This window comes from Pan troglodytes, chromosome 16 (assembly GCF_028858775.2).
Source record: "Pan troglodytes isolate AG18354 chromosome 16, NHGRI_mPanTro3-v2.0_pri, whole genome shotgun sequence".
Lineage (NCBI taxonomy): Eukaryota > Metazoa > Chordata > Mammalia > Primates > Hominidae > Pan > Pan troglodytes.
In genome coordinates, this window is record NC_072414.2 from 81,567,366 (window position 1) to 81,687,505 (window position 120,140).

Here is a 120,140-nt window from a genome sequence, read left to right on the forward strand (position 1 = left end):
AGAAATTCAGGGGTGGACAGTCCAGGGCCAGTGTGGCATGTCCACGTTCTCATCAATGCCGCAGGCTTCTCTCTGCTCTACCATCCTTAATGTGTGATTTCTGTCTTTGAGACTGCTTCAGAGTCACAGTGGAGTTGCTGAAACTCCAGCCATCATATGTTTTCCAGGTAATGAAGAAAATATAAGGGGGCAGAGCCACAGGAGTGTACTTCTCAGTGCTAAAGAAGCTCCAGCCAGTGACTTCCACTAATATCTCATTGGCCATTCCATCTATAAAAGAAGCTGGCAAATGTAGGGGCTTTTTTTGTTTTTTTTAGCAGGGTGTATCACCATGCACAACACAAGATTACTAAAAGAAAAAGGCAAATAAAGGCTGTGTGGGCAACCAGCAGTGTCTGCCACACTTGTGAAACCCAAATACATTCTTCTGACCACGTTTCCCTGATCTAGCCACCATTCCTATCACAGAAAGGAAGATGTGAATCTGGTGCTACTAGCACACTGAAGCCCAGAATGTAATCACCTTACCCAACGGCACACAGCCACAGGCCCTCTTTTTAACAGGGGAACCAAATGAAGGGTGGAAACACTGAAAAGGGGCTGCAGGGTAGGATCCAAACCTGGCTTGTTTGCTCGGCACCTAGGGCAGGTTCCAGCACAGAGTAAATACGTGGCCCCACACCCATCCAGAAGTGGACCCCTTAAGGGCCCCAGGGCTGTAGGCAAGTTGGACAGGCATCCCTGCCAGGGCCCAACAGAAGAGAAAGGCTGGATATGGAGAGGTGGGGAGGGCAGGATGCCCTGGTCTGGCGTGGGAGCAGTTCCCAGAAAGCAAGGAATCACTTCCTTCTGGGACCAAGGCTGAAGATATCATTCCCCTTACTCACAATCCAACCTATTACTTTAATCACTTCTTTCTGCTGTTCCTGAACTTGCTGTAAGCATAACATCGGCCCTGTTCTAAATGTTATCACACGCATTATCTTATTTTACTTCAGTTATCCTGGAGATCAGAATACCCACTTATAGATGGGAAAACTGAGATTGAGTAAGTTGCCCAAGTTCTCCCAGCTGGTAAGAAACCAGGCCTGTCTCACTCTGCAGCCCAGACACCTGACCACTAAGCTGCACTGCCTCCCTGTGCTAAGTGGAGGCCCAGTTGGGGGATCCACTTGGGGTTCCCTCCTGGTGAGTGAGGCTAGCAGATAAAGTGCCCTTGTGCTTCCAGAGCCTAGCTGAGGAGTACAGGGAAGAGCCAGGGGCCACAACAAACCAGGCCCAGGGCCCCACCTTCCAGAACTTACACTGTACAACCCACAGTCAGCCTAGGGTCTAGGCTCCAGGCTAGCTCAAACCAAGGTAGAAGGAGACCAGGCAATCTCCGAGAGGAAAGGATGTATGTACCATGTGCAGGGCTCTGTGCCTGTGGTGGAATCCCATTATATACCAAATCCCTCCACAAGAAATCCCTCAGGCTGGCTCTAAGGAGGTTGGGGGGAAATAATTCTGGATATTCAGAAGCTTCCTGGAGATCACAAGACCATCCACCAATGTATTCCTAGCTGTTTATGCACAAAGCAGCACTGCTGGGCAAAAACTAAAAATACAATAAAGGTGCATCAGTAAGTGGCTGTGCATGCCATGGACTACCATATAGCAGTTAAAAGGCATGAGTCATGCCTGTAATCCCAGCACTTTGGGAGGCCAAGGCAGGCAGATTGCATGATGTCAGGAGTTCGAGTCCAGTCTGGCCAACATGGTGAAACCCTGTCTCTACTAAAAATACAAAAATTAGCCGGGCATGGTGGCACATGCCTGTAGTCCCAGCTACTTGGAAGGCTGAGGCACAAGAATCGCTTGAACCTGGGAGGCGGAGGTTATAGTGAGCTGAGATCACACCACTGTACTCCAGCCTGGACAAAACAGAGAGAGTGTCTCAAAAAATAAATAAATAAATAAAAATAAAGGTGTGAGTCAGAAACATCAATAGAAGCCAGACGTGGTGGCTCACACCTGTAAACCTAGCACTTTGGGAGGCCGAGGCAGGTGGATCACCTGAGGTCAGGAGTTCAAAACCAGCCTGGCCAACATGGTGAAACCCTGTCTCTACTAAAAATACAAAAAATTAGCCAGGTGTGGTGGCAGGCATCTGTAATCCCACGTACTTGGGAAGCTGAGGCAGGAGAAATCGCTTGAACCTAGGAGGCGGAGGTTGCAGTGCGCTGAGATCATGCCATTGCACTCCAGCCTGGGCAACAAGAGAGAAACTTCATCTCAAAAAAAATAAATAAATAATAAAGAAACACCAATAGAAACAGCACCTGCTCTATCTGAAATGCAGCACCTAGATCAAGACATATCTATGAAGCCTGATGAATTTTGTTTATAACTGTTGAATGCATACATGCAAGTTCCCTGATAGACAGTATGTCAAGAGCTTTATATTGTTGTGTGGCCTCGGACCAATAAATGATGTACCTACACTACATGTGCCATTATTTCAACCCAAAAAGTCTAGGGGTGAATGTTTTACAAGTTGTCCCTTATTTCCCCTTAGGAAATAGTTGTTTTTTGTTGTTGTTTTTTTTAAATTTTGGTTTAAACCCTTTTAAGCCATGAAATGTTCCATAACTGACTGCTTCTCTCCAAAGAAAGCCTGTTTGAAATCTATCCCACCTTCTTTTCATGTTATGGGCCAATTAAAATTTTCTCTTCTTTATTCATAGCAGCTAGAATAAACTAAACGATAGTTGTCTGCCCAGAGTTATTCAACACCAAGTGTTACTTCATCATAACGTTAGAGCAGTGACTTGGGCATATTTTCTCCAATATATTTCAAAATAAATTCTGAGGAGAAAAAGTGACATAATTTCATTATTGAAGGTGTATCTGTACCTCCTGCCATTTTACCTTTTTTCCAAAGTTAAAATTATTTACATGGGCTGCGTACAGTGACTCATACCTGTAATCCCAGCACTTTGGGAGGCCGAGGCGAGTGGATTGCTTGAGCCCAGCAGTATGAGACCTGCCTAGGCAACATGGTGAAACTCCGTCTCTACAAAAAGTACAAATTTTAGCTGGCGTGATGGTGCACATCTGTAGTCCCAGCTACTCCGGAGGCTGAGGTGGGAAGATTACCTGAGCCCGGGAGGTGGTGGCTGCAGTGAGCCGTGACTGCCCCACTGCACTCCAGCCTGGGTGACAGAGTGAAACCCTGTCTAAAGAAAAAAATTATTTAAAGAGATAAACATTTAAAACATTTAGATCAACTATAACCAAGGTTTTGGTTAAATCTGTATTCGCAGGCAGTACTTTTTTTTTTTTTTTTTTTTTTTTTTTGAGACAGGGTGTTGCTCTGTGGCCAGACTGGAGCACAGTGGTACAAGCATAGCTCACTGCAACCTCAAACTCCTGGGTTCAGGGGATCCTCCTGCCTCAGCCTCCCAAGTAGCTGGGACTACAGGGCCCACACCACCATGCCTGGCTAATTTTTTTTTTTCTTAGATGCGGGGTCTGACTATGTTGCCCAGGCTGGTCTTGAACTCCTGGGCTCAAGCAATCCTCTCACCTCAGCCTTCCAAAGTGCTGGGATTATCCCCACTAAAAATTTGATCCATTATTTTTTTAAAGGGTGAGTCAGCAAAATATGTCCTGACATGGAATGCTCTGAAACATGCTGTTGAATGAAAAAAAAAAAAGAAAAAGAAAAGAAGAAAAACAAATTACAAGCTGACATTTACACATAACAATGTACATAATGTAACTGGAGGGTTACTGTGTGTTTGCTAAGGATACACATGTTTATGTTAACCCACTGGCCAGGTCTGGAACTACACACACAGCCTAATAACAGCTGTTACCTTTTGGGGGTTTATGGGGTTGGTTAAAGAGACTCCAACTTTATCTGAAATGTTTCCATTTCTCACAGTGAAAGGTAGTAGTTACATAATTTGTGTAATTAAAAGTTAATTTTTGAAAATAGCCACGCCCTCCCTCAAAAAAAAAGAAAGAAACAAAAAAAAGATTAGCCAGTCATAGTGGTATGCGCCTGTAGTCCCAGCTACTTGAGAGGCTGAGGCAGGAGGATCACCTGAACACAGTTTTAGGGTACAGTGAGCCATGATTGCATCACTGCACTCCAGCCTGGGCAACAGAGTGAGACCCTGTCTCTAAAATTAAACTAAATGAAGCCTGGGCACAGTGGCGTGATGGGAGGCTGAGGCAGGCGATCACTTGAGGCCAGGAGTTCGAGACCAGCCTAGCCAACATGGCGAAACCCCATCTCTACTAAAAATACAAAAATTAGCCAGGCATGGTGGCGTGCACCTGTGGTCCCAGCTACTCAGGAGGCTGAAGCAGGAGGATTCCTTGAGCCTGGGAGGCGGAGGTTGCAGTGAGCTGCCACTGCACTCCAACCTGGGCGACAGACCCTGTCTCAAAAATAAAACAAATAATAAAATAAAATAAAACAAAATCAGCCACAAAAATATTACAAGGCAGTTGGGCCTGGTGGCTCATGCCTGTAATCCCAGCACTTTGGGAGGCTGAGGAGGGCAAATCACTTGAGCCCAGGAGTTCAAGACCAGCCTGGGTAAAACCCAACTCCACAAAAAATGATAATAATGATTAAATAATTACAAAGCCATTTGCTACTTCAGGCTGCTGCAGGTTAATCTCTTCTTGAACACCACTGTCATGTTGATCTTTAGTTAGTTATTAGCTAATGATTTTTAAAATTGTATCACCCTTCCGCTCAAAAGTCCCTATGGCTCCCAAAACCAACTCCTTAACCTGGCCCCAGCCCAGGTGTGCTCTGGCCTTCCACATCACCACCCCAGTGCCCTGCTCCTAAGGCATCTTGGAAGGTCCCAAGGCCAGGTCTTTGCTTATGCAGTTCCCATCCGGAAAGCACGGCACCTGCCTCTCTCCCTCCTCAAATCCTACGCATGGTTCAAGGCCCAGCTATGACTTCTTCACCTCTGTGGCCAGAACCCTAATGTCCCTGGTCTTCTTTTGACTCTTAGCCTCAGGACTCAGCCCTTTCCCCAAGACCACAGAGGACATTGACAATCTCCTTTAAACTGTAATTGTTGCTGAGAAGATCATTTACTTTATAAATTTTACTATCTCAACTATCCCTTACACAGTCCCATGTAGATACTATCATTATTCCTGTTTTACTGAGCAGAAGGTCAAGCTCAAACAGGTTAAGGGCTCTGCCTAAGGGCATACAGCTACTGTCATACAATGGCCTGTTCACTTTTCTTTCCCACAAGACTGAAATCTCATTAGAGCAGAGACCATGACTAGCTCATTCACCCTGTGTGCTCGACATTTACTGGTTGCTAAATATGAATTCGGCCAGGCGCAGTGGCTGACGCCTATAATCCCAGCACTTTGGGAGGCCAAGGCGGGTGGATTACTGGAGGTCAGGAGTTTAAGACCAGCCTGGCTAACATGGCAAAAACCAGTCTCTACTAAAAATACAAAAATTAGCCAGACGTGATGGTGCATACCTGTAGTCCCAGCTACTTGAGAGGCTGAGGCAGAAGAATCACTTGAACCCAGGAGGCAGAGGTTGCGGTGAGCTGAGATGGTGCCACTGCACTCCAGCCTGGACGATAGACCAAGTCTGTTTCAAAAACAAAAAAAAGAGAATAAATAAATAAATATGAATTAAATGAATAAAGCCCATTAGTGCCTTGAAATCTAAGTACTTTCCTTTTATTTTATTTATTTATTTATTTATTTATTTATTTATTTTTGAGACGGAGTCTCGCACTCACCCAGGCTGGAGTGCAGTGGCACGATCTCAGCTCACTGCAACCTCCGCCTCCCGGGTTCAAGCGATTCTCCTGCCTCAGCCTCCCGAGTAGCTGGGATTACAGGTGCCTGCCACCACACTCGGCTGGTTTTTGTATTTTTAGTAGAGACGGGGTTTCAGCATGTTGGCCAGGCTGGTCTCGAACTTATGACCTCAGGTGATCCACCCACCTCGGCCTCCCAAAGTGGTGGGATTACAGGCATCAGCCACCGCGCCTGGCCAGTACCTTCTTTATAAAATGATCATGGCAAACCTTCAGCTCACTTGCCAGGGCCTAAGTGCTTTACAGGGATCGCTGTACTTAGTCCAGGAACCATCCTAGGCATAGGTATTTTGTATCACTATTGGTACCGATGAGGGAATCTGAGGCTCAGAGGAGCTAAATAACTTAACCAAGGTCACAGCCAATAAAGAGGCCGGCTTGGGGACCCATTTTCGCCGGTTTTCATCACCTAGGGTACCCAACTCCTCTTCCCCAACCTAATCTATTCCATTTCTCAAGAGTAGATACAGACCATGGGCAGTGAGATGCCTTTCTTGGTGTCACTCAACAAATCAGAAACTGTGGATTTTGGGGACCCCAGAAGGGCCCACCTGCACTTCTTCCTCAGCCACCATGGGCAGGGCCCTCCGGGCTTGTCTTGATGCCTTATTTAATACAACAGTAGGCACCGCGTCCTGGGCACAGACCTCCGGGAGGTTGGTGATGAGAGAGGCACCCACTCCTCACGGGGTCCCTGAGGCACCCACAGACCATGGCACTACCCGCCACTGTTGGGCTCCCGGGCACTCACCGTGAGCAGTGGACGGGGCAGGGGCGTGGGTGGGAGCGTGGTGAGAAGCTTAGCAGCTCCATCCAGATGCGAATTGTCCCTCCCATACTTCCCGGGCTGCAGGGGCCTCCATTTAGAGCCCCCAAGGAGTCAGAATCCACACCTCCGCAAATGGGCCCGCTTTCCCAGGGGCCCCCTGCCCAGACTTTCCCTGGGCTCTGTGGGTTTTGACACCTCTCTGTAACCTGGCGGGGGGCCACCTCGCACCTTTGGTCAACATAAAAGCTCAGGCCTGGAGGTGGCCAACCCAGCCTCCCAGAGCCTGCAGCCCGGCCATGGCCCAGTCGCCTCCTCCGCAGAGCCTCCTCGGCCACGACCACTGGATCTTCGCCCAGGGCTGGGGCTGGGCCGGCCACTGGGACTCCACGTCCCCGGCCTCCTCCTCCGATTCGTCGGGTTCGTGCCCCTGCGACGGCGCCCGCGGACTCCCGCAGCCAGAGCCTCCGAGCTGCAGCTCCCGAGCCGCAGAGGCAGCCGCGACGACGCCCAGACGAGCGCGCACCGGACCAGCGGGCGGACAGCGGCAGAGCGCCAGCGAGCGGGAGAAACTGCGCATGCGCACGCTGGCCCGCGCCCTGCACGAGTTGCGCCGCTTTCTGCCTCCCTCCTTGGCGCCGGCCGGCCAGAGCCTGACCAAGATCGAGACGCTGCGCCTGGCCATCCGCTACATCGGCCACCTATCGGCCGTGCTGGGTCTCAGCGAGGAGAGTCTGCAGTGCCGGCGCAGGCAGCGCGGGGACGCGGGGTCCCCTTGGGGCTGCCCGCTGTGCCCCGACCGTGGCCCCGCAGAGGCGCAGACGCAGGCGGAGGGGCAGGGGCAAGGGCAGGGGCAACGGCAGGGGCAAGGGCAGGGGCAAGGACAGGGGCAAGGGCCGGGCCTGGTCTCCGCCGTCCTCGCCGAGGCGTCCTGGGGATCCCCGTCCGCCTGCCCCGGAGCCCAAGCCGCACCCGACCGCCTGGGGAGGGGGGTCCACGACACGGATCCCTGGGCAACACCCCCTTACTGCCCCAAGATACAGTCGCCCCCGTATTCGTCCCAAGGGACAACCTCCGACGCGTCTCTTTGGACGCCACCCCAAGGCTGTCCCTGGACGCAGTCGTCCCCAGAGCCCCGGAACCCACCAGTGCCCTGGACGGCGGCCCCAGCAACTTTGGAGCTGGCCGCAGTGTACCAGGTATGTGTGGAGGCCCTTGCTGTGTTCCCCAGCCTCCAGTCTGCAGAGAATCTCGTACTTTTTCGATCCCAGCTTATCTACTCCAGGAGTATCTAATGGAGGGGAGAATGGAAGGAACCCCCGGCTCCGTGGGAGAAGAGGTGGGACCCTGGGAAGTTAAGGCCATCTCCACAGTCACCACAAGCAGTCTTCACAGCCATGGGAAAGAGGGGGAGCCCGCCGACTTTCTCAGAGGGTGGAAAGTAGCAGGGTGGGCGTGCTGGCTTCAAGTGCTATTAAGACTGCAGTGGGGGAAGGAAGTCCCAGGGTAAGGGCAGCATTTCCTGAGTAGATGGGCCTAGAGCTGGTGATTTCAAGTTTTCTTCAAGATTCGTTCATTCATGAGGCTCATGAATGACTCATCGTCCATAAAAAATCATATTAACCAAAATTTGTTGAGCACTTTCTATGTGCCCATCATCATTCTTGGCACCTTACATGTATTATTCAGCCCCAGTAATGACCCTAGAAAGTAGGTATTATCAGCATCTCTATTTTACAGGTGAGAAAACTGAGACTAAAAGAAGCTACCTGAGTTCTCATTACTAGTGAGTAGCAGAACTGGGATTTAAGCCTTAGCAGAGTGTCTCCCGAGCCAGTCCTCTTAACCACTTGGCTTTGCTGCATTCATGGCACCAGGGCTGTCCGGATGCTGCCAGCCATACCATGGCAACCAGCCAGATTCAAGATCTCTGGATATCAGGGAATAGCCCACTAACCAGGCTGCTCTCATCTCTCTTGCAGGGTCTCTCTGTGTCTCCAGAGCCCTGTCTGTCGCTGGGAGCTCCATCTCTCCTGCCCCACCCATCATGCCAGAGACTGCAGCCTCAGACCCCCTGGAGGTGCTGGAGCCACAGTGCAGAGGTGGTGCCCAACTCAGAGGACCAGGGACCGGGCGCCGCCTTCCAGCTCAGTGAAGCAAGCCCTCCCCAGAGCTCAGGCCTGCGGTTCAGTGGCTGCCCTGAACTTTGGCAAGAAGATCTGGAGGGGGCCCGCCTGGGCATCTTCTATTAAATGGCCTCAGCTTCCCTCTTTCCATCCAGGAATCAGTCCTGTAGCTTGGGTGCCTCCTTATTTGTTAATTAGTGGCTTTTCATGTTCTCCTTTAGCCAAGGCTCCCTTTTTCCAAGTGATGTCTTTCGGGGAAGCAGTGTTTGAAATAGATAGCGGGTACCTTCCCTGGATGGAGTCAGGGCGGGGGCACTGTCCTCCACTGCTAGACACCCCCAGAATGCCTGGCGCTCTGCAGAGCACAGTCTGAGCTGCTCTAAGAAGGGGTCTCCTTTACCCTAAAGGCAGCTGGGCAGGGACAGGTGGGAGAATGGGTGTAGGAGGCAGGCCCCAGGCTCTGCTTCTTGGTGACAGTTGGCCAGAGCCCTGTATGCTTTGATTTTTTTTGTACTTAAAAAGAAAAAACACACACACACAACAAAAATTTGGTTTGGTCTTGTTTTTTGTCCATCAACCTGGGTTTTTCTTGCCTCTGGAAAAGGAAACATGTTTTCCTTCTGTGGGGAACAAGTTCCGCTGCTCTTTCCTTCCCTAATCCAGGCCTGCCAAGGTTAGGGTGGGCCCTCATTTGTCAGTTTGACCATATTTATTGCGCTGGAGCTCCAGGGCCAAAAGCTCCACCTGGCTTGCTGTGCAAGGTAGCACAGGTGGGCTAAGCTTGGGCCTGCCCACTGCCTCAGCCACATCACCACTGCCCTTTTGTGTTCTTCGGGTGCATTCCTGGTGACTGCTGGGGTGGCTGCATGCAGCTGTGGACAGACAGACAGGAGCCCCAAATGGGGAGACCACAGTCCCAGAGACCTGTCATTTAGGGCTCTTTCACAATGACATGAAATTTTCTTCAAAGAATACTGGGAGTGGTTCCTATGTGCTAGGCCCAGTGTATTAGTTTGCGAGGGCTGCCATACTAGAATGCCACGGGCTGGGTGCAGTGGCTTACGCCCGTAATCCCAGCACTTTGAGAGGCTGAGGTGGGAGGATCCCTTGAGGCCAGGAATTCGAGACCAGCCTGGGCAACATAGCAAGACCTTGTCCCTACAAAAAACTTAAAAAAAAAAACAACCACAGACTGGGTGGCTTAAACAACAGAAATTTATTTTCTCACAATTCTGGAGGCTAGAAGTCCAAGATCAAGGTGTAGGCAGGTTCGGTTTCTTCTGGGGCCTCTCTCTGTGGCTTGCAGATGTCTGCCTGTTCGTTGAGCCCCTACATGGTCACACATCTGTCTCTATTGTCTGTGTCCTGATTTCTTATAAGGGCACTAGTCATGTTGGATCAGGACCTACCCTAAGGGACCCATTTAACTGTAATTACTCTTTTAGGGATCTTTCTTCTAATACAGTCACAGTTACATTCCGAAGTATTGGATGTTAGGGCTTAAACGTAAGAAACTTCTTTTTTTTTTTTTTTTTTTTGAGACAGAGTCTTGCTCTGTCGTCCAGGCTGGAGTGCAATGGTGCAATCTCGGCTCACTGCAACCTCTGCCTCCCGGGTTCAAGCGATTCTCCTGCCTCAGCCTCCTGAGTAGCTGGGATTACAGATGCCTGCCACCATGCCCGGCTAATTTTTGTATTTTCAGTAGAGACAGGGTTTCACCATGTTGGCCAGGCTGGTCTCGAACTCCTGACCTCAAGTGATCCACCTGCCTCGGCCTCCCAAAGTGCTGGGATTACAGGTGTGAGCCACCACACCCAGCCAAACATAGGAAATTTTTTTTTCTTTTTTTTTGAGAGGGAGTCTCACTCTGTCGCCCAGGCTGGAGTGCAGTGGCATGATCTCAGCTCACTGCAACCTCTGCCTCCCGGGCTCAAGTGATTCTCCTGCCTCAGTTTCCCTAGTAGCTGGCCTAGGTGCCTGCCACCATGGCTGGCTACTTTTTGTATTTTTAGTAGAGACAGGGTTTCACCATGTTGGCCAGGCTGGTCTTGAACCCCTGACCTCCAATGGTCCACCCGCCATGGCGTCCCAAAGTACTGGGATTACAGGCGTGAGCCACCACGCCCAGCCAGACATAGGAATTTTATGGGAACACAGTTCAGCCGCCTCAGCCTCCCAAAGTGCTGGTATTACAGGCATGAGCCACTGCGCTCAGCCATACAGGAATTTTATGGGGACACAATTCAGCCCATAATACCATGTGTTAGGTGCCAGAGAGAAAATATTCCCCAACTAATGTGAATTACAGGGAAATAAATGATCAGAGCCCAGGTCCTAAACACAAGGATGGGGGTTTGTGTGAGGTGCTTAGGGACCAGGATGCGGTAACCTGGTGGGAGGCGAGGTTGGCAGTACCATCTCATTCTTGAGTTACCTGATTCCTTAGTCCTGCTGCCTTGACTGCGGTGTCTTAAGAGTAAGAGGCACTGCCAGGATCTTGGGAAAAGGATGCCAAGATCTATTAGCAAAGGCTCCCGTGGGCATGGGAGCCAGCGGTGGTGGTAACTTCCTTCTGTATCTGCTGACTCAGGGAGGAGAGAGTGCAGAAGAGGTGACCTTGGAGCTGGGTGTTGAAGGATATGCAGGAGTTTATCAAGAGGAGTGAGGGAAGAGAGGTCCAGGCAGGAGCAACAGCATGAGCCAAGTCGAAACAGAAGCGTCTAGTGTCTAGAGATGACAGAGAAAAGTGGCAAACAGAGCCGGAAAGGGGCTTGGAGGCAAGTTTGTGGGGAGTTCCACGTGGTGGGTGATGAGGTTTTGGCCTCCGTTTCCTGAATGATGGGCAGCACTGAGGGTTGGCAGTTGGGGGTGAGCTGGTAAGAAGTCTGCTCTCAGTCCCTTCGGCCGCTTCATAGAAATGGAACCAGGCAGGAGGCCACTGCAACAGTCCAGCTTGAGAGAAAGGGAGAGGCAGCACAGAGCATGAGCTGCCTGATTTCCTGGGCTTGAACTCTTGACGTGTGGGACTTTCCCCTCTCATCCTGCAAGGTTGCCCGTTGCCTCTGACATGCCCTGTGGCATCAGGCAAGTCACTCTTTCTGAGCTTCAGTTTTCACAGTTCCTAAAGGAGGAACTATCTTGGGTGGTGCTGAGGTACCTTCTTCCTCTAACCTTCCAGAAGTGCTCTGGTTCTGCCCTTAGGGCCCTGCTGTCCCGAGGGGCTGTCAGCCACAGCTGGAAGGATGAGAAAAATCCAGGCGAGGTTAGAGCAGACACACAGCATTGGGGCCCAGGTTGCGCATTCTACTCGGCTCTTACTTGCTGTGTAACCAAGTGAGACTGACAGATAAGCTTTGGAACCTCCCTGAGCCTCAGTTTCTTCAACTGTGAAGTGGAGACAATAATAGACCTACCTCTCAGGGTTTTAATACTTGGCACATAGTAAGTGCTCAATAAAATGAGTACTGAGGCCAGGCATGGTGGCTCACGCCTGTAATCCCAGCAATTTGGGATGCCAAGGTGGGATGATCACTTGAGGTCAGGAATTTGAGACCAGCCCGGCCAGCCTGGTGAAACCCCGTCTCTACTAAAAATACAAAAAATTAGCCTGGCGTGGTAGTGAGCGCCTGTAATCCCAGCTACTCAAGAGGCTGAGGCAGGAAAATCGCTTGAGCCCAGGAGGTGGAGGTTGCGGTGAGCGAGATCGTGCCACTGCAAGCCTGGGCGATAGAGTGAGACTCTGTCTCCAAAAAAAAAAAAAAAAAAAAAAAACTAAAAAAGGAAAAAGAAAATGAAAGATTGCCTTAGCTATGCTGACTCCACAGTCTCGAAAGGCTGAGTCAGAGGAGCCACCAAGACTGCTGCCTACAGAGCCTCAGCACCTTCCATTCCTGCTGGACTTGAGTGCTGAGGGCAGGCAAGAGCGCTGGGCAGGGAATCAGCCGCCAGAGTTCTAGTTGGTTCCTGCTCTTTGACCTTGACCAAGGCTCTGCAGGCATTCCTCTGGCTCTGTGTATCCTCACTGCATTCCAGGATCAGCCATGGAGGTCCTGATGAGTGCCAGCATTGTACACTGCCAGGTGGCATCGTCAGAGGTGTTTGAACCAGAGCGACTCCATCTTGAATAGGGGCTAGGCAAAATGAGGCTGAGACCTGCTGGGCTGCATTCCCAGGAGGTTAGGCATTCTTAGTCACAGGATGAGACGGGAGATCGGCATAAGATACGGTCACAAAGACCTTGCTGATAAAACAGCATGCAGTAAAGAAACCAGCCAAAACCCGCCAAAACCAAGATGGTGACAAAAGTGACCTTTGGTCATCCTCACTGCTCATTATGCGCTGATTATAATACCTTAGCTGCTAACAGACACTCCCACCAGCGTATGACCGTTCACAAATGCCACAGCAATATGCAGAAGTTACCCTGTATGGTCTAAAAACGGGAGAAACCCTCAGTTCTGGGAAATCCCCACTTCTTTCCCAAAAAACTCATGAATAATCCACCCCTTGTTTAGCATCTAATCAAGAAATAAGGCTGGGTGCGGTGGCTCACACCTATAATCCCAGCACTTTGAGAGGCTGAGGTGGGCGGATCTCCTGGGGTCGAGAAACCCCATCTCTAATAAAAATACAAAATTAGCTGGGCATGGTGGTGCATGCCTGTAATCCCAGCTACTTGGGAAGCTGAGGCAGGAGAATCGCTTGAGCCCAGGAGGCGGAGGTTGTGGTGAGCCAAGATCGCACCATTGCACTCCAGCCTGGGCAACAAGAATGAAACTCCGTCTCAAAAAAAAAAGAAAAAAAAAATCAAGAAATAACTCTTAAGTTTACTCAGTTGAGCAGCCCATGCTGCTGCCCTGCCTGTGTAGTAGCCATTCTTTGATTCCTTTCCTTTCTTAATAACTTGCTTTCATTTTATGGACTTGCCCTGAATGCTTTCTTGCATGGGCTCCAAGGATCGAGACCTCTTTCCAGTAACGGCACAAGCATGGCAGTATAGACGTCACGCACTCCACCCCAGCTCCAGATGGAGAACTGGCTTCCACTTCTGTGCAGGGAGTAAAGCCAGACAGTGGTTCCAGTTCAGTTCTACTGAGTTGTGACTTCATCTCCTTGCCCTGCAGTTTCCTTATCTGGAAAGCTGACATAAAGATATTCCTTATCTCATGGTACGGTTTAGAACTAAATGAAATAATGTGCATAAACTCTTCTCCCTGGCAGGCCAGCTCTCTCCTCTGCAATGTCCAGGGATCCTAGAGCCCATTAGGAACTCAAGATGGTGAGGCTGGCCCCTCCCACAGCTGGTCCCCAGAAGGTCAAGTGCCAGCCACGGCCGCTGGGTACTGGCGACAGGAAGGGTTGGCCCAAAGTGGCTGGCGGAGCTTAATCTGGGGCGGCCCAGGGAGCCTCCTGGCTGGTGGAGGGACAGCACGCCATCATCCGGGCTGGCCTTCGCCCTTAGCTCACCCTACTCTTTGATGTGCAGATGGTGGTGGGGGATGGGGGGCTTTCCTGGCCCCAGGCCTGCCTGCTTCTCACAAGGGGGAAGAGGGCCAAGGGTGATAATAAAACCCAGCTCTCCTTATGTGTCAGGCCATTTGCTAAGTACATGTATCTCCTTCAATCCACACACCAGCCCAACAGCTCTGACACTGCCTCGTTGTGCAGATGAGACCGAGGCTTGGGCATGTGGGTCCCTTGTCTAAGAAACTGAAACCAGACCTGCTGGACTCCAGGATTCCAGCCTGCGGAGCTGGTTGTGGGTGTCTGTTGGAGGTGACTCCTAAGGACCCCTGCGGCTGTTCCCGCCTTCTCCCCCTCCCCTCAGCCTTGGATGTTCAACTGGGCCTTGCGGGGCAGAGGCTGAGGGGAGCCTGCCACAGTGGGGCTCTATTTGTCAAGAAATGCTCACCAGGGCCAAGGTGTGCGTGGAGCTGCGCTGGTCCCAGGCCTTCTCAGAGTTGGCCCTGACCATCCTCTGCCCCAGGCGATGTGGAGGGCACAGCCCCCACTTTATGAGCCTGGCAAAGCTGTCCCCACCCCATGGTTTGCCTGCTCCTCAGCCCAGCCCATCCCTGTGTGCTGCTCTAGAAAACAACCTCTTTATGCATTGGTACCCGCACCCCACTCCACCCTTCCACCACGGAAGACGGTGGGGCGTGCCCTTGGCCAGTGAAGGGTGGCACCAGGTATGGGACCCTGTGCTTGCTGCCTTCACTGCACAGACCTGTCCCGCATTGTCCCAGGTATCCCAGGTGTTCCCGTGGAGCAGGAAGAGGGGCACGGCCAGCACCCTGCACCCTTGCCTCATGTTAAGGAGGGTGCTTCCTGGAGAGCACTCCCTGCGCTCTGCCAGGGCCCCTCTCACCACTCACTGCGGGAGCACTGGGTCCACAGCTCCCCACCACCCAGCAGCTCCAGCTGCCATCAGAATAGGAATAAAAGGAGCCCTGCAAACCACCCAGCTAGCTCAGTCAATAGAGCATGAAAAGGAGCCCGGAGTCCTGCAGGCAGACATGGAGGCACAGGCGCAGGGCACCTGCAGGAAGGGCCGGCAGGCTGGGCACGTCTCCCCTCCTGTGCTCTGGGGTCCCAGACTCCACGGTGCTCCGCATGCACCCAGCTTCCCCCACCCGGCCTCCCCAGCTGCTGTATTGACCCACTCCTGCTTTAGTTTAGTAATGAGTCTCACTCATCTAGAAATCCTTTATTTACATTTTCTCTTAGAAAAAAATATACAGATCTGCTGCCCTGTTGATTCCTCAGATTTAGGGTCTTTAGGGAAAGGTGAAAGAGGGTACAGGGCGGCCCCCAGCAAGGCCGTTCATTGTCCATCGAGAGCTTCTGCTCATCTGGCCCTGGAGCTGGGCTTCCCTGAGATCAGCCCCAGGGCACTGGGCGACAGGTGCCATGCCAGGCCTAGGGCGGGATTGGCATGAGGGGCGGGGGCTGGGAGGTGCTCAGTCAGCCTGGGTCATCAGGAACTAGACTGGCTCACAGGCAGAGAGAACGTGGGCTGGAGACTTTGTCCTTGAGGGGAGGACACTGGTGCCTCGGGCTCCAGGAATGGAGGCCCTGCACCAGCCGCTGGGATGGACACATGTGGGCACCTTGCATGGGGGCCGGGTGACTTCAAGGGCTGGGGACTATTTGCTGTTTTCTGTGAACCACTGGAGCACCACCTCCTTGTTCTCCTTCACCCACTTGATGTTGGCTTTCGTCTTCTCCAGGGCTTGCTCCAGGGCCCGGGTGCCTGAGCCGAAGCCTGTTTCCTCGTTGTCCTTCTTGAACTGCTCCAGCTGCCAGAAAAAGATTCTCAGTCCGGCTGGGTCCCTAACACAGCCTTGAGGAGGAGCTCTCTCAGGCTTCTGGCTTTCCACTCCCACTTTAGAGTCCCCATGGATGGGACCACACCCTGTTCCAGGGATAGGGAGGACATCCACCTTGCTCCCGGGCAAAGTCCTTGTCATACAGAGGTTGCAAAATGACAATCCCAGGCAAAACCTGGCTCAGGGAGATTCTGGCCTTCATGTGTAATATTTTCTTATACTATCAATCCAATCAAGAGAGTAGAGAGGGGCTAATGAAGCAACCAGCCAAATCTAAAATGTGGAAATTTCTATACCACAAATGATCCAGTTGCTTCAGTAAATAAATGGGTTTTAAAAAAAAATACTCCTACAAATTAGAAGAGTTATCAGTCCTGGAGGTTCTAGCCAGGCAATCAGCCAAGAGAATGAAATGAAAGGAATCCAGAAAGGAAGAAGTAAAACTATGTGTATGACATGTTTGCATACATAAAAATTTTAAGGAATCCATTAAAAAAACTATTAGAACTAATGATTTCTGCAAGGTTGCAGGATACAAGAGCAATACACAAAAATCAATTGTATTCCTATACACTAGCAATGAAAAACCTGAAAATGAAATTAAGAAAACAATTCCATGTACGATAGCATCAACAAGAATAAAATATTTAGGAATAAATTTGACAAAATAAGTGCAAGACTGGAATGCCAAAAACTACAAAACATTTTTGAAAGAAATTAAAGAACACCTAAGTAAAAAGAAAAAAGACCCAAATAAATCTGTGTCCATGGACTGGAAGATTTAGCATCATTAAGATGGCAATAGTCCCCATATTGCTCTAGAGATTCAATCCCATCAAAATTTTAACTACTTTTTTTTTTTTTTTGCAGAAATTGATCAGTGATCCTAAAATGCATAAGAAATTGCAAGGGACCCAGAATAGCCAAAACAATATTGAAAAAGAACACAGTTGGCCAGCCTGGGCAAGATGGTGAAACCCTGTCTCTGCAGAAAAATACAGAACATTAGCCGGGCATGGTGGCATGTGCCTATAGTCCCAACTACTCAGGAAGTTGAGGTGGGGGGATCACCTGAGCCTGGGAAGTTGAGGCTGCAGTGAGCTGTGATCTCACCACTGTACTCCAGCCTGGGTGACAGAGTGAGACCCTTTCTCAAAAAAAAAAAGCAAATTGGAGGACTCACACTTCCCAATTTTAAAACTCACTACAAAACTATAGTAATCAGGACAGTATGGTGCAGGCATAAGAATGCAAATATAGATGAATGAAATAGAATTGAGAATCCAAAAACAAACCCTTATATTTACCGTCAATTGATTTTCAACAAGGTTGCCAAGACCATTCAGTGGGAGAAGAACAGTTTTTTCAACAAATGGGACTTGGACAACCAGATATCCACATGCAAAAGGAATGAAGTTGGACCCCAACCTCATATCATATACAAATATTAAGTCAAAATAGATCAAATGCCTACGTTTGAGTGAAAACATAATAAAACTCTTTTTTTTTTTTTTGAGGCAGAGTCTTGCTCTGTCACCCAGGCTAGAGTGCAGTGGTGCGATCTCAGCTCACTGCAAACTCCACCTCCCGGGTTCAAGCAATTCTCCTGCCTTAGCCTCCCGAGTAGCTGGGATTACAGGCGCCCGCCACTGGACCCAGCTAATTTTCATATTTTTTAGTAGGGACGGGGTTTCACCATCTTGGCCAGGCTGGTCTTGAACTCCTGACCTCATGATCCACCTGCCTCGGCCTCCCAAAGTGCTGGGATTACAGGCGTGAGCCACCGTGCCTAGCCAATAAAACTCTTAGAAAAAACATCGTCAGGTCTTTTGTGGGTTTGAAATTTTTTTTTGAAATAAAAAAACATAGGTATAAATCTTCATGACCTTGGGTTAGACAATAGTTTCTTAGATAGGATACATAAAGTATAAGCAACCAAAGGAAAAAAAACAGATAAATAGGATTTCATCAAGATTTAAAATTTTGGGTATCAAAAGACCTATCAAGTGAGTGAAAAGACAGTCCACAGAATGGGAGAAATACTTGCAAACCCTATCTCTGATTAAGGGTCTAATATTCAGAATATATAAAGAACTCTTACAATAAAAAGACAACCCAATTTTAAAATAGCAAAAGACTGGGCACAGTGGCACATGCCTGTAATCCAAGCTACTCAGAAGGCTGAAGTGGGAGGGTTGCATGAGCCCAGGAATTTAAGGACAACCTAGGCAACATAGTAAGACCCTCTCTCGAAAAGAAAAATAGTCAGTTTTACCCATTTCTCCAAAGATACACAAATGTGTATAAGGCCAATAAGCACATGAAATATTCAACATCATGTCATTACTCATTAGGGAGATATAACTGAAAACCATAACGATACCACTTCCTACCCACTAGATGACTATACTAAAAAAAGAGGGAAAGAGAGATAAGTGTAGACATGGAGCAATTAGAACCCTCATGTGATACACTGCTAATAGGAATGGACAATGGTACAGTTGCTTTGGAAAACATTTTGTCAGTTTCTCAAAAAGTTAAACACAGAGTAACCAAATGACCCAGCAATTCTGCTCCTAGGTGTATACCCAAGATAAATTAAAACATGTTTGTACAAAATTTGCATGTGAAGGTCCATGATATTCATCATAGCCAGAAGACTGAAACAACCCAAATGCCCATCAATGATGAGCTGAAAACAAAATGTGGTACATCCATGTAATGGAACATTATTCAGCCATAAAAAAGAATGATCCCTGCTACCATATGCATGAATCTTGAAAACATTATACTTAGTGAAAGAAGGCAGACAGACACAAAAAGGCTGTGTATATATGATTCCATTTTATGAAACATCCAGAATAGGTAATAAATCCATAGAGACAGAAAGTATATTAGTGGTTGCCAGGGGCTGAGGGGACCAGGTAGGAATAAGGAGTGACTGCTAATGAGTACAAGGTTTATTTTTGGCGTAATAAAAATGTTCTGGAATTAGACAGTAGTGATGGTTGTACCACATGGATTTTTTTGTTTGTTTGTTTGGTTTGGTTTTGGTTTTTTGAGACAGGGTCTTGCTCTGTCACCCAGGCTGGAATGCAGTGGCACCATCTCGGCTCACTGCAACCTCTGCCTTCCTGGTTCAAGCGATCCTCTCACCTCAGTCTCCCGAGTAGCTAGGACTACAGGTATGCACCACCATGCCCAGCTTATTTATTTATTTATTTATTTATTTATTTATTTAGAGATGAGATCTTATGATATTGCCCAGGCTGGTCTCAAACTCCTGGGTTCAAGGGATCCTCCTGCGTTGGCCTCCCAAAGTGCTGGGATTACAGGCATGAAGCACCCCACCCACCCTACCTTGTTAGTTTACTGAAAACCACTTAAAATGGTGAGTTTGATGGTCCATGAATTATATATCAATTTTTTTTTTTGAGACAGAATCTCACTCTGTTGCCCAAGCTGGAGTGCAGTGGCACAATCTTGGTTCACTGCAACCACCGCCTCCTGGGTTCAGGCAATTCTTCTGCCACAGCCTCCCAAGTAGCTGGGACTACAGGCACCCCCCACCACACCCAGCTAATTTTTGTATTTTTAGTAGAGACAGGGTTTCACCATGTTGGCCATGCTGGTCTGGAACTCCCGACCTCAGGTGATCCACCCACCTTAGCCTCCTAAAGTGCTGGGACTACAGGTGTGAGCCACCATGCCCAGCGAATTATATCTCAATTTTCAAAAAAGACAAACTAACTTAATCCAAGTTGACTTTGTCAAGCTTCTAATTCAAGCATATATATCAATTGTAAAAAGACCTTTTATAAACAACTTAGAAAATTTGAATATGGCTTGGGTATATGATAGTAAGAAGATAATCATTTTCCTGGGTTTGCTAAGGACAGTGTGATTATGTTTTAAGAATCCCTTTATTGCTGGGCGCAGTGGCTCACGCCTGTAATCTCAGCACTTTGGGAGACTGAGGTGGGTGGATCACTTGAGGTCAGGAGTTCGAGACCAGCCTGGCCAACATGGTGAAACCTCGTCTCTACTAAAAATACAAAAATTAGCCGGGTGTGGTGGCGCATGCCTGTAATCCCAGCTACTCGGGAAGCTGAGGCAGGAGAATTGATTGAACCCCAGAGGCAGAGGTTGCAGTGAGCTGAGATCATACCACTGCACCACTCCAGCCTGCATGACAGAGCGAGACTCAGTCTCAGAAAAAAAAAAAAAGCTGGACGCCGTGGCTCACGCCTGTAATCCCAGCACTTTGGGAGGCCGAGGCAGGCAGATCATGAGGTCAGGAGATCGAGACCATGGCGAAACCCCATCTCTACTAAAAATACAAAAAAATTAGCCAGGCGCGGTGGCGGGCACTTGTAGTCCCAGCTACTCAGGAAGCTGAGGCAAGAGAATGACGTGGACCCGGGAGGCGGAGCTTGCAGTGAGCCCAGATCGCACCACTGCACTCCAGCCTGGGTGACAGAGCAAGATTCCATCTCAAAAAAAAAAAAAAAAAAAAAAAAAAGCCTTTATTTTTCATATGACTAAATTATTTAGAGGTAAAATTACATGATGTCAGTGATTTGCTTAAAAATTGCCCGCCCGGAAAAAGTACTGGCAAAACGTTGATAATTGCTGAACCTGGGTAACGGGTACATGGAGGTTCATTATACCACTCTTCCCTTTTGTGCCTATACAAAAATCCCAAGATGAATTTTTTTAATTGAATTATCAACATTTCCAAAGTCTGGCTACTCAGCTTCCTCTGTAAATGAGGAAGGCCTGGCGGCGTGGAGCCTGTGCTCCCTCAGGGCCACGTGGGAGAAGAATGCAGTGCCCCTTTGGCCTGGGAAGGAAGTAGGCAGAGCCCAGGTCTGGGGAATGACTTCTTACCTGCTGCAGCTCATACTCGGTGGAGAATCGTCGTGTCACTCCCTGGATGAGGTTGGAGAAGGAGAACGAGCCACCACCATAACTGCAGGGAGGGAGAGAGGTGAACTGTGAGAGAGGCCGGGAACTAAGGAGGCTCATCCTCACACCTACTGGGTAGGGAGCCATGATTATACAGGAGATGAAATGACACGCCCTGGGAGACCCCATTAGGATGTGGGGGAGTCACAGCCTGAACACAGGTCTGACTGCCGAGTTCCTCACTCCCCTCTCTTCTGGAGAATACGCCCACCCGCCACGTTTTCCTTCCAAATGGGAAAAGGGACGGCCCATACCCCAGCTTGTCTTTCCATTCCTGCCCCACCCTAGCCCCCAGGCTTGGCTGATTTTTGTCCACTCCTGGGTAGTGCCCCTGGCGTGTCTTACACGCACAGGCCACCCCCCGGGGCCCCAGCCTCGGCGCTCGCTGTCCCTGACACCCATCCCACAGACTCACTCGTTAAAAAGCTTCTTCCAGTTGCTCTGGACAAAGTCCCAGACCAGACCTTGCCCGATGACGTTGTTGGTAATGCTGATGATGGTAGAGGTGGCGTCCTGCTTCCGGATTAAGTCAGGGTTCAGGGTGTAGCTCAGGTACCTAAGAGGGCCAGATGCTGTGTCAGCTACTGCTAATTCAGGTGACTCAGGAGAGAACTTGGACTGTCCCACGCACATCACCTATGCCTGCATCCTCTCAACATCCCCTCGGCCTGCCAGGGGCTGAGGGACCCCTTGGTCCTTCTTCCCTCTGTAGATGGAAAACTGAGTCACCTAAGCAGGGTCACAGGGTCACTGGCTAAGCTAGTGTCATGTCTGACATAGAAATATTTGACAATGAATCAATGAAGGAAGGAGTCCCAGCGTCCCCAGCCCTGGCACCAGGTGGGTGGTCACTCCCGTCTTTGACACTGAGGGTGGCCCTTCTTTTCTTCTTTTCTTTTCTCTTTTCTTTTCTTTTGAGATGGAGTCTTACTCTGTCGCCCAGGCTGGAGTGCAGTGGAGCGATTTGGGCTCACTGTAACCTTCGCCTGCCAGGTTCAAGTGATTCTCCTGCCTCAGCCTCCCGGGTAGCTGGGATTACAGGCATGTGCCACCATGCCTTTTTTTTTTTTTTTTTGTATTTTTAGTATTTTTAGTAGAGACGGGGTTTCTCCATGTTGGCCAGGCTGGTCTCGAACTCCTGACCTCAGGTGATCCGTCCACCTCGGTCTTCCAGAGTGCTGGGATTACAGGTATGAGCCACCACACCCTGCCCAAGGGTGGCTCTTTTTTACTGCATCCAGGTAATGGCATATGAGGCACATGGTGGGAGGTGGGGACCCTCATCCAAGGGCTTGAGGGGGTGCCCAGCTGGATGTTTGAAAAGACCCAGGTCCAGCTACACCAGAGCCTTTGACAGAAGGGAACACGAGTTGTTGTCAGGTAAAGGCTAAGAGGCCACAGCAGCTAGGAACAGAGGACATGGACCCAGACCTGAGTCCATATCTTGTCTCTATCACTTATTAAAGCTTCCGGTCTGCACCAGTTGCTTTGGAAATACTGCCTCCACCTCAACAGGTCTGTGGGGGTCACGGGAAGGATCTGGCGAGGAGTGTGGAGGCCTGCCTGGTTCTCCAGGTGGGGCGAGGGCTCTCGCAGTCCCACCGTGCCCCAGGACTCACCTGTTCAGGATCCACAACTCTTTGCTGCAGGCCAGGGCTGCTCGGAGCTTGTCAGCCTCATTGACCAGTGTGGCATTTCGGAACTGCTCCCAGGCGAAGTCCCACTCCTCCTCACCGCCCTGGGCGATAGCGTTGCAGTAGACGGTGGACCGCAGGTTGGGGTGGATCCTGGTGTGGGGTAGGGAGGTCAGGTGTGGAACAGCAGCGGGGAGGGTGGGACAGGGTTCTGCTGAGGACGGGGCTGTTGGGGGCAGATGAAGACTGGCAGAGGAGGCGCAGGGGAGACACTCACGGGTTATTATTGGGGTTCTCCATCCACTGCTTGAAAAGGCCAGAGACCATCTCCTCACACTCTGGAACTCCGTTGGAGCAGGCGGTGCTGATGGCATTAACCTCGTTGTACCTGCCCCAGGGGTGACACGCGGTTAGCACACCTGGCCAACTCCAGCCAAGATTCACCTCTTGACACACAACCCCAGGCCGGCACCCTGCCTAAGGCTCTGTGGCCTAACTGGCCCTCTGGGCCCCCCTGTATGTGGTTTGTGCCTTGGGCCTGAGGTTCCTTGGTCCCCAAAGCAGCCCCATGACCCAGAAGGGCAGGAACAGGCTCCAGCCCCAGTTTCAACACCTAGAAACTGTATAACCTCAAGCCAGTGGGGTGAGCTAGAGTTTCAGTTTGGGTCTTTGTATAAAGAGGTCCGAGGGGCCCTCAGGCCACATGGAGCCTCAGGGCAGGACCTCCCTGCTCCTGGGTGGGGGTCTCTCCCTGCCTGGTGCCCCTGCATTGAGAGCTGCGGCAGAGAACACTGCCAGGATGTTGCTCTTGACAACCCGGGGTGCCCAGGACTTCCAAACCCATGAGAGCTCCCACTCACTGGTCCATCAGGTTTTCTGGGATCTCCCTCCAGTTGTTGGTATTATTTCTGAAGTGAATGAAGAGGGGTGTGACCTGCTTCTTCAGGTAGTTCTGGGGAAAAGAAAACATGAATCGCATCAAAGACTCATGCCTGACCTGCCTGGAGCCCCACGGAGCCTCTGATGTTGGGGGGCAGGCGCTGGCAGAGACGTCAGAGGTCAGGGCCTCACCTGAGGCCAAACAGTGCTCAAAGGGGCCCATAGAAGTCTAGAGTTCAAATAACTGAGCTGAGTTTCTTTCTGCTTAAAGCCTTAGTCAGTTGCAATATTCTTTGTCTACGGGTCGCCATTTCTTAACATAAAATGTTGGGTTTTCCCTACACAATCATAAATATTCCATGACTTGCTGGGCACAGTGGCTTACACTTGTAATCCCAGCACTTTGAGAGGCTGAGGCGGGTGGATCACCTGAGTCCAGGAGCTCGAGACCAGCCTGGGCAACATGGTGAAACCACGTCTCCACTAAAAACACACAAAAGTTAGCCGAGTGTGGTGGTGCACACCTGTAATCCCAGCTACTTGGGAGGCCGAGGCAGGAGAATCACTTAAACCCGGGAGGCGGAGGTTACAGTGAGCTGTGATCACACCACTGCACTCCAGCCTGGGTAACAGAGCGAGACTCCATCTCAAAAAAAAAAAAAAAAAAAAAAAAAAATTCCATGACTTATTGTGGGGAATTTAGGAAACACAGAGAAGCATATGCAGAAAATAAAACGCACCCAGGAGCTCACCAAAACTACAGTTTCCACATTGATACATTTACACCTTCTTTTTTCTATACTTTTTTCTTTTTTACTTAGCATATTCTGCACATGGCTTTTTTCTCCTAACATTGTAGTGTAAGCCCCACCCCATGCTAGTAAAATCCTTTGTGGACTCTGGTTTGACATGGCAGGTTGATTTCTGTGCCCACCTGGATCCACGTCCAAATGTAGAAGGAATAAACCCCCAATAACAAAGAACAGGAGAGGCAACAGCGGATGCAAGGTCAATATAGTTTAGGCAGCTGGGATGCGCAGAAAGGGAGATGTACCAGGCTTGGCAGAGTGGGAGAATTTGCAATTGAGAATCTGCAGAAGGGGAGACAGAAGCAAGGCAACTTGCTGTGACAAGACTCAGAATTAAAGGGACAAGGCCAGGTATGGGGGCACATGCCTGTAATCCCAGCACTTTGGGAGGCTGAGGCGGGCGGATCACCTGAGGTCAGGAGTTTGATACCAGCCTGGCCAACGTGGTGAAACCCCAAAGCTACTAAAAATACAAAAATTAGCCAGGCATGGTGGCGGGCGCCTGTAATCCCAGCTACTCAGGAGGCTGAGGCAGGAGAATCGCTTGAATCCGGGAGGTAGAGGTTGAAGTGAGCCAAGATCGGGCCACTGCGCTCCAGCCTGGGTGACAGAGTGGGATTCTGTCTCAAAAATAAATAAATAAATAAAAATAAATAAAAAAATTAAAGGGACAAGTCAGCAAGGGACAGAGGGGAGGTGAGGACTGCAAACAGGAAGATGAAGTCAAAGTCTACAGAAGGAGTCATTCAACCCCCAAGTCCCCACTTCCCTCCTTGTAGAGGGCAGCACCCCTCACCACCCCCATGAGAGAGATTGAACCAGGGGTCTCAGAAAGTGGGGTCACCAGACCACAGTGGGAGGGTTGCTGGATTGCAAAGAGGGTCAGAGGTGAAAGTTTCCATACTGAAAGGTGGCACCCCAGTTCCCTTCCCTCCTGTGTCCCGGAATGGGAGTACTACCAGCCTCATTGCACAAGACAGAGGCTCACTCTCTGGAAAAACTGCCTGGTCTCGAGAGAACAAACCCATGGACTAATTTTTGAGGGTCCTCAGTGAAGAGTTACTTGGCCACCCAGTCACCTCGCAATGAGATCCCCCGGACAACACGCTCCACCTTCCCATGGAGCTTCCACTTGCATTTTGTTTGTATCTGTCTCAAATCCAAAGGGGTGGCTCAGCCTCCAACTTGAAAAGAGGCCAAAACAAACACAAAACTCAAGAGGAAACGAGTCAATGGAAAAAAAAAAAAAAAAGGAAAACTTCATAAGAGCCTGTAATAAATATCCTCTGAGAGTGAAGAGAAGATATTGCATAGGATGCTGGAATCAGAAAGAACACTTGGAAATTTACAAATATGACAGAAGAAATGAAAACAATTTCTAGGTGAGGTGGTGTGCAAAGCTGAGGGAACCTCCCAGGGGGCAGAACAAAAAGTCAGCAAGCTGGAAAACAGAAGAGAAAAAGAAAACTAGAGGATGAAAGCAAGAGAAATAAGCTGGATTACAGGGGTTCCAGAAAGAGATAACTGGAAAAAATGAAGGGAATAAAGTTTAAAGAAGCAATACAAAATCTTCCAACACTAGATGATGTGAATGCCAGTCCTGATTGGAAAAGGTAGATGGAGACGAGGCCCAAACCAAGGCCCACCAGGACCGAGAGAAGCTCCCAAAGTTTCCAGAAGGGAGGAAAACTGGTCACATTCAAATAACTGGAGATAAGAATGGCTCTGGGCATCTCATCAGCAACATGACAGGCCTGACATCAGTGGAGCAAGACCTTAAACATTCAGAGAAATAATTTCCCACCTTGAAACTTCTAAACTCAGCTGAACGCTCAATCCAGTGTGAGAGTGGAATAAAGACATTTCAGATGATCCACCCCAGAAAAGCCACCTCTCATGAACCCTTTCTCAAAAACTCCTGGAAGATGTATTCCCCTGTGAGAGGGGAAAAAATCGAAGAATCCATGGGATGCAGGAAACACAGTAGAGGGAGGCACCTCCAAGCATGGGAGCTGTGTGGCAGCTCTGGAAGAGAGCAGGCAGAATAGGACTCCAGGAGGAGTCCAGTCTCAAAACTGGGCTGGGCACAGTGGCTCACGCCTGTAATCATTAACACTTTGGGAGGACAAGGAGGGAGGATTGCTTGAAGCCAGGTGTTCCAGACCATCCTGGCCAATACAGAAAGATCCCATCTCTACAAAAGATGCATCTCTACAAAAGAGCATGGTGGTGCACATCTGAGGTCCCAGCTACTGGAGAGACTGAGGCAGGAGGATCCCTTGAGCCTAGGTATTTGAGGCTGCAGTGAAGCGTGATTGTACCACTGCACTCCAGCTTGGGCAAGAGAGTGAAACCTTGTCTCTAAACAAACAAACAAACAAAAACTTGACCTATTGTGTGACATTTGTAACTGTGTACAAAAAAGGAAACATAAACATAGTGCTCTACATGGCTCAGCAGAGAATACTATTTAGATAATCACAATAAAGCAAATGCCTAACACTGATTTGACTAAATATTATGATTTAACTACATTAGGAGGATGGGGAATGTGGGGAAAGCAGTAAGAGGGTTGAAACTTCATTTACCAAAATATCTCATTTACCATAATGGATATTAATAGATAATTGAACTTTTTTTTTTTCTTTTTTTTTTGAGATGGAGTCTTGCTCTGTTGCCCAGGCTGGAGTGCAGTAGTACCATCTTGGCTCACTGCAAGCTCCACCTCCCAGGTTCATGCCATTCTCCTGCCTCAGCCTCCCGAGTAGCTGGGACTACAGGTGCCCGCCACCATGCCTGGCTAATTTTTTGATTTTTTTTTTTTTTTTAGTAGAGACGAGGTTTCACCGTGTTAGCCAGGATGGTCTCGATCTGCTGACCTCGTGATCCGCCTGCCTCGGCCTCCCAAAGTGCTGGGATTACAGGCATGAGCCCCACTGCACCCGGCCTGATAATTGAACATTTTTTAATGAAAAAAGATCTCTTCAAGCATGATTTAATGACTACATATCACACCCTGAAATGGACATTCTACAGTTTAACCAATCTTCAACCTTTAGACATTTAAGTATTTGTGTTTTGTTTGCTTTTTGTCTTTTATAAACTGCTGCCGTGAGCATCCTATGGATGTAGCTTATTCATCCAGAATAAGCTTGAGTTTCCTTTTGGTCTCCCAAGCGGGAGCCTCAGCCCTCAAATAGGCCCCTATGCTCAGCCTTAAGATACCCCAAAGCAGCCAATACCCACATCTCTCTCATAGCGCAGGTGGGCTGGCCGGGCAGGTAGAGGCCTGCCCATCTGACAGAGAAGTTAACTGGGTCTGAGAAAGGGTTGCCCAAGGCCACACAGCTGGCAAAAGACAGGTCTTCTGGCCCTCAGCATGGTGGCCTTTTCTGTGCCTTCTGAAAGCATTAATTCCCCATATTTCAAATCAACCAACGTTGCTGAAGTCTCCGCGACCTTTATTTTTTTGCCCCACGCAGCCTCCTCACTCACCTCCTCAGTGCCTGCTCACTCACCTCGATGTCCCTCCGGCTCGCTCTTTCACCTGCGTGCTCTCAGGAGAGAACCTGACAAGGCAATCTTTCTTTTTTTTTGGTTTTTTGTTTTGCTTTTGAAGGTTCCCTGACCAGGAGTCCAATAGGCAATAGTCTATTAACTTCTAATAGTGCACTTTCAGGCACTGGGGCGAACTGGTTCTTGAACCCTACCGTGCACCTCCGTACCTTCATGGGGCCATAGACCTCAGAGCGGTCAAACATGAGCTTGAAGTAGCTCAGGCTGCTCAGGGCGGCCTCCCAGGGCATGTACTCTCTCTCTTCAATCAGGAAGAGGGTGTTGTTCAGCGCCAGAGTGACAGGGACCTTATGGGCACTGGGAATAAACAGAGGGGCCCAAGTAAAGCACCTCCACCCAGCCCAGCCACAGCCTGGGAACCCCAACCCAGGCCCTCAAAGATGCTCCACACCCCTAGGCCCCCTGTATCCACTCCTGGAGCCGGAGGTCCCAGATTCCCAACTGAGCCAGCTCAGGCATTTGCCATGGAAAAAAAGCTACATGGCTGCTGGGTGGTGCCACAAACAAGGCCCCACCCTCACCCATTGGCAGTCCCACTCCTTTGCTTATTATCCCCATTTTACAGATGAGGAAACTGAGGCTCAGAGAAGTGAACTGACTTGCCCAAGGTCACACACCTCACGAGAGACAGAGCTGAGATTTAAAAGGGCAGGAAGCCCATATTCTTAACTCTGACCACCTCTTCTGACTTTCTGGGCACTCTAGGCCTTTCTTCCTCCTCTTCCCCCTGCCTTCTGTACACATTTAGCTCACAAATGTCCTTGTCTGCGGGTGACATCACTCATGTCCAAGAGCTTAGAGTACCTCACCCCAAACAGAGCAGGTGCTCAATAAGTACGTGTTTATCCATACTGCATCCCTCCTGCCCTGTCCAGCCCAGATTTTTGGCACTTAGGACAGTGGCCCGGCACAGTCAGCCTTCAGGAAAAGCTTGGTGCAGCTGGGCACGGTGGCTCACACCTATAATCCCAGCTCTTTGGGATGCCAAGGCAGGTGGATCACCTGAGGTCAGGAGTTTGAGGCCAGCCTGGTCAACATGGTGAAACCCCATCTGTACTAAAAATGCAAAAATCAGCTGGGCATGGTGGCACATGCCTGTAATCCCAGCTACTCAGGAGGCCGAGAAGGGAGAATCACTTGAATCTAGGAGGCAGAGGTCGTAGTGAGCCAAGATCACGCCACTGCACTCCAGCCCGGGTAACAGAGCAAGACTCCATCTCAAAAAAAAAAAAGCGGGGGGGCATGGCCAGGCGCCATGGCTCATGCCTGTAATCTCAGCACTTTGGGAAGCCGAGGCGGGTGGATCACAAGGTCAGGAGTGCAAGACCAGCCTGACCAACATGGTGAAACCCCGTCTGTACTAAAAATACAAAAATTAGCTGGGCATGGTGGTGCACACCTGTAATCCCAGCTACTCGGGAGGCTGAGGCAGAGAATCGCTTGAACCTGGGAGGTGGAGGCTGCAGTGAGCTGAGATCGCGCCACTGTACTCCAACCTGGGCAACAGAGCGAGACTCCGTCTCAAAACAAACAAACAAACAAAAACAAAAACAAAAAGCTTGGTGCTGTGGAGTAGAGGATGGCTTTGGAGTTGGACAAACCTCTGTCTGGCTGTCATGAACTACTGTGTGACTTCGGGCAAGGTGTCACATTCTTCATCTGTGAAATGGGTGTGTGGGGACCCAGGGAGGGACGTCCAGGGAGCACAGGAGCTCAGGGCACAGCACGTGGCATACGGGAAGGGCAGCAGGAGGAGCAGGGGCCCTCATTGTGGACTCAGACTTGCTGAAGTCACGAGCTTCTGCAGCTGAGCCAGGAAGCGGAGCACTCACCTGGCCAGGTTGAAGGCGTCATTAATGATCTGTGCCCGATTGATGACAGGGATGGCCTAGAATGCGAAGCACAGCATGTGACCACGGGTTGGCTGTGGGTGGCAGGCCTTGCAGTCTGGTGCCTGTCCTGGGGCAGGGGGCAGGGCGAGGGGTGGCAGACACCCACCGAGTGGTCTGTCTGCAGCTGAGTCTGAATCTTCCTCCAGTTCTCTTCGTCATAGTTCACCTGGTAATAGCCCGTCACATTGAGGTTCAGCAGGACCCACTCATTGCCTGATGTGCTGAAGAGATTGTTCTGGGCTGTGGAGAGGGACAAGACCTGGGCAGGGCTACTCAGAGGCCATGGGCTGACCCCTGGACCTCTTGCAAGAGCAGCTGCCCCCGCAGCCTGGTACCACCTCACCCTCAAGCTGCTGGGGTGACGCTAAGGGTGGGGAAAGAAGGGATGAAGAACTGGGCTTCCAGTGGCTTCACAGACCATAAACCCATGAGGATGACATGCCACCCCAAACCTCAGAACCTGCCCTGCCTCCCTAGGCTCTGCACAGCCAGGCCAGCTGCCAGGCCGCTCACACTCAGCAACCCAGGCTGTTCCTCCTCCTTGCCCTCCTCCACACTCCATCACACCTGTCACCCAAGTGGGAACCACAGGCAGCTCCTCCTCTCCCTTCCCCTCCCATTCACCCAGACCCCCAGTGCTGCTGTCTCTTTCTGGGGCTTAGTGCCCCTTCCTCCCTGTGGGTCCCCCTCCTCCCTCACTCCTCCCATACTTTGTTTCAGCAGCCAGAGGTCAGGGCCAATAGGTTGCTCATTTCCCACCTGCCCCATCCACTGTCTCCTGCAGCCCCTGGGGCCCTTGGGGACCAGCTTTATCTCTTGGGCACAACTCTGCCCTAGCTACACTCAGTCCCCACACTCTCTCCTACCTCTATCCCTGGCACTTGCTATTCCCTTTGCCTGGAATTCTTTTCTCTGCCACATTAGCCTGTCTGATTCCTACTTTTTCTCTAAGACTCAGCTCACCTCCTCCAGGAAGCCCTCCCTGACCTCTCCATGAACTCGAATCTCCCTTATTCCCTGCTCCATGTCCCCACACCTCACTAGCCCCAACCACACACTCTGAAAGCACTTAGCACAGCACTAGAATGCCTCCAACTTCTTGCCTTCCTTCATCTGTAGCCTTGGCCAAGGCAAAGGATGACTTGTCATGCCCTTCGCTTCCTCAGTGCCTTGCTGAGTAGCGCTGCTCATAACATGTGCCAGGCACTACTTTAAGCATTTTATGTGGATTCTCTCCTTTTTTTTTTTTTTTTTTTTTTGAGACAGAGTTTCGCTCTTGTTGCCCAGGCTGGAGTGCAATGGTGCGATCTTGGCTCACTGCAACCTCCGCCTCCCAGGTTCAAGCAATTCTCCTGCCCCAGCCTCCAGAGTAGCTGGGATTACAGGCATGCACCACCACACCTGGCTAATTTTGTATTTTTAGTAGAAATGGGGTTTCTCCATGTTGGTCAGGCTGGTCTCGAACTCCTGACCCCAGGTCGCCTCGGCCTCCCAAAGTGCTGGGATTACAGGCATGAGCCACCATGCCTGGCCTAGGATTCTCTCCTTTAATCCTCACATAACTAATGGAGTATTGCTCTTAGCCTCATTTTATAGATGAGGAACTAGAGACCAGAGCGGGATGGTAACTTGCCCGGAGTCACACAGCGAAGCAGCAGCAAAGTGGAGATTGGAACCAAAGAAGTCAACTCCATTTGTTGAATGGAATGGAATGGCCCATCACAGCCCTCAGAACATGGGCCAGGAGCTAGGAGTATGGGGTGGGGGCTGCTGCCCATAAGGCAGGGCTGGATTACCTCTTACATCCATCAGCCAGTAGTCCTGCTGCTGTTTGCCATCTCTGATGGATGTGATGGGCACAATCCACACGTAGCTGCAATTAAAGACCCAGAGGTGGTAAGAGATGGCGGTGTGGTCACTGACAGTGAGGAGCAGCTGCCCAGGCTCCCAGCTTCTGCCCAGCTCTGGCACCGAGTGCCCCTGATCTCCTGGCTCTGGAGGGAGGGTTTGTCTACAGTGGCTGGGGCTGGGACCACAGGAGGCCAGTCCTACTATGGTCCCTGAGTAACTGCCCTCTCCCCCACCCACCTGACCATGCCTCAGTGACCCCATCTGCTCACTTGAATTCTGAGGGGCGGGTAACATTGGAATCGGGGTCAAGGAGGAAGTGCTCCTGGGAAAGGGTCCCCGTGCTGGTATCCACCGTGATGACCGGGAAGCCCATCTGCAGGGTCCAGCGGTTCATGATGTCGCGCACGGTGGTGGGGAGTTGGATGGACCGGTTGTTCACAGCCTGTGGGTGGAGCGAGAGGGCGTGGCCATCAGTGGGACCCTCCAGTCCCTGCCATCCAGGGCATCTCCTGCAGATTCTCGCCTCGACCCCGGGGGGCCACTTGTATGGGAGGCCTGGGAAGGGCACTGGGCTGGGAGCCGGGAGCCAGGGTACCGTCCAGCTCTGCCTCTCCTCGGCTGCTCAGTGCTGGACGAGCTGGAGAACTTCCCAGCAAATCTATGAGGCCCCCGATTCTGTGGTCCACCCTGAGGTGTGTATGTCAGGGAGGGGGTGCCCAGGATGCCCATGGCTCTTCCTGAACAACACTGGGAGGATGACAAGAAAGAGGAGACAGAGATGAGGGAAAGCCAGTGTTCTGGTGTCACAGGCAGGGGTGGGGGACGGGGCCCTGGGGGTCGCATGAGGGAAGTGCACTCGGACTGGGGTGTGGGGCGGGACTCAGGGGCACTGTTGTTGTCTTCTTGTCTTCTTGGATCTTTGCTCATGCGCCTGCCTTGCCTTTGTCATCACAACAGAAAGCCAACACCATTTGTTAATAACTGAAGAAAGGAATCACCTAAGAACGGGGCCACACAGAGGGCAGAAGAGCATGTGGGAAGGAACCAGCTGGGGGCTGCTGGCCGAGGGTCTCAGGAAAGAGGAGTGAGAGGGAGGAGAGCTTGGCTTAGGAGGGAACTCAAAGGGGAAGTTGGGGCAGGGCAAGGAAGGTAGTGGGGGAGACCCAGGCAATGACAGTGTCATTTTGTCAGCAGCATCTTGGGGTCTAGGGGGTTGGAAATTGCCCAGCAGGGACCCGGACCTCAACTGTGACTCTGTGACAAGATCCTGGGTCTCACTTCCCTGGTGAGACTGGCCTGGACTGGAAGTGCAGCAGCAACAGTGGGGTAGAAGCTGGACGGGAATTTGGGGCTCGGAACTCTGGAGGGGCTGTCGGTGAGGAGAGGACATGTCTGTCCTCTGGCTTAAGAGGCTGGCATTGGGCAGAGCTGCAGGGAAGGGGTGGGGGGCAGCTGTCAGGGAGCGGAAATGATGGGGGCAGGATGGAGAGGAGGTGGACTCCAGCCCTGGGGGAGGTGGAGGAGCGGCGGCCTCTGGGGGAAGGCAGGAGGGTGTGGCAGTCTGGGGGTTTGCCCCACAAACAGGGGCTGTGCGGGGTCTGATGGAGAGGAACTCGAGCCGGGGAAGGGGCAGAGGGCAGAGTTCCTGCTGAGGGTGGTGGAGCTGTGTGCAGAGACATGCCCGTGGCACCAGCGGGGGGCACAGGGCAGCCAGGAGTGGGGAGAAGGTTGAATGTCAGGCTCCAGAGTTCCAGGCAGAGGCGGGAACCATGAGGGCAGTTTCCTCACCACCAGGAAGGGGGTCTACAGCTCCCATCAAGGAGCCCGCTGTAGCCTGAGGTCAGCTGCCGGCCAGGACCTCAACCACAGCCTCACTCAGACACCTCTTGCAAGGAGCCATCCCGGCTTCCACTATAGGGAGGAGCAACGGAGGCTCCATCCACCCTGCAGGGCTGGTCAGCCGCGGAGCTGGACCCATTCTCTTACGCATGTGCTGCCCCCAGGTACCTTCAGCATCTCAAGACCCCAACAGGGTGGCTGTGGAGGGGCTGGCTGCTACTGACCTCCTGCAGGTGGTCCCATAGGTTCAGGTAGATGGTGTTCTGATAGGCAAAGGTGTGGAGGTAGGACTGTGGAAAGACGGGGCACAGTGAGAGCACAGCTGGAGCCCCCCAGGCTCCCCCTCTGTGGTGGGCAGAGGCCCGGGTCAAGGGCCAGGGGCAGAAGGAGACCCACCCTCATGGCTGGCCCAGGGTGCGGTACTCACTGCCAGGCCCTGCTTGAATACGTCCTCGGACAGGAAGCTGGAGAGCATCCTGAGGACTGAGGCGCCCTGGGGTGGGGGTGAGGGGGCGCTCAGAAGGCTGTGCAGAGCCACCAGGACCCTGTGCCCCCAGACCCTGGCTTCAGTGACGCCCCTCCAGGCCAAGTCCCCACCTCCTTCCCCGTGCCCCACGAGGAGCGGGCTGCACCTTGCTGTAGGAGATGGCGTCAAACAGCTCACTGATCTGGGCCGGCGTGTTGATCTCCGAGGAGGGAGTGGACAGCGGGTGGGAGGAGGCCAGTGCATCCACGGCCATCACGCGGTACACATCATTCAGCACCATGAGGTCTTTCTGCAAATTCCCCAGGGCCATCAGGAGACTGGCCTGGTAGCGGTGGCCCAGGTCTCCCTCCATGCCCCCCGCACCAGACCCCAGGGCAGCTGGCTCACCAAGTTCCAGGTGGGCTCCGCATAGTCAGCACCCAGGTACTCCACGTAGGAGGCGAAGCCCTCGTTCAGCCACAGGTCATTCCACCACTCTATGGTCACCAGGTTCCCGAACCACTGCGGGGGGAGGGGTCAGCTGGGCAAGCCACGCCCAGGCTGGGCACTGAGAATCCCCAGAACTACCCTCCCCAGGGCTGGCCATCTGCCAGGCACAGTGGGGACTTCAACACCATCGTGACCCCTTCCTGCTGCCCTGCCAGGCGGCACCCTCCTCCCTTCTCAGCAGCCCGGGGCAGAGCCTGGACTTGCGCCGTCTCCTCTCGGAGCCCCTGTTTCCTTCTCCGCACTCCCCGAGATGGGGGTCTACCTGGTGGGCCAGCTCATGAGCAATCACAGTGACCACCCGCTCCTTGTTGCTGCTGGAGGAGGACAGGGGGTCGAACAGCAGGGAGTTCTCCCGGTAGGTCACCAGTCCCCAGTTCTCCATGGCGCCGGCGTTGAAGTCCGGCAGGCCAATCTGGTCTGGGGAGGTGAGGCCATTGGCAGGATGGCCTCTGGGAGTGGAGCTCCATCCACTGCCTCCCTCCTCAAGGACCCCCACTCACCTGATTTTGGGAGTGGGTAGGGTGTGTCATAATGACCAGCAAAGAAGTTAAGGATGGGGCCCGTCACGTTCAGGGCATAATCGCCGTGGCCCACCGCAATGGCACTGGGCCGGGCCCAGATCCGGATCTGCAAGGTGTGAGGAAGAAGCAGGTTGGGGCTCCTGTTTGATCCTGGGGCAGGTGGGCTGGGTCCCAGGGCCCAGTGGGCTGGGGGGATCCCTGATGGGCCAGGGCTGGGGGCCAATCAAGCTAAACCTAGAGGCCTGGTCAGCAGAGGGGAACGCTAGGGGGGTCTGGAGGCTGTGGGTCCTAGAGAAGGGCCTTTGGAGAATAACAATCATCATAGCCACCGTCTGTCTGGTAACCGGTGGGTCAGGAACTCCCTTCATGAAAAGAAACCATTGTTTTCATTTTTCTGGTGCAGAAATGGAGAACCAGAGAACAAGACACTTGCCTGAAATCACTCAGAGGTGAGATTCCAACCCTGGCCTAACAATTCAGAAACTGGCACAGGGATGAAGAGAACAGGAAGACCCCTCAAGCCGGGGCCAGCCCACGTGAAGGAGAGATGGGCCCAGCCTCATACCAAGACACCATTGGATGCCTGCTTCTCCACGTAGTCGAACTCACTGACAATGAAGGCCAGCAAGTACGTGGACATCTTGGGCGTGGTGTGGAACTCAGTGACACTCCAGTTGGGGTCTTCTGGAAGTGGGGTGCTGGGACCTGGGCAGGGAGCATGTGTGTGTGAGGACGTACCCTCCTGCCCCACACCCCAGCCCAGGGTGCCTGCTCCCTGGCCGTGTGGCCGCAGGCAGGGCCCACTCACCTTTGGGAAGCATGTTGGACAGGGCTGTCAGGTCCTTGGGGTGGATAAGCGTGATGTTGAACTCGGCCTTCATGGCCGGCTCATCGAAGCATGGGAAGGACTTCCGGGCATCTGCGGCCTGCATCTGTGTTGTGGCCACCACCCTGCCCCAACAGGAAAGTTAGAGGGTGTGCCAGAGCTGGGGGTGTGGGAGGGGCTCTGAGGATACTACCAGACATGCAGGGAAAGGGGTACATGGAAGGCTGCCCCAGCCTAACCCTTGCTCCTGCTCCCACCCCCACCTCGCCGGGAGCCTCTGGAGCCCTGCCAGGCCAGCTGACTGGTGGGGGTTGGGGCTCCTTCTGGATTCGGGGTGCCAGCAGGCTCTCAGGGACCTCGGGTGAGTTTCTCTCCTCTGAGCCTCGGTTTTCCTTTCTGTCCAAGGGACACTCCGTCCCTCATCCCCAGCTCCCTAGTGAGGGGTGGGGAAGCCCTCCCAGTTCGGTGCGTTGGCAGCTGCTCTGCCAGCAGCTGGAGGTGAAGCAATGGGCCAGTGTCGGGCTCCACAGGGTTCAAAGGCCTGCAAGCTAAGTCCTTCCTTGGCCCTCAGAATCCAGCCTTGCCTCAGCACCTCGGATCCACCCCACCGGGCAGCCCAGCCGGAACTCACTTTCTGACATTGCCCTCCATGTATTCGCTGCGGTAGAAGCCCGCCAGGTCATCTGCCAACTCCCCCTCGAACTCGCTGTCCATCTCATACTGGCTGTCCTTCACCAGGGAGCCCTTGAGGTGCACCACCAGGTACTCGGTGGGCTCCACCAGCTCAGTCCTGTCAATGTCGGGGGGCTGGGAGCCTCCCACACCACGCAGGACCACCCTGTGCCCCTGGCTGAGGGTGTAGTTGAGCTTCTTGCTGTGGATGATGATGACGTCAGTGGCCTCCTTGCAGGTGAAACGGACGGTGCTGGAGCCCTTAAAAACGTACAGGCCCCTGTCATTGGGGGTGAGGTACGGTCTCAGCGTCACCTGGTAGGAATCGGGTTTCAGCGTGTTGGGGAGGCGGTAACGATTCCACGCTTTACTTTGGTCCAAGGTGGTGGCCGAGGCGGGGTTGGTGGTGGCTGAGGCGGACGGGGTGGTGGAGGCCACGGGGGAGCTGTTGGCGTTCTTGTTCTTCTCCTGGGAGTACACCACTGACAGTGCGATGATTGTGCACACGGCTGCCACGCCCAGGAGGATCCCCAGGATGCCCAGGGACTTGGAAATGTAGAAGCCCTTGGCCATGGTGATGGTGGGGAGGCGGCCCAGGGAGCCTCAGGCCAGGCAGAGAATGGAGCAGCCCCAGGCCGGGCTTATATCCCCGAAGGGGAGGAGCCCCACAACAGGCAGACTGGGCAAAAATTAACCAGGGCTCCAACAGGCGAAGGTCACTGGACTGGGCAGGGGCACGCTCCGCCTGGGGAGAGGAGATCCAGGAACGGTGTGTGGAGCTGGGCTCGGGGGGTGCCTGCTGGAAGCAAACAGTGTCTGGTTACAGGCTGCAGGCGGCCTGGGATCAGGCCCGAGGGCTGAAGGGCAGGCTTCCGGCTGTGGGCCCAGCGGGCAAAGCAAGCGGCCAGGTGGCATTGCATTGATCTGCTTGAGAGCTGAGAGGGTGGGAACAGCATCAGAACTGAGGTTAGAGTCAGGGAAGGACCTCCCAGGGGCAAGAGGTGGGAGGTGCACAGAGAAGGGGTTCCCGGCTCCTATTAAGAACACACTGGGGTCACCCCTTTGGTTGCATCTCTGGAAGGATGCCAGGCGCTCCTCAGTGACAAGGTCCCAACCTCCCTTGCATTCTTCAAGAGCAGGGAGTTCCTCCAGGTTCCCCTCCCTGCCGCTTCTTGCCAAATACTTTTTCCTCCATTATCAGTTCACGGAATAAAATGAAATGAGTTGTTTTGCTTTTTTGGCTGAAGGCTTCACCTCTTTCAAGCTGTGACCTTGAGCAGGTAACTTTACCCTTCTGAACCTCTCTCCTCATAAATAAATAACAGTATTTGCCTCTCAGGTTTGTTGAACAGATTGAATGAGAAAACATATTAAATACCAAATAGTAGAATGATTAAAAATCATTCCCGGCTGGGCGTGGTGGCTCACGCCTGTAATCCTAGCACTTTGGAAGGCCGAGGTGGGTGGATCATGAGGTTAGGAGTTCAAGACCAGCCTGGCCAACATGGTGAAACCCCGTCTCTACTAAAAATACAAAAAAATTAGTTGGGCGTGGTGGCGGGCGCCTGTAATCCCAGCTACTTGGGAGGCTGAGGCAGAGAATTGCTTGAATCCGGGAGGCAGAGGTTGCAGTGAGCTGAGATCGCACCACTGCACTCCAGCCTGGGTGACAGAGTGAGACTCTGACTCAAAAGAAAAAAGAAAAAAATCGTTCCCTTCTTTCTTACCCAAAGCTCAACAATTGCCTCTTTCTATCCTTGGTAGAAATGAAGATATTACTTACCATACAAAATAAAATACACACCTTACAGGAAAATTATGTTCATTGTCACTTTCCCCATCCACCAGCCCAGTTTCTCAGACCTCGACACCGCCTGACCTCACTCCACATCCAATTCACCCACATTCCCCCATCGCAAGATGCACTTGGTCAAAACCATTCTCATCATTTATGTGGACACAGCAGCGCTCCTATGGACTCCCTGCCTCCATTCGGGCCTGCTTGAACCTGCTCAACACAAGTTAGATCATTTTATGCCACTGCTAAAAAAAACTTCCTTTTGCTTGTAGAGTCCAGACCAGACCTTCTAAAGGAACCCACAAGCCCGGGTACAGTCAGCCTGCCCATTTCCTGGCCTCTTCCCCTCTGTTGCAGTACCCCAGCCACTCTGGCATTCATCAAGCCCCAGGGCCTTGGCACGACCTGTTCCCTCTGCCTGGATCTTCTCTTCCCTATTGCCTTGGTTAATTCCTTTCCATCCTACAAGTCTTCCGCAGCGAAGCTGCCCTGACCTCCCTGACCAAGTCAAGCTCCTATGAGCTCCATTAGCTCCACAAACCTGTTCTGCAAAGCCCCAGAACTCAGCGTGGTTTTCCCTTTGATCTGTGTGGTGATAACTTGAGTCCTGGACTGCAGGCCCCATGACAGCAGGGCCTCACCAGCACTTAGCACAGTGCCTGGCACACAGTAGGTCCTCATTACTGAGACGTTGAGTGGATGCGCACATGCACGAAGGGCTGAGTAAATGAATGAATGAGTCAGTCCAGGAGAAACTCCTTACCAAAGTCTTTCTGGCCTCTGTCTCCCAGCTTGTCCCCACCCCACACCTGCCCCCAGGAGAAGTGCCTGCCTCTTCTGAGCCCTTCTCCAAGCATGGCAGGCAGGCCGGACTCGTGCCAGGCCCCAGCATGTCAGGGCCCACATGCCTTCCTGCTCCCTCAGCTCTGCTCCCTGAGGGCCTCACTCGTCTGCCACCCCTGCCACCCCTGAGCTTGCAGGAAGGCTTGTTAAATAAATGCAATGTGTGAACTGAAGGGACACATGGATTAGTTCAATCAGGCATAAGCAAAACACAAATACCTGCCGCCTCTCGTCTGGTGTATGGAGGCCGAGTCTAAGCACAGGGTCTTTGGGGGAGTCCTGGGTGCCCACCTTTGAGACTGAGGGTGTTCTGAGCCTTTGGCATTTCCCCAAGGGGCCTTGGTCTGGGACCAGCATGGACCTCCCACTGCAGTGACTAGCAGACACCCCATTAGGCTTGGGTGATGACCCCAAGGGGCAATCGTGCGAAATCAGGTGTCAGGAAGGGCTCCAGCTTGGGCGTGGTGAGAGAGGGAGCAGTGGCTCCCAGCACATGCTGCCAGGTTCCTCCCATCAGGGTGGAATTCGCCAAGGGAGGCCATCTTTACAGCACCCCCCAGGCTGGCACTGGGGCACCATGCCTGCCCCTGAAAAGCCTCTTGATATGTCCCTGACGGAGCCTGCAGCCCCCTCCCACCTTTGCAACAGAAAGACCCACAAGTCGGCCTGGACTAATCCCTTTTCTAAACAAAGAAAGAGGCCCGGCCTGGCCCACCATGCTCTCTTCCTGTTTGCTTTGGATTCAGACCATAGGCCCAGCTGGCTGGAATCTTTACTCTTCTGGACAAGGCCTCTGGTCTTCCAAGTTGGTGCAGCAGGTAGCCCAAAGTTGGCTCTATAATGAGAGGTCCCTGCTCTAGGCACCAGGCCAACCCAGGCTGGGGTCACAGAGACAGCCATGCTCTGCAGCCGCCACCTTCAGGAACACACAAAAGGGCTTCCCTCGTCCAGTCCCCTGCCACAGCCCAGGCCTGGCCACCTCCACACCCCATCGGGCAGTGGCAGCTATGCTACCCTCCCCTGTCACCCAACTCCACCAGCACACGTCAGCAGAGGGCTCTTCCTAAGAGTGTGGGTGGGACTCTCCCATTCAAACCTGGTGCCCAACCTGCAGAGTGAAACCTCAACTCTGGCTTGGGCCTTAATACCTTCTGTGAACTTGACCCTCTGGCCTGTCCTCTTTCTACTGCCCACTGTGCCTCCAGCTGCCAGCGTCTCCCCAGATCATCGGGGCTTTTTCATACCTCTGTGACTTTGCTCATTCTGTTCCCACTGCCAGGAATGCCTTTCCTCTCCCTCTTGTCAAACTCCTACTCATCCTTCAAAACCCAACTCAATGTCACTGCCTTATCATGCACACCAGCCCCCACTCCCCTCTGTGCTTCCCCAGTCTCCAGTTCCCACCTCTATCACAGCACTTAGGAAAATGCCACTGAGGCTGAGCGCGGTGGCTCATGCCTGTAATCCCAGCACTTTAGGAGGCTGAGGTGGGCAGATCACGAGGTCAGGAGTTCGAGACCAGCCTGGCCAACATGGTGAAACCTCGTCTCTAATAAAAATACAAAAAATTAGCTGGGCATGGTAGCAGGTGCCCGTAATCCCAGCTACTCAGGAGGCTGAGGCAGGAGAATCGCTTGAACCTGGGAGGCGGAGGTTGCAGTGAGCCGAGACTGTGCCACTGTACTCCAGCCTGGGGGACGGTGTAAGACTCTGTCTCAAAAAATAAATAAATAAATAAATAGAAATACAAAATTAGCTGGGTGTGGTGGCGCACGCCTGTAGTCCCAGCTACTTGGGGGGCTGAGGCGGAAGAATCGCTCGAACCCAAGAGGTGGAGGTTGCAGTGGGCGGAGATCGTGCCACTACACTCCAGTCTGGACGACAACAGAACGAGACTCTGTTTCAAAAAAGAAAAAGAAAAATGCTACCAATGTGTTCAGAAGCCTGCTGCTGCACCCAAGCACCTCAAAGGAAGGCCTGGTGGCATCGTATGCCCCTCCATGCCCAGCACAAGGCAGGAGCCCAATACATGTTGGCCAAATGAATGACAACACCCACAGTCCTTGCCATGACCTACAGGGCCCGTGTGATCCAGCCCCCAGTGATTCTCTGGCCTCATCTCAAACGCTCTCCCCTGTCACTTCTGTGTTCCATCCCAGTGGCCTCTTTCAGTTCAAATCCAACCTGTTTTTCCCCCCTTCATTCTCCCTTCCTCCCTACACACAAGCTGATCCTTGGGCCTGGAAAGCTTCCTGCCTTTGCTTCATCCACTCCCCACTTGCCCTGGAGACTCAAGTCAGTGGTGCTGCCCCCAGGCAGCCCTCCAAGTGCCTCCATGAGGGTAGCACCAGGTGTGCCGTATCCTCTACACCTGGCGTGCAGTGGGAGGGCAACACGTGCTTGTGGAATGGGGCATCAATGCAAGAATGAGAGACAGCAGTTAAGGATGGAACTTCAGAGCCTTGATCCTCGGGACAGGTTCCACCCTTTCTACCCGACATTCCTTCCCGGGCTTCTGGGCTGTGCACAAACCACCTTCATGATCCACCTTTGTGATTATTTACTTCGTATTTTTCTTTAAATCAATTCACTTTCTTAGCCTCCTTCTGAGCGATAAAATCATGGTTGGATGTGTTAATTTATATTAACAATTCATGACTATTGATTTAAAAATTGTTCCCGGGCCGGGCGTGTTGGCTCATGCTTGTAATCCCTGCACTTTGGGAGGCTGAGGCGGGCGGATCACAAGGTCATCAGATTGAGACCATCCTGGCTAACACGGTGAAACCTCATCTCTACTAAAAATACAAAAAATTAGCCGGGCGTGGTGGTGGGCGCCTGTAATCCCAACTACTCGGGAGGCTGAGGCAGGAGAATGGCATGAACCTGGGAGGCGGAGGTTGCAGTGGGCCGAAATCGTGCCACTGCACTCCAGCCTGGGCAACAGATTGAGACTCCGTCTCAATTAAAAAAAAAAAAGAAAAAGAAAAAGAAAAAATTGTTCCTCTAGGTAGCTCCTAAAAGCATCTTGTCCAGTTGCACCCGCTTTGGGAACTGCTGCTCCACCCTGTATGATGTTGGGGTTGGTGGCCCTGCGGGTTGTCTTTGGCGCGGGCTATTTCTGCTGGTGAGCAAAATGCATGTGTTCCTTTCGCTGTGAATTTCTTGACGGGGTAGAAGCCGAGCTCTCAACCCACTTCAACTAAAGCAGCCTTTCTATGGGTTTATGTATTTCTTCCCTGCCTATGTTTTAGTCCAGAAAACGTAAGTTCTTCTAAACTAAAACCAAAGCCAAAACCAAAAAACATGAAGGTTGACAACGATCATGCCAGGGCATAACTAAGTCACAGTCACAGTGTGGAAGATACCCACACTTCTGGGTGGGGAGAGGCTCCTTGGTCTCAGATGTGAAGTGCAAGAGGCTTTCTACTCTAATATGAAGACTCCAGGAGCCTGGGAGGGGCTGTGGTCGGGAGAGCTGAGCACCCGTGGCCGGGTGAGCTGCTGTGTTATCCATGCTCCATCCCTGACCACTGGGTCCTTGGGTAGGCCCCACCCACTCCCACTCAGTGTCCCTGACTGTGAACTATGAGACTGGGGGCTCAGGGACAACCTGGGGCTTATTGTCTGCTCTGAGGGAGCAGTGAGCAAGAAGGGTAGGGACGAGGCTGGGGCTGGGCCAGGGCACACTCTGTCCCCGCAGGCCCCTGGCTTTCTCCCAGGCTTCTGAGGCCTCCGCCCATAGCTGCATCACCCCAGGGTGCTTCCTCTGGGAGCCTTGGACATTGCCCCTCCTGCAAGAACCTCAGAAGGCCCCAATGGGAAGTTGCCTCTCATCAGCCTCTTCAGCCCAATTCGGGGCACACAGGAGGGAAGAAGCAGAGGCATTTGTGGGTGGGGGAAGTACACATAAGGGTTGTGTGGGGCCACAGATCCTGCCTGGCAACTCCTGTCTGCCAAATGGGGGGTGATTATCCTGGTGAGACACATGGTAGGTGAAACTGAGCATCTACTAGGTGCCCTACCAGGATAATCACCCCCATTTGGCAAATGAGGACACCGAGGCACAGAAAGGTTAAGTGATTTGCCCAAGGTCACACAGCTAGTTAGCAGCAGGTTCAACAGCTTAACTACATATGCCTCCTAAAAATGTCCTCCCATACAGCCCCTCACAGGTACTGTGGCCGTGCCAAGGGGAGTTGAAGACCACAGGAGAAGACATGCACTCATTTGGCCAGACCAGGGCTGGGAGCTGGGGGTAGTTCTCGGAAGTAGAACTTGTTAGCCAGGGAGTGCTGGGGGCTGCTTCCAGACACAGGCCTGTGGAGGACCCACATCTTGCCTCCAAGGTGTGACTGGGACCACTGTAGGGCCAGGAGTGACAGGCACCCGGGGTGAAGCCCGGGCTAGGGATAGATGGCTGCCAGCCTATGTGAATAAGGACACCCCAGGGCCTCGGTGTGCGGCTGACACACTGTCCATGCCATGCCTCCAGGGCTGTCCAGGAGCCCCAGCATAGGGTTCCAGATCTCCCACCAGAGCCAGCCCAGGAACTGGACCCAGTTCCAACACCTTGGCTCCTTCCGACATGAGGACCCCCATCTATGTCCTCAGAATGCCTAGCATACAATTCTTACAGCGATGGGGCTGGAGGCCTTAGCTTAAAGGCTGTAGGGGTGTAAGGAGCGCCAGCGTGTAACGAAGGTCTCATTCCCCAGAAGGCTCTGGGGGAAGCACAGGGCAGGCGGCTGGGCTGCCTCAAGACACTGGGCCGGTTTCCCCACCTGTGAAGCGGGAGCAGCGCTGTGGGTGGCCTCCTTGTACTCATAGTGTGGCCTTGGAGGCTAGGGCTCCACAGGAAGGTGGCTGAGAGTGGATGAGGGCCGCATGGGCCCAGCACACCCTCCCACAGGGTGAGGGGAGTCCACCCTCTTCCCTGCCCAGCTCCCCCATACCCACTGGGGCTAGCCAGCCTTCCTGTGGGACAGAGGCCGTCCCCACTTCCTCCTGGTCACCCCTACCCCACACGCCCACCTCCCCTCCACAAAACACATGCCCTGAGGGGCCCTCTGGTCCAAGCCTCTCCCCTTTCACAGGTGAATTAACTGAGGCCCAGTAAGGCCAGGGCGTTTAGAGACTCAGGGATGAAGCCACATCAGACCTCAGGTCTGGCTGAGACCAGGGCTCTGACCACCCCCGAACACGGCCTGGTGGGTTGCAGTCCAGGGGCTGAGGTGGGGGAGGAGCGGGGATCAAGTCACAAAACCCCAGCACATAGCCCACCTGGGCCGTCCCTGCCCACCGCACTGCTGCGGGGGGGGGGGGGGCGTTCTGGAGTCATTTGGGGAAAGGATCCCATTGGCCCTGTTTAGGGGACCTCTTCCCAGACCAAGAGTGGATTGCAATGGGGCCCTGGATCTGTCTCAGTTGCTCACCAGGGAGGGCGTGGAATAGGCTCCACAACCCCCAAACCTCGGTCCCCATCCATGCCCCGGCATCTTGGCCGGGTTGTAGGAGCGAGGGAGAACGCGACTGTAACGCGGGCGTTGAGCACCTAGAGTTCCCCTTCCTCTTCACTGAGAGCTGCGGCGGAGGCTTTAGACCGAGGAGCGAGATCTAAGGTTAAAGAAGGGGCCTCTGAGCCCAGTGTTGGCCAGAGACCCCACAGGCGGGCCGGGTTCGCCCTTTGCCTTCGGCCGCGCCCCACCCACCAGGGACAGAGTGGCCGCGGCCGAGCCGGGTCTACCGGCCGCAGCTTAGCTCCGCTTCGCCGCCCTCCCCGTCCGTCCTCCTCAGGCTCCCGCCGCCCTCGCCCACCCTGGGGCCCCCTCCCCAGATGGGAGCCCCTCCGACCCCTGCGAGGCCCGCTGGGGACCCACTTGACCGCGAGATCGTAGTGGGAGCTCGGCCAAAAGAATTCTTCGCTTTCCCTGGCCCTCAGTTTACCCATCTGGGAAGAGGGGCGTCGCGGCCGCAGAAGTCCAGCTCCGCACGCGCCAAGCGCTGGGTCTGCAGCTCCCTCGGTTCCCGCGCACCCAACTGCCCCGCGACCCCTACCCGCGCCCGCAGCCCCCGCCCTCCCGCCCCACTTGCCTGGGCCGCCGGGCGCTGGAACCTGGACCCTGGACCCTGGCGGGTTCCGAGCTGCGCCGCCGCCGTCCCTGCCCCGCCAGCACTGGACTCCTCCTTTCCCGTCTTTTTAAAGGGAAGTAACCGGACCCGACCACTACTCCACCCGATTCACCCCTAGCGGGCCGCCCGCCCGCAGCTCCGCCCGGGCTCCTCCCCCGTCCGCCCGCGGCTTCCCGGGAGCCCCCCAGGGCTCCTCCGCTCCTCCGACGGCCCGGCCTTCCCCCCGGGGCCTGGGATGCACCAGGGCTCCTGCTGCCCCCGACGGGGTCCCTGTCGCCGCAGCCCGCGGGCCCCGCCGGCCACATCTGGACGGCATCTGCCGCGGGGGAGGGGCTCAGAGCCTCGCCCTGAGTGTCCCGCAGGGAGCCTTGTGCATCCGGGGCAGGAAGCCAGCGCATCCCGTGCAGACGGGTGGTGCAGATAACGGACCCGCCATTCACGCAATTCAACTTTCTTGGTACCTGGGACTCGTAGTTCAGAAGGCGCAGTAGCACGACCTTGCGAAAAAACACCGGAGTCGGGAACACGCGCTTCTCATTTTTTTCTTTTTCCTTTATTTGTTTTTGAGACAGAGTCTCGCTCTGTCGCTCAGGCCGGAGTGCAGTGGCACTTTCTCCGCTCACTGCAACTTCCTCCTCCTGGGTTCAAGCGATTCTCCTGCCTCAGCCTCCCGAGTAGCTGGGACTACAGGTGCACGCCACCACGCCTGGTTAATTTTTGGAGTTTTAGTAGAGACAGGGTTTCACCATGTAAGGCTGGTCTCGAACTCCTGACCTCAAGTGATCCGCCCGCCTCGGCCTCTCAAAGTGCTGAGATTACAGGCGTGAGCCACCGCACCTGGCCTGCGCCTCTCATCTTGATCCTGCTTGCAGAGGTTGTGCAGCCGCCGGAGCCCCGCCAGGGTGAGGCTCCCTGTCTCTGAGCAGCTTTAATGGGCGGTACCAGATAATATTTGTATTGGTTCCCTGTGGCTGCGGTAACACAAACATAAAACAACACCAATTTACTATCTTACAAGTTTTGTAAAATCAGAAGTCCAAAATGGGTCCCGCTGGACTAAAAGCAAGGGGGTTGAGGGATACAGCTTTCTTGAGGCTGGAAGGGAAACTGTTTCTTTGGCTTTTCTGGCTTCTAGAAGCTGCCCACATTCCTTGGCTGGTGGCCCCATCCATCTTCAAAACCAGCAGTGGCCCGCCAGTCTCTCACAATCTGTCACTCTGACACCAACTGTTCTGCCTCTTGCTTCCACTGGTGAGCATCTTTGTGATTACATCGGGCCTACCCAGATAATCCAGGGTAATCTTTCTATTTTAAATCAATGGATTGGCAACTTGAATTCCACCTGCAACTGTAATTTCCCTTCGCGGGGTAGCATAACATATTCACAGATTCTGGGCATTAGAACCAGGGCATCTTTTGAGGAGGAGGATATGATTATGTCTACCACAATATTCAAGCTGACTTCCAGACTTTCAGATTTATAATCAAATTTAAGCTCTTCCTTATCCATGATTGGAATCCTTGAGACAGTTAAAGCCTTGCACTGCATGGTCCAAATTGATGGCTTTGTGACTGGCTGTGTTTTATTATTTTACTTGCACTTGCTCTTCTTTTGGAAACTTCATGGAGGACCAGGGTACCTCTAGGTAGCAGCCTTGCTTCTCCTTCCTAATTTGCTCTGTACTCTTAAAAACCAGGTCACAAACATATCGGAATATAGAATTGTGTGTAAAGTAAGAGTAAGTAGGCTGTGAGCGAGACCTGAGAGGCTATTTTGTTTTTTTTCTCTCTCCAGTCTCATGCATGTCTGACTCTCTCCACTATCATATCTGGCATAATCTCCTCCATGTCTGACAAGCCAAGGAAAACACTACATCAGGCCAGGAGAGAATCTTCCCCCGGGCGCTCTGCCTCTCCCACCCAGGCTCCGCGGAGATTTTAAAAGGAGTAAAGATCCTGCTGTGGCAGAAGTGCAACCCAGCTTTCTGGAGGGCAGTTTGGGGTTAGGAATGAAGATCACTTTCAGAAATTTAGCCTGAAGAGGCTGGGCGTGGTGGCTCATGCCTGTAAGGCAGGTGGATCACTTGAGGTCAGGAATTCAAGGCCAGCCTGGGCAACCTGGTGAAACTGTGTCTGTACTAAAACACAAAAATCAGCCAGGTGTGGTGGCGCGTGCCTGTGGTCCCACCTACTTGGGAGGCTGAGGCACGAGAATCGCTTGAACCTGGGAGGCAGAGGCTTCAGTGAGCTGAGATCACATGACTGCACTCCAGCCTCAACTACAGAGCAAGACTGTCTCAAAAAAATAAATAAATTTAGCCTAAGGAAATAGAATATTTATATGCAAGGCTTTTCACTGCAGTATTACTTATAATACTGGAAAATCAGAAATAGCCTAAATGGGCTGGGCGTGGTGGCTCATGCTTGTAATCCCAGCACTTTGGGAGGCCGAGGCAGGCAGATTATGAGGTCAGGAGTTCGAGACCAGCCTGGCCAACGCAGTGAAACCCTGTCTCTACTAAAAATACAAAAATTAGGTGGGCATGGTGGTGGGTGCCTGTAATCCCAGCTACTGGGGAGGTTGAGGCAGGAGAATCGCTTGAACCCGGGAGGTGGAGGTTGCAGTGAGCCGAGATTGCGCCACTACACTCCAGCCTGGGTAACAGAGAGAGACTCTGTCTGCCCCCTGTGAAAAAAAAAATGAAGAGACAGTGCTTGCTCCTGCAGAAAGAAAATTCGTGGGCTCATAAACATGTAAAAAGATGTTCAATAACTCACTTATTAAGAAAATGAAAATTATAACTACAAAAGATACTATTCTTCACTTACCAGATCAGCAAAGATAAAAAGCAGTTTGGTAGGTCAGGCACAGTGGCTCATGTCTGTAATTCCAGCACTTTGGGAGGCTGAGGCAGGAGAATCACTTAAAACCAGGTGTTCGAGACCAGCCTGGGCCACGTGGCAAAACCCTGTCTCTACCAAAAAAAAAAATTAGCCAGGCGTGGTGGCACGTGCCTGTAGTCCCAGCTACTTGGAAGGCTGAGGTGGGAGGATTGCTTGAGCCTGAAAAGTCAAGGCTGCAGTGAGCCATGATCATGTCACTGCACTCCAGCCGGAGCGATAGAGTGAGTCCCTGTCTCAAAAAAAAAAAAAAAAGTTTGGTAACACTATTCGCAAGGGTGGGAGGAAAACAGGCAACCCCCTGCATTGCTGGTTGGTGTGTAGACTGACTCGACCTCAAAAGAGAATATTTGGGCAGTATTTATCAAACATATAAACACATGTCCTGTTTGACTTGGCACTTCCAGAAATTTATCCTACAGATAATGCTCACACGTAAGTGAAAGGAATACACAAGGCTTTCCACTGCATCGCTGCAACATTGAGCCAAAACCACAACGACTTTTGCACCAATCTAATAGCTGGAGACAACCTAAATGTCCACCAATAGAGATGGGATAAATGAATGATTATTGTATGCCCTGCAATGGAATGCATATGGCTATCAAAAATAACTAGGATTCTCCTTACAGAACGCTCCCCAGGACAGGTCGTTTAGTAATAAAACCTAGACGCAGAGCCGTGTTCAAGTCGTTTATCAATTGTACTTAAATGGAAAAAGCACAGAGACACACAATTTGCTTTTATATGTGCATGCGCTGATAACACGAGTTGTTTCCCAGGAAGGAAACTGGAGCTGGAGAACAGAGTGGGAAACGCATTTTTCAGCATATCCTTTTGTTCTCTTGAATCTTGAACCATGTGAATACCGTGTCTAATCAAAATATAAATAAAATTAAAAGTGAAGACGAAAGACCAGAAGATTAACAGGCTTTATAATATAATTTTTTTTTTGAGATGGAATTTTGCTCTTGTTGCCCAGGCTGGAGTGCAATGGCGCAATCTTGGCTCACCGCAACCTCCGCCTCCTAGGTTCAAGCGATTCTCCTCCCTCAGCCTTCCGAGTAGCTGGAATTACAGGCGTGTGCTACCACACCCACCTAATTTTGTATTTTTAGTAGAGACAGGGTTTCTCCATGTTGGTCAGGCTGGTCTCGAACTCCCAACCTCAGGTGATCCACTTGCCTTGGCCTCCCAAAATGTTGGGATTACAGGCGTGAGCCACTGCGCCTGGCTATAATATAAAAATTTGAATGCCAGGTGAGGTGGCTCACATCTGTAATCCCAGCACTTTGGGAGGCCGAGGCAGGGGCATCGATTGAGGCCAGGGCAACATAGCAAGACCCCATCTCTATTTTAAAAACTTTTTTTAACTTGGCTGGGCGCAGTGGCTCATGCCTACAATCCCAGCACTTTGGGAGGCCGAGTCAGGTGGATCACCTGAGGTCAGGAGTCCCGGCCAACACGGTGAAAATCTGTCTCTACTAAAAATACAAAAATTAGCCGGGCGTGGTGGCAGGCACCGGTTATCCCAGCTACTCAGGAGGCTGAGGCAGGAGAATCACTTGATCCTAGGAGACAGAGATTACAGTGAGCTGAGATCGCACCATTGCACTCTAGCCTGGGCGACAAGAGCAGAACTCTTTCTCAAAAAAAAAAATAAATAAAAATTATAAACTTATATTTGTGGATGAAATGATTTGATGTCTCAGGTTTGCTTTGACCTAATCCAGAAGGGGTGGAGAAGTCAGGAATGCTCAATACAGCATGATTTAAAATAGGGGAAAATCAGAAACAATTAGATGTTCAGTAATGGAGGATTGGTTAAATAAATTATGGGCTTCTATATGAAAAAAGTACTATGCTACCATTCTAAAAACAATAAATCATAGCTGGACGCGGTGGCTCACGTCTGTAATCCCAGCACTTTGGGAGGCCGAGGCAGGTGGATCACCTCAGGTCGGGAGTTCGAGACCAGCCTGACCAACATGGAGAAACCCCATCTCTACTAAAAATACAAAAATACCCAGGCATGGTGGCGCATGCCTGTAATCCCAGCTACTCAGGTGGCTGAGGCAGGAGAATCACTAGAACCCAGGAGGCAGAGGCTGCGGTGAGCCGAGATCGCACCACTGCACTACAGCCTGGGCAACAAGAGCGAAACTCTGTCTCAAAATAATAATAATAATAAAAAATCATATTTTAGAAGTATTGAAAGAGTACTTTCTGTTTTGTTCTGCTAATAATCGTGGAGTGGGAAGACCTTTTTAGGTATATGAAATCCATACTCCACAAATGAAAAGACCGCTACAGTTGACTACATAAAAGTAAAAATCTCTGCATTGCACAACCACCACAAGCAAAGTCAAAAAGAACCCTCCATACCAGGGGAAAATTAGCTATATGTTGCTAACTGTTGACTCTCAGAGATGGGTATATTGAGGGTTCATTATTACTGTTATTTTTTAGTGTGTTTTCAAATTTCCATAACAAAAGGAAAACTTAAATATATACAAACTTCTGTATGGCAAAAGCCAAATATTACACTGGACAATAATATTTGCAACACATATAAACAACAACAGATTAATATCAATAATGTCCTAAAAAGGTCCTACAAGGTGTTTGTAAAAAACATAAAAACAGGCCAGGCGCAGTGGCTCACGCCTGTAATCCCAGCATTTTGGGAGGCTGAGGAGGGAGGATCACGAGGTCAGGTGATCAACACCATCCTGGCTAACATGGTGAAACCCCGTCTCTACTAAAAAAAAAATAATAATAATACAAAAAATTAGCCGGGCGTGGTGGTGGTAGCCTGTTACTCCCAGCTACTTCGGAGGCTGAGACAGGAGAATGGCGTGAACCCAGGAGGCGGAGCTTACAGTGAGCCGAGATCATGCCACTGCACTCCAGCCTGGGCAACAGAGTGAGACTCCGTCTCAAAATAAATAAATAAACAAACAAACAAACATTAGGGCAGAATAGGACTTGGGAAAATAAAATAAAATAAAAACAACACAACTGAAAACCGGGCAAAGGATTAGATCTGAAACTTCACAAAGGAGGAAATTTTAAAAGCCAACTAACAGGTGAAAAGATGTTTAACCTTAGTCATACTCAGGAAACACAATTTCAAAACAACGAGATGTCAGTTTTCACTCATGATGTTGTTGGCCAAGGTCTAGACCAACGGATAACATCTAGAGTCGGCCAGGGTGTGGGGAACTGGGATCCCCCCACAGTCCTGGGGCACATGGGAATCGCTATGAATAAAATGGCAAGCCCTATTCACAATTTAACCACAGCTACCCTTTCATCCAGTGATCCTGTTTTGGGGAATTTATCCTAAACCCAGGGAGTAACGAAACTACTGCTTAAACCATTCATGCAGGAGGAGGCTTATTAGAGCATTCCTTGTTCGAGAAGAAAAATAAGCCAAAATGTCTGTAGAGCACCCTTTAAACAAGTGAATAAAGGTCCACAGGAAACACTGTACACAGTCAACAGAGCGTGTGTGCTAATTCTATATGTATCAACTTGGAATGATGTCCATTAGTACATTTTTACGTTCAAAAGCAAGTTCCAAGCAATGCATTTCATCTCACCCTCTATTACAACAGCCCCAGGGATTGTCCCCATTTTATAGAGGAAGCTGATGGCTCAGGCGTGAGTAACCACCCCAGGCCAGTGCCCAGCTTGTGTCAGACCTTCCGAGGAAGCCACATCTGTCTGACCCAGCAAAGCTGCAGTGTCCTCTCTCTGGGTGCGTCATTCGGGTGTATTGTCATGAGTGCTGGGATGAAATGGAAATGAACTTGCCAAATTATTAACCCACTCTGCCTCAGTGAGGTTGACTTGAGCCAGGGGTGGGTTGGGGGAGGGAGACAGGGGAGAGACTATCCATTTTTTCCCTATATGCTTGTTTATTCTTTGAATTGTTAGAACAAACGTGAGATTTTCATAGCAACCACCCACCACTACAAAACCATTAAAATACTGCTTAAAGGGTGAGGTGCAGTGGCTCATACCTGTAATTCCAGCACTTTAGGAGGCAGAGGAGGTTGGACTGCTTGAGGCCAGGAGTTCAAGACCAGCCTGGCCAACATGGCAAAACCCTGTCTCTACTAAAAATACAAAAATCAGCCGGGCGTGGTGACATGCACCTGTAATTCCTGCTTTTTGGGAGGCTGAGGCACAAGAGTTGCTTGAACACAAGAGGCAGAAGTTGTAGTGAGCTGAGATCATGCCATTGCACTCCAGCCCAGGCGACAGAGTAATACTGTCTCAAAAAAAAAAAAAAAAAAAAAAGAAAAAGAAAAAAGAAAAGAAAAGAAAAGGTGGAAGTGGGAGGGGCAGGCAGGACTCGGAATGATGCCTCCCTGCTCATCCTGCGTGGCATCCCTTGCTGCCACCTCCATCTCAGTAACTCAGCCCCACGTGGTGCTCGGAAGAGCCCTCGGGAGAGGGTGCGTCATCTCAGGGTGTGGCAGCTTAGTGGGGGACTTCCCCAAAGACCCCTTCTCTAGGTTGGAGTCCCTTGGTGAGGACGGGAGCAGCTGTTTCTAAACCTCCCTCTCCCCACAAGCTTAAGCAGCACAGGCTGCCTGCAGGCACTTGGGTCAGCTGTGTGTGTGCGTGGCTCCTGTGCACCGAGGATGACTGGTCTACCTGGGCAACAACAGCAGGGATAATAAGCTCCGTGGGCGCAGGGTTCCTGCCTGCGCTGTTTTCCACTGTATGCCAGCACTTAGCACAGGACTTGGCACATATAGGGCGAACTAAAGAACCAAAGCAGGGCATGATGGTGTGCATCTGTCATTCCAGTTTCTCAGGAGGCTGAGGTGGGAGGATCGCTGGAGCCCAGGCCTTCGAGGTCAGCCTGGATAGAATGGTGAGATGACAGAAACCCCCACACTGTGACGAGGGAGGGCAGGAGAAGGTGAGTGTCCATGGGGCACTGTTGAGGAATGAGGTGCATTGCCAGATGGACAGGTGGAGGGAGGGTGTCCGTAGCAGAGGGACCAACATTTCCAAAAGCAGGGGGTCCGGTGCATGGCTAGGGGGAGGCTGGAGTGCTCAGGGACAGTGGAGCCCTGAATGCCGAGCTAGGGAATTGAGCTCTATTCCTGGGAATCCTGAATCCCTGATGAAGTTGGAGAAAAGGACACTGATGGAATTAGATTTGCCTTTTAGAGAGAGCCCCTGGGGACAGTTTGGGGACCAGATTGGAAGGGTGCCAGGTAGGAGGCAGGAAGAGCAGTTGGTAGTGGGTGGGGGGGTGGGGTGCCCTCCAGAGACAGAAGGAGAGCAGTTCAGGGATATTCCAGAGGTGGCTTCAGGAGGCCTGGTGACCAGCAGTGGGGGAGGGAGTCAGGGGAATGGGGCACCAGGGCTGCTGCTGGGGCTGGGGAGGGCAGTGCTAGAGTCAGTACTTCCTGGCGCTGAGATTTTTTTTTTCAATTTCTTATTGCTGTTGTTTTCAAGAACTCAGTTTGGATTTTATTATAAAATTGATTAAAAACACATTTTTTGGAAAAAAAAAAAGACAAAGAGTAGCTTTTACAATGAACTTCCTTGGGAACTTTCTCAGGAAGTGGGAAAGGGCCTGTTGTTGTCCAGGCTGTGGAAGGGATGGAAAGGACCTAGAGCCCACAGAGGTCCCTGAGGTGGCAGCAGGGCAGGGCAGAGTGGGGTGGGGGGAGGAATGGACCAGGCAGGTGGGGACGCCAAGTCCCGCATGGCACCCCTCGGCGGGCTCCCTCCCCAGTGCACCCTGGATGCCACACCTAAGCACGGATGTGGTTCCCCCAGGAGTCCCCCAGGGCAGGGCAGGGCAGGGACCCTGCAGAGGAATGCTGGGTAGGAGGCAGCTTTGTGGTCAAACAGACTTGGCTTCCTCAGAAGGTCTGACACAAGCTGGGCACTGGCCTGGGGTGGTTACTCACGCCTGAGCCATCAGCTTCCTCGGTAAAATGGGGACAATCCCTGGGGCTGTTGTAAGAATTAAATGAGAAAAATCCTGTACAGCATTTAGCAATGCCCAGCCCTTAAGAAGCCCTTGGAGAGGAGCCCCCCAGGGATTGTCTTAGTGGGTCTTTGACCAGGTGGTGTGGCTCACACCTCCAAGCTGTCCCCTCTACGGAGGGGGTTGGGTGGGGGTGGGAGAGGAGACCTCATGCCTTCCGATCTGTCCTGGGCATGAGGTCTCCTCTTCTCCATCACGGACGTCCCACCCACTCCCATGGGTTCACCATCTCCCTGGAAACCATCCTCCATTTTCATCCATGGCCTAAGACGTCCTGCCCAGCCCCCTCCACAGAACCAGCTCCTTGTAGTCATCTGAACCGGGCATCCTGGGGGCTCTCAAATATACCTCCAAACCTGACCCTGCCATCCTGCCCCTACACCTTGGCCAAGGGTGCCACACCCACCAGGCTCTTTGCCTCCCTGTCCCCTATCCAATAGGCCTCAATTCTGCTCAATTCTGCAGCCACTGCCCTGTGCTCTGCTTTAGGGGAGGATGCGGCAGCCGCTCACTGGCCACTCCAGCCTCCTGGGTGGTCCCCCTGCCCTCACCACAACCTCTGCTCCACTGGCAGCCGGACTGACCTTTTGGAGATGTCACTGTCTCCCTCTCTCTCCCCTAAATTGTTGAAAATCCTTCAGGACTCCACCAATGCCAAGGTCAAACTCCACGCAAAGCATCACGCTGCCTCCTCTCCCACCATCAATGCATCAGCCTTTCCCTGGACCTGCAGTAGCCCCCTTGCCTCTCTCCCCTGGGAGGGGGACTGGCGGCAGGCTCCCCCACATGGAGTCTGCTCCTTCCTGAGTGTGCCCGGCACCGGCATAAGGCAGACTGCCAGTAAAAGAGGGCTGAGGACGGGCTGGTGGTGCTCGGGGGTTCTGTCACCTGAGCGGTCCCTCAGGTGGCTGCATTCCTGGAATTTCTCTTCTTCTGAGCCCTCAGGAGGCCGTAGCGGTTCCACCCACCCAACTTGGCCCGTATTGCTCCAGGGCACCTGGAGAAAGGACCCCGACTGTCTTGGGAAGAGGCCCACCTGCATCTGGCCTCCCTAGCCCTCAGATCTGCATGAAACGTGGCTCCCACGACTGGCTGCCTACAGGGGAAGCGGGGCCACAGGCTGAGTGGTCACTGAAATTCACTCCAGGTTTCTGGGGGCTGGGGCCTGCACACAGCTGGAGGTTTCAGGGAAGGGTTAGGCCAGACCCCCAGTCCGACACTTGTACCTTTGAAGGGGGCAGAGCGTGGCAGTTAAGGATCAGGCTTCATATCTTGGCTGTGACACTTATTAGCTGAGTGGCCCTGGGTAAGTCACTTCTCTGTGCCTCAGTTTCCCCACCAGCAGATGGTAACGATGCTTTGCCTCTCAGGGTGGTAGTGAGCAGTGAGCGAATGCATGAGAAACGTGCCGGGCAGCAGGGCTCGGTGCATCCTGGCCATCTTATACCATCATTCCAGGCAGTTCCGGGCCTCGTAGCCTCTGACTCCATGCGTCCTCCTTCAGCCACAGTCCCAGGCCTCCTGCTCCCCATGGGGGTGGCCCAAGACCCTAGGGCTCAATGATGTAATGACAAAAGTGTTTAGCAACCAGCAGAGAGTGGGCGCAGGGTGCAGGGCGTTGGCCCTGACTTTAGCATTTACCAGTTTCCATGGTGTAAATAAATAACCCTGCCCTGTCCAATTTCAAGCTGCTGTGGATGTGGAGTTGGCAACAGATGCCCAGTGGCACACCAGGGTATGATGTCTCCACCGCACAGATACAAGAGGCGTGGATAAGCCCAAAAGCAGAAATGATAGTCAAACCTGTTAACATAATCAGGAAGTGGTAAGTGTTGCATATTACCTTTGCTCTTTTGACATACTTTGTGAGCATATGTAATTTAATTTTTAATGATGGCTATGCTTGACAACTGACCCATGACATTACTGAAATGTGGACAGCTGGCTCTCCCAAGCAAGTCCAAGTTGGCCCCAGCCCCCTGCGGTGCTGTTCTGTGCCGTCTCGCCCAGGGCACCAGGACCTGCTCTGAAAACTCTGTAGGGCCTGGCTTCAGCCCACCTTGTCTTCATCCCACGTGTCACTCTTTGGAACACCATGTTTAAGCAGGGGCCATCTCTGGGTTTCTCTGTGTAGCCCGTGTTCAATCCTAAGGACCCTCACTCCTGGCCCCTTGTCTGCTAGTCACCTTCCACCCAAGGTTAAAAAGCACAGGGTTTCTAGCCAGGTGTGGTGGCGTGCGCCTATAGTCCCAGCTACTCAGGAAGCTGAGGCAGGAGAATTGCTTGAACCCAGGAGGCAGAGGTTGCAGTGAGCCAAGATCATGCCACTGCACCCCAGCCTGGGTGACAGAGCGAGACTCTGTCTCAAAAAAAAAAAAAAAAAAAAAAGCACGCAGCGTTTGGATTCAGGCACACCTGGCTCCCATTCTGGACCTGACCCTTCACAGCTGTGTGACCATCAGCAAGTAAGTTAACCCCAAAGAGCCTCATTTGTCTCATCTGTATGATAGGGATAACTCACTGACAGGTCACCCCAAAAAAGTTTCCTTGAGTCCCTTGGTCGTCCCTCCCTCCCACCCGTCTCCCCAACTCCATTCCCAGGCAGCCACTCATCTGCTTTCTGTCACTATAGATTGGTTTGCATTTTGTAGAATTTTTTTTTTTTTGAGACAGAGTCTTGCTCTGTTGCCCAGGCTGGAGTGCAGTGGCACGATCTCAGCTCACCGCAACCTCCACCTCCCAGGTTCAAGCGATTCTCCTGCCTCAGCCTCCCAAGTAGCTGGGATTACAGTCATGCGCCACCACACCCGGCTAATTTTTTTTTTTTTTTTTTTTTTGTATTTTTAGTAGAGACGGGGTTTCACCGTGTTGGTTAGGCTGGTCTTGAACTCCTGACCTCGTGATCTGCCCACCTTGGCCTCCCAAAGTGCTGGGATTACAGGTGTGAGCCACCATGCCAGGTGGACTTTTGGTTTTGTCTGCAGCCTGGCTAGTTTCAGTCTAGGCTTTCCGCCTTCCCTTTGAGCCTGTGAGAGCTTCCCCACAGCCCTTCAGCGAGTGCCTTTCTGGGTCGGTTCTCTTTGCACTGGGAATCCTGACTGGTGCAAGGGAGCCACTGTGTTCCCATTTCCCAGCTGAGGAAACACAACAGAGAGAGGTTAGGTGTGTTGCCCAAGGTCACACAGTTGGAAGTGGCATAGGCAGGATTCAAACCAAGTTCACGTCTCCTTCAGGGCTTTAGGACTATGTATCATAGTAAAGTGCCCTCTCACGCACCATTCTGACCACCTGGAAGTGGGCAGATAAGGGACTGGCTCAGGGTCACACAGTGAGACAGGAAGCCGGGCCTGTGCCCCCACCACACAGTGCCTCCTGCCCTCAAGGCTGAGTAGAGCGTGGAGCTTCACGCATGTTGAGAGGGAAATGGAAGGAGTTGAATGCATTCATTGATTTGTTGAGCAATCTCGTACTTACCGACAGCTGAATATGGGTCAGGCACTGTCCCAGGCACCAGCAAGGCAGCAGCAAAACAACAGTGAAAAAGAGAGTCGACATGGCACACACTGTCACATCGGGTGACAAGCGCCACAGAGGACAAAGTGGGGTGAGGGATGGGGAGTGAGGGGAGAAGTGGCTGCTTCAGCCAGGTGGGACCGGGAAGTCCTCTGCAGGTGAAGGCTGAGAGAAGTGAGGAGCAAGGGGGACCTGAAGACAGAGGCAGAGGGGATGGCAAGACAAAGGCCCTGCGTGGGAATGAGCCCGGCAGGTTTGAGAAGCATAAAGGCCAGTGTGGCTGGAAGGAGGGAGCCAGGCAGGGGTGCAAGATGAGGATGTGGGGTGGGTGGGGGCAGCTAAGCAGGGCCTTGGGTTTCTTTGAGGCTGGTGGGAAGCTTTTGGGAGGCTTTAAAGGCTGCAGGGCAGTGGGGGTCTGATGAATGCATGAGGTGGTTCACTCTGCGGTGGAGCGATGACATGAGCCACAAGGAGACAGAGGGGGAGGCAGAGACACTGCTGAGGGGCCTGAGGGGTTGTGGTGGTGTCCGGGCAGGGACACTGGGGTGGAGGATACAGTGGTGACATGTGGGCTCCAGGACCACTGACTATCGTGCAGGATCTGGTGCTGGTGGGCACTGAGTTCCCAGGGAGGGAAACTCGTGTCAGGGATGAGAAGACAGGGGCTGGGGATGCTGGGGACTGTGGGCCCAGAGCAAAGGGGAGCTGTGACACCCAGAGAAAGGGTGGCCTTTGGCCTCTCCAGGGCAGGGGAGCCCAGGGCAGTTGGGCAGAGCTGGGCTGGGGCTGAGCCAGTTGGGCTGACAAGAAGGCTTGGGCGGGACCTGAAAAGGAGGACTTGCTTCAGGGTGTCAACCTGTACCAGGCTCAGGCTGCAAGGCCAGGTAGTGTCACCTTAACCCTCACCTGGTTGACACAGGGTCTGGACCCAAGGATTTCTTTCCAACCCTGTAATATCATTATGTACTTTAAACAGCTACTGGACTGCTTGACAGTTTCTAGGGCTGAGGCAGGGCCCAAATGGTGGAGAAGAGGCAGCTAGAGGCCGGGAACTCAGAAGGGGAATCTCAGCAAAAAACACCCCGAAGGAGCTGAGTCCTGCGGGAACTCCCTCTACGTGAACTGACGGTGTTGTGGGAGCCGGTCCAGCCACACAAAGGAAGTTCCAGTAGAGCTGGCTCGGCAGTTGACAGTTTAAATCCTGGCTTGCCTCGGTGCTGCTGGCTTCAGTCCGCAGCTCCCTCTAGCCAGCACACACCCAGCTGGGGAGCCACTCAGGGCTGGACAGGGGTCAGGGAAAGGGCGTTCATGTCAAGTGCCCCGGACCAAGAGGCTGGAGAAAACCTTCAGTTCAGGTTGCCTAGGGCAAAGGTGGTGATCTTTGGCAGCACAAAGTGCCCTGGGTTTGGGGCTGTCCTTTGGCCTCCAGTTTCAGTGCTAGCCTGGGAGTGTCCAGAGAGATGAAGAATGAGATGACTTGTCCCTCCCACCACAGTGCCCAAGTGGGAGGAGGCACGCTGACCCACGCAGCCACACACACAACCCACAGGCCTCATCTCTGACTCTCCCAGGCAAGCAAAGGAGCAGACTGCAGCAGCCCTCAGATGTGGCTGTTGCCTCGGAAGGAATGTTGCCTCGGAAGGAAGAGGAAGGGATCCTGGCGGAAGGAAGAGGAAGGGATCCTGGCGGCAGAGCCCACATGTGACACCAGTAACCCCCAAACCCTAAATCAGCTACCTCCATCCTGATTGGTCAATGCCTAAGCCATGCTGGTTGGTAAATATTTTGAGCATCACCTCATTCTGCGGGACCAGTGGACTCATTTGTGAAAACTACCTGGAACTCCTGTCTATCAATTTTAGCTTAGCCTTTCTTTCACGGTGTGCAAAGGGCATTCATTCTCAGCAATGCAGAAGGCAACCTCCAGCTTGTCTCTCCTGAAATTGCAGCCTGGTCCTTGGAGGCTGGGGGAGGGGACACCCCTGTTTCCAAGTGCTCCCAGGAGGCCAGGCTGTCAGAGCTGTACTAAAATGTAAGGTTTGCTCTTGAGAAGGCTCAAAGATCCCACTTCTCATGGGAAGCGTGGAATCCCTGCAGGGGCCCCAACTCTCATCCAGGCCTGCGAGGTCAGAGGCCCTCTCACTGGTCCCCCAGATTCGAGCTCCCGCCGTGCTTGCTGGGACTGCCAGATGTCCCTCCTGACTCCAGGGAAAGGAAGTTCCAGGCTCCTCTCCCCTCTGACCCCCATACCGTGGGTCCTGTCAGTTGCTAGTTGCTTTTCTATGTCTTCAGACCCTCCCCATCTTAAGATTCACTTTCTGCAGACCCCATCACCTCCTCAACCATTTTATCTAGCTGTGCCTCTGGATACGGGTGTGGGACCCCACTGACAGGCCAGGCCAGGGCCAGTGTGCGTCACCATCCCCGTGCAGTGCCCTCCTTTAAGGCCCACTTTGGTTTCTGCTGCCCTCATTTCCTCTTCCCCTTCTGCCAGGACCTGAGCTCTTTCTCCTTCCCAGCATCATCGAACTTATTCCATCCACCTCCTCAACTCCCATTCCCTCTGCAAGTCTCAGTGATAAGAGTAGCCAATGTTGACTGAGTGAGTCCTTCATCGTCCGCATCAATGATTCACTGAATCTGCACAGTAACCTACAAGGCAGGAATCATTACCCTCTTTTTCAGATGAGGAAACTGAATCTTCCGAAGGTTCAGACTGCACATTGCAGAGCTGGACTGTGACCCACACTAAGTTTGGACCTGCCCCACCATGAGGCTAGAGCCATCTCTTCACAGTTCTCACTCGGGGGGCTGGGCTGGGGCCAATGGAAGCCTGAGAGAGGCCGTCTCTTTCTGGTCCCCCTCCCCACTGAAAGTGCTTCCTTGACTTGAAGTCGCCCGCTGTCCAGATGCTCCTCTCTCCCCTGCCCACAGGCTCAGTCCTCAACCCTCTTGTCCCTCGGCCATAGCGCTCGCCCCCACATCTCCAATCATCATCTCTGGGTGGAGACTCATTTCCTCTCCTGCCCACTCAGTTTCCCAGCTGGCTGGTGGACATCTGCCCCCAGAGATGCTTGGACAACCCCAACCGAATGCGTTCCGCATCCAAACTCCTGATTGCCACCCTCCCAAACCCCCTCCCTCTCTCGAGAGCCCCATCCTTGCGCCTCCTCGTTACATGGGCTCCACCTGCCAACACCAGCTCTGCCATTCTCCTCTCCCTCAGCCTCCACGAGCCATCATCGGGTCCTTCCCACTTCCTGCTTCCAATACCACTATCCTGGTTCTCCTTCCCAAGTGCTGAGCACAGGGACCTGGAGAGCACATGCTGAGACTGTTAGAATGAACTGCCATTTGCCTCAACCGTTCACTCATCCAACAGTTATTTATTGAACGCCATGGACCAGGCACCGTGCCCAGCAGCTGGGATGCAGCACTGAACACGAGACAAGCCCCTGCCCTGGAGGGGCTTACATCCCGGCAGGGTAAACAGCCAGTAACTTCAGAAACCAAATATCCAGTATGTCAGAATGCCATGGGAAATGTATGCTGAGCAAGGGCGGACAGTGCCAGGGCTGGGGTGCCACTGTACAGGGTGATGGGGAGGCCCTCCTCCCTGGAGAGGGCGCCATGATCCTAGTGGGCGGAGGTCAACCACCAGGGTCAAACGGAACACAACTCACTCTCAGGAAGACATCCCTAATACAAATCCAGGGACTTTGTTTCTTAACCTTAAAATTGGAAACACTTCTTGCTACCAGGGATGGGGGGTGGGGCTCAGCGTTTGGGGAAACGGAGTGGGAGTCTTTTGCTGAACAGACTTTTGTTTTCTTAAGTTTTGAACTACATGAATGTATTTCCTTTTTTAAAAGGAAAAATTGAAATAGGAAAAAATTTTAAGTCTTTTGGAAAGAATTAATCATTTTCATGGAACTGCTTCCCTATAGGGGGCCTGTTTTCGTATCTGCCAACTTCCACTGAAACACTGCAGATGGAGAACCCTCCAGTGCTCCCGAGAAGGGAGACAGTCTTAACCCAGAGGACAGCATCCACCAGCCTGCAAGCACAGACCCCGTGCTGGTGTGTGAGTGCAGCATACACTGGGCTAACCATCACCACAGTGAGACTGGCACCCTCTGGGGTAGGGTAGACTCAGGAAGGTGAAAATCAGGATGTCTGCCAGGAGCTGACAAATCCCTCTGGGACTCTCATACTTCAGAGGCTCTCCAATTTGGCTATTGCTAAACTTGGACTAGCCCCTACTACCTATCTTAATACCCATGTACCAATCATTGCTGCATCCTATTTGGAAAGCAATGGATACACAGCCACGCTGAAAGCCCTTACTAAAGACTGGTCCACAAGATCAGATTTAGCTGCCCCTGGTTTGAGCCTTGCTCCCCTGGTGTCTTTTCTGGCGAAGCTGGGCCCAGAGAGGGTTTTACTAAGTGGGCTCCATGGTAGTGGAAGTGGTGGGGACAGAAGGCTGGCTCTATATGTGGCAGAGGCCTGAATAAACAGGGATTTGAGAGGGCTCAAGATATCCTGACTTAATCCTCAATGTGGCAGGCACAGGCCATGGCCAGGCCTAGAGGAAGGTGGGCTGTTTGGGGTATGGCCCAGCAGGGCATGATGTGATCTGGTAGGGCGTAGGGAAATGGGTTACTGTCCTCTAAATATTCCATATACCACAAAGTTACTGACTGCGGTCTCCACAAATTCAGGCTGCCAGTCCGATGCACTATATCCCAACAGTCTGAGCACTCTGTCAAAGATGCTTACAGAGACAACAGGAGCAGACAGAGCCGTGTTTCTCTCTTAATCTTCAGAGCCTAGAACTGAGCTTGGCCCTCACCAGGCACTTAGAAATTGCATAATGAAAGAATTTCAGATTTTTATTAGTGGCAGTGAGCACTGAAAACCCAGTATTTGGCCGGGTCCAGTGGCTCACACCTGTAATCCCAACATGTTTGGGAGGCCAAGTGGGAGGATGGCTTGAGGTAAGGAGTTAAGAGACCAGCCTGTGCAACATAGTGAGACCTTATTCTACTAAAAAAATAAAACTAGCCAGGAGTGGTGGTTGCGTGCCTGTGGTTCCAGCTACTTAGGAGGCTGAGGTGAGAGGATCACTTGACCCCGGGGCTTCGAGGCTGCAGTGAGCCATGATCACACCACTGCACTCCAGCCTGAGCCACAGTGTGAGACCCCCATCTCACAAAAAAAGGAAAGCCTAGTATTCTATACAACCTTAACCTATTTTTTTTTTTTTTTTTTTGAGATGGAGTCTTGCTGTGTCGCCCAGGCTGGAGTGTAGTGGTGCGATCTCAGCTCACTGCAAGCTCCGCCTCCCGGGTTCACACCATTCTCCTGCCTCAGCCTCCTGAGTAGCTGGGACTACAGGTGTCCACTACCACGGCTGGCCAATTTTTTATATTTTTAGTAGAGACGGGTTTTCACTGTGTTAGCTAGGATGGTCTCGATCTCCTGACCTCGTGATCTGCCCGCCTCAGCCTCCCAAAGTGCTGGGATTACAGGCGTGAGCCACCGCACCTGGCCAACCTTAACCTATTTTTAAAAAAGATGTTTACGGCTTTGCTGATAGCAGGCTGGAAAGCTAGCTGAATTTGCAGGCAACCTCAAGTAGTTAATGAAAAATTACTGTGGCTTGTCCAAAGGGATTGAGTTTTCCAAATAAAAAAGTGGGCTTCAGTTTTATGTCATTGTAAGAGGCCGTGTGAGGGATGTTTGGATGCCCGCTTTGAATCTGTAGGACCACTCAATGATTTTTTAAAACCATTGGTTTCTGGCAGGCAAAACATTCAAAATCTAGGCTATCCCAGGAAATCTAGCATAAGGGCTGTCCTGCAGTAATGCATTAAACCACGTAACAAACGAACTCAAGAAGAGGGATGTGGCTCTGGATTTGTGACCCTCAACATAACATTTACCACCTTGGGCTTTGGCTTCAACATCAGTTAAATGGAGGGACACAGACGACTCTTTGGCTCATATACTCTATGACATGATCACTGGCCACCTTAGAAAATCAAGCCTATTTAGACCACGGTTTGTGAGAAGTCAGACTCTCTGAGGCTCAGTTTCCTTATCTATAAAAAAGATGATAACATTGGGAGAAGCCATCTTCAGCAGCGAGGAAAGAAAAGGACAGTGAAGTCAAGTGAGCAGTCTCAGATCTCAGCCCTGTGTAATCTAAGGGAAGGTTACTGGAGCTGGGTCTATTTTCGTCATCTGCAAAATGGGGATAAGAATGCCTGTTGTAAGGACTGTTGAATGATCTTGCTCATGCCAACTTACAGAAGGTACGAAATAAACACCGATCTCCTTTATTCTGATCTCACATTCAGCAAATGTGAGAGAAATGTGAATGTACTGAATGTCTGCCAGAAAAAAGAAACTCCAACCCCTCAAAAGAATGACATCAGGGGTTTTGACATCTATTCACCTACACTTCCCTCTTCCACAGGAAGTGGCCCACCTTCTGACCCACACTGCCCATCTCTGTGCTTATCATGGAGCTTTCAAGAGTGAGGATCAGAGGCTGTATGGAGCAGTGGGCACAAACCACAGGGAGCGCTGTTCAAAAATGGAAAACAAGGTGGCCCTGACACCGGGTGCTGCTGGGCACCCTCTCAGACCTGCCCTGCAACAGCATCAGGAGGCTGAGGGTCCCCAGCCAGAAGGCCCAAGAGGGGCCCAGGCTGGAAACTTTACCGCGAAGCAGCCCTCATCTTAAGGTGGCTCAACACCACACCTGAGATCTAGCCCATGCGACAGTATGGAAGCAGGAGGCCCTACTCCACCACAGAAAGAACATTTATGGGTGCCTAAGCTCTGGGAGAATGGCACCTGAGGGAACGGAGCGTGCCCACAAGCAGAGCTTGGGGAGGGAGAAGAGGCAGCCCTGCTCCTAGTCGCAGCCAGCGTGCGTCATGTCCAGGCCCCACAAGGGTGACCCTGGCTCAGGTTCTCATGCTCCAGAAGCTGGCCCAGGTGGCAGTGGGTTCCCTATGGAGGCAGCTCATCATTCACAACACAGCAACAAACCTTCTGCTCTCATGAGGAGAATGTATTTTAAACTTGGGAAGAGTCATAATTCTGGGATGTTTCACATGTTGTCAGCTTTAACTTTCTACAGACACAGGCCCTCTCCTCTGTGAGGAGGGACCTCTGGCATGTGTGGGTGTGTGGTGGGTCCCTCTCCCTATTAGCAGAAATGTATTGGGCATGAGCCAGGTTTATGATTTGGATTGTGTCCTGCACATAACACCTGTGAGAATACAACTGGGACTAGGACAGTGCGGGAAGCATATTCTTCATGAGGCGGTAACCAAAAGGCTTGGCTATACCAAAGGATTCTGGTGGCCGGGCACGGTGGCTCACACCTGTAATGCCAGCACTTTGGGAGGCCAAGGCGGGTGGATCACTTGAGGTCCAGGAGTTCGAGCCCAGCCTGGCCAACATGGTGAAACCCTGTCTCTACTAAACATACAACAATTAGCTGGGCATGGTGGTGGATGCCTGTAATCCCAGCTACTGGGGAGGCTGAGACAGGAGAAATGCTTGAACCCGGGAAGCAGAGGTTGCAGTGAGCCGAGATTACACCACTGCACTCCAGACTGGGTGACAGAGCAAGACTCCAACTCAAAAAAAAAAAAAACCACAAAAAAACACAAAAGGATTCTGGGTGTAACAATCTCAGTAGAGCCAGCGGGTGACTCTGGTTCTCCTAAAATTCTGCCCTTACTTGCCACTCACCACACCCCCAGATTTGAAGGGCCAGCCCTTTTCTACCTATGACACCTCACCAGCAAGTAAAGGGCACAGGACCTCAGAAGTCTGTGGTGCTAAGGATGAAGACTCTAGTCAGAGAAGGTGCTCAGCCCTAGTGAGGAGGTTCTGGGAAGCAGGTGGGCCTGCTCAATGCAGTCCCTAACCCTTGGAGCATCCATGTGAGAGGTAAAGGTGCGAATGACTTGGGCATGCTGACTCCCTGCTGAGGAAGGCAGGGCCCCTCACATCTGCAGTGGCCGTATGCATCAGAGAACGGCATGACTGCACATGTGAGAACTGGGTGCACCCGAGCAGTGTCAATAGGAATCCCTTCCCTATTCCATGCCAAACAGTCTTCCCCAGACACAAAGGTTCCGGGTCCTGAGGCTTGACTCTTCTAAGGCTCAAAATGGGTTCTGTTTCCAGACGTGCTTGCCTTGCTTGTCTTTGCTTGTCTTAAGGACTCTATTTCAGCCCAATACTTGACCCTCAGACAAACTGGGACAGGTTGGGAACTTTGATGTTGAGATCGCCAATGTTGATGTTCCGAGGAATCTCTGGCAGGTTGATGTTTTTCACAGCAGACACAGCCCGCGCAGGGGCTGCTGAAAGGCCACCCTGAGAAGAAATGAGAAGCGAGTATGAGACAAATTCTCACTGTTATCTGCTTAATGCTAAAAAAAAAAAAAAAAAAAAGCAAAAACAAAAACAAGCAGGATGGGTGCGGTGGCTCACGCCTGTAATCCCAGCACTTTGGGAGGCCGAGGTGGGTGGATCACCTGAGGTCAGGAGTTCAAGATCGGCCTGGCCAACATGGTGAAACCCCATCTCTACCAAAAATACAAAAATTGGCCAGGAGTGGTGGCGGGCCCCTGTAGTCCCAGCTACTAGGGAGGCTGAGGCAGGAAAATCGCTTGAACCCGGGAGGCGGAGGTTGCGGTGAGCTGAGATCACGCCACTGCACTCCAACCTGGGCAACAGAGTGAGACTCTGTCTCAAACAAACAAACAAACAAAATAACAGGTGAGGGATGCCTAGAAAAATTCCAAACTGAGCACACACAACTGAAGTTTTAACTTTCCCCCCTTATTCCTCAAAAGTAGCCAACAAAACAATCTTGAGGTTAGATGGGGTTTGGCACAGGGATCCAAAGCCTGCAGTCCTACTAGACTACCAGCTCCTCAGAGGCGGTGTGTGGCCTATACAGTTTCAAAGCCCCAGCATCTCCCAGTGCCTGGCACATGGTGCATACCCAATAAATGCTGAAATAATCTAAGGTGATTTGTCAGGGGCACTTTTCTGGTTACAAAACAAAACAAAACCCTTTCCTCAAGAGACTAAAGACTCTTATTGAAACGTGCAAAGTCACAGGGAAGTTCTTAAAAGGAAAAGGACAGTCACAGCTCTAGGGCAACTGCTTGCCAACTAATAATGTGAGATGAAAAGAGCTGGCTTTGGAAGTGTCATGTGGCAACAAGCTGGGAGAAGGTGGGGGGTATCACAGATAAAGAAGGGCTGGTGACAAAACGCACAGTATGCACATCTACAGTGAACCCCCACCTGGCAGGCTCACCCCCATGTGGAGAGAACGGCAAAAGTGGATGAAAACTCTCTCACAATCATTTTTCCCCTATTGCCTTCTTTCCGGATACCAACTCTGATTCTGCCCTCACCCAGCAAGTCTCCATTTCTTCTCATTTCCAACCCCCTTGCCTCTGACTCACTTACTATTCCTGGAATCTTCCCAGCCTACATTTCTAAAAGAACTATAGCTGCCACAATAGCTGTGGTCTGGAAAAGCTTCTTCCGCAGGACTGCCAGTCCTCACAGAAAGAAGAATTCCTGGTTTCGCAAGATCAAGTTCTGTATACAAGGCAAAGAAGCTCTTTAAGACACTCAGATAATTAAAGAGGTAATTTCTTCTGCTATTTCTGCATGTGAAAGTATACGTCTGTAACCTCTGTGCTCTGGTAAGGCTGAGGAAGGGGACGGCGAGACCTCAGAGGGATAGGACAGAATTTATGTGAACATCTCTATCAAGCCCAGCACCATGTGGGGGTGGACTGGGGTATGTTATTTTCAAGCCTAGCCCAAACTCTACTGTAGTTTTTTATAAAGCTAACTGGAAATAAGGAAATTGGCAACTCTGAGGTCTGAAAGACACCACGAGAAATGGCTGCTGGGAGATCAGACTCTTAGAGCACACAAACTTGGAAACCACACTGGACTAGGGAAGAGGGTTCTGGGTCCCTCCAGGGAACGAGTGGCTTTCAAAGGACGAATTACAAACCACAAACATGGGCCATAACCCCCAAGCCAGAAGCTGTTTGCCTTCCTCTGCCATCTGGCTTTTCTATTTGCTCTTCCACCCTGAAAATCTGAGATTTCAAACTTGTTACCTGTTTAATTTTCAGGGCTGGCTGACCTTCAAATCCATGAGTTTCAATGGACTCAAGGAAGAAAGAAGATGAGTATCATTTCCCGAGGTTTCACAGCAACACAAACCAACACATGTACACACTCCTGCCTCTGCCCAGCTTTTCTCTACCCAGCCAGGGCTAGAGCACAGCTGCTTACTCACCTCAGATTTCTCCAGCCTGTTTTGAGCTTCAATCTGAGCCACGATTTCATTCATGTTTGTTTCCAGCACCATCCCACCCATCACCACCTCCTGGAGGATGTAGTGCACCTAAAGGGGAAGCAAAAATCCGGAGTCAGAATACTCTGTGGTGGTCAGAGTGTAACCCACGAGGTTTCCTTTTCCTGCAGCAGCAGAGTGGTCAGATATGACCTGTCCTGACTCACAACTCAGACACTCAAACCCCCTTGCCCAGTGACACAACGAGGGGTCTCTCCCAGGTCTTGGCACATGGCAACACGAATCTCTCCCCTCAGCAGCGAGGTGGTAGCTATGAGCACAGGCTTCAAAGTCTGACAGCTCTTGTTTAAATTCTGGCTCTGCTACTTGCTCGCTGGGTGGCCCTGGGCAAATTACCTTTAAAGTGCTTCAGCTTCCTTCCAGGATTGCAGTGAGGACTGAATGAGATAAATGTGTGTAAAGCACCTAGCCTGGTGCCCAGGACACACTGGGTTCTAAGTAAGTAATGGTGGCTTTCATTGTTAGTATTACCATCATCAACACTGACTGTCATAAAGTAGGTCCAGCTACGACAGAATAATCCCTGTCCAAGCAACTGAAATGAATGTCTTCCACCTTCTATAAGGCAGATCCTTCAGCCTGTGCTCCACTGAAGGGACGTGATCAGAGCAAGATAGATCCCAATTCCTTTGCACCTCTCCTCACCTCATTTCTCACTGCTTAGATTAGAAAGCAGATTCAGCATAAACACCTTTCTAAGCATAAGGCTCACATTTGGGCTTAGGTTCCATCTAGCTAGCAGTCATCTAAACAAAGCTGAATCTCAGTGTACCTAACTGCTGTGATGGGACGGAGGTGACTCAACTACTGTACCCCTTCGTGGTAGGAAAGCTGTCACAGAAAGCCCTGGGTGGGTCAAAGCAGAGATGCCCACTGTGGTTCATAAGGAATGGTACTCCATATTTCAAACCAAATCACATCAAATGGCCCTCAAGGTGCTTTCGGTCAAGTTGGGAAGACAGCAAGTACAACCTTCTATTGTTAACTAAGTGCCAAATGACTGGGATAGTCCTGGGGAAGTCAGAGAAGAAAGGGTACAGTGGCTAGAGAGATCAGAGAGCTTCACAGAGACAGTGGGAGGATGGAAGCTGGGCTCTGACATTACAGAGGTAGGGGAAAGAATTTCAGGTAGAAGATGTTGGAAGGAGCAATTCAGCTGGTGTATGGGCAGGTATGGGGAGCTCCTGGGTCTGGCTGGGATGGCAACTTTCTTTATGCAGGAGAGAGGCTAAGACAAGGCTGAGAAGGTAATTTGGGTCTGGCGCAGGGCTTCTCAGCCTGGGTACTAGTGACATCTGGGGCCAGATAATCCTCTGCTGTGGGGCTGTCCTGTCACTGTGGCCTGTTCTCTAGCATCCCTGGTCTCTACTCCTCCAGCTTGACAATCAAAAATGTCTCCAGAATTGTCATATGTGTTCCAGGGGGCAAATTCACCCCAGCTGAGAACCACTGGTCCAGAGTCTAGAGTCAACCACCAGTTTACTCTGTCAGCAATGCAGAGTCAAGAAGAAAGATGTGTCTGCATATCTGGGCACTGTGCACTTCTGACATCTGAAGTTCTCTGGCATTGGCTCCCTGTATTTTGCCCTCAGTAAGTGCAGGGAACTTCTGATCTTGAGGACAGAGTATAATAAATCAAATGTATTCCCTTGCGTGTGTGCCCACATTGAGCTTTATTAACCACTGTTCTGTCTACACACACACACACACACACTCTCACGAGGTGTTCTTACATTTTATACAATATGAATTATTCATCAGCTATATGCAAATGAAGATTTAATGGTAAAAGTCTCATATTTAGATAATTTACAAAATGTTAAACAAGACTGGTTTTAAAATTATTCCCTGGGAGAATTCCACTATTTATACTTCCCCATCAAGAAATAGGCCTCTGAAAACAGTATGGTGGTTCCTCAAAAAGATTAAAAACAGAATTACCATATGGCCCAGCAATTCCACTTTTGGGTATACACTCAAAAGAACTGAAAGTAAAGACTTGAAGAGAATGTGTACACCCATGTTGATAGCAGTATTATTCACAACAGCCAAAAGGTGGAAGCAGCCCAAGTGTCCATGAACAGACAACTGGATCAACAAAATGTGCCATAGAAATACAACAGAATATTATTCAGCCTTAAAAAGGAAAAGAATTCTTTTTTTTTTTTTTTCATCTGAATTGAGATGCTGTAAAAGGGAAGGGAATTCTGAGACACAATGTAACACAGATGAACCTTGAAGATACTGTAAGTGAAACAACCTACACACAAAAGGATGAGGACTGTGTGATTCCACTCCTGTGAGGTACCCAGAGTAGTCAAATTCAGAGACAGAAACTGGAATGGGGGCTGCCATGAGGCAGGGGGAAGAGGGCAGTGGTGGCTGTTGTTTAATGTGTACAGAGGTGCTGTTTTGCAAGATGAAGAGCTCTGGAGATGGATGGTGGTGGCGACTGCACAACAGTGTGGATATACTTAATGCCACAGAACTGTAAGCTTAAAAATGGTAAAGACAGGAAACTTTATGTTACATATTTTACCACAATTTAACAAAAAAGGAGAGAAATAGTCCTCTATACCTGCACTTTCAGTATTTATTCCTTTTATTTAGCCAATCCCTGTGTGGGTAGAAAGTAGTACTTGTTGAGTATCTATTATGAACCAAGTACTTTATGTAACTTACCTTAATTTTACAACATTCATCTAAGGTAGGTAATATAACCTTCACTTTATTATTATTATTACTGTTATTATTTGAGGCCGAGTCTCGCTCTGTCACCCAGGCTGGAGTACAGTGGTGTGAACTTGGCTCACTGCAACCTCCGCCTCCTGGGTTCAAGCGATTCTCCCAACTCAGCCTCCTGAGTAGCTGGGATTACAGGCACCCGCCACCATGCCCAGCTAATTTTTATATTTTTAGTAGAGTCGGGGTTTCCTCATGTTGGCCAGGCTGGTCTGGAACTCCTGACCTCAGATGATCCCCCTGCCTTGGCCTCCCAAAGTGCTGAGATTACAGGTGTGAGCCACCACACCTGGCCTGCCTTCACTTTATATATGAAGAAATTGATACATTTTATATATGAGGAAAAGGCAATAAAATGATCCCAACGTCATGTATATTAGTAGCAGAATGGTGTTGATTCCAGAGCTCATGTTCTACCCTTTATATCATACTTCCTCAGAATCCCAAACTGTGTCTTCCACTCTATTCATCCCTGACCCCTAGTCCACATGAAATCATTTAAGACTTGTCTTTGGTGTGTCAAAATCTTGTATTAATTCTTCCATGCTTTATCTCCAAGGCCTAGAACAACGCTCAGAGTAGGCATGCTAAATGAATGAAAGGCTTTCCATATATCTAAGTAGCATATTCCTTGGGCTTTAGGGACTTCGAAGATAGACAACAGTTTGGTGGTGGGGGCTTTCTGGAGAAGGTATAGTAAAAGGCCTAACACATGATGTCGTGGAGACTAGTGGCTGGTTAACAGAAAAAGTCAGTTAAAACTTCTTATTTAACACTGCATCATAAAGTCAGCATTTTCAAATGCTGTTCAAAATATGTTCCAAATGCAAAAAGAAGAAATAAAAATGCAAACTCCATTTTTGTTACTACAGGATATCCAAAATTCCAAACCCCCAAACAGGTGAAAAAGCTGTCAAAAGCAGGGAGCTCAGGCAGGGACTCCTTTGCTTCACAGAAGGAAAAGAAGAAAGGATGCTACAGGGAGAGGACAGGGAAGCTGGTGATCTCAGAAAGATCTGCAAAAATATGTACTTCCTATGGGTAAAGGACACACTCCAGTACCAAATTAATTCCTTGTTTTTGGAAGGCAGGAACTTCCTTGGACCTGAAGTTGAGGCTAAATGAGAAATCACGCAAGCTACATTTGCCTCACAGAGGTGGTCTCTGTGGTAGTAGAGAAGACATCCTTTGCATTGTGGAGATGCTAAGAGACGCCTTGCCTATCTCGATTGGCTGGCTAGAGACTAAGGGTAAACGGACTCACCCAGAACCCTAAATCAAGGGAACAACTGTAGCTAGCCCAGCACAGAGTTTTGGTAGCTCCTCCAACAAACATCCTGCAAAACAGCTGGTCCCTGAAAAACTTGCCTATTTAAAGATAAGTATACAAAAAATCTAAACAGGATCTATATAAATATACAACGAGAAAAAATTAGGAAAGAAATAGGAAAACCAAATGGCAGACTAAGACCACAGACTGGAAAAGGGCCTCCATGGACTAGATACAATGGTAATAAAATATTTTACACAACGAAAAAAAGAAACCTTGATAAAATAGTTGTCTCTATGAAACGAGAGCTCAAAGCGGAAATACAAGAACTTTAGGGAGACGAGAAGAGAAGACAAGCTGCATACTGGCAGAACTGAGGAAAGAAGTGAAAGGAAAAATACTGTTACAGAAATGAAGGTGAAACCGGAAGAAGCAAAGGGAGAAGAAACTGCTAAAAACACACTAGGAACAAAAGGAGAGAAATGGAAAAAAAATAAATGAAACCAAAAAGGGCTAAAAGAAATAGAGAAGAAACAGTTACAAAAGACAGCAAAGGAGATGTAATATTTGCATAAAAGAAAACTTTAACATGTATGGGAAAAATATGTAAAGATACGTTCATAAAGATAGAATCTAAGATGTTTCTGAACTATAAGACGATTGGGGTCTACACACTGAAAGGTCACACTGTATCCCAGGGGAAACAAATTCAGAATAGGCAGTACCAAGATACACCTTTAGGTAAGGTTCCTGGGTTCCTGCAACCAGGCAAAAAGATCAAATCACTTAAAAGAGAAACAAAATAATGAAAATTTCCACATTAATATTTAATGCTAACAGAAAATGGAACAACACCTACAAAATTCTCAAGGACAGAAAGTGTGACTCAAGGACTTTATTTATTTTTATTTTTGAGATGGAGTCTCGCTCTGTTGCCAGGCTGGAGTGCAGTGGCGCAATCTCGGCTCAGTGCAACCTCCACGTCCTGGGTTCAAGCGATTCTCCTGCCTCAGCCTCCCAAGCAGCTGGGACTATAGGCATGCGCCACCATGCCCAGCTAATTTTTGTATTTTTAGTAGAGACGGGGTTTTACCATGTTGGCCAGGATGGTCTGCATCTCTTGACCTTGTGATCCGCCCACCTTGGCCTCCCAAAGTGCTGGGATTACAGGCGTGAGCCACTGTGCCCAGAAGACTCAAGGACTTTATACCCAGTCAACTGTCCAGCAAGGGTAACAGAATGGGGACCATTGTTCCCAGGTATTTCTTTTTTTCTTTTTTTTTGAGACAGAGTTTCACTCTTGTTATCCAGACTGGAGTGCAATGGCGCGATCTCCGCTCACCACAACCTCTGCCTCCCCGGTTCAAGTGATTCTCTTGCTTCAGCCTCCTGAGTAGCTGGGATTACAGGCATGTGCCACCACGCCTGACTAATTTTGTATTTTTCGTAGAGATGGGGTTTCTCCATGTTGGTCAGGCTGGTCTCAAACTCCCAACCTCAGGTGATCCGTCCGCCTTGGCCTCCCAAAGTGCTGGGATTACAAGCATGAGCCACTACACCCAGCCAAGTATTTCTTAAGGAATCTACAAAAGGAAGCACTTGTGCCAACTGACAGGTGACTGGAAAAACTATGGCAGGGCCAGGCCTGGTGGCTCATGCCTGTAATCCCAGCACTTTGGGAGGCCAAGGTGGGTAGATCATTTGAGGTCAGAAGTTCAAGACCAGCCTGGCCAACATGGTGAAACCCCATCTCTACTAAAAATACAAAAATTAGCCAGGTGTGGTGGCATGTACCTGTAATCCCAGCTACTTAGGAGGCTGAGGCAGAATTGCTTGAACCGGGGAGGTGGAGGCTGCAGTGAGCTGAGATCGCACCATTGTACTCCAGCCTGGGTGATGGAACGAGACTCTACCTCAGAAAAAAACAAACAAACAAAAGTTAGCTGGGCAGAAGTGGCATGTGCCTGTAATTCCAGCTACTTGGGAGGCTGTGGCAGGAGAATCGCCTGAACCCAGGAGGAGGAGGTTACAGTGAGCCAAGATCGTGCCACTGCACTCCAGCCTGGGCAACAAGAGTGAAACTCCGTCTCAAAAACAAAAACAAAAACAAAAACTACGGCAAAAACTTGCGGTGAGCACTGAAAACTACTTAACTGTAGGTCTAAGACTAAAATAGGATTAGGGTAACAACAGATCGTCAATACTATATGCTTTGATGATGTATAAAACTCCAGCTAGCAAAAACTAGGAAGAGAAGAGGGGAAAAAGGAGGGAGGTAGAATACGAACACTGATTTCCTCACCCTCAGTAACTGAGAGTCCATGGATAGCATTTAAAACTAAAGTAATAAAGATATGGTTAATCTGACTTTTACTGTGACTTTTCCCGTGAATGTTCAAGCCTACCATCATTGTTATAAACAACAAAACTTTGAGAGCCACTGAACTTTTGGCTAGGGCCAAAAAACCCTCTTTCTTTCTTTCTTTCTCTCTTTCTTTCTTTCCTTTTCTTTTTCTTTCCTTCCTTCCTTCTTTCCTTCCTTCCTTCTTTCTTTCTTTCTTTTTTTAGAGACAGGGTCTTGCTCTGTCACCCAGGCTGGAGTGCAGTGCCATGATAATAGCTCACTGCAGCCTTGAACTCCTGGGCTCCAGCAATCCTCCTGCCTCAGTCTCCTGAGTAGCTGGGCCTATAGGCACGTGCCACCACGCCCAGCTTTTTTTCTTTTTTTTTTTAATTTTTAAGTAGAGATGAGGTCTTGCTATATTGCTCAGGCTGGTCTTGAACTCCTGAGCTCAAGGGATCCTCCCGCCTCAGCCTTCCAAAGTATTGGGATTACAGGTGTGAGCCAATGTGCCCAACCTAGAAGGATCTCTTCTGCTGATTAGAGTTTTTTGCCATTATTGCAAAAAACTCACCCAGAATGCATCATCTACAATTTCCAGTTTCTTAAAGTTAGAACTCAAACTGCTGTGAAACAGTAAGTACAGAATCCTAGATTTTTAAGATCCCTCCACCTCTACTCTTCCATAGTTATCTTGCCCAAACCTAATTCAGCTTCATTTCCTTTTTAAAGTACTTGTCCTTCCAAAACATTCCTCTTACTTTTCACAGAGTAATTTTCTTTTCTTTTTTTTTTTTTTTTTGGAAACATTCTCACTGTTGCCCAGCTGGAGTGCAGTGGCACGATCTCGGCTCACTGCAGCCTCTGTCTCCCAGGTTCAAGCGATTCTCTTGCCTCAGCCTCCTGAGTAGCTGGGACTACAGGGGCCCGCCACCACGCCCAGCTTATTTTTTGTATTTTTAGTAGAGACAAGGTTTTACCATGTTGCTCAGGCTGGTCTTGAACTCCTGAGCTCAGGCAATCTGCCTACCCCGGTCTCCCAAAGTGCTAGGATTACAGGCATGAGCCACCATGCACAGCCAGAATAATTTTCTTTTCTCCCTCATAATTTAATCTGTATATTATTTAATCAAATTACATAATTACAGTACCAGTTTACTGGCATAAAGAGATCTGGAAACATCACAACTGACCTTTGGTAAGCAAAATGACTCAAGTGTAAGTGAGCAACGGATGAGCGAACAGCTGCCCGTGTTAGTCCTGCTAGTCAGTTCAGACCTTGTCCACTGAATATGAAGTTGACCATGAAAGATGGCTAACATTTCTCTGATTGGAGATAGATGGGACTTAAGAAAGTTGGAGGCTGCCAAGCATGGGTGCGGGAGCAAGCAGTCAAGAATCAACACTGAACTCATGTACCTAAAGAACTGGAGATACAGTCAGGGCACAAAGAAGGGTTCTGTTAAACAACAGAAGTTGGCTGATGGGCTGACCTTGAGGATGCCTGCAGAAATCTAGGTAAATACCTGAGAGAACACTGACAGATAAAGTCACAAACCAACACAGGGAGGCTGGTAGGGAAAGAAAATCTGAGACGTGAGTCATGTAAATGGTATTCAAAACCACAGGAACAGAAAGAAAGAGGCTAAGTCTTCGACGGGCCTAAACTCAGCTTCACACAGTGTGCATTGAACAAATATGAATTATGAAGTAATAATAATTCAACTTTCTACTCAGCAAGCATGGGAAATAATGACACTAGCAAAATTCATTCAGAAGTGTTTATTAACAGAGTTTAAACAAAAGTGTTACTGATTTTTCAGTACTTGGCAAATCCAATGGTAATTCAACCTAAAAATAATTACAACCAGGATGAGTTTCATCTGACATAAAGATTAGGATAACCCCAATAAACCAACAGGGTATCTTGATATAAGGGGAAGGCAATAGAGAAAATGCTTCGGGTGATAAATCTGAAATCTTAAAAGGTAAAATGAGGCATAGATACTGATGTTTTCCAAGATCAAGATACATAAATTTATGACAACATTTTAGTGAGTGAAAGTCGGTGTTTTTAGCTCTGTCCTATTTAAATTTTTCTCTTGGAACCCCTGAAAATAGTCAAGAGTAGGAATGAGTACTGTAGTCAAAATGTCAATTCCTCTAAAGACAATCTAACCTGTTATCGAGTCTCTCCACTCTCCCCCAACACCTCTGGACATCTGTGTCTCTTTATTTTTTTTTTTCTTGAGACATGGTCTCACTCTGTCGCCCAGGATGGAATACAGTGGCACGATCTCGGCTCATTGCAACCTCCACCTCCCAGATTCAAGCGATCCTACAGCCTTAACCTCCCCAGTAGCTGGGACTACAGGCCACATGCCACCACACCCGGCTAATTTTTTTTCTTTTTTTTTTGAGACCGAGTCTCGCTCTGTGGCCCAGGCTGGAGTGCAGTGGTGCGATCTCGGCTCACTGCAACATCCGCCTCCCGGGTTCAAGCAATTCTCCTGCCTCAGCCTCCCGAGTAGCTGGGACTACAGGCATGTGCCACCATACACCCAGCTAATTTTTTGTATTTTTAGTAGAGACAGGGTTTCACCGTGTTAGCCAGGATGGTCTCGATCTCCTGACCTTGTGATCCACCCGCCTCGGCCTCCCAAAGTGCTGGGATTACAGGTGCGAGCAACCGCGCCCAGCACACCTGGCTAATTTTTGTATTTTTTGGTAGAAATGGGGTCTCACCATGTTGGCCAGGCTGGTCTCAAACTCCTGATCTCAGGTGATCCGCCCACCTCAGCCTCCCAAAGTGCTGGGATTACAGGTGTGAGCCACCTCGCCTGGCCTCATTTTTTCTTTTCTAGGATGCTATCACCTCATCCTCCATCCCTTGAAGGTACTTGCTTCTATAACTGGACCTACTTACTGTCTGCAACACAAAGTTAACCTCTGCAGACAAAAGTAGATTACAGGCATAGCAGCTCATGCCTGTAATCCCAGCATTTTGGGAGGCCTAGGAAGGAGGACTGCTTGAGCCCAGGAGTTCAAGACCAGCCTGGGCAACATAGTGAGACCTCTGTCTCTCTTAAAAAAAAAAGTTTAAAAACTAGCTGGGCATAGTGGCACAAGCCTGTAGTTCCAGCTACTCGGTAGGCTGAGGTAAGAGGATCACTTGAGCCTGGAAGTCAAGACTTCAGTGATTGCACCATTGCACTCCAGCCTGGGAGACAGGGCGAGACCCTGTTACAAAAAAAAAAAAAAAAAAAAAAAAAAGTAGATTAAAATGAGTCTGCTAGTTTCATATCAGAATTGAATCTAAGAAGAAAAATAAAAGTGTTTCTTCAAGGATACAGATGTGCCTCAGGAACCTAGCTCTAGAACTACTAGGGGTGGGGACAAGTCAGTTGCAACAACCCTCTGGAAGGACAGAGGATTCCATGCTCTTCAAGGGTTCCATCCCTGGTTGTTTCTGACTGAAATCAAAGAAAGTTCTGAATCTAATCCCATGTCAACAGAGATCACTTAAAAACAGACTGATCTGGTACCTGAAGATAATAAACAAGAAGGCATAAGCAAGGTATTTAAATTACCTTTTACTCTAGTAAAAACACAGTCTCCAAACCTTAAATTGGTCATGTTCCAAAAGTTTAAGTATTTAAATTTACAATGCATTTTTCTATAAAGGTAATAAGTAAGATTTTCAAGGCTAGCAGCTCATGAAAGCAGACTTAAATCCATAAAGCTACCCAAAATGTGGTACCAGAGAGCACCCCTGCCACTACACCTAATATGAACAATACTGTTTCTATAATAAAATGCAGTTCTGTATTGGGATGGCAGGATTCCATCTAACCGAAAATTTCACAGGCAGAGAGGATAAGTAAAATCTTTTGAGACACTAGCAGCACGTTAATGCATGCCACATCCCAAGCTTAATCGAATCCATAGAAACCTCTAATCTAGATCAATCCCTCTCCAGGTCCCTTGCACTGTAGGGCAAATGCCTGTTGTGCTACAAAAGACAGAGGCTCACATTCCTACTGTGGAGTCTTTCTCAAAATAACTGTGTTATACACAGAAGACAAAAACACTAATCAAATATAAAAGAGCATGGTCACAGTGCTTGTATTAAAACATGAGGATGCCAATACTGCAACACTCAAGTTTTGAAAAAGAATTGTTAATCACTGACAAGACATCTAGTCTACTATATAAAAAGCTGAGTGCTGATAGCTTTTTCTTTTTTTTTGATACAGAGTCTCGCTCTGTCGCCCAGGCTGGAGTGCAGTGGCGTGATCTTGGCTCACTGCAGGCTCCGCCTCCCAGGTTCATGCCATTCTCCTGCCTCAACCTCCGGAGTAGCTGGGACTACAGGCACCTGCCACTACGCCCGGCTAATTTTTTGTATTTTTAGTAGAGACAGGGTTTCACCGTGTTAGCCAAGATGGTCTCGATCTCCTGACCTTGTGATCCGCCTGCCTTGGCCTCCCAGGCTGATAGCTTTTTCTACTCCTTCGTGGCATAGCTGGTTTCATTAATTCCTAGGAAAGGGCTTCAGAAAATAAGTAGGGAAGAGATTGTTGAGAGATGGGAAATGCATCATTTTCTTGTCTATACTTGGGGGCATGGTGGCTATTAATGAGCCAAAGGGTAACGACGCTCTGAGGTGACTCAGCACTGATGGGAAGAGAAAATCATCTGAGAGTCATCTTGGCCCAGAGTCAGATTCTAGTTCCCATATTATACATTTTAGAAAGAAATGAAAAGAGGAAGAAGATATCTTTATGAGTAGTATTGAGGACCTGGTACATATGCCTTTTTCTCTCTTACTCGTACTTTCATTCCAAAGTCCAATGTTTTATCGGTGTTTTAAGACAAGCAAAGGACTGACTATCCTCATTCCCTTGCATCTCTTTTACCTAAAAATGAACATATGGTAATTAGACTCAATGACTGTTGGCTGGATGTCTATGTAGGTGTAACTACAGTGAACAACATGGAACACATTAACAAGTACCAGGCATACTTGACTTCATTGAAAAGTTGACTTCTAGCTAGGGAGACAAAACAATATGCATGAAAGAGACATTAAATCACCATTAAATCATTTTAACAGAAACCTTTAAAAGCGTATTACACACTCCCATGACTTCTAAAAAAGAATATTCTAAATGTAATTGGGCTTTTTTTGGGGGGAGTGCTTTTTTTGCAGCTCATTGTTAATATCTAAGTAATGAATTGTATTTTTTTTTCTTTAGATGGAGTCTCACTCTGTCGCTCAGGCTGGAGTGCAGTGGCACGATCTAGGCTTACTGCAACCTCCACCTCCCAGGTCCAAGTGATTCTCTTGCCTCAGATTCCTGGGTAGCTGGAACTACAGGCGCCCACCACCACGCCCGGCTAATTTTTTGTATTTTTAGTAGAGACGGGGGTTTCACTATGTTAGCCAGGATGGTCTCGATCTCCTGACCTAGTGATCTGCCTACCTTGGCCTCCCAAAGTGCTGGGATTACAGGCATGAGCCACTGCGCCCAGCCTATGAATTGTACTTTTAAAAAAAAAATATTATACTTTAAGTTCTGGGGTACATGTGCAGAACATGCAGGTTTTTCCATAGCTATACACGTGCCATGGTGGTTTGTTGCCCCCATCAACTGGTCATCTACATTAGGTATTTCTCCTAATGCTACCCTTCTCCTAGCCCCCTACCCCCGAGAGGTGCTGTTGTGTGATGGTCCCCTCCCTGTGCCCATGTGTTCTCATTGTTCAACTGCCATTTATGAGTGAACACATGTCGTGTTTGGTTTTCTGTTCTTGTGTTAGTTTGCTGAGAATGGTGGTTTCCAGCTTTATCCATGTCCCTGCAAAGGACATGAACTCATCCTTTTTTTATGGCTGCATAGTATTTCATGGTAAATTGTATTTTAATGCTAAGATTCCTTCAGGAACTCTCAGGCACATAGAGCTGTCTGGTCCTAAGCAGCTCTGAAGAAAGCAAGCCAAGAAAGCAACTTTGCTTTGTAAAGTTCTGTTTTTCCCTTTCACCTGCTCTTAGTGTCTTCTGAATCACTTTTATGAACTGTTTGATCTTCAGACTGGACATTTCCATGGTTTTCCCTAGATGTCTTCTTGTCATAAAATTCCACAAGACATTCAATCCCTAGCCATTGATTTCTTTCTCTCTTTCACTCACAGGATCATACATTGTTTCAGTGGGCAATGAATGAATCCAGTGGAGCCTTGTCTTACCCATCAGATGAAACGGCTGGCTGGTTTAGGGGCCACAGAGATTGAAAATTTGTTTTAAGCATTAGAATCATTCTAAGCACTCTACGATACACATGAGCACCGGCACATGAGAGCAGAGGCAAAGAAGAGCAGATTCAAATCTTCCATGTCACACTCATTCCAGACATATACTAATTAAGTAGAATTGAGGGCATATTCGTACTGTATTTAGAATTTTTCATTTCCTTTTTGTTTTTGGACAAATGGATAGAGTTGAACAAGTTAAATGTTTCAGTGAGCCCACTGTACCTACCACATAAAAGGCAGTGTGTTAGGTCAAGGCATTCACCGATTTTTTTCTTTTCTTTTTTTGAGACAGGGTCTTGCTCTGTCACTATCACTCAAGCTGCAGAGCAGAGGCGTGATCATGGCTCACTGCAGCCATGGCCTCCCAGGCTCAAGTGATCCCACCTCAGCCTCCAGAGTAGCTGGGACCACAGACCTGCATCACCACACCCAGCTAATTTTTGTATTTTTTGTAGAGACAGGGTTTCACCATGTTACCCAGGCTGATCTCAAACTCCTGGGCTCAAGCAATCCTTCTGTTTCAACCTCCCAGAGTGCTGGGATTACAGCACCTGGCCGATTTTTCACTAAAAGAACATAATCTCTAACAATGTCTATTTTCAAATATGCTTAACATCACAGATTGTTAAGAGCTGGAAGAAGGAAATGAAGATAAGATGTGGACCCTGTCCTTAAAGAGTTTAGAATCAAGTAAGAAAGATTAAACATGTACAGAATTAACTATAATAAAAGGAAGTCTGTGATAAATACCATGACCCAAGTACAAAGTGCTATGTTATTTCAGAGAAGGGTGGCCTTAAAACTAACTGGCAATTGGAGGAAAAGGCATCCAGGCAGAGGGAATGGCAAATTACCTAGCAACTCATTCATTATTCTTCATGCTCTACTAATTCATCTTCTTTTTTTTTTTTGAGACAGAGTCTTGCTCTGTCCCCCAGGCTGGAGTGCAGTGGTGCGATCTCAGCTCACTGCAACCTCCGCCTCCTGCATTCAAGCAATTCTCCTGCCTCAGCCTCCTGAGTAACTAGGATTACAGGCATGTGCCACCACGCCTGGCTAATTTTTCTATTTTTAGTAGAGATAGGGTTTCACTATGTTGGCCGGGCTGATCTTGAACTCCTGACCTTGTGATCTGCCCAACTCGGCCTCCCAAAGTGCTGGGATTACAGGCATGAGCCACCGCGCCCAACTCAACTTCTTTTTTAATTAATAAAAGGATCACTCACTCACTGGCTTCATATTTTATGCTCTTTGAATATATATAGTTGACTGCAGTAAAGTATACTCACTACATATTATTACTTCCTTTTTTAAAAAAACCAGTTCCTATTATGAGTCAGGGTTCTCCGTGAAATCCTTTTTTTTTTTTTTAATGTTCTAGCAGGACTTTTTCTTTCTAACCCAGTGTTTCATCCTCCTTTGGCTACTACCTGTTTGCACTGCTGATCCCAAATGCCAAGCACAGTGCTAAGTACAGAAAAAGATCCAGACCTTGTCCTTTTGAATTTCATCCTTCCTTGGTTGCTTATCTGCTAAGAAAACATGACACAAACACATTTCCCCACATTTAGGATGTCAAAGCAGGCGGGAATACTACAGGCAGCATTGCAGAGTGTAGAGGGAGCGGGTCCATAATCAGAGTCCAGGATCTGAATGTGGCTCTATCACTTACCAGCTGTGTGACCTTAGAGAAACTGAGGCTTCCTACCAATAAACCTCAGTTTCTTCATCTGTAAAATGGGGAGAACCAGAGTTCTTAGCTGCCAGGCTTATTCTAAAGATTAAAAAAGATGATGTAGGAAATAAATGAGACACTGTATATAAAGCACTTAGCTATCTATTACGTGCCTAGTTCTTAGTAAGTACTCGGATGTTGGTTAATTTGGTAGTTATAATCAAAGTCATCTTGACCAACCTCTTTCCCAGTGCAGGATTCTGTTCTTTGGCTCCTGCAACAGTATAGATCCTTCACTCTGGTGACAGATCCTTCGCCTCCATGAAGAGAGCTCACTACTGTTTCCAAGCTGCTCAGTGGGCTGTTGAGCAGCAACAACTGTCAGAGAGTTTTTAACTGTACTGAGCTACAACAAGCATCAAATAATTTCCACCCCCGATCCTACCTGTGTCTTCTGGAGCAACACAGAGTAAGTCCCTGCCCTCTACCCTGGGATTCTATCACTCTGCCTAAGGCAACCACATAGGCAGGCAGATAAGTGAAGCACAATTTGGCCATAAAACAAAAAAAGAAAAAAAGTCCAAATGCCACGCCTAGATCCCATAAAACTGTTTCTAAGGAGACCATCTCCATCCCCACAGTTCCTGCTCCTTCTAAATCACTGCCCATGGAACAGCCCTGTGCCCCAGTCCACCTGCTCGCCCTTTACATGCTGGCTCAAAGACTTCCAAAGCTGTAACATCCCTAAACACAAGTTACAAAAATAGTTCAGTATCACTGGAGTGTAAAGTTCAAAGCAAGAGGTGAGGCTAGACAGGCAGGCTGGGCATGCTCATGGAGGTCTTTGTACATAAGAAGGGGCTGCAGCTTCACCCTTTTGGCAGTGGTCCCCAGCTTTAAAAAAAAATCATGAAAATTCACTTAAATAACACACTTCCCTCAATCACTCAGTGTCATTGAACTATCATAAGGTTTTGAGGAAGGTGGTGGAGGGGAGTGAGGCATGTCCTTCTCCTTAAGAATCACTGCAGCTGGGGGTATACATCAGCAAGGGAGTTAGTAAAAAATACATTTTTAAATATATCATTAGGAAGGTGTGTAAAGGATAGTCTTAAGGCACAATATAGGAGGCAGAGAGACTAGTAGGAAAAAAGTAAAAATAAAGACAAATTCACCATTTATTGAACTAAGCAATTATTCACTAATTCCGATCCTCAAATAATTGAGTGGTGGATATTACTGTATTATATCAAATCTAAGACTTCACTGATTGTAAAACATACTATTTTATGTGCTACTAAAAAAGAAAAATGACATACCTTTGATTATAAGAAAAATCTTGATTTGAGATGTTAAAATTATAAATGGTACCCAAAAAGTGAGTCTAAAGAATCAATGAAATGTGATATCATCCCTGTTTTACAACTGAAGAAAACTGAGGCACAAAGAGGTCTTTAAGAGGGTTGCATAAATTACACAGTTAGAATCTGGTAGAGTCAGAAGCCCACAAAGGCAATTCATGCAGAATCCCACTCGAGGAACACAGGGTTCCTAGTTCCTCCTGAGTGCACCCAGAGGTTATCTCCCAAGGGAGCAAAGGCAAAGTGAAAAGTGAGCCCACCCCGAAACTAGCCAGTATGCACAAGTCATAACCTTCAAAGGCAAGGTCTAATTAGAATTTGGTTTTTAAAAATGGGCCTTGGCTGGGTGCAGTGGCTCACGCCTGTAATCCTAGCACTTTGGGAGGCTGAGGAGGATGGATCACTCGAGGTCAGGAATTTGAGACCAGGTTGGCCAACATGGCGAAACCCTGTCTCTACTAAAAAATACAAAAATTAGGGCTGGGCGTGGTGGCTCACGCCTGTAATCCCAGCACTTTGGGAGGCCGAGGTGGACAGAGCATGAGGTCAGAAGTTCAAGACTAGCCTGGCCAAGATGGTGCAACCCCGTCTCTACTAAAAAAATACAAAAAATTAGCCAGGCATGGTGGTGCGCACCTGTAATCCCAGCTACTCGGAAGGCTGAGGCAGGAGAATTGCTTGATCCAGGAGGCAGAGATTGCAGTGAGCCAAGATCACACCACTGCACTCCAGCCTGGATGACAGAGTGAGACTCCATCTCAAAAAAAAAAAAAAAAAAAAAAAAATTCGCTGGGCGTGGTGGTGTGCACCTGTAGTCCCAGCTACTTAGGAGGCTGAGGCATGAGAATTGCTTAAACCCGGGAGGCAGAGGTTACAGTGAGCCAAGATCATGCCACTGCACTCCAGCCTGGGCAACAGAGTAAGACTCTGTCTAAAAAAAAAAAAAAAAGAAAAGAAAAGAAAAGAAAAAGAAACCCACAAAATTGGGACACATATCTATTTCACATCAACTAATCAACTCTGACTGTCCTGTATTGTTTGGATAACCAACAAAGTATTACATACTGACACTATTCCAAAGGCGTTTACAATCTACTAGAAACAATTAGAATTAAAAACATGAGAGCATGAGCAAGAAGACAAACAGTTTGGAGAACTACAATACCGAAGTTTAGAGAAAGCTTTATCAAAAGTAAAAACTGGGCTGGGGCTGGGCACGGTGGAGGAGAGACAGGGTTTCAACATGTTGGTCAGGCTGGTCTTGAACTCCTGACCTCAAGTGATCCATCCACCTCAGCCTCCCAAAGTGCTGGGATTACAGGTGTGAGCCACCGTGCCTAGCTTATGAGCTTCTTACAGGTAGAAAATTTGAGTTTTATATCTTTGTATCTCTATATTTAGCGCAGTGTCTTTTTCCTAATGAATGCTTAATAAATGATTGTTGTTTGGTAATCAGAGAAAAGACAAAAACACTCTCAGACATCAGTACTTCATCAAGGTCAGAGAGCCAAGGTAAAGACAAATGATTTGCAGAAAGCCTCTAAGGAGGGAGGCACTCGCCTCCCACATATAAAAACCATTTATTCTGTTAAGAAATTTTATTTTAAGTCATCTTAAATTCATTTGGGAAGTATAGAAGATATAAATGCCCAATAATCAGAGAAACTGAAAAGCTGCTATGTGGGATACCTTTCCTAAGATTCAACCATGTTTCCTTCTTATTAGAGCACTCTTCTATTTTTCTGTTACTAAAATTTCTAGCTTCCCTTCTACAAAGTGATAATAAAAATCAGGCCGGGCGCGGTGGCTCACGCCTGTAATCCCAGCACTTTGGGAGGCCGAGGCGGGTGGATCACGAGGTCAGGAGATCGAGACCATCCTGGCTAACACGGTGAAACCCCGTCTCTACTAAAAATACAAAAAATTAGCCGGGCGTGGTAGCGGGCGCCTGTAGTCCCAGCTACTCGGGAGGCTGAGGCAGGAGAATGGCGTGAACCCGGGAGGCGGAGCTTGCAGTGAGCCGAGATCGCGCCACTGCACTCCAGCCTGGGCGACAGAGCGAGACTCCGTCTCAAAAAAAAAAAAAAAAAAAAAATCAAACACCAACTTTTCCTCTAAGAAAATCCATGAAAAAACCATGGTCATCATTGGTAATATTCAACAAGTTCAGGTTCTCCTCCCTCTTGGGCACATAATAGGATCATTTCCCCATCCCTTGGGTGGGAGCATGTGACTGATTTTGATCACTGAAATGTGAGTGTACGAGGATGTGTCACTTCAAGAGCTGGAACACACACATGCCCAGGTAGAAGCATATGTTGAGGAGATTTCCATCAGCCTGGACCTCAGAGGAACTACAGTCAGCAGAGACACCACAATGGCCACATAGCACGAGTGAAAAAATAAACCTTGCTCTCATAAGCCATTGGGATTTTGGAGTAATGCATTACCTAGCCTACCTTGATTGATACAAAAATCAAGCCAGGAAAAGGGTTCTTAGTTAGGAATCAAGAGATTCTGCTTTGCTGGGTGTGGTGGCTCACACCTGCAATCCCAGCACTTTGGGAGGCTGAGACAGGCGGATCACCTGAGGTTGGGAGTTTGAGACCAGCCTGATCAACATAGAGAAACTCCATCTCTACTAAAAAAAAATACAAAACTAGCCGGGTGTGGTGGCGCACGCCTATAATCCCAGCTAGGCAGGAGGCTGATGCAGGAGAATTGCTTGAACCCAGGAGGTGGAGGTTGCAGTGAGCCGAGATCACGTCATTGCACTCCAACCTGGGCAACAAGAGCGAAACTCCATCTCAAAAAAAGAAAGAAAGAAACTCTGCTTCTTATCTTAGAGTAGGCCAATCCTCTTCTGCAATATGAGGAATAATAGCAAGAACAGTAAAATTGAATCTCAATTCCAGCCTTTCAGGGTGCCTATAAATCAGCAACCAAAGCAAAATACAATTTGTTTTATCTGCAACATATCCAAGTAATACCATGGGTAATAAGCTTTGTTTACTGACTACAACCTTGACAAACACTAGGTTTTACTGAAAACGGCTGCATATCAAATGAATATCTCTAAAGGTCAAATTGTGCTGTTTTGTGTACACTGTTATTCTACTAACCAGTAATAAGGAATGACTAACACACCAAACTTGAAGCAGCAGGTAATCAATGAGATTGTGCACTGAGGCAATCCAAAGTTCAAGTAAGGGAAGCGAGTGTGTATCTGGCAGCAGATATTAAGTATAGTCTGGAACAATCCTTGCTTTTGTTTTTTTCTTTTTTTTTTTCTTTTTTACTTAAAGAGATGGGGTCTCACTTATTGCTCAGGCTGTTCTCAAACTCCTGGGCTCAAGTGATCCTCTCGCCTCAGCCTCCCAAAGTGCTGGGGATTATCGTCGTGAGCCTCCACAACCAGCCCAAGTGTCCTTCCTTCCTTCCTTCCTTTCTTCCTTCCTTCCCTCTCTCCTTCTTTCCTTTCTCTTTCTTTCTTTCCTTCTTTCTTTCTTTTTCCCTCCTTCCTTCCTTTTTCTTTTCTTTCTTTCTTTCCTTTTTTCTTTCTTTCTTTTTCTTCCTTCCTTCCTTTTCTTCCTTCCTTCTTTCCTTCCTTTCCTTCCTTCCTTTCCTTCCTTCCTTCCTTTTCTTTCTTTTTTTTTTTTTTTGAGATGGAGTCCTGCTCTGTCGCCCAGGCTGGTGTGCAGTGGCGCGACCTCGGCTCACTGCAACCTACACTTCCCAGGTTCAAGCAATTCTCCTGCCTCACGTCTCCCGTGTAGCTGGGATTAAAGGTGCACGCCACCACGCCTGGGTAATTTTTGTATTTTTAGTAGAGACGGAGTTTCACCACATTGGCCAGGCTGGTCTCGAACTCCTGACCTCAGGTGAGCCACCCGCCTTGACCTCCCAAAGTGCTAAGATTACAGGCTCGAGCCACCACGCCCAGCCCTTCTTTCTTTTTTTTTCTAAACAAATTACAGGGATTTTAGAAATTTAAGAAATCATTATTGCTGATCTTTTTTTTTTTTTTTTTTTTCTGAGATGGAGTCTCGCTCTGTCGCCCAGGCTGGAGTGCAGTGGCGCGATCTCGGCTCACTGCAAGCTCCGCCTCCAGGGTTCATGCCATTCTCCTGCCTCAGCCTCCAGAGTAGCTAGGACTACAGGCACCTGCCACCATGCCCAGCTAATTTTTTGTATTTTTTAGTAGAGACAGGGTTTCACCGTGTTAGCCAGGTTGGTCTCGATCTCCTGACCTCGTGATCTGTCCGCCTTGGCCATCCCAAAGTGCTGGGATTACAGGCATGAGCCATCATGACCAGCCGATCTCTGTCTTTATGTTACCCTGAGGGAATAAGATTTTGGTCTCTGAAAAAAATATTCTACAGCCAACACTAAGAATTGAAGATAACATACAGAAAGTACAGTAGTCCCCCCTTACCTGCCTAGAATATGTCCTAAGACCCCCAGTGGATGCGTTATTTTTTCCTATACACACATACCTAGGATAAAGTCTAATTTGTAAATTAGGCACAGTAAGAGATTAACAACGATAATAATAAAAACAATTATGACAATATGCCAGCATCATTACTCTTGCACTTTGGGGCCATTATGAAGTAAAATAAAGGTTACCTGAACACAAGCACCGTGACACTGTGACAGTCAAGATGGCTACTAAGTAAGCAGTGGGCAGCTAGTGTACATAGCACGGATACAATGGATGAGGGGATGATTCCCATCCTGGAGCAGGACAGAGCAACATTTCATCATGCTGCTCAGAATGGCATGCAATTTAAAACGTATTGTTTATTTCTAGAATTTTCCATTTAATATTTTTGGACCATGGTTGATTGTGCATAACTGGAACTACAGAAAGTCAAACTGCAGATAAAACTGTCTATCTTAACCACGCTTTAACTCTGCCCTACAACTGGCCTTTCTGTATGTAAGATAATAAATTTCCTTATTACTTAAGCCAAAAAAAAAAATTCTGCCACAAAATTCTTACCTATCAAGCATCAGTAAAGAAGGGCTTTATAGATGCAATGGAACACAAGGCTGGTCTCAGCTCTCTTCTTCTCTTAGGCACATCCAGATAGAGAAACAGAGGCAGCCAGGGATAGTCAGGTATGTTAACTCGCACCTTTTACAAGAACTAAAACTCAAACAGAATACCTTATTCTTCTAGACCAAATAGCTCCTCTTTCATCATCAAAAACACAAACTGTATGTCCCTCACTTGTCCCTCCATTCCTGGAGACCTGCAGTCAGGACATCTGCTTCAACGTCACAGGGTGTGGCAGGTATTAATGAGCTTTGTTATCACAAGCTCTGTTCACAGAAGGGACATCTGGCAAACAAAATCCAATATTACTGTTTATGATCCTTTCATCTTAGTGCTCACGAGTTAATTTTGAACTCTCAGCATTTTTCCATTTTAGCAGCCTATGCTTAGCAGAGATTTAAAATTCCATACTATGAGGTTTTCTTGGGTTCAGCACCATTCAGAAGCATATGTTTCAATTCTCTTGAGAGGGCCCACTGCAAATTGAAATCTATTTAAAAAAAAATAAAGCGCTGGATAAATTCCCTTGACATAGCCATTGAATTGTGACTCTGATGACCAAATCTTGAAAGCCCAATTGAATTCTAAATCCAGCTTTGCTATTAGATACTGGTAGATCAGAATGTTAGGTCACCCACACAGTTTTCTTTGAACAAAATTCAATTCACCATAATTAACACCAACACCCAGCTCAGTCATAATGTTGAGCTGTGTTTAGGGATTTCTGAAAGCAAAAGGGAACCAAGTACCCTAGGCTCTAAATGGCACAGCCAGGAGAGCTGATGGTTACCCCAGAGACTATGAAATCAGACCTTACTCCAGCCTCCAACAGTTTAAATCATGAGCAACCTTATGAGACTAGAGTCCTGGGAACTCTTTAGTGACAGTCACCTGAAGATTACCCCAGTCAGTAAAAGGTACCACACTAGATTCAGTGAGGAATACAAAGATAAGGCAGTCTAACCAAGCAGGGAAAACATAGAAAGGTACATAAATTAAGGTCACAGAAGGATAAAAATAATACTATACCTGGTTCAAAGAGATCACAATAGGCTAGACCATGAGGGCAAGCTTTAGGGTGGTAGGATTTGAGCTGCACTTGAATGACAGGCAGTATTTAGTACATGAAAAGACAATTCAGGCAGAGAGTTGAGGCAGGAACTACAAAATAAGTAGGAGTGGTCCACTGTGGCTAGAGCAGAAAGTGTCTGGCCAGTAGTTACGGAAGTAAAGCCAGGATAGGATGGGCACAAATTGTGGAGAGCCTTGAATGTGTCCGGCCAAAGAGTCAAGGCTAGTCTAAGAAGTACATTAGAAAAACTAATTTCAGTATGTGGGATCAACAAGAAGGAAGAGAGAATAAGGTTAGAAAACCTGCCAGAAACAATCAAGAGACATGACAATTAAAGACAATGTTTGACAACTGAGATTTAAAAAAAGATCTAAAGGACATTTCTGGGACAATTGGGAAACTTAAATAGGAACTATATATTGGAAAACAATATTTATTAATGTTAAATTTCCCAACTATGTTAATTGTGTTGTGCATCATTAGAGAATTACATACAATGTATTATATAAGAATATCCTTGCTCTTAGGAGATATTTATTGACATATTTAGGGATGAAAAGTTATGATGTCTGCAACTAATTCTCAAAATCGTTCAGGAAAAAAAGTATATATGTATATAGACATAAAAGCAAGTATGCCAAATGTTAATAGTTGGTGAATCTAAGAACAAGATATAAAGAAAGACATTACAGAAAAAAGCAACAGGTTTAGTGATTGACTGGATCTTGGGAGCGAGGAAGAGGGAGAAAAGGTTTTGAATGTAGATGACAGAGGATGGTAGTAACACCCCTGGAAAAGGGAAGCTGCAGGGAGAAATGGTTTTCAGAAGACATATGCTGAAGCTGGCTCTGGATACGTGGCAAGAAGAAATTTAGATGTGAGAATGACATTAGGGAGAAATGCCTTCAGGCTGTTGGAAATACAGGAATAGGACTCGAGCCATACATCAAGACTAGAATTACCCATTTGGGAATTACCTACATAGATAATAGTGTGAGCATGAAAATTTTTTTTTAAATACCCAAGTTTTGCTTCAAGACCTAGAACATGAAATATGGATGAGATTTATGCTAGAAATATGAGAGGGAGAAGAGAGAGGTGAGAGATGACTGACAACATAAATTCCTGATAGAGTGGGAAAAGAATAGGAAAAAAATCAGCAGGGTTCTATATGACAGAAAGAAAGGTGGAGAAAGATTAAGAGAGTGCTCCACTGAAGGGTTAACAGTATCAGATACCACAGAAACAATAAAAAAGGTGATGACTAGGAAACGGCCACAGGATTTGAAAATTGGGAAATCATCAGTGAATTTTGGGTAGGACTGAAAACCAGGCTATGGGACTCTAGAAAGAGAACAGAGAAAGTAGAATTAAAGACTGGGCGTAAATCACCCACGAATTCAAGTTCACCTTGCATGAGAACAATGGAAATGGAACTACAGTTAGTGGGGCAGTAGAGCCATGGGAAGGGCTGTATTCACTCCGAGACCAGGGCATTCTGTGTAGACACAGAAGAACAAACACTAAGGACACCTTAGAGACCAGTGCAAGAAGTGACATTATGGTGTGTGTCGGGGAGAGACAGAAAGAGAACTTGGCTCTAGAAATGGAATGAAATAAACCCTCCTTTAACACACGAAGAAAAGGAGAGAGAGGAGGTGAAAAAGAGAGAAGCAGTGATAAAAAGAGTATACAAAAACAACTTAGGAGGTTAAACAAGAAATCACAAGATTAGGAATAAACAACTTGGCAGAGCCGAGGAATTCAGTCATATCTGGTCTTTACACAGGCCTACTACTCCGGCCACATCTGCTTAAGGTGATGGGGCATCTATCCATGACTATCTAATGAAGATCTTAAAGACCTAGGAACTGATGAGAGTTTCCGAGCTCAAGGTGAAGAGATTCTTTAGTTAAAAAGAACAGAGTTCAAGGTGATGTTCCTATTGTCTTAGGACAAGGCTTTTGCCTATCTTAGTAAAAAGATCATTTTTTATTATCAACAGAAGAAGCTATACTTGAATTAGCAACTGCTCTCTATGAGGGCAAAGATAAGCTTGAAATCCTATGAAAAGGAAGCCACCTATTGGAAGCCTCAGACATTCTAAAGCTGAATAGGGTAGGATTCTGATTCCTTGCATCACTTGTTTTCAAAAATCTCAGGAGATATGAACAGTTATTTCCTAATACTGCATGAACAACAAAAATACATAGTTTCATAAACTGTAAAAAAAATTTGCAGTGGCAGCAAAATACTTTATGGAACTTATCTGAAGATAAGACATATGAGGAAGAACAACATTTTTATGGCCTTTTATTTCCTTCTAAAAGCCACATCCAATAAAATGGCTGGAACTGGAATTACTTTACTGCTTTAGCAGGCATCCTTACAGATGTTTACAAAGCAGTATTAGAATGATGATGCAAAAAAATCATGATTACCTCAGGAACTGGAAAAAAAAGCTTTTGATAAATGTTAACATCCTTTTATGATTAAAAATCCTTAGTAGGAAGAGAAAGGAAGAAACATCCTTAACCTGACAATCTTTACCAAAAAAACCTATAGCAAATACTCTACTTCATGGTGACAGGATGAAAGCTTCCCTTTGAAACCAGGAATCAGAGCAGATGCCCACTGTCACTACTTCTATTCAATACAACTTCTACCAACACATTTTTTTTTTTGAGACGGAGTCTCGCTTTGTCACCCAGGTTGGAGGGCAGTGGTGTGATCTCGGCTGCCGGGTTCAAGTGATTCTCCTGCCTCAGCCTCTCAAGTAGCTGGGACTACAGGCACACCACCACGCCCAGCTAATTTTTGTATTTTTAGTAGAGACAAGGTTTCACCATGTTGTCCAGGCTGTTCTCAAACTCCTGACCTAAGTTGACCCACTCGCCTCAGCCTCCCAAAGTGCTGGGATTATAGGCATTAGCCACTGTGCCCGGTCCTTACAAATACGTTTTTAAATCACAGGCAGACAACCTCACAGAAGAAAGAACAAAGGCCTTGAATAAACATTTCACTAGAGAGGACCTCCTAATAGCCAATAAACAAGAAAAGATGCTCATCTTCATGAGAAATGCAATTGGAATGACAATGAAATGCCAGTACATACCTACTAGCTGGATAAAAATTAAGTTCTATATCCGTCAGTCAGGACAGGCTTGGTTAAGTCACAGTAACAATTTTAACATTTCATGGCTTAAAGTAACAAGTTTATTTCTCTCATACTATGCACACATCCACTGTGCGTCCACTGGGGGGCACTGCTCTACCTCATCCTCAGTTAAGGACCCAGGCCCTGGGAGGCTGTGTGTCCATGCTTCCACAAATGGAATATATATATATATATTCCATTATTATATATATTAGCACTGGCTCCTAAGTTTTGCCTAGAAGTGACACATGGCACTTCCACTCACACTTCATTAGCTAAAGCAAGTCACATGGCTACACCTAACTTCAGGAAGGCATATTAGTATAATTTTACCATGTTTCTCGAAGGGGAAAGAACTGTAAATATTTAGTTAACAGTTCTAATGATTACCACACTGAGAATATAAACCTTTGGTGAGCATACAGAGCACTGGGAACACTCACCCCCCATTGGTAGAAGTATAAATGGATACAATCACTCTGGCATTATCTAACAAAGTGGCAGATACTATGGCCTACAGTCCAGAGGCCTTGAGCCTCAGACTTCTTTTGCCAGTGCTGCAGGCCTGCTGGTGCTTTTGTGCTTCCTTCTAGAGGCCTGTTTCTTCCTTCTAGAGGCCTCACCTATGACCCAGGAATTGCACTGTTAAGAGAAATAGATGTTTCAAGAAAATGTACAAAAATGTACAGTAGCATCCATTTTCAAGAATATTCATGACAACATATTTCATAAAAGCTCCAAACTCAAAACAATCTAATTCCATCAGTCATAGAATGGATAAATTCATATAATGAAATCCTATGCAGCAATGAAATTAAACTTCCTAAGGCTAACATGTAACAAAATGGGTGATTCTTACAAATAACACGGAGCAAAGAAGGTAAAACACAAAACAACAAATGTTGACTTTCAAAGTCACCTTGGAGGCTGGGCGCGGTGGCTCACTCACGCCTGTAATTCCAGCACTTTGGGAGACTGAGGTGGGTGGATCACCTGAGGTCAGGAGTTGGAGACCAGCCTGACAGATATGGTGAAACCCTGTCTCTACTAAAAATACAAAAATTAGCCGGGCATGGTGGCAGGCACCTGTAGTCCCAGCTACTCCGGAGGCTGAGACAGGAGAATCACTTGAACACGGGAAGCAGAGGTTGCAGTGAGCCGAGATCACACAACTGCACTCCAGCCTGGGCAACAGAGCGAGACTCCGTCTCAAAAAAAAAAAAAAAAAAAAAAAAAAGTCACCATGGAGGTATACTCCACGTTGCCTAGACAATGAACTAGCTTAGACTAGGGGGTTGGGAGGCTACCCCTTCTCCCAGTGAGAGGGGCTGCACCCAAGCACAACTTCCCACAGCACCTACAGCTGTCTTCTCCAGGTGTGTATTATCCCACAGGTCCCTAAGTTTCCAGGTGTTGGGCAGCTGGCATTCCCAGACAACTTCCTTTTTTTTTTTTTTTTGAAATGGAGTTTTGCTCTTGTTGCCCAGGCTGAAGTGCAATGGCATGATCTCAGCTCCCTGCAACCTCTGCCTCCTGGGTTCAAGTGATTCTCCTGTCTCAGCCTCCCGAGTAGCTGGAATTATAGGCATGCACCACCAAGCCCGGCTAATTTTGCATTTTTAGTAGAGACGGGGTTTCTCCATGTTGGTCAGGCTGGTCTCGAACTCCCGACCTCAGGCCTCCCAAAGTGCTGGGATTACAGGCGTTAGCCACCGCACCCAGCCCCCAGACAACATCTATAAGCAGCTGGCACACAAATACAGATTTCGTGGTGTCTAAGCATTCTGCCTATCTCTCCACTAGCAAAGCTACTCTCATAGGTGCCTGATAAAAAAGACAGCATTGGAGGAGGTGGGTGATGGGAGTCATTCCAGCAGAGACACCTCAATACACCTCTCCATGGGCTCTTCTCTTGCTTTGAAAACTCCCCCTTTCCTAGTAAAATCTATCCTTGAATCCCTGAATCTATACCTGAGATGTTAAGAAATTCATTTGCAGCCTGGTGAGCAACAGGTGGCATCTTCAAAGAACCCACTTTGCACACCAGGTGGTAACTTCGAAAGTAACACCTTGTATTGAACAATTTGGTTGTTTTTTTTTTTTTTGAGACACAGTCTCGCTCTGTTGCCCAGGCTGGAGAGCAGTGGCGCGATCTCGGCTCACTGCAACCTCCGCCTCCCGGGTTCAAGCGATTCTCCTGAATAGCTGGGATTACAAGCGTGCACCATCACGCCTGGCTAATTTTTGTACTTTTAGTAGAGACAAGGTTTTGCCATGTTGGCCAGGCTGGTCTTAAACTCCTGACCTGAAGTGATCTGCCCACCTCAGCCTCCCAAAGTGCTGGGATTACAGGTGTGAGCCACGACGCCCGGCCTGTATTTAACAATATTATTTTAAAATCATAACAATAAGGCCTATAGAAGGCACCTCTCCATTCCCCCTATATTTTCAAGTCTCTTTAATACTTGAAAGGGACTCTAGTCCCTCTAGTACAAAAGGGAACTAGATTTGAGCTATGGCTCTCCTTGACAGAAGTTGCAAAATAGCAGATCTTTAACATATGAAAAGTACAAAACAACTCTAAGTGCTTGCAAAGAAAGGGTGCTAAGAGATCGCTGAAGTTTCCAAAAAGTATACAACCCTTTCATATGAAAGGGAGGGTGACTCAAAAGCATCAGTAAATACTGGAAGCCCCGTGAGGTTGTCAGGGAGTCCAAAGTTAAGTATCTAAAGAAGGAAAAGGGTTCCATGATGTTCCTGCACTAGGATGCTGATAGAGTCACAGAGCCATGTCAGATGGTGAGAGACAAAACTTTACTCCATTCTAATGTCATCCAAACTCAAGAATGCATTCACTACACTAGCCTGGAAAGTGGGGATCTGCCAACCTCAACAGAGTCAACTAAGACTGAAGACCCTATTGAAAAACAACAAGAAAGTCCTTTAGACAGCAATGCTAGTAACGATGGATCTAAAAACTCCTACATCATCATGATGAAAAGGTTAATAAAGGATCATGGCTTAGCAATGAGCAGCAGTCTCCTAAAAAATCATCTCTCTCCAAGGGCCAGGGATCATAATGACAACAATCAGTTGAAGAAAAACCAGGACCAAGCAAACCAAAGACGCACCAGTAAACTGCACAGGGGACAGCATGTGGTAAGTTGAATAAAATAAACATGGCAATTCCTATTCCCTTGCTGGCTATCGCCCAAGTTTAATTTGGCATATGAGGACATAGGCCATGTCACAGTTATCCTAGCAAAACAAATCTGAGAACACCTACTTGGGGCCATTTTAATTCTGCCTCTGATAGTCTGCCTTCCTACAGAATATCACCTGACCTTGAATTACATTACAGATCTCTTAGTCACTATATTACTCTTTAGGAAAGATATAAATTTTACTATCTAAGTCAAAGCCCCTGCGTCATGATTATTCCAAAGTTTCATTGTCACTGGCCTATGACTAGGAAACTAATTTTATAATCAACATAAAACTATTTATCTCACCTTTGGCCAAGTAGCCAGTGACATCATTCTCCTATATCAAGAAATCAGTCTGTGAACAGATGAACCACGATATAGGCCTAGTAATAATCTTATGCACATTAAAACTGTTAGTAGATCTTAGCAAAAACAAAGCAAAACCCAAACTATTAAATCTATTAAATAAAACAGGTTCTAGGACTATCTTAAGAGTAAAAAAAAACAAGAAACAATATGAAGATGTAGAGGTGGCTAGAGATGCCCAAGGCTCTTGGTTTTCTAGTAACCCTAGTTTGGAAGAGAATTGCAAGAGAATATACCTTATCCATGTGGAAGATCAAATCCAATTCACACACATTTTCGAAACACTTATCCAGAGTTTCCACAAAAACCTAGAAAACAAGGAGAAATAGATAAAGAAGAGAAATAGGAACACATTCACAGCTTTATCAATGTCACATCTGAAAGTAAAAGGGGCTGTCACAATACTATTTACTTTATGATAAATCTCAAAAAAAATAAAACACCTACCTTTTGTCTCCAGCATTAGCTGATCACCCTACTTATCTCGATTTAGCGGGAATAATCTAGGACAGGAAAACCTTGTTTTCAGCATAGCAACACAACCAGCAGACACATGTGGCTCTTGTCCCCTTTATAAGATGCTAATTTATGGTAGGGCATGGTGGCTCATACTTACAATCTCAGCACTTTGAGAGCCCAAGGCAGGAGGATCACTTGAGGCCAAGAGCTCAAGACCAGCCTGGCTAACAAGACGAAAACCCATCTCTACTAAAAATACAAAAATTATCTGGGTGTGGTGACATGAGCCTGTTATAGTCCCAGCTACTTGGGAGGCTGAGGCACGAGAATAGCTTGAATGAGAATCGTTTGAGGTGGAGGTTGCCGTAAGCAGAGATCGCACCACTGCACTCCAGCCTGAGTGACAGAGTGAGAGTCTCTCAAAAAAAAAAAAAAGAAAAAAGAAAAAAAATTACATAAAAGAATAACAAATTTAAAAAACCAACTACTTACAATACTATGTCCTCAATGAATACATGTACAAAAAATTTTTCATTATTACAGGGTTAACATAGCTGTGTTTTAATTTCAGCCAACATTAACTTCAAAACATCTTCCCTTTTCAATTTTTTTGGTCAGTTATTTAGCCTACAAAACACCTTCCTATGAATAAATTTAATTGATGTGTTTACAACTTAAAATTTTTTTTTAAAAGTCCTGAGCTTACTTCTCTATAGAACCTTTTAACTTTTAATAAAACATAACAGAAAAGTGTACAAATGACAAGGGCACAGTTTAATGAATTTTCAGAATGAACACACCATGTAACTACAACCTAGGTATCTATCTATAACTGTTGAATTTCTCTCAGACAATGACCTCATTTAAACAATCTCATTGTCAGCAGTGTCATGAATTGTTCGGCACTGCATGAAAATGGGTCTTACTTGAGGCCAGCAAGTGACGGAGACCAGGCACACCGTTCCACTGTAGCACAAGATGGGTGCTCATAGGCAAACCACCCTGCAGCGGCTGCTGGGGAGACAGACCCACTTGCCATGAGGAACCAATGCACACTATTGGAGCTGATCCTGCTCTGTCTCTTCTCTATGTAAGTAAAGCTTTATCCAGTGTTTGCACTTTTTCCTTGTCGACTCTGATACCAAGATGCAATGGGCAAGAGCATTTAGATTCCTTTCTTGAGACTGGTAACCAGTGCACTGTATTTTGCCAGATACCAACCATTTTGGAAAACTATTTGACATTATGTATGCATGCTCTATGATCTAGGAATTCTACTCCCAGATAACATATCTAACAGATATATACATGTATGCCAAAAACCACATACAATAATTTCATATTAGTGCTATTCATAAATCTTTACATTTTTAACAGTGCCAGAATATTTCACTATAAGGACACATAGTTAAATGGGTCTATTTCTCAATCACTATGCTGGGTACTTGGTAAGCCCTTATAATCCTGCAGTTCAAGTCCTTCAGTTCTGGGAAATTTTATCGAATTATTTTGTTGAGAATTCCCTCCTTTCCACATTCCTAATCAATCTTTTTGGAGCTGCTTATATTCAAGTATTGGACCTCTGTCTGTCTTCTTCTTCTTTTTTTTTTTTTTTGAGACAGACTCTCGCTCTGTCGTCCACGCTGGAGTGCAGTGCCACGATCTTGGCTCACTGCAGCCTCTGCCTCCTGGGTTCAAGCAATTCTCCTGCCTCAGCCTCCTGAGTAGCTGGGATTACAGGCATGCACCACCACGCCTGGCTAATTTTTGTATTTTTAGTAGAGACGAGGTTTCACCATGTTGGCCAGGCTGATCTCCAACTCCTGACCTCAAGTGATCCCCCTGTCTCGGCCTACCAAAGTGCTGGGGTTACAGACGTGAGCCACTGTGCCCAGCCTCTGTCTTATTTTCTCATCTTTTCTCTCCCATTTTCCATCTCTGCCCATTCTGAGACAATTGATTAACTTGATTTTCTAATACTTCAATTGAAGTGGGTTTTTGTTTGTTTCCATTTCCTCTCATTTTTTATTTCTAAGAGACCATTTTGTTCATTTTGTGTGAGCAACAAGGCTGTGAGTGTTTTTGTTTAGCACCCATTTAGCAATAAGACATAAATGGGTCTTATTTTATTTCTAATTAATAAATGGGTCTTATTATTATTTAAAATAAATGTCTTATTTCTCTGTGGCTTTTTTTTTTTTTTTTTTTTTTGAGACAAGGTCTCACTCTGTCACCCAGGCTGGAGTGCTGTGGTGTGATCTCAGAACACTGGAGCCTCAGCCTCCCAGGTGCAGGTGATTCTCCTGCCTCAGCCTCCTGAGCAGCTGGGACTACAGGTATGTGCCACCATGCCTGGCTAAAATACTTCGTATTTTTAGTAGAGATAGGGTTTCACCATGTTGGCCAGGCTTTCTCTGTAGCTTAAGAATAGGGTTTTGGGTTTGTTTTTTTTTAAACTGTTTTCCTTTCTTTATATGGTGTCCATTTTTAAGTTGCTTTTTATTGTTTGTTCATTTTGTCTCCTTCTTCTATGTTAGAGGTTTTCCGCAGATGTCTGATAATCCTTTGTTTTTCATTTGTTACAAGAATAAAAGGCTGATTGAAAGCTCTACAATCATGGATATTTCTTGCCCACCTCCATGGCTATTTGCTTCCCTAGCGAAATCTGTCTCACGTGTCCATGTGAAGAGACCACCAAACAGGCTTTGTGTGAGCAACAAGGCTGTTTATTTCACCTGGGTGCAGTCTTTCTAGGTATCAAAATTCATTGTAAAGCTTTGTTAACTAAAATAGTATAATACTAAGGCTGGGTGAGGTGGCTTATGCCTAGAATCCCAACACTTTGGGCAGCCAAGACAGGAAGATCCCTTGAGCCCAGGAGTTTGAGACCAGCCTGGGCAACATAGCAAAACATCGTCTCTACAAAAAAATTAAAATAAAAAAATTAGCCAGGCATAGTGGCACACACCTGTAGTCCCAGCTACTTGGAAGGCTGAGGTGGGAGGATTGCTTGAGCCCAGGAATTCAAGGTTGCAGTGAATTATCACTGCACCACTGCATTCCAGCCTGAGTGACATAGCAAGACCCTGTCTCTAAATAAATTTTAAAAATAAAATAAAAGTATAATTCTAAGATGGGAATATAGATCAGTGGGGCAGAATATAAATTACTGAAACATACATGTTTATAAAATGCAATTTTTAAAATAAGAGTCGTATTTTAAGTTGGTGGGGAAAAGACAAGCTAACTGATAATGTTGGAACAGTTATCCTTTGGGGGAAAAATAAAGTTACATATTTCAATGCAGACATAAAAATATCTAACAGATATTAATGAGCTAAATGTAAAAAAATAAATTAAAAAAGCAACGGCAGATCCCCTGGGTGCCATCCAGGCCCCCGGAAGGAGGTATTCAGTCTGTGGCAAAGCTTTGAGGTGGCTGGTACTGCTAAAAGCGGCACGTGGAGGTGCCCCCTAGTGGCCTGAGCTATGAACTGCGGCAGCCAGAGCACATGCGAGGAGAGCCAGACCACAGTTTGCAGCAGCACCGTCCCAAAAAGCTGTTTTCATTAAAGATGTTTCATGAAACTAAGACTGGGTTCTCAAGATAGGGTAGTTATCCAGGACAAGATGGACTAGCCCCAGAAAAAGACATCCCCAGATAGTGGGGGGAAAAAGAACTGTCACATGCATCTGTTTTTCTTACTCAAAATATTATTCAAGATCACAATCAAGGTCAAGAGAAAGAAAACAAGAAAGAAAACGAAGGACGAAAACACAAAGCGCATGCTGATGGGCAAAGAGGCTGAACTGAAGACACTGCAGACTCAGGTAGGAAAATAATAAGCCTATTTCAAGATGAGGCAAGAAGACAGGAATCCTACAACAAATCCTCTAAGAAATACACTTCTGAGGAGCATAATGACAAAGAACATTATTCTGATAAAGGAAGAGAGGGACTAAATTCATCTGAAAATGGGCTGGGCGCAGTGACTCACGTCTGTAGTCTCAGTACTTCGGGAGGCCAAGGTGGGCAAATTGCTTGGGCTCGCAAGTTTGAGACCAGCTTGAGCAACATGGCAAAGCCCTGTCTCTACAAAAAACACAAAAGTTAGCCAGGCGTGGTGGTGTGTGCCTGTGATTCCAGCTACTCGGGAGGCTGTGGTGAGAAGCTTGAGCCGGGGAGACAGAGGTTACAGTGAGCTGTGATTGTGCCACTGCACTCCAGCCTGGGCAACAGAGTGACATGCTGTCTCAATAAATAAATACATTCATCTGAAAATGATGAGGACAGACACAAACACAAAGAAAGCCATCAAGAAGCAGAAGTCACTCAAGATACAGGTCTCGTGAAATGCATCATCGTAGTAGAGGGAAAAGAAGTAGTCTCAATCCAGAAGCAGAGAGAAGAACGATCATGATCTAGAAGCAGGAAAAGAAAACCATGGGCTGGACATGGTGCTTCACACCTGTAATCCCAGCACTTTGGGAGGCCAAGTCAGGCAGATCACCTGAGATTCAGGAGTTTGAGACCAACCTGGCCAACATGGCAAAACCCTGTCTCTACTAAAAATACAAAAATTAGCCAGGCGTGGTGGTGCATGTCTGAGGTCCCAGCTACTTGGGAGGCTGAGGCAGGAGAATCACTTGAACCCGGGAGGTGGAGGTTTCAGTGAGCTGAGGTCACACCACTGCACTCCAGCCTGGCCAACAGAGTGAGATGCCGTCTCCAAAAAGGAAAGAAAAAAAAAAGAAAGAAAGAAAACCATGGATCAGATCTTGCTCCTGTTCAAGATAAAAACTACATCTGTGTTGCGTGTGAAAAATAAGTAAATAAATAAATATGACATGCATAGGAAAGAAGCAGAAGTAGTACAGGAAGCAGAAGACAAGAGAGAAAGAAGAGCATTGAGAAACTAAGATTTAGCAGAAGTTTAAGCCAGATTTCCAGTTCATCTCTGTTCAGAGGCAGAGGCACAGCAATGGATGCATAAGAAGCTTTAGCTGGGAAGATGGACTAGGCAAAGAAATTACAAGAACAGCAAGAAAAAGAAATAGTTGGGATGGGTGTTGGGGAAAAATTTTTTAAAAGAAAAAGAAATCACTGAAAAACAAAAACAAGAAATAGCTCCAGTTACTAGAGATTTTGTTCTCAATGTTGCTGCCCTGTTGGCATCAGGAATGCCAGTAACTCAGATAGCTATGGCAGCTCAAATGGGAGCCCTGCAAGCAACAGCTTTGGCAGAGACAGAACAGCTGTACCTAGGGATTATGACACAGCAGCTGGAAATCCAGTGAAATCTGCTGAACAAGAGGAAAAAAGTCAAGGCAAGAAAAACTGGGCAAACTCCCCGTCTGCTGAACTATGACTTTGGGAAACAAGGACCAAAATGTCATACATATGGAAATTAGTGGGTATTAAGAGTGAAGATGAAGCTGGATGTAGCTCAGTTGATGAAGAAAGTTAGAAGACTTTGAAGCAATAGGAAGTACTGTATTTAGAAATTTAGATGCTCAGTATGAAAAGGCAAGATCACAGACCCACACACAAAGAGGAACGGGATTGGGTTTCACATCTTCAACGTGAGAAATGGATGCAGTTTGAAAAAGATCATACTTTTAAGGTTTGGGAACTTATAGCCTTCTTGTTCTGATGTCAGGTCCTTGTTCCCAAAGAGCTAGTGTTCCAGTTTGTATGGGTGTTGCACTGGCTTTTCTTCCTCTCTTTTTTTTTAAGCTGTGGTAAAATACACATAACATAAAATTTACCATCATAGCCATTTTTTAAGTGTACAATGCAGTAGCATTCGATAACGTTCATAATGTGCAACCATCACCACCATCCATGTTCATATCTCTATTTTATAAACCTGAAACATGGCCGGGCACGGTGACTCATGCCTGTAATCCCAGCACTTTGGGAGGGCGAGGCAGGTGGATCACTTGAGGCCAGGAGTTTGAGACCAGCCTGAGCAACATGGTGAAAACCCCCAGCTACTCAGGTGGCTGAGGCACAAGAATTGCTTGAACCTGAGAGGTGGAGGTCACGGTGAGCCAAGATCATGCCACTGTACTCCAGTCTGGGCAACAGAGTGAGACTCTGTCTCAAAATAAAAAAAATTTAAAAAAAGAAAAACACCAAAAAACTGAAATGCTATTCCCATTTGCATTGGCTTTAATTTATTGAAAAATATTATTTTTTTCATAAATATCAGATCAGTGATATAGGTGTTATAATCACGTTAGACTCACTTTCACTAAACCTGACAGGACTATAGAAGGACAATATTTTTTGGTTCGTGAATTCTACTTTTTGAACATAAAGTGCTGTAGGTAGAATGAAATCTCATACATGCATTTTTTTGTGTCTGTTATCTTGTGTACTTTTGTACTTAACCTTGTACAGTTATTTTCATCTTTTAAAACATAAAATAAATGTTATGCAGATGTTCGTTAGAAGATCTTGCCACTGGTACATAATCCAGCACAAATAAGCTGGGTGGTGATGATAATAAAAATGGTTTTCTCCAAAGGAAAAAAAAAAACAACAGCAAAACTGTAGGAGAATATTTTCATACCTTGGGAGCTATGAAGAAAACAACTTCCAGATGTACCTACATAAAGCAAAAAGACCAATGGACTAGGAGAAAATATTTGCAATAAATATAACAAAAAAAGAATATGCATACAATTAGGAAAAAATCTAACTTACAAACAAACAAAACAAATGAGCCATTTGAAAAGTGGACAAATACCGTAGACATTTCCAAATACCAAAGATATGCAGCCTCACCACTATTCAGGGAAACTCTAGTGAAAACAATGAATTTGCATTTTTTCACCCATCAGATTGGCAAACATTTGAAAATATTCTTATTTTTATCTTATTTTTGAGACAAGGTCTTGGTCTGTCATGCAGGCTGGAGTGCAGTGGTATAATCATAGCTCACTGCAGCCCTGATCTCCTGGGCTCAAGCAATCCTTCAACCTCAGCCTCCCAAGTAGCTGAGAATCACAGATGCATGCTACCACCCAAGGCTAATTTTTGTTGTTGTTGCTGTTTCTTTGTTTGTTTTGATACAGGGTCTCTCGCTCTGTCACCCAGGCTGGAGTGCAGTGGCATGATCTCGGCTCGCTGCAACCTCCGCCTCCCAGGTTCAAGTGATTCTCCCGCCTCAGCCTCCTGAGCAGCTGGGATTACAGACGTCCCGCACAATGGCCCAGCTAATTTTTGTACTTTTAGTAGAGACGAGGTTTCACCATGTTAGCCAGGCTGCTCCAACTCCTGACCTCAAGTGATCTGCCTGCCTCAGCCTCCCAAAGTGTTGGGATTACGGGCATGGGCCGCCAAGCCAGGCTAATTTTTTCGTAGAGACAAAGTCTCACTATGCTGCCCAGGCTGGTCTCAAACTCCAGGGCTTAAGCGATCCTCCTGCTTTGGCCTCCCAAAGTATTGGTATTACAGGCGTGAGCCATTGCACCCAGTGTGAAAATATTCTTAATATTCAAAAGTTGGTGAGGTTACGGGTAAACAGATACATTCTTATTACATTCCATTAGTACAAGTATCAAAGGCAAAGCCTTTGTTTGGAGGCAATTCAGCAGTATCTATCCATTTCAAAAACACATGCCCTTATTAAAGCAGCAATTCCAATTGAGAAATCTGTACTATGGGAATTAACATACGTGCATATAGATGCACGTGGAAGGATGTCATTGCAACATCCTTTACAATAGCAAGAAATTGGGAAAAACATAGATGCCCACAAGTAGCATGATGAATCAAAGATGATGATACATCCATATTATGGAAAATCACACACCATCAAAAAAAACTGCATGTGGAAAAAGCTCCAGAACTTAAATGATGAAAAAGAAAGTTTTAGAACTATATATAGAGTATGATTACTTTTAATTTTTATTAATTTTTATTTTTTGGGGTCTCACTTTGTCACCCAGGCTGGAGTGCAGTGGCACAATCTCAGCTCTTTGCAACCTCCACCTCCTGGGTTCAAGTGATTTTCCTGCCCCAGCCTCCTCAGTAGCTGGGACTACAGGCACCCGTCACCACGCCTGGCTAATTTTTTTGCATTTTTAGTGGAGATACAGTTTCACCATGTTGGCCAGGCTGGTCTTGAACTCCTAACCTCAAAGTTAGGTTGCAGTGAGCTGAGATCACGCCACCGCATTCTGGGCGACAAGAGTGAGACTCCAAATTATATAACAAACTTACATAGTACTGGAGGCATTATAAATTAACATACTCTTCATTTTTTTTTTTTTTTGAGATGGAGTCTCACTCTTGTTGCCCAGTGTGCAGTGGCGTGATCTCAGATTTTAGGGTTATTAGAATGTGATAAAATGTGCACCTTAGGATATATAAAATATGATATTATAAGCCAGGATCTAGACTTCACTGGAGTCTGGGTGACGAAGTGAGACTCTGTCTCCAAAAAATAAAAAATAAATAAAAGAAACTTTAAGATTCAAAAGAAGAAATGAATAAACAAGAGGGAAATGCTAACTGTTAATTCACTTCTAATTATAATTATAATCCAACAGGGACTTTTTGGGACCTTTACAAATTATTCAAGAATACATATGGATGAACAAATAGTTATAAATATCAGAGAATGTACTGAAAAACAACTGCCACAAAGGGGAAATAACTAGTCTTACTAGGTATGTGAAACTATATTGAAACAATAAATAGCCAGGTGCAGTGGCTCACGCCTGTAATCCCAACACTTTGGGAGGCCGAGGTCAGGAGTTTGAGACCAGCCTGGTCAACATGGTGAAACCCAGACTCTACTAAAAATACAAAAATTAGCCAGGTGCGGTGGTGGGCACCTATAGTCCCACCTATTCAGGAGGCTGAAGCAGGAGAATCACTTGAACCTAGGAGGCGGAGGTTGCAGTGAGCCGAGATTGCGCCACTGCACTCCAGCCTGGGCAACAGAGCAAGACTCCATCTCAAAAAAAAAAAAAAGAAACAATAAATAAAACAACATGAAAGTAATGCAGAAAGAAAAATGTAACTCAGTTAACTCAGTAGAATAAAATGAAGAAATGAAGGGTAAAAACTAAATCCAATTATGTATTAAATGTTTATTCAACCATTGTTAAAGGTGTGATGACTACATGCTAGGAACATACCATTGTTGACACCACAGTCAACAAGTCATGTTCTTATCCTGTTTATATTCTGGGTGTGGGAAGAACAAGGAGACAAATGAAACAAGATATTTTCTATTGTCCTAAGTGCCCTGAAGGAAGTAAACAGGATGATGTGACAGGGGTTACTTCAGATAGAGTGTTAAGAAAGTTTGTCCAAGGATTAAAATTCGAGCTGAGACATAAATGGTAAAAGTCAGTCATTGAAAGAGCTGAAGTGAAGGAACCTAGATGAGAGTATTCCAGGGGACAGAACAAGTACAAAGGCCCAGACACAAAAATGTACTTGTGTTTGAAGAACAGCAAGAAGCCTAGAGCATAGTGAAGATGAGCGTGTATACGGTGAGGGGAGAGAGAGGCAAAGGAGCCGGACCATGTTGGGCCTTACAGGCTGTAATAGGGGGCTTGGGTTTCACTCTGAACTTAATACAGTATACAACATTAGAGTTTCTTCAACAAGGGGAGGTAAAAATGGATTATTTACACTTAATATAATAGGTTAGACAATAATTAGTTAAAAAAATAAGTTTTAAAATAAACTCAAAATACGCAGAGATTTACTTATTCGCTGATAAGGCAAACCATTATTTTATCTGCTAACAAAGAAAAAAAAATGCTGTCAATTATAATTGTTAAGATGTCACCCACTACAACACACATCCAGATTTTAGAGTTATTGAAGTGTGATAAAATGCGCACCTTAGAATATACAAAATATGACATTATAAGCCAGGATCTAGATTTCACTGGACAAGTGGTTCAATTATATTATAGAAGGCTGACATGGAAAACAAAATTATAAACCCACATGTGGAAAAAGGAAGCATGATTAATAAAAATTCAAATGTGTGAGGTACCTCTATCTGGGTAGAAATTTAAAATGACACATTTCAGTACTGGAGTTACAAGGAAACAAACTTATATAGTACTGGAGGCATTATAAATTAACATACTCTTCATTTTTTTTTTTTGAGATGGAGTCTCACTGTTGTCGCCCAGGCTGGAGCGCAATGGCACGATCTCAGCTTACTGCAACCTCCACCTCCCGGGTTCAAGCAATTCTCCTGCCTCAACCCCCCAAGTAGCTGGGATTACAGGTGCATACCACCACGCCCGGCTAACTTTTTGGATTTTTAGTAGAGACAGGGTTTCACCATGTTAGCCAGGCTGGTCTTGAACTCCTGACCTCAGGTGATCCGCCCGCCTCGGCCTCCCAAAGTGCTGGGGTTACAGGTGTGAGCCACCGTGCCTGGCTAACATACTCTTTCTAAATATCTATCTAGCAACACGCATTATGATTAGAAATATTAATTCCCTTTGATCCAGGCATTCTGTTTTTAGCAGAATAGGCACAACCGTTTGCATAAAGACTTAGAGTAGTTTTATTCATATTAATTAAAAAAAGAAACAAAGTGTCCAGTGTCTGTTATCCTAGGTGCTCTGCTACCTGAATCAGCTGAGAACACTCATTTTACCCCCCTGTTCTGCTTTGACCTACTCTTTTTTTTTTTTGAGACGGAGTTTCGCTCTTGTTGCCCGGGCCAGAGTATAATTTCAGCCCACCACAACCCCCGCCTCCTGGGTTCAAGAGGTTCTCCTACCTCAGCCTCCTGAGTAGCCACGATTACAGGCATGTGCCACCACACTCGGCTAATTTTTTGTATTTTTAGTAGAGACGGGGTTTCTCCACGTTGGCTAGGCTGGTCTCAAAGTCTCCTGACCTCAAGTGATCTGCCCGCCTCGGCCTCCCAAAGGGCTGGGATTACCGGCGTGACCCACTGTGCTTGGCCAAAAGCTACTAATTTCCATATGTTAAACTTGTATTTAGTCACCTTACAGAACTCTATTATTAGTTCCAATTGTTTCCAACTGATTTGGATTTTCTAGATAATCAATTCATCTGTAACTATTATACATTCTGAAAACTAGTAAAGCAAATCTCCCATCACTGTCCTTTTTCCCTAGAAATATACTTCTGCATTTCTTGGCCACTCCTTTTCCCTGATAAATTTTGCCTTTACTGAGTTCTATAAACTCTCCTGACGGAATTATACTTGGTTTTCCATTTGATGTATTGCTCACCACCTTTGGGACTACTGTCATCTTTGCTTGACTCTTCCCAACAACGGGAGAGTTTGTAGCTCCATTTGTTCCAACTATTCCTTTGTTTTTCCTTTAAGATTTTATAATTTTATTGGAATCAATGTCAAGTATTCCATGCCAAGTTAATTCCCAAGCACTAACTATCCTTTATTATTACTGTAAATGAGACTTCTTTAATTATGAATTTTCTAGCTGTTTTCTCAGAAATAGGAAATTTAATTTTGTTGGCTTTATCTCATATTCTGTCATTTTGCTCATATCATTTCCTTACTTATAATTCTTTAAAAATATTTTCTATGTCCATAATCCGGCCACCTTACGTTGATAACTTATCTCTCTTTCTTTCTTTACTATGTCACTTCTTCATTTGTTTTTGTATCACTCACTACAAATGTTTGTTAAAATTAGAGTAAACAATAAAAGATACTCCTTTTTTTTTTTTTTTGAGACAGAATCTCGCTCTGTCACTCAAGCTGGAGTGTAGTGGCGTGAATATGGCTCACTGAAACCTCAACCCCTTGGGCTCAAGCAGTCCTCCTGCTTTAGCCACATGAGTAGCTGGGACCACAGGGGCACACCACCTGATTTTTTATAGAGACTAGGTCTCACTATGTTGCCCAGGCTGGTCTTGAACTCCTGAGCTCAAGTGATCCTCCTGCCTCAGGCTCCCAAAGGGTTGGGACTATAGGTATGAGCCACTGCACCTGGACGAAACACCCAACAAGAGCATTCATAAATGCCTACAGATTTCACCCTTGAGATAACATTGGCTCTGGTTCTTGGCTCTTGGTTTTGAAACTAAAATTGATTGCTTCAGGGAAAGTAAACTAGGTGATAAGGGGAAAGGGGAAGAAGGATATTTTTCAGTATACAGGTTGAACACTTGAAATCCAAAAAGCTGAAATCCAAAACACTGCAAAATCCAAAATTTTTGAGTGCCGACATGATGCTCAAAGGAAATGCTCATTGGTCATTTCAGGTTTTGGACTTTCAGATTTAGGATAAGTATAATGCAAATATCCCCAAATCTGAAAAAGTCCAAAATCCAAAACACTTCTGGTCCCAAACATTTCAAAGGGATATTCAACCTGTATACTCATAGTGTGCCTCTGAATTCTGAACCACATAACTATATTCATTTCTTCAGAAAGTAAACAGTTACATTAATAAATGTGTACTTTTAATCAAAAATGCTTCTTATTCCAGTTTAAGAGTGTATTTAATATAATTTGGATAATCGCTCCTCTCAGCAACTACTAATTTTTATTATATTAGTTTTTCTTACTGCTGTAATAGACTATTAATTTTTCTTTGTTATACTGACTTGCATTCTTGGGATAAATACTATTTGGACACAATGTATAATTCTTCTATTTAATAGTATGCAGTTTTCCTGCTAAAGAAATAATTTTAGGGCTAGAAAAGAATATCTAGTATCTTTGTAGATTTAAAAAAAAAACACTCAACACACAGAAGAGACAAAATGCAAAACAAACAAAAACCCTTAAGGCCAATAAAGCCTAGATGATTTGTTTAAGGTCACACTGCTTGTTAATGGCAGAGTCAAAAAGAAAAAAAAGGCAGGTCTCACAATCCCTTGGTTCAACTGATTGTTGGCTAAGATTTTACTTAGTAAGTAATTTTGTACCAGTACTAATATGCAATATTTGACGAACATCTTCCCCCCTTTTTTTTTTTTTGAGATAGAGTCTCACTCTATCACCCAGGCTGGAGTGCAGTGGCGCAATCTCGGCTCACTGCAACCTCCGCCTCCCAGGCTCAAGCGATTCTTCTGCCTCAGCCTCCCGTGTAGCTGGGACTACAGGCGCATGCCACCACACCCAGCTAATTTTTCTGTATTTTTAGTAGAGACAGGGTTTCACCATATTGGCCTGGCTGGTCTCGAACTCCTGACCTTGTGATCCTCCTGCCTCAGCCCCCAAAGTGCTGGGATCACAGGCGTGAGCCACTGCGCCTGGCCCATCTTCCTTTTTAGAGTCAGGTTTTTGGATGATAACCAATTTATTCCATAAAATGCGCTTAGGTAGTAGGATTCCTTGTTCTAAGTTTTAAAAAATAACTTAATGTAACATCCAGGTTTTAATGTACTTCAACTTTAAAAAATTCTACTGTGACCCCATTAGGGAGTCAGTTCTTTTTTTAACATCTATTATTTCATCCTAATATTATTTCAGTGCCTTTATGTTGACCTCATTTGGGCAGTTTTTTGTTCTTGTTTTTTTTTTTTGAGATAGAGTCTTGCTCTATTGCCCAGGCTGGAGTGTAATGGTGTGATCTCAGCTCACTGCAACCTCTGCCTCCCAGGTTCAGGTGATTCTCATGTCTCGGCTACCCAAACAGCCAAGCAGCTGGGATTACAGGCATGTGCCACCATGCCCAGCTAATTTTTCTATTTTTAGTAGAGACGAAGTTTCACCATGTTGGTCAGGCTGGTCTCAAACTCCTGGTCTCAAGTGATCCACCCTCCTTGGCCTCCCAAAGTGCTGGGATTACAGGCATGTGCCACTGTCCCAGGCCAGAGCAGTTATTTTTGTAGTCGGCTATTTCAAATATATTGGTAGTATAACTATGTATATATCATCCCTTTAAAACAATGTTCTCTATTTCTGACTTCTATCTTCTTTATATCAATTAGGCCAACTATTTATTAATTTTTATTGTCTTTTCAAAGATCAGCTGAGTCCAGTGGTTCACACCTGTAATCCCAGCAATTTGGGAGGCCAAAGTGGGAAGACTGCCTGAGCTGAGATGTTCGAGACCAGCCTGGACAACATGGTGAGACTTCATCTCTAAAAAATTCAAAAAATTAGCCAGATGTGGTGACGCATGCCTGTAGGCCCCATTACTCAGGAGACTGAGGTAGGAGGATGGGTTGAGCCTGGGAGATGGAGGCTGCAGTGAGCTGTGATCACACCACTGCACTACAGTTTGAGAGCAAGACCTTGTCTCAAAAAAAAAACAAAAAAAACAAAAAAAAACAAAGATCACACTTTTTAGTTTCTATTATTTTTACATTTTACTTATCTGATCTTACCAAATCCAATGTACACTAAATATTTAATAAGTGTCTATTAAATTATAAAGTTAGAGGCCGGGCGCAGTGGTTCACACCTGTAATCCCAGCACTTTGGGAGGCCGAGGCGGGCGGATCACAAGGTCAGGATATCGAGACCATCTTGGCCAACATGGTGAAACCCTGTCGCTACTAAAACTACAAAAATTAGCTGGGCATGTGCCTGTAATCCCAGCTACTCGAGAGGCTGAGTAAGGCAGGAGAATCACTTGAACCAGGGAGTCGGAGGTTGTGGTGAGCCGAGATCGTGCCACTGCACTCTAGACTGGCAACAGAGCAAGACTCCATCTCAAAAAAAATAAATAAATAAAAAAGTAAAAAAAGTTATAAAGTTAGTCTTTTTGTATTGTTAATACAAATCTCCAAGGTCCATTTTCTCTAATAACTGTGGCCCAATTTTTTTTTCTGTTTTAAAAAATTTTCTTTATTTTTTATAATATGGAATGCTTCACCAATTTGCATGTCATCCTTGCATAGTGGCAATGCTAATCTTTTCTGCATTGGTACACTTTTAGAATATATGCTGCTGAGGCAAGCACTCCATCCCAATTTTTAAAATACATTATCACTATATTTCCTTAATTTTCAAATAAACTCGTATTATGTACACATTTCTATAGCCTGCTACATACAGTTAACAGTACTATAAAGCACATTCTCACATTTGAATTCTACAACCTAATATCACTTTTCAGATGGTAGATTCATGACCCAAACCCAGATTTTCTGATGCTAGATCTTGAGCTTTTTTTCTTTTTTTGAGACAGGGTCTCACTCTGTTGCCCAGGCTGGAGTGGAGTGGCATGATCTTGGCTCACTGCAACCTCCGCCTCCTGGGTTCATGCGATTCTCCCACCTCAACCTCCCAAGTAGCTGGGAGTACAGGCATATGCCACCAGGCCCAGCTAATTTTTTGTATTTTTAGTAGAGACATGGTTTTACCATGCTGACCACGTTGGTCTCAAATTCCTGGCCTCAAGTGATCCACCCACCTTGGCCTCCCAAAGTGCTGGGATTACAGGTGTGAGCCACTGCACCCCGCCTTGAGCTCTTTCTATTATGCTGATTCTCAATGTCCAATCTGACTCAGGTTTTAAGAAAGTATTTAAAAATTATCTCCGAGATGCATCTGTTTTAGATGGGTTCATCTTTATTTATATTTTTATGTATAAGTGAATACGACGTATGAAATTAATTATCCTACAAAACTATATATTCAAAATTTCAATTTATTTGTTCCAAGATATATTTAGCTTTTAAACTTTTATCTTAAGAAAACAAATTTTGTTCTAAGCATTTATTTATTTATTTATTTTTATTATTATTATTTTTTTGAGACAGAGTCTCGCCCTGTCACCCAGGCTGGAGTGCAGTGGTGTGATCTCGGCTCACTGCAACCTCTGCCTCCCGGGTTCAAGCAAGTCTCCTGCCCCAGCCTCCCGAGTAGCTGGGATTACTGGCACGTGCCACTACGCCTGGCTAATTCTTGTATTTTTAGTAGAGACCGGGTTTCACCACATTGGTCAGGCTGGTCTTGAACTCTTGATCCATCTGCCTCGGCCTCCCAAAATGCTGAGATTACAGGCATGAGCCACCGCACCCGGCCTATTTATTTTTAATTTATTATTTTTTTGAGACGGAGTCTCACTCTGTTGCCCAGGCTGGAGTCCAGTGGCATGATCTCGGCTCACTGCAACCTCCACATCCCAGGTTCAAACGATTCTCCTGCTTCAGCCACCTGAGTAGCTGGGACTGCAGGTGCACACCACCATGCCTGGATAATTTTTGTATTTTTAGTAGAGATGGGTTTTCACCACATTGGCCAGGTTGGTCTCAAAATCCTGACCTCAAGTGATCCGCCCGCCTTGGCCTCCCAAAGTGCTGGGATTACAGGCATGAGCCTATAAGCCCATAGGTGGAAAAGAAAATTCTATAGCTGTAAAATGTACATGTCTGGCCTGTTGTAAGCATTTAAAGTTTACATTTTATAGCTATAGAATTTTCTTTTCCACAATTGTTGTTACTTAAGTTTTCAATGTAGCATCTATTTGAGTGCTTTCTACCTATGGGCTTATTCAAGTACTTAAAAGAAGCTCATCTAGAATCTCACATATAAAACGATGAAATAATGCTAAATAAATAGTTCCCAAGCTAGGGTCCCTACACATCTCAGTTTTCATGAAGGTAATAAAGACAATCTGTAAGCAGATTGTGGGCCACCACACCCGGCCAAAGTATAAATTTGTAAATGAAAACCAAGGGCAGTGCAAGGGCTAGATAGAAACCAATAAATCTAAAAGTGCTGAGGGTTTCTCAGGAGCTCTCCCAGAGCACCATCTGGTGGACATCTGGCAACTTTTACTAGTATCAATAAGGAGATGGACACAGGTTCTACAGGCTGGTTACTCAAAAATCCCGTGGAAACTCTCTAAAGCTGCTGCCATCATTAGCTGACTACACATACCTGGATAAGGTCCAAGATTCCAAGTTCACTCTCTGAGGAATCCACACAAAATACAAAGTAGAGGGTAGCATAGTGCCGGTAGATCAGTTTGTAGTCAGAGCCACCAATCAAACTGCAGAAGATGGGAAACATTTAAATGCCCACAGCTTAATTAAACACATCAAAAAGAAACCTTGTGCCAAAGAATGAGAAAGGACCCACTGGAAAGGAGAAGGCCAAACGCTAGAAGCAGGCCATTCTTACTAGATGAATGGCAACCAAGTTTGGCAGAGGTACCTAAAGCCACCTTACCTCACCTCTTCTCCTGCCTATCCTCCCAGGGATCAATCATCTAAATGAGCAATATCAGAAGCACAATAATTGAACTGCGCCCCAAAGAGAATTGTGTCTCTCCCTGAGCAGATCATGGTGAGACCAGTTAAAGTTGCATCAAGTACCCACCTGACACTTGAGTACTGTCAGAAGATGCAATAATGAAGGCCACTCACAAGTGGATACATGGGGAGAAAAATGAAGCTGACAGTTTACCTTCCACCCTCCAAGAAGTTACAGATGTTGTCATCCCGCTTGAGGACTAGATGGAAAGTCTCTCGAACAATCTGCTGTTGAATTTCTTCTGGCTATGGAACAAAAAGATAAGTGAATCAGTGGGCAAGCCTGAAAAACTACATCCCATCCATGGGGATGGACAAGGGAAGAAGTGTTTCTAAGCTGGGAACATCTAAACATTTAGTACTTGTTTCTAGAAATGATAAAAATGATGAGAAAAAATAAGAGTGAATCTATGAAAGATGGGTGACAATGCTCTGATACAGGAATTAAGATAGGGTATATTTACCTAAATATCTAAGTCACTAACCATTACTGTCCTATAGGTAAGCTGATATTTAAACAAGAAAAGGAACATTGATAAACTCTCATACAAAGTCAGAGAATAACTGGAAGGCCTGATCCTGAAATATTTTGTCTTCCCCTGGAAAACATCTATGACAAAGATATAATAAATCTCAACAGGTCTAACATTTTAAGAAGGTCAAGATGTGGGCCAGGCACAGTGGCTCACGCCTGAAATTCCAGCACTTTAGGAGGCGGATCACAAGGTCAGGAGTTCGAGACCAGCCTGACCAATATGGTGAAACCCCATCTCTACTAAAAATACAAAAAACAAAACAAAACAAAATAAAACAAAAAAACAATTAGCTGGGCGTGGTGGCGCATGCCTGTAATCCCAGCTACTTGGGAGGCTGAGGCAGGAGAACTGCTTGAACCCAGGAAGCGGAGGTTACAGTGAGCTGAGATCACGCCACTGCACTCCAGCATGGGCGACAGTGTGAGACTCCATCTCAAAAAAAAAAAAAAAAAAAAAGTCAAGAAGTAATCATGTAAATGTTTTAAAAAGTTATATTGGCAAATACAGCTGCCATCTTTTGTACTGGTAATATAGATACTACATATAAGATGCTGTGTTACTCACCAACAAAGTATTATTGAGAAAAATAGATTACAGATTAAAATTTTGAACAGTTACAAATAAAATGTATTATTATTATTATTATTATTTTTAGACAGAGTCTTGTTCTGTTGTCCAGGCAGTGGTGTGATCACAGCTCATTGCAACCTCCACCTCCGGGTTCAAGCGATTCTCCTGCCTCAGCCTCCCCAGTGGCTGAGATTACAGGTATGTGCCACCATGCCCGGCTAATTTTTGTATTTATAGTAGAGATGGGGTTTCACCATGTTGGTCAGGCTGGTCTTGAACTCCTGACCTCAAGTGATCCACCTGCCTTGGCCTCCCAAACTGCTGGGATTACAGGTGTGAGCCACCATGTCTGGCCTTATTTTTTCACTTACTACGTGCATAAGAAAGCTCAACTCTGATGAAATCACTTTGATAACTCACCTTTGATTTCTAATTATACATATGAGTTTCAGAAGAAGTATGGTTAAAAGGGTAAGAGAGGGAGAAACCAGCAATTAAGACAGATAATAATTTAAAGCTCTAGAGCATTGCTTCTCAAATCTTCATTTGCAATGAATCAGCTGTGAATGCTGTTAAAATACAGATTCGGATTTAGCAGGTATAGGTTAAGTCCTGAGATGCAAGTCTAGTAAGCACCCAGGCAATAACATTTCTGCTGGTCTGGGGACCACACTTTGAGTAACGAAGCATAAGAAAACCTTCAAATTGGACTTGCCCCAAGAGTTAGAAAATAGGTTCAAGTAATTTTAATCCCTTTCTTTCTATAGCCCTGAATTTAGCTTTGAAATGGTTATTTAAAAGAAACAGAGAGGAGAAAAAAGGGAAAACGTAATTGTGTGGAAATTACTTTGACTCACGTGGGTATGGAATGGCTCACAGTATTTACTGACTGAATGAAAACTTGCTAATCTTTGGTCACTACAAATTTGAGTAAATTAATCACTATTTTCCTCATTTCCATTTAAAGAACAAACAAAGCTCACAGATGACAGGATGCTGTAGGAGACGAACTCTATATATGCAAAATACAAAACATGCTAAGCATCAGCACTTTTTAAAACTGACAAACACATCTTTTGAACTAAAGCCTTTTATCTGACTCTGGGGGAAGTGGCAGCAGTGGGGAAGTGGTACGAAATGATGAGGCTACCTAATTTCTAGTTCAATAAAAAGGTAAACTACCAATTGCTTACATGCCTCAGTGATTTTAATAACCCCTCATATCTTTTTAGTACTCTGTAGTTTTCAAGGTACTTTCATCCATGAGCTCATGAGGTCTTATAAAAATCCTATGATCCAAAGATACACGAATGGGCAATAAGCACATGAAAAGATGCTCAACCTCATTAGTCATTTTGGAAACTGAAATCAAAACCACAATGAGCTGGGTGCGGTGGCTCACGCCTGTAATCCCTGCACTTTGGGAGGCCAAGACGGGCAGATTACTTGTGGTCAGGAGTTCGAGACCGGCCTGGCCAACACAGCGAAACCCCATCTCTACTAAAAATACAAAAATTAGCCAGGCATGGTCGTGGGCACCTGTAATCCTAGCTACTCAGGAGACTGAGGCAGGAGAATCACTTGAACCCGGGAGGCAGAGGTTACAGTGAACCGAGATCACACCACTGCAGCCTGGGAGATAGAGCGAGACTCAGTCTCGGGGGGAAAAAAAAAGCCACAGTGAGATACCACTTTACACCCACTAAAATGTCTTTAACCAAAAATAAATAAATAAATAACGAATGGCAGGGATGTGAAGAAACTGGAATCATTATACATTGCTGATGGAAATGTAAAATGGTGCAGCCACTTGGAAAATTTGTCAAATAGTTTGCAGTTTCTCAAAATGTTCACCATAGTTACCATATGATCCAGCAATTCTACTCCTAGGTATATAACCAAGAGAAATGAAGTCATAAGTCCACATAAAAACTTGCACAAGAATGTTCATAGCAGCATTAATTAGAAGAGCCAAAAAGCAGAAATATCAACTTATAAATTGACAATCAAAATATGGCATATCCATATAATGGAATATTATTCAGCAATAAAAGAAATGAAGAAGATCAGATACATGCTACAACATGGATGAATCTTGAAAACATTATACTACATGAAACATGGCAGACACACAAAAAACCACTTATTTATGATTCCATTTATAGGCAACGGAATAGGCAAATTCCATTTGCCATTCTGGAACTGGCAAATTTAGAGGGAAAGAAACTCTCTGGGGCTGGGAGAGTCATGGAGAAATAGGGAGTGACTGCTAATGGGCAGAGGTTTCTTTTTGGGGTGATGAAAATGATCTAAAGTTGATTGTGGTGATGGTTACACAGCTTCCGTGAACATGCTAAAAAACACTGAATTGTCCCCTTTAAATAGGTAAACTGGGGCTGGACACAGTGGCTCATGCCTGTAATCCCAGCACTTTGGGAGGCTGAGTCCGGTGGATTGCTTGAGCCCAGGAGTTCAAGACCAGCCTGGGCAACATAGAAAGACCCCGTCTCTATAAGTAAATAACATAAAATAAATAAGTAAACAGTATGGCATGTTAGTTTTATCTCAATAACCCTGTTAGAAAAAAACTAGGGGGGAAATTTGCATACACACAAATGCAAATACAAATAGTTACGCTGAATACTCATATACATACATATATATATATACTTTTTTTTTTTTTTTTTTTTTTTGTGATGGAGTCTCGCTCTTTCGCCCAGGCTGGAGTGCAGTGGCGCTATCTTGGCTCACTGCAAGCTCCGCCTCCCGGGCTCACGCCATTCTCCTGCCTCAGCCTCCTGAGTAGCTGGGACTTGGAGGTGCCCGCCACCGCGCTTGGCTAATTTTTTGTATTTTTAGTAGAGACGGGGTTTCACCGTGTTAGCCAGGATGGTCTTGATCTCCTGACCTCGTGATCCGCCCGCCTCGGCCTCCCAAAGTGCTGGGATTACAGGCGTGAGCCACCGCGCCCGGCCTGAATACTCATATTTTTACCTCGATGTAATCTACTTAATAAAATGTAATCTAGCTTTAAAAATCTTATGAAGGAGTAAAATTATTTTTTCATTTCTAATTGACAAAAGACAATAAAAGTCTGAAAAGGGTTTATTAACTTGTCAACAGACGCAAGAGTAGAAAAGGTGGAGCTGAAGCCTGAACACGTTTTCTGGCACTTTCCCCTCTTCAGTTCCACCAGTCCCCCAATTATGTAACATTTTGAAACCCTGCCATGAATAAATATAATCTTCGAAGACAGGAAGCAAATACTGATGTTTATGTGTTTGCAAAGGAACGTGTTGGGAAAATTCAAATTTACGTAATCACTTATTGAGCCCTTATGCGGCAGCATTTATAATTTCTCATCATTTTTCCACTTTTAAACTGATTTTCTTCAACCCTAAGAGTGAAGGGTATCTAGTCTCAGCCAACACTGAAGCAAAATAATTCCAAAAAAAAAAAAAGAACTTTTCCAGTTCTGGCTATAACAAAAACTTTCAGAAACTTAATATTTCTTCCTCATGAAACTGTGGTCAACAACCAAAAAGATGACAGAATGTGACTTCAATCACTCAAGTTCTCATCGAGGCACACTCCCCACTGTCGCTTCTATCTCGTTCCCAGAGACTCACGGGAAAATGTCACAAAATGGCACAGAAATGCCAGGATCAAGAAAAGGGTCAGCGAGAGCGGGGCAGTAGGGCGGGAGACAGAAGGCCTGGCACCAGCCTGCGCCTAGGTTAAATGCTTAAGTAGGGTGAGGGTCATGCTCGGTGCAGGAGCCCCAGGTGACCAAGGAGCGGTGCCCCCAGGCGCCGAGAGGCCAAAGAGGAGGGAAGACATAGTGGGCGCCCTGAAGGGGCGTGGTGAAGCCGGGCCGCACTCACGAAACGCTGGTAGAAGCGGACTAGCCGTGGCTTCCCATGGTTGTTGAAAACCAGAATCGCCTGAATCATCTTTGCCAGCCACGGTTCTCTCAGCACCGGCTACTCCCAGAAAGCTCCTCCTTCCGCCACAACACGGTCACTTCCGGTTGGTGCGCTGCTGAGAGCGGCACTCGGAAACTTGGCCCCGGCGCTCACGAGCCCTAGCACCCAAGGGTCCGGCCTCTCTGACGCCTTGGAGGGCAGGTGCGGATGCCGAGGAGAGTGGTCACCTCGGCCAGCGTTGGTGGGCCAGTCAGGATGCGAATCCGGATCTGTGTCCCTCGCCCAGACCGACGGGTGGCCCCAGAAGCCGAAACGACCGTCAGCCGGGTTGCCAAAACGGAGAGGCGGCGGGAGCTTGCTTTTCTCACCGCCCGCTCCAAATCATGCACTCCCGCCATCCCCTTAGCGCTCGCAGAACGTTCCGCGGAGTGGAGACGCCGGTCATTCGGCCGTTCGTCGGTTAAGGAACATTTCGTTCATTTTTATTTTTCAGTATTATAATGCTGCAGTGAATTACGTAGCTGTCTCTCCGTGCAGATGGGCTGTTCCTCTATGGTAGACGGTGAATGGTGGAATTAAGGAATTTTTAGTGCATTTCCATTTAAAATCCCAAATCGATCAAGTTCTTATTTTTGTTTGTTCTTTTAATGACCCAGTGTGGGTGAAGTGGAGCACGTCCGT

General features: G+C 47.5%; 3 protein-coding genes, 1 non-coding gene and 1 pseudogene across 7 annotated transcripts; 2 read left to right on the top strand and 3 right to left on the bottom strand.

Annotated features, from left to right (window-relative positions):
* Nucleotides 1-6,906: 6,906 nt before the first annotated feature.
* On the top strand, nt 6,907-9,306 carry MESP2 (mesoderm posterior bHLH transcription factor 2). The gene is made up of 2 exons (XM_523152.5): nt 6,907-7,832; nt 8,616-9,306. The coding sequence occupies exons 1-2, from the start codon at nt 6,933-6,935 to the stop codon at nt 8,883-8,885; spliced, it is 1,170 nt and encodes a 389-aa protein (XP_523152.2). The 5' UTR covers nt 6,907-6,932; the 3' UTR covers nt 8,886-9,306.
* A 6,144-nt stretch (nt 9,307-15,450) lies between these two features.
* Nucleotides 15,451-45,413, bottom strand: ANPEP (alanyl aminopeptidase, membrane). Of its 2 annotated transcripts, none has more exons than XM_016927410.4 (21): nt 45,265-45,413; nt 36,490-37,326; nt 35,841-35,983; nt 35,598-35,737; nt 35,012-35,138; nt 34,774-34,928; nt 34,410-34,523; nt 34,168-34,311; nt 33,963-34,028; nt 33,760-33,825; nt 31,966-32,138; nt 31,642-31,718; nt 29,952-30,085; nt 29,786-29,841; nt 28,103-28,250; nt 23,550-23,641; nt 22,967-23,077; nt 22,675-22,842; nt 21,471-21,611; nt 20,978-21,059; nt 15,451-16,057 (listed from the first exon to the last, which is right to left on the bottom strand). In XM_016927410.4, the coding sequence occupies exons 2-21, from the start codon at nt 37,101-37,103 to the stop codon at nt 15,905-15,907; spliced, it is 2,904 nt and encodes a 967-aa protein (XP_016782899.1). In that variant the 5' UTR covers nt 37,104-37,326; nt 45,265-45,413; the 3' UTR covers nt 15,451-15,904. The 2 variants fall into 2 exon arrangements, with proteins under 2 accessions (XP_016782899.1, XP_016782900.1); XM_016927411.3 differs by having other exon boundaries at nt 36,490-37,329; nt 45,265-45,354.
* Nucleotides 45,414-61,108: 15,695 nt separating this feature from the next.
* AP3S2 (adaptor related protein complex 3 subunit sigma 2) lies at nt 61,109-119,879 on the bottom strand. Of its 3 annotated transcripts, XM_009429760.5 has the most exons (7): nt 119,418-119,587; nt 114,582-114,673; nt 114,054-114,165; nt 103,797-103,832; nt 96,996-97,067; nt 68,115-68,222; nt 64,064-66,151 (listed from the first exon to the last, which is right to left on the bottom strand). In XM_009429760.5, the coding sequence occupies exons 1-7, from the start codon at nt 119,484-119,486 to the stop codon at nt 66,023-66,025; spliced, it is 618 nt and encodes a 205-aa protein (XP_009428035.1). In that variant the 5' UTR covers nt 119,487-119,587; the 3' UTR covers nt 64,064-66,022.
* Nucleotides 101,986-102,823, top strand: LOC104002425 (arginine/serine-rich coiled-coil protein 2-like; annotated as a pseudogene).
* Nucleotides 112,022-112,128, bottom strand: LOC112205636 (U6 spliceosomal RNA). The gene has a single exon (XR_002939739.1). It is a non-coding gene; the product is annotated as a U6 spliceosomal RNA (small nuclear RNA).
* Nucleotides 119,880-120,140: the final 261 nt, after the last annotated feature.

What these genes read in the sequence shown, in the direction of transcription:
- MESP2 (XM_523152.5), top strand. Translation starts at nt 6,933, where the DNA reads ATGGCCCAGTCGCCTCCTCCGCAGAGCCTCCTCGGCCACGACCACTGG. An exon ending in AGCTGGCCGCAGTGTACCAG is followed by an intron (nt 7,833 to 8,615) that starts GTATGTGTGGAG and finishes TCTCTCTTGCAG; the next exon opens with GGTCTCTCTGTGTCTCCAGA.
- ANPEP (XM_016927410.4), bottom strand. Translation starts at nt 37,103, where the DNA reads ATGGCCAAGGGCTTCTACATTTCCAAGTCCCTGGGCATCCTGGGGATC. An exon ending in TATTCAAGCAGGGCCTGGCA is followed by an intron (nt 33,826 to 33,962) that starts GTGAGTACCGCA and finishes GTCTTTCCACAG; the next exon opens with TCCTACCTCCACACCTTTGC. An exon ending in CCAGAAAACCTGATGGACCA is followed by an intron (nt 23,078 to 23,549) that starts GTGAGTGGGAGC and finishes CCCCTGGGGCAG; the next exon opens with GTACAACGAGGTTAATGCCA.
- AP3S2 (XM_009429760.5), bottom strand. Translation starts at nt 119,486, where the DNA reads ATGATTCAGGCGATTCTGGTTTTCAACAACCATGGGAAGCCACGGCTA. An exon ending in AACTTCTTGGAGGGTGGAAG is followed by an intron (nt 114,166 to 114,581) that starts GTAAACTGTCAG and finishes CATCTTCTGCAG; the next exon opens with TTTGATTGGTGGCTCTGACT. An exon ending in ACAGGCTGGAGAAATCTGAG is followed by an intron (nt 66,152 to 68,114) that starts GTGAGTAAGCAG and finishes ATTTCTTCTCAG; the next exon opens with GGTGGCCTTTCAGCAGCCCC.